This window comes from Lingula anatina, chromosome 5, assembly GCF_051362555.1.
Source record: "Lingula anatina isolate TDL-2025a chromosome 5, LinAna3.0, whole genome shotgun sequence".
In the NCBI taxonomy this organism is placed as follows: Eukaryota; Metazoa; Brachiopoda; class Lingulata; order Lingulida; family Lingulidae; genus Lingula; species Lingula anatina.
Window position 1 is genome coordinate 3564599 of NC_141771.1, and position 125127 is coordinate 3689725.

The 125127-nt window shown below is 36.8% G+C and overlaps 7 protein-coding genes and 1 non-coding gene across 11 annotated transcripts; 3 read left to right on the plus strand and 5 right to left on the minus strand.

The window, feature by feature from the left end:
- Positions 1-56770: 56770 nt before the first annotated feature.
- LOC106163395 (protein SPMIP7) lies at positions 56771-63091 on the minus strand. The gene is made up of 9 exons (XM_087013200.1): positions 62382-63091; positions 61453-61511; positions 61088-61179; positions 60647-60785; positions 60242-60315; positions 59628-59669; positions 59159-59266; positions 58775-58885; positions 56771-57834 (listed from the first exon to the last, which is right to left on the minus strand). The coding sequence occupies exons 1-9, from the start codon at positions 62917-62919 to the stop codon at positions 57657-57659; spliced, it is 1341 nt and encodes a 446-aa protein (XP_086869326.1). The 5' UTR covers positions 62920-63091; the 3' UTR covers positions 56771-57656.
- A 170-nt stretch (positions 63092-63261) lies between these two features.
- Positions 63262-77809, plus strand: LOC106163396 (protein C-mannosyl-transferase DPY19L1). The gene is made up of 21 exons (XM_013540963.2): positions 63262-63501; positions 63891-63915; positions 65487-65574; positions 65862-65999; positions 66831-66951; positions 67501-67594; positions 67791-67848; positions 68242-68333; positions 69035-69107; positions 69378-69482; positions 69813-69899; positions 70447-70503; positions 70807-70887; positions 71145-71246; positions 71533-71604; positions 72110-72259; positions 74065-74184; positions 74532-74706; positions 75115-75214; positions 75578-75703; positions 76095-77809. The coding sequence occupies exons 1-21, from the start codon at positions 63312-63314 to the stop codon at positions 76249-76251; spliced, it is 2211 nt and encodes a 736-aa protein (XP_013396417.2). The 5' UTR covers positions 63262-63311; the 3' UTR covers positions 76252-77809.
- A 1195-nt stretch (positions 77810-79004) lies between these two features.
- On the minus strand, positions 79005-85081 carry LOC106163386 (uncharacterized). Its single transcript, XM_013540945.3, has 7 exons — positions 83435-85081; positions 82949-83048; positions 82370-82497; positions 81175-81262; positions 80844-80926; positions 80165-80291; positions 79005-79748 (listed from the first exon to the last, which is right to left on the minus strand). Exons 1-7 carry the CDS (start codon positions 83617-83619, stop codon positions 79689-79691), a joined length of 771 nt encoding a protein of 256 aa, XP_013396399.2. The 5' UTR covers positions 83620-85081; the 3' UTR covers positions 79005-79688.
- Positions 85082-85244: 163 nt separating this feature from the next.
- On the minus strand, positions 85245-90854 carry LOC106163398 (large ribosomal subunit protein eL43). The gene is made up of 4 exons (XM_013540969.2): positions 90807-90854; positions 90188-90316; positions 89331-89413; positions 85245-85408 (listed from the first exon to the last, which is right to left on the minus strand). Exons 1-4 carry the CDS (start codon positions 90807-90809, stop codon positions 85345-85347), a joined length of 279 nt encoding a protein of 92 aa, XP_013396423.1. The 5' UTR covers positions 90810-90854; the 3' UTR covers positions 85245-85344.
- LOC112042040 (small nucleolar RNA SNORD36) lies at positions 85598-85677 on the minus strand. Its single transcript, XR_002886418.2, has one exon. It is a non-coding gene; the product is annotated as a small nucleolar RNA SNORD36 (small nucleolar RNA).
- LOC106163397 (cytoplasmic 60S subunit biogenesis factor ZNF622) lies at positions 90796-98434 on the plus strand. Of its 3 annotated transcripts, none has more exons than XM_013540964.3 (8): positions 90796-90979; positions 91284-91507; positions 91827-92139; positions 92568-92750; positions 96186-96348; positions 97026-97147; positions 97443-97574; positions 97956-98434. In XM_013540964.3, exons 2-8 carry the CDS (start codon positions 91328-91330, stop codon positions 98078-98080), a joined length of 1218 nt encoding a protein of 405 aa, XP_013396418.2. In that variant the 5' UTR covers positions 90796-90979; positions 91284-91327; the 3' UTR covers positions 98081-98434. The 3 variants fall into 3 exon arrangements, with proteins under 3 accessions (XP_013396418.2, XP_013396419.2, XP_013396420.2); XM_013540965.3 differs by having other exon boundaries at positions 90797-90979; positions 91297-91507; XM_013540966.2 differs by lacking the exon at positions 90796-90979 and adding an exon at positions 90987-91157.
- A 174-nt stretch (positions 98435-98608) lies between these two features.
- On the plus strand, positions 98609-107365 carry LOC106163379 (uncharacterized). 2 transcript variants are annotated; one of them, XM_087012951.1, is made up of 3 exons: positions 98609-98846; positions 104356-105596; positions 105749-107365. In XM_087012951.1, the coding sequence occupies exons 1-3, from the start codon at positions 98844-98846 to the stop codon at positions 106491-106493; spliced, it is 1989 nt and encodes a 662-aa protein (XP_086869077.1). In that variant the 5' UTR covers positions 98609-98843; the 3' UTR covers positions 106494-107365. The 2 variants fall into 2 exon arrangements, with proteins under 2 accessions (XP_086869077.1, XP_013396390.2); XM_013540936.3 differs by lacking the exon at positions 98609-98846 and adding an exon at positions 100340-101368.
- An 8955-nt stretch (positions 107366-116320) lies between these two features.
- On the minus strand, positions 116321-121488 carry LOC106163381 (uncharacterized). The gene is made up of 3 exons (XM_013540938.2): positions 121256-121488; positions 119441-120669; positions 116321-117115 (listed from the first exon to the last, which is right to left on the minus strand). Exons 2-3 carry the CDS (start codon positions 120667-120669, stop codon positions 116383-116385), a joined length of 1962 nt encoding a protein of 653 aa, XP_013396392.2. The 5' UTR covers positions 121256-121488; the 3' UTR covers positions 116321-116382.
- Between the last annotated feature and the right edge of the window lie 3639 nt (positions 121489-125127).

Below are 125127 nucleotides of genomic sequence, written 5' to 3' on the forward strand. Positions count from 1 at the left end.
CTTTAGCAGATTATGCTTGATATAGACGATTACGTGGTCGAAACTATGAAAAGAAAATATGTTTATGAACACAACATATAACAAATTTAAGCAGTATAAACACACATGCTTGGACAAGCCTTCACCAAATTTCCTCAAAAGGAAGAAGAGCACGAGTGAGTACTGCTAAGAATCCAAGGCAGTCTCTTCAAAAGCGTCCAAGTCAAATTAGCCTTAATTATTAGCGCAATATTAATATTGGTTAGGGGGTATAAATTGTTCCGCAAGGAAAAAGAGTTATGCTTTGTTCTGTCAACTTGAGAAAATTGTTAACAGAGCTGACTTTTTGAAAATGTATAATTCATTTAGCAAAATCTGTCAACATAATTTACACTTGCAAAGATGGAAATGGTTTGAAGTGATGTTGAGAGACACCTTAGACTATAAAGGGAGCCTTGTATATATTATAGTAGGAACATTGCTAATGAATGCTATAAAATGAAACGTACCTGATGGGTCAAATGATCGTAGGATGATGTTTTTTTCCCAGATGAAATCTTTATTTCTATTATTTTTTGACATTACAACAAAGGTGTTATTTACATTCTTAAACCAATAGTTAGGTATCCAGTCTTTAACAGGCAAAACTTACCGTCTTGGCATAGTGATCCGGTATATCCTGTGTGGCAGAGACACTTAAATTGGCTTCCAGACCCAGTTACCTCACATACCCCATTACTGCAAGGGTTAGGGTGGCAAGTAGCTTGACAGAAATTTTGCATAATTAATATATTACATGTTCCACAATATTGCTCTCTCAATTTGCATAGTTAACATCTATGAACCCCAGATAACCTAATTAATAACTGTGATCTTACTTTTAATATACATACTTAGTTTGAAATAGGCCTTAATCATTTGCCCCACACGTTGCTTTATTTTAAAGAAAACATGGAACTTGGCATCTGTACTGTCCACGCCAAAGCTCCTCACAGTAGTTTTTTATCAACTTAACCAGGGTAATCACATGGCTTACATGATATCATTTAATCTATGAAATATATTACTTGTACATGCACCATCGGTATTAAAAGGAAATTTTGCTCCCGGCTTATTTTATGGTAAGTGCTTAGCTGGGTCAAATGATCTAATTGTTTTTATAAGTTGTAGTCTTTTTTCTATTACATTTCAACATTGCAACCTATAAATATTTGCTTCTATCTATATTCTTAATCAACTATCAACAGAAAAGCTTACCTCTCTCGCATGTGCGTCCTGTATATCCATTTCGGCATTTACAGTGAAAAACGTAACCATTTCTAATGCGCAGATATTCACATATCCCACTATTACGGCAAGGGTTAGGGATGCAGTCAACTTAAAAAAAAATTGTGCATAATTAACACGTTAGACAAATTTTCTCTCTCAACTTGCATATTCAATATCTAGGAAATATAACTATTTGAATCAAATTCCCTAGAATAATGTACAAGCACTTCACAACTGTAACATTACTTTACATGTACAGGCACAGTGTGAAAATCAGCTTGATCTGTCTATTTTTGCAGACGTTCACCTGTTTTCCAGCTATATTACACAAGGTGTACTACAGATACAGTATAGTATTGTCAATTTACCACTCTTTTGTGTACAAAATATTAAATCTTAATCTTCAAATAATTTAATCATATCTTCTCATTTCACACTCCAATAGCATGATTTATCACACACACTGGTGTTTTTAATGTAAAAAGAAAATGATTTTCCCTTTCCAGTAAAAAATTACCATTTTCCTATCCAAAGCTAAACATTGGTACTCTTCTGTTCATTTCTCAACCATAATATTGCAGTGTTTTTTTATGTTTGTTTTTAAATTGATTATTTTTTCTCCTTCAGATAAAGCAGCTTTGTTTTCAATGGAAAAGGGAAAAATATTCTTCATTACAAAGTGGAAATTTAATAGCTTTCTCCTATTCAATGCTACACATGGCTGTTTTTTCTGTCCATCTCTGAAAACCAGTGTTTTCATTGTTGTTTGAATGTTGTTTGAATCTAAAATTAACGATCATCTTTAGACATATTATGTTTTAAACGTACCTGTATAATAGCCATGCTTTTGGCTAGCCTGCATTCTTTAGGGACAAACATAACTTTTGATTTTATACACGAGGTCTACTTGATTTTTGATTAGCATTGTCCAAATTGAAAAAGAAATGTAAATGTGTTTGAAAATCAGAACTTTTTCTGATGAAAATGACAACGTAACAGTTTTTTTTTGCTGTAGATCGCGTTTAAGGATTTTAGTTTCTGTCTGCTCAGTCATGTTACAAGAAAGAATAGATAAGTTATAGATATGTTTAAAATGTACAATTTTTAATGATTTTCAATGTAAAAATCAAAAGTAATTTTCTCCTGGAATACAAGAAATCACACCTTTTATCTCTTTTAAGTTAAACGGTAGAGTATTCTTCTTTAAAAGTAAATAGTGCAGTATTTTTACTCTTCATCTTTGAAAATAAGTGTTTTTCCTCGTTCAAAAGAAACAGCAACGTAATATGTATAATTATTATTCTCTTCGATGCGAGAAAAACAGATTTTTGTCAGTTCAAAGTTCAGTGCACTATTTTTTTCTGTTCATCTTTGAAATTATGTCTATCTTGAAAAATCAGTGTTTTTCTTGTTGAAATGAAACACCAATGTGTAATATGCAGAAATATATATTGCCATTAGTATAATATACGCTGAAGGAATTTTAAAAAAAATCAACCAAGCTGTAAGTTTGATATTCACCAGTAACATGGTTTTCCCTTAATGGTCGTTACAGCATCAGTGTCAAAAATAGGTTTTTCTTCAACTTTGATGCAATAGTCCATAATGCTGAACAATATCATCACCATCTATTTATAATATAACATAGTGTAATGGATATTTAGAAAATGTGACTAGCATTCAGGCCTATAGAAGATCAATGTCACAAATTGAAAATGTGGTGATGTGATAATCGTCTTCTCAACCACCTTACTTTCAATGTTTTATTACTATTACTTTTAGTAAAGTATTATTTCTGTAAAAATATTTTCTGTACACTTAAATTTTATTATTATTATTATTATTATTATTATTATTATTATTATTTTGAGTATTATAGTTATTATTATGCAAATATTTGAGTACACTTGTGTATTGGGGAGCAAATGAGGGAATATGAATAAACCTGTGTGTGTGTGTGTGTGTGTGTGTGTGTGCATAAGAGGGGTTTCTTTACATTACTCTTTGTTCTATCTGTATTTTCACACTGTGCATATATCTATTTATTTATTTACTTCAATAAAATATAAAAACTACCAAAGTAGCTTTATCTTTGCATCAGTCTATACAGTTGGCACCTTTTTGGCCTTGTGTTATAATATATTACAGATGAAATGGGTATTCAGAAAATCTTTAAAGCATATGGTTTCAGGCCCATTGCATATCAATTCTACAAAATATGAAAATGAACATATGACAAAAACACTTCATCACCTTAATAATTATTTTCCAATTAGGACGGCTTAAGATCTCGGCTTGTTTTGTACTAATATTTACTCATATTTATAAGTTCTTATAGTTTAAAGACTATAGGTCAACCTGTTTGTTCAGTAAATGTGTTATCTGTGCTGCATATACAGTGACGGCAGTGGTGACAAATTGCAGGTGATAGCCATATGTATAGACATCATGCCCCTTTACATTATAATGCTTTAACAGGCATTTATAAGACTTATAACATAAACTTATAAAAGACATACAGGTATTAATCAAATTGTCAGTTTGAAATCACCAATCCTAATTACACGGCATTTATTTGAAATAGTTAATACATGAATGGCAAATATGGCTCTTATTCGCAATCCCAAGTTACTGACCCTGTCAATCCCCTGAATAAAACTATAAGACTCACTGGAACAATATATTCCGTCCCCAAAGTAACCATAGAAACATTTACATTGGTGTCCATTATCCCAATTGCATGCCTCATTATACTGAAGTAGAATTGCCCAGCCTCTACTAGAGCCGCATGTGGCATTTTTCCCACACTTCGCTGTAAACAAGTAAATGAAAAATGACAACATATAACAGGGAATCTGCGCCAGCAAAAATCCACACACTAGCTTTTAATATATAAATTCTAATAGATAAATGCTACTTAATGAACCAAATCAGCTAGGACAAATAATCGTATTTTTTCAGTAATCTTTCTTTCCATTATTTTTCCATATTACAACCAAGAACTATTTGGTGTTATTCTTGACCAATAGTCAACAATCAAGTCTTTAACAGGCAAAGAAAATTAGAAATCGATGAATGCGACTTAGTGAAGCATATCAGCTAGTTCTCCTGATCGTATTGTCACCTTTGTCAGTTGTATTTTCCCCTCTTCCCATTTTATGACCTAGAACTATTTGTTGTTATCAACATTCTTTAACCAATAGCCAACTATTCAGTCTTTAATGGGCGAAGCTTACCTATCTGGCATCTGAGTCCGGAATATCCATAGGGGCAGACACACCGATAACGTCCATTCTCTTGATAAACACATGTCCCATTACGAAGGCAAGGGTTGGTGTAGCATATATCTTTAAAAATGATGCATATTTAACGGGTTAGACATAGTTAATGTGACATTAAACTGTTTATTTCAATTCCCCTAGATAATATACTTTGCAATTGTTACCTTACATTTTATGTACAGACACACTGTGAAAATACGCTTGATAATTTGCCCCACACGTCAAAACAAATTATTCTCAAATACAGTATGGAAGTAACGTGAAAGCCTTTTTTAAAAATAAAAAATGTAAGAACATTGCTGTGCTCAATAAATTATTTTTTATATTTTTTATTTTATTTTTTTTTCTTCAGGAACAAGAAGAACCTGTATTACAGTCCCATGACCCTTTTCTGTAAGTTTGAGAATCATAAGTAAAATGGTCCTTCGCACGCGAGTCTTGCGTGGTTGTTGAGATTTTTGTTTGGAAGGTATAAAACAGTGCATGTTTGAGGAGGTCCACCCTAGCCACCCAAGCGGGCTCCTCACGCACAAAGTCTCACGTTCCCATTTTTTTTTTTTGGCCGTAGACCAGACGTGGGTTGGGACCCAGGCTTTAGGGATGTCTTGAATCAAGGCACATATTATGAAAATTACAGGTGTGTGGGAAATGAGATATAGTTGTATTTCATTACCTGTGATTTGTAAAATACATCTGAGGATGATACTTTTAAAGATGTTAATGTTTAAGAAAAGGCATATAGATTGATTTTGTAACATTTACTAAAGAAATATTATGTTAAATTAAAGGCGGGCTGCCATTTGTTAGTGTGTTCTTTTTAATGATCTAGGTTTTATACAGATTATAGGAAAACGTCCCATTAATAGTGACCATTAATATTTTGTTGGCCTTTTTGGAAAATATCCGCATTTTCTTAAGGATAAATTACAAAGAAAGGTGTGTAGTAATAGCAAAATTTTGCTTTATTTGCAGACAGATCTATTAAGTAAGCAGGGACCTTGAAGGGGAACTTCTATTGAGCAGTTTAAAAACTCTTAGATTAAGTCACATGTTATAATACTTACATGTGCAGCAATTCAAATGTATTCATCTGAGGATAATTTTAAAGATTATTGCTTAAATATTTAAAGGGAAGTCATTTTAAATTTAATAATCAATACAACATATCAGAGGTATATCAAAATAGATTGATTAAATTAACTAGTGAAGGTATGTTTAATGAAAGGTGTAGCAGGGAAATCTAGCATTGTTTCTTCGTATGAACGTAATGAAAACCTGTCCATTTCTCCAAGAGTAAAGAGATTATTTTGATTACAAAACAGTGGATTTTGTCCAAGTGGGAAAATATTTAGCTCTGATTTTTCTTTCACATAGTCTACATCTTAACCTTTGACAGCATGTAACATTGATAAAATAGCTCTTTTTAAAGACAAAACATTTTCAGAAATAAAGGATAAGGAAAAAATGGTATCATGTACATGTAACATAAGATAGCAGAGACCATCGAAAATGGAAACAGCATGAAAAGAGCAAAGAGATCCTTTCAACTAGGGCAGGATAGAATGCTGACTCTTCTAGACAAAGATGAAAATGAGCTCACCACACAAGACCAGATATAAGAACGAGTAGAAGAATTCTATGGAGAGTTGTATGACAGCAACAAGGGAATAGAAATCTCAACAAAGGCATGCGATCTACTAGACATAACAGCTTGGGAAGTAGAGTCAGCAGTCCAAAAAATGAAGAACGGGAAGGCAGCAGGAAATGACAACATCAAAGCAGAAATGGTAAAAACAGGAGGAGATATCCTATCTCAGGAATCAGCCAGGCTCTTCACAAAGTGCTTACATCTGAAGAAAATTCCTGTAGCATGGAAGAATGCCAACATGATCATAATGTTCAAAAAGGGCAATAGGAAAGACATCAAGAATTACAGACCCATCTGCCTACTTTCTAATTTGTTCAAGATTTACACCAAAATATTGACCGAAAGGTTAACAAGACAACTAGATGAAGCGCAGCCAAAGGAACAAGCAGGTTTCAGAGGCCAGTACACCACTACTGATCATATGCACACTGTCAACCAGTTCAAAGAGAAATGTCTCGAGTATAACATTCCAACAGCATTCGTAGTAGCATTCGTTGATTATGAGAAAGCCTTCGACTCAGTAGAAACCCAGTATATACTGGCATCCCTGCAAGATCTAGGGATCGAAGATGGATACATAGACGTCCTCAGAGACATATACACCGATAGCTCTGTAACAGTCAAACTACACAAGACCACCAATAAGATCAGGATCAAGAAAGGTGTACGCCAAGGTGATACAATCTCTCCAAAACTGTTCACAGCAGCATTGGAACGTATATTCAGGGATCTAGACTGGCAGGACAAGGGCATAAACATAGATGGTACCAGGCTCAATCACCTTAGGTTTGCAGACGACACCATAATAGTAGCAGATGATGCAAAAGACCTCGAAGAAATGCTACAGGCATTAGCAGATGAAAGCACAAAAAGTGGGCTGAAGATGAACACCAGCAAGACAAAGGTTATGTTTGGACCACTAACCACCCCTTGCACAGTGAAGGTCAACACCAAAGAGATAGAAGCAGTAGAAGAGTATATATACCTTGGGCAACGGTTCAGCCTTAGTGATCGAACACTGGAGAAAGAAATCCAACGAAGGATAAAAGCAGGATGGGCAGCATATGGGAAGCACAATGACATCTTCAAGAGCAACCTTCCTACCTGCCTGAAAAAAGAAAGTGTTCAATGCTTGTGTGCTGCCGGCAATCGCCTATGGTTCAGAGACCTGGGCACTTAATGCCTCCATGGAACACAAGCTACAAGTAGCTCAGAGAAAGATGGAAGGAATTATGTTGAACATCAGTCCAAGAGAGCGGAAAACGAATGTATGGTTACGTGAACAGACCAAAGTTAAGGACGTACTGCTCACAGTTAAAGAAATGAAATGGAGGTGGGCAGGACATGTCAAAAGAATGAAGGACAATAGGTGGACAATCAGGCTTACAGAATGGACCCCAAGGTATGGACAAAGAAAAAGAGGAAGGCCAGTCAAACGATGGAGGGGTGAATTAGATGACTACTGGCAGTCTTGGAAGACGAAACCTTGGCCAAACTGGAAATCCGAGGCTCAGGATAGGAAACAATGGAAAAAGCATGCTGAGGCCTTTGTCCAACAGTGGAACACTATAGGCTCTAAATGATGATGACTAAATGATGATGAACATAATTAAAATTCTCAAAGGCCATACCAACAAACTGGCAGCTTGGCCAATTAACTTGGCCAATTGACTTGCCCATATGTGTTAACAATGCAAAGACACCAAGCCAGGCCCTAATTAGGATGGGGTCTGGGCCTCTTAGGCATAGGATTAGATTAGGACTGGGCCTATGGCATATACATGCTCATGCCAATTTAAGAAATATATATCTTCTATACGTGGTTTGAAAATGATGTAAAAATGCGTGTACACTTTTAGTCTAGTAATAAAGTATTTTTACTTTTCCGCGAGTGGTTAGTAATGTATCTCAAAAATGTCAGTGTGATGAGCAGTGGGTACATTGGCTGCCAATATTGTTTTTGTTTTAGAAAAATAGCTTTCCATTTTCAAACTTTGTTTTTTTCGTCTTCTCAGCTACCTTACTTCATTGGGTTATTATCATTATTATTAGTATTAGCATTAGTATTATCACTATAAAAATATTTTCTGTACATGTACATTTTATTATTATTGTTATCATTATTATTAAAATATTTTTGTACACTTGGGTATAGGGGAGCAAACGAGGGAATGTGAATAAACATGCGTGTTAATAATTTTCCAATTAGGATGGCTTAAGATCTCAGCTTGTTTTGTACTAATATTTACTCATAATTGTAAGTTCTTTTAGTAAAAAGACTATAGGTCAACCTGTTTGTTCAGTAAATGTGTTATCTGTGTTGCATATATTCTAAAAAAAACATGCATTTTAAAAAGTGGCCCAAACAAGTTAATTTTAACTTCACCTGTATCTTGCTAATATTCACCAGTCCTGTAGGTTTGAAGACAACAGGTTATTTCGTGGTATCTTTGTAAGTGTACAGTGACGGCAGTGGTGATAGTACACAGGTGATAGCGATACGAATAGACACAATGTCAATTTCCATTATAATGCTTTTTAAATCTTTTGAAAACAACCATTTATAAGACTTATAACATAAAATTATAAAAGACATATAACTATTTAATCAAACTGTCAGTAAGAAATCACCAATCCTAATAACAAGGCATTTATTTGAAATAGTTAATAAATAAATGGCAAATTTGTCTGAGGTTCTCTTATTCACAATCTCAAGTTTCTGACCCTTTCAATCCTCTGAATAAAACTATAAGACTCACCGGCACAATGTACTCCGTCCCCAAAGAAACCATAGTAACATTTACATCGCTGGCCATTATCCCAATTGCATGCCTTATTATACAAAGGCACATAACTACCTCCCTCGACGCATACGGCATGTGTCCCACAATTCGCTGTAAACAAGGTAATGAAAAATGACAACATGTAACAGGGAATCTGCGCACGCAAAAATCCACATACTAGCTTTTAATAAACTTAAGCATGGTCACCACATGGGTTGCTTTTCTACATGATAACAGTTATCATTTGAAATATGTTACATGTACATGCAACTTCGGTATTAAAGTTGAAGTCTGATCGCCGTTTGCGTTATGGTGGTAGTGTGTCTAATGGATAAATGCTCCTTAATAAACCAAATCAGCTGGGACAATTGATCGTTTTTTTCCAGTAATCTTTTTTTCATTTTTCCCCATATTACAACCAAGAACTATTTGGTGTTATCTACATTCTTGACCAATAGTCAGATATCAATTCTTTAACAGACAAAGGCTAACTATCTGGCATCTGAGTCATGTATTTCATGTGCAGTAGGTATCTTATACGAACATTTTATAATTTGAAATATGTGACTTGTAAAAAGGAAATTCTGCTTTGGAAAGAGCATTGGTAATGAATGAATGAATGCTTCTCAGTGAAACATATTATGTAATTCATCTGATCGTATTGTCACTTTTTTCAGTTGAATTTTTCCATCTTCCCACATTACGACCTATAACTATTTGTTGTTATCAACATTCTTTAATCGAGTATCCAGTCTTTAAGGGTCGAAGCTTACCTATCTGGCATCTGAGTCCGGAATATCCATAGGGACAGAGACACTGATAACGTCTATATCCTATTCTCTGAGGAACGCATTTCCCATTATGAAGGCAAGGGTTGATGGCGCATACATCTTAAAAGAAAATTTTCATAATTAACCTATGGCAGGTAAGACAATTCTGCTCTCTCAGTTTGCATAGTTAATATGAAATTAAACCATTTATTTCAATTACCCCTAGATTATGTACTTTGCAATCGTTACCTTACATTTTATCTATAGACAAACTGTGAAAATACGCTTGATCACTTGCCCCACACGTCAAAACAATTCAATTAAAAGGAAAGCATGTAACTTGACATCTGCCCACGCGGGCGAGGATGGGCTTAGCATCGGAGTCCTGTCATACCTAGAAAACTTGACCCCCCTTTAAATAATTCTTGATCTGCTTCTGTGAAACTTGGCATCTGTCCACACAAAATTCCTCACACTAGTTATATCGTCGTTATTAAAGGAAAGGTCGTCATCTCCAAGTCTGTGGGAGTAAGTTTACTCCATGGCGGGTGCATTGCTAAACCGTAGAGATATTTATCACGGACACATAATTTTTACAATTTTCCATTTTTGACATTGTAAGTGACTTAGTGCTATACCGAGATTATTTAACATAACTTGTCGGTGTCGTGTGTAAGCAAATAAAAAGGCAAAACCTAACCTACGAAGCAGGGAAAACCAATTTATAAAAAGAATTGGTGAATGGGAGAAAAGCTGCGTTTATCATTTGGTCCACTCTACATAGTTTCTGAACATTTCATCAAAAGCCACCTAAAACTGCTTGCATAACACTGCTACCAGACAAACAAACAATCGGAACAATGATCACCTTGGAAGAGGTTATAATCATTTGGTAGAGTCTTGTTAAATCTTTAATGGATTTTTGACTTAAAGAAATATTATCATCGAACCATTATTGTTTCTCGAATGACCTACGGGCTTACGTTTTTATTTATACATAGACACTGTACACTGTAAAAACCGAGCAGGTCCAAAACATATTTCTAAGCGCCTGATTTGTCTCATTTTTAACGGGTTAAGCTGCTTCACTCGTTTAACTCCCAAGCATGTTACACACGTTAAACTTGAATATGACGTGTTTCGGGTAGATATGAAATTTATTTAATCAGGCCAATACATATCATTAATACACTATAATAAGTAAGAAAGGGAGAGCTCACTTATATACCCCTCTTCTGATGCGTCTCAGCGCAGTTTACAGACGCCTTGTCATTTTTGACCCTGATACAATCTGGGTGTTGACTCTACTGCCTCCATGGGGAGGTTATAGCCCAGCATGCCGTATGAAGCGCTGAAAGCTAGCAAACGAGAATATCTTTCTCTCCCAGACCAGGAACTTTATCACTGCTTCTACCCCTAAGTGCTGGGAGCAAAGCACAACAGGTATTATGATAACAAAAATGATAATCTTTTTAATCTCTAGCACACCTGTACAAAACTTTATGACCAAAAATACATGGATAGCGTAATGTAATATGTAAACCCTAAGGCTTCGTTCACATGGAAAGTCTATTTTCTAAAAATCTATTTTCTATTCGCGGTATCTTATGATCATGGTCTGTGCCCTGAATATCCCGCGGCGTAATTACTGGCAGCGCAAGCCAGTTACTTAAAGTAAATTATAGTAACTGGCTCGCGCTGCCAGTAATTACACCGCGGGATATTCAGGGCACAGACCGTGATCATAAGACATACCGCGAATAGAAAAAATATTTAAAAAATAGACATTGCAAGTGTAAGTGTATGTACTTATATATAAATATATATAATAAATAGTATATAATATATATAATATACAGGTATTAAAACGTACGTTTACTTGCACATGAAAGTTGAGATACATGACACATTGGCTTTGCTAATTTATTATATTATAATATTAAAATATTGATACCTGAATTATTACACATTTCTCTCATTTAGAAGGTAATTATATGGTTATTATTTGACCATCTCGCTAGTTGTTTTAATTTGTTTTGAAAGACTAGTATGTCCCCAGACGGAGTCGTACCCATGTTCTCCAGCTTCGTAGGTGGAAACTCTAACCACTAGGCCATCTGATACAGGTAGATGTTGACGATCATATCTTAAAAATTAATGGCTTCTAGCGTTTATCCAAATTTTGGAAGTGAGGACCTGTTTTAGGTTGTTATTCTAATTCCTATATCCTATGAATATGAATATATAAATATAATGCTTTCTACTTACCAGTTGTCATTTAGGTCTAAAGTAAAAACATAGCTGGATAAATTAATAAAAAATCAGAAGAAAATGCATTTTAATACCATGGTAGACGGAAAACATACCTTCGCCTAGACTTGTAGGGAGGGTTTAGCCATAGCTTCCCTTAATTACAGGATTTTGACAAAAGCCACTTAGTACTTAATAGATATACGTAGAATAGTAACAGGTTACTGCAAGGAAGTCCCCTAAGTACCGGACAGGCTAATCCACGCGTTTAGCAGTTAATTCCACACGTTTATCAGCTCTTTATGTTTAGCAGCTCCACGCGGGGAAGTGCTTTGTCAATGTGTTTAACCTTGTAATGTGAAAACCGGATCATAGTATCATACACCGGTGAAGCTTAACACACACCTCAACGTGAACCATTGCTAAACTAGCATTTTTTTATGAGAAGCTTGAAAAGTTAACGTGTTAAGCTTTTACAAATAATTCTAAACGCGTATAGGTACTAAATGTGTGTTATATGTGTTCAAAAGATAAACATTGTTTTTACAGTGTAGTAAGAATCAGCAGTCCCTATAACCATCATAACATCATTTAAATAAATGGAGTAGCTTCTCAGGGTTCATAAAAAGGTCCTAGTAGTGAGATACCTGGGATTATACCCAGAACCTAGTATACCAGATACCACCTCAGGGTTCTTACTACTAGGCAAACAGTTAAACACCTGGGAAACACACCCAGAACCTAGTATACCAGATACCACCTTAGGGTTCTCACTACTAGGCAAACAGTTAAAAACCTGTACACCCAGAACAAAGAACATAACAACTCCAAAATTACATATTACCTAGTCAACCAGAAAACCCCTTATAATACTTCACCTGGTAATGCGGACACGGAGACAACCGGAAGATGGATATGAATAGATTATGGCATGTCAATGACAGTTGGGAAAATAGGAAACATGAAAACAGTGAAACACCTGGCCCGGTAGGAATATAAACATAAATAGAATAGATGCACACAAAAATTATAAATCTGGTGATAAGAGCACATGAACAAGGGGAAAAATGAAGATAATAAAGAAATACTAGCCTGTGTGTGATCCAAGACCTTGAAGTCACCCAATAAAAGGAAACAGCCGTCGCCGAAACATGAATTACAAAACTGGTGGCTGGGAAAATTTAATATTATCCGAAGAAAATAAAGTCACCAAGTCAGAAATAGCCGTCTCCAAATCAGGAAACCACAAAAATTGATGGCTGGTAACCAGTGTAAAAATAACAATAAAGTAACGTAAGTAATATTACAGTGTAGCTGCTAAAACTGCGGGTAAACATCTCCACAGCTAAAAAAGCTGAATGACTTTTCACTGATGCAGTTCGATATAAATAGTTCCAAATACATATTTCATAAAATATAAATGTGTATGCCTATATACACAGCAGCTAAGACATTCCATAACCCTGGACATCTGTTATCACATTACCTTGGTCAACTACGGGTCAAAATGTGCAGACACAAGACCCAAACTTTTCCTATAAACAAAACGTTGATGTATTATCAAAAAGTTATTACCACCACTAAAACAAGCCATTTCCTACATAAATACAATTAATTATCTTAATTGTAGTTTTTTCTCTGAATGTTCTGATCTAGGTCTTTTTGGTATTTGAGATATGTATCTCCTTTGATATAAACTTTAACCCTCCCAATTATGGTAGAAATATTAACCGTGCTTCCAAATCCCACTGAGTTTTAAAATAAATTTATTATGGAATGGTAAAAAAAAAAGAAAAACTACAGCGAACTACCCTGGTATCAGGAAACGGAGGTCTGAAAGTACCCCAAATCAAATGATTTGCAAAATCATTAAAATTGTCATTTAGTGATTATTAAATACAAAATCAAAATAAAGCTGCTATTCAAACTTTCAATCTAGCTGTATAACTATTAACATGATATGAATAGCCCTATTGAGTTTGAGAATAATAAGGCATTGTTATTCATCTATAGGATTAATGTTAGCGTTACACAAAATTCTTCTTTTATAATTTTATTTTCAGTATTAAACAACATTTACTTGCATTATTATCACCGATTCCTTATTATGTGACACAGTTAAGAGAGCTAAACCTATGGGACTTTACAATGAAATCTCAATGTTGGGTTTTATGTAATCTCATTTAATGGCAACTTGAAAATTAATTAAGCAAATTACTTTATAACCCTGAAATAAGCTAGTAATTATTACCCAAGGGGCAATAACTGACCGCCATCCATATACAGTGGCACCATATATCACTCTATAGAACTGCATTGCTTCCAAAACAGAAAACAATGAAACTTTTTTATGAAACTTTTCAGAAAGTTTGGGTATCATAAGCAACATGGTTTGCCCTTAATCGTTATCAAAGTCACACCTTGAAAATGTCGATATGTGAAATTTTTAATTCTCACAAAAAACTATATAATTTCCAGAAAAGTTAATTGATAAAACAGGTTTTCCAACTGAAGCTACATTTTAGTCATATGCTACTTTTCTGTAAGTTTGAGAAGAGTAAGTGACATGGTTTCTTTTAATGATCACTATGAAGGCAGTGCCAAAAATAGGATTGTCTTCAATTTTGATGCAATATTACATAATGCTTGACAGCATAATGACCATCAATTTTTTTAAAATAAAATAAATGTATCATGGATATATGAATATTCAGAAAATGTGATATGCGAAGGTCACAAGGCCATGAAAGTTCAGAGTCACACCTTCAAATTGCCAAAATATAAACAAGAGTTTATAGCAGAGTCACAGGAAAGGCCAAGGACAAAAGCCTACGAAATACTTTCACAACCAATATGGAAATATCAAAACATCAAAATTAATAAAACAATCTTATCTCAAAATTGTCAGAAGGACGAATTTTTTTACACAAACGATATCATAAATAGCACTGGCAGCTCCATATCACTAAAATAGTATAATGAAAAATATAAAATTTTAATGCAAACTTCTTAAAATACATGACTATCCGAAATAATATCCCAGCTCATTGGAGAGATTCTAATTTAACTAACGGAAAATGCATGTCTTCACAATAAATGCAAGGAAAACTTGAAAACAATAAACATCATTTAAACCGACAAGATATTTCTATCAAAAGTACCTACAAGAACTCAAAAAAAAAAAAATAATAATAATAAAATAAAAAAAATAAATAAAATAAAAAATAAAAAATAAATGGCTTACAGAAATCGAAGAAATATTGGAAGAAGAAAATTGGCACTTAACATATAAACCTGTCTTCACCGAAACAGATAACAACAAATTACAATCATCACAATTTAGAATAAATCACAGGATCTTTAGCATAAACGCACGCCTTATGAAAACAGATAAAAAGGAATCCCAAAAAATGCGAGTTTTGTGGCATTGCCAAAAAAACAATAGTCCATGTATTTTGTGAATGCAAAATATCTGGGCATGCCTAATAAAACTCGTGAAAGAAAAAAATAATATCAATATTGAGAGGGAAGAAGTGTTTGTATTTGGCCTCATTAAAAATATAATATAGAAGGATTATAGCTACTTATGCTTATTATAAAGAAAAATATAATCATGTGTAGGTCTAGGTCCGAAATCCCTACTTGGGTAAGTTTAAAACAATACACCCAATACCGCAGACATATATGCTAATGTTCCATCTATTTGTACCCGAAAAGGAAACAATCTTCTTTACGGGTTACATGGCTAAACATTGATGAAATATTAAATGTTTAACACATGTAAAATAGTAAACACACAGCTTATGAATATATGAGACTCTTATCTCTCATTTTAATTTAACCCAAGAAACATACGAATCATATAGTCCAATGTGAAGCCTTATAGTTGGGAGCACATTGTAACCTGTGTATACATGCACATGCTATTTTAAGAACTATGTGACTCCTATGCTTGGTTTGAAAATGATGTAAAGTGTGAGTATACTCTTATTCTAGTAATTAGGTATTTTACTTTTCTACGGGTGGTTAGTATCCAAAAAATGTTAGTTTGATAAGCAGTGGGTACAGTGGTTGCCAATGTTTTTTTTCTTTTATAAAAATAGCTTTTGATTTTCAAACGTTGTTTTTTGTCTTCTCAACTACCTTTTTTTCATTGGGTTATCACTATTATTATTACTATTATTATAAGTATTAGTATTATTTCTATAAAAATCTTTTCTGTACGTATGAATGTTATTACTATTATTATTACTTGGATTATTACTTTTATCATGAAAATATTTTTGTACACTTGGCGTATAGGGGAGCAAACAAGCATATATGAATAAGCGTGCGTGTATGTGTAAATAAGAGGAGTTTCTTTACATTACTTTTTGTTCTATCTGTATTTTCACACAATGTAAATGTTTATCTATTTAATTTATTTACTTTAATAAAATATATAAAATTACCAAATCAACTTTATCTTTGCGTCATTTCTGCTTCAAGTCCGTACATTTGGCAGCTTTTTTGTCTTGTGTTATTATATTTTAAAAACATATGACTTCAGGTCCACAGCAGATCAATTCCACAAATGCCAAAATGTGAAAATAAACATTTGACAAAAATACTTAATCGCCTTAACAATAATTTTCCCATTAGGACGGCATAAGATCTCGGCTTGTTTTGTGCCAATATTTGCTCATATTTAACAGTTCTAGTAGTTTAAAGACTATATGTCAACCTGTTTGTTCAGTAAATTTGAAATCTGCATATATTAAAAAAAAAAAAAAAAAAAAAAACAGCAAATTAATTGTAACTTCACCTGTATTCTATTAATTTTCACCAGTCCTGTAGGTGTGAAGACAACAGGTTATATCGTGGTATCTTTGTAAGTGTACAGTGACGCCAGTGGTGACAGATCACAGGTGATAGCCATATGTATAGACACCATGTGCCTTTACATCATTATGCTTTAACAGGCATTTATAAGACGTATAACATAAACTTATAAAGGACATACAACTATTTAATCAAATTGTCAGTTTGAAATCTCCAATCCTAATTACAAGGCATTTATTTGAAATAGTTAATAAATGAATTGCAAATTTGTCTGAGTTTCTCTTATTCACAATCCCAAGTTTCTGACCCTTTCAATCCTCTGAATAAAACTATAAGACTCACCTTTGGTACAATGTATTCCATCCCCAAAGTAACCATAGTTACATACACATTGGGCGCCATTATCCCAATTGCATGGCTCATTATACCGAGGTAGACCTGGCCAGCTTCTATAGACGCATGAGGCATTTCCCCCACACTGCGCTGTAAACAAGGTAATGAAAAATGACAACATGTAACAGGGCATCTGCGCATGCTTTTAAGCTTTTAATAAACTTAAAACGGATCATCATATGGCTTGCTCTATTTACATGATAACAGTTATCATTTGAAGTATGTTACACGTACATGTAACTTCGGTATTAAAGGGGAAGTCTGATCCACGTTTGCGTTATGGTAGTAGCGGTTCTAATAGAAAAATGCTACTAAATGAACCATATCAACTGGGAGAATTGATCGTATAATTTCGGTAATCTTTCTTTCCATTATTTCCCATATTACAATTAAGACATATTTGGTTTTATCTACATTCTTGCCGAATAATCAGGTATCAATTCTTTAACAGACAAAGGTTACCTATCTGGTCAAGTAAATCACGTGAAGTAGGAATCTCATACGAGCAGTTGTTATGCATTTTATAATCTGAAATATGTTACTTGTAAATGTATCATTTGTATTAAAGGGAAATTCTGCTTCTAGTTTCCTTTATGGAAGGAACATTGGCAATGGATGAATGCTACTAAGTGAAGCATATCAGCTAGTTCACCTGATAGTATTGTCACTTTTGTCAGTTGTATTTTTTCCATCTTCCCACATTAAGACCTAGAACTATTTGTTGTTATCAATATTCTTTAATTAATAGCCAACTATTCAGTCTTAAACGGGTGAAACTTGCCTATCTGGCATCTGAGTCCAGAATATCCATGCGGACAGAGACACTGATAACGTCCATTTCCCTGATAAACACATGTCCCATCATGAAGGCAAGGGTTGGTGTAGCATACGGCTTAAAATAAATAGTGCATAATTAACCCATAACAGGTTAGACAATTCATCTCTCCCAGTTTGCATAGCTAATATGTATTAAATTATTCATTTCACTTCCCCCTGTACTTTGCAATTGTTACCTAACATTTAATATACAGACACACTGTTAAAATACGATTGATCATTTGCCCCACACGCCAAAACAATTTAATAAATAAAAGCATGTAACTTAACATCTGCCCACGTCAAAATTCCTCACACTATCTTTAAAACAATTTAACCAGGGTCTTCATATTGCTTACATGATATTACTTGAAAGGATACGAGCTGTTCGTTTTGGACAAAAGTGGATTTTTAGGGTGTTGACGATTTGCCCATACATGCCAATCGTTAATCAATCCATCCCGATATACAAAGTAAATGTATGTTTTTTTCTATGAAGTTCTTTTTTTGTACTAATCTCTCAGCATTTTATTGCAGTGGTATAGCCATCTACACGTGGTCTGACGGCAGGCAAAGATTCCAGAATAATTGCAACAATTGTGAAATTGGTGACAAAGTGGCATTTATTATATTTAATACTACTACTACTACTACTACTACTACTACTAATAATAATAATAATAATAATAATAATAATAATTATTATTATTATTATTATTATTATTATTTATAGTCTAAAATCAATATACATGGGTAAAATGAACAGAATCAGATTACTAAAATAAATGAAAAGGTAGTTAAAATAATAAGATATGAACTAAAGATGTGAACTAAAATATAATTGAATTGATAAGATACACACTTGACATTTAATATGGAATATTTTTTTCCAAATCATTTTTCATCAGTTTTTTCCTATTTTGTTGACTGATACATGAAAACAAGAATTAAAATCGTGTTTTAATAACTTTGAATTATCTCTTTGATGTCATTTTGACATCAGTTCATAAATGGAATTCGCCAGAGAAGTAAACAAAAACACATTGCCTATTCTATGTCATACGACAACCATAAAGAGAGATATTTTGGATCTCCATATTTTCCAAATTATCGTCTGTAAAAGAGTTACACGCTCCACAAAGGTTCCTCATGTCAGTGTCTAGTCACAGTAATGGTTGCTGTTACACCTGACTTCTTCTGGCTGCTACCAGCGCTCTCAAGTGACAAGGCATTCCTTGGGTTAGGTTTTTAGAGTTCAATCATGAATAACATTCCAGGCATCGGTCAAAATCTGTCCAATTTGGTCCAGATTTGTTGTAGGACATATAGACCATTGATTTGGCGAGTAATGGCCTACCCACATATTGTCTATGTGGTTCAAAAATGGCGATTTTGATGACCAAGGTAGCTGCTTATTCCCTTAGTTCACTACGTAATCTGCTATTAAAAGTGCTCTGTGTGAACCGGCAATCTCACCACACAACCTAAAATTGTTCCTAAGGTGCCCCCTATCAAATGATAGTCAAGTGGTTCCCAGATTATTCCTTTATTTGATCTGGTTCAGGTTTTCGTCGATGACTACCATTGGTGTTTTGGCACCAATGTGGTATCCACTCCAAATACTGACGCTGTTAATGATCTTAGTCACTTTAGACGCCGCACACGCTTCGTCGTTGGCCTCTTCTGGATGTTTGTAAACTCTGTTTTGACTAATTGAGCGGTACAGGTGAAATCTGACCTCAATAAATAAAGCCACGAGGTTTCAGTGTTCAACCCAGAAACAGTCAAGGTCCCCAGCTCATGAGAGAAACATACAACGATGTTTTGCTGTTTACAGTGGGTTCCTCGGAGGTCGTCTGGAATTTTAACCTGCTAAAACCAGTTTGGTGTTCGATAAGGGCCTTGAAAATGCGTTTTAGTGGCAATTTACCCCTCATTCTGAACGGACTGGGTGGTTTTTGTTTAGTTGCAACAGCATATGCAGAAAGACAGTGGGTCCTGTGCCCTGGTGGTAAGATATCGATACATTGGGTGTGGCCTCTGTGTATAGGTATATCAGTCTGGGCATTACTCTATAAAACTGTGCGGACCGTTTCTTTTGGCGCGATTATCTGTCTGGCAATGTCGGACTTTTTCGCGCCATTCTGTCACAGATTAAGAAATTTGTAAAGCATTGCATAGCTCATTTTACACACTGCAAACCCGACCACTTCCATGCAAAATTTCAAATTCTTCTGTGCAGTAGTTGCCGACATATGGATACTTTTTTGACAGAACCATGCTTTGCCAAAGCCAAGCTTTGACCAGCCCAAAGGAGCACTACCCACATGAATCACTGCATATTACATAATGCAGCAGCGCAGTTAATTGGAAACGACACACCTGACTACACACTTCTCTATTCACATATCTTATATGAGATCGGACTTTTTTTGAAAAAAGAATGCATTTTTACCTAGGCATACCTTCGAAACTGAAATATTCCATATTAAATGTCAAGTCTGTATAAAAACTAAACTGTACAGTGTAAAATATATTTCTGTGAGTTGTGAACAACAAATGTAATGTGAAATGTGAATCTCATACGAACAGTTGTTTTCCTTTTAATCTTTTGAAATACATCAAAACCCCAAACATTAGAATTTTGACCTGCTGAATCAAGCCTGCTACTTACCTTCTTGAAACGGGTCACACGCCCACACCATAAGTCCCAAATCGAGGAGGCACCAGAACAACAATTTCATCCCTAATTTTGTGTATTACACCTCGTTCTTTATACTTCTATGCTGGAATCAAACTAGTATCAATCAGTCTGAGCACATTTTAAAAGATTAAAAATTGTGAAAAAGGAATTCATAAAAGTGCAGGTTTAGGGGCCCGTTTCACAAAGCATTCCTTAGTTAGAATAACTAACTACTGAACTATCTCGGTAAGGAGAAAACTTAGCAATTATGAGGGGTGTTTCTCAAAGCTGCCGTTAACTCATTGCGAAGTTCAGTTGTAAAATTCAGTCGTTAGTACTCTCGTTACTCACCGTACTCTCGAAACAGTCTACCCGAAGTGGAACTCTTGAGTAAAATTGTCATGAATGCACTAGCTCTCCAATATTTGGAAGCTGGAAATGCATAATAACGCCTTGTAATAGCCAGCCTGTTCGGTTATTCAAGTTCTTTGATTTCTTTTTTCACCAGTAGCACAACTGAGACAGGCAGGTATAGTTTTCTGGTACAATGATTATTTTGGCTGACTGTAAACTCTGGTATCTATTCTCTCTCTCCATCTCTCTCTCACTATATGTATCTTAATCTATGTCTCTATCTCACTATGACCATATATACGTCTCCTATATGGCTCTCTATATCTCTCTATCTATCCCTGCCCTGTGGTTCGGCCGCTGCTTTTATACTCGATGTTAATTTTAAATTTACTTCCATAACTGACATGCAACATGCCATGCCTTAATACCTTAGAACTTAATTGTAGATACAATTTACATTAACAAAGGATGAGTGCGAATAAGGGGGTAAAAGTGACCACCTTTGTACATGAAAAATAAATTGTGAATGAATGGAAAAAAATTAATGCCAAATTAAAGTTGGGGTCTTACACCTTTATGATCCACTTAAAAAAATATTGAATTTGAAATATAAAATTTAATGTCAAAATGACCTTGTCAAATATTCTTGAAAATGTTTTTTTTTTTTTTTTTTTTTTTTTTTTTTTTTTTTTTTTTTGAGGGGGGGTCTGAATTGCAGTGCTACATTTCTTTAGTTATAGTAAGGTGACAACTGTAAAATTTTGTAATTGGGTACACAAGGTGCCCATGTAAAAAAGTAAGGCAATATGTGGCCAATCATTGTTTGTGATCAATATTTTGATTGCTTTATTTGTACATGTAGTGCCGATTGAAAGAATAATCTTACAGTGACTTAAGGATAAAAGATGCTCATTTTTTTATATGACCCCCTGCCTCAGACAAGCTAATTATTCACGGTTGAAAAGATGTGAATATAAGGTGAGATATATGTGAAAATCAGCTTGTCTGAGGGTTGGGCTCGATATGTACTCAAACTAAATGGGGACATTTTCAGTCCATATGCCAGCAGGCGGTCATGTTTATTCCTGCCATGAGGTACCTGCTACATGCTTACATAGGATGGCTAGGCAGATACAATGAAACTTTTGTACAAAAAGAACAACCCAAAATAAAATGTAGGTCTTTGAAAGGAAAATAGGGGTTAGAGTCAGTAATTTTTTTCAGTTACAACCAAAAAAAAAAAAAAAAAGAAAAGTCATTTTCATGTAATGCATGCTATAAAAAAAAATAAATAAATAATAAATAAATAAATAAATAAATAAATAAATAAATAAATAAATAATAAAAAGGGAAATATGGATAGGAAATGGAGTCCAAATACAGTAAGTATATCTTATTTCATTCTTATTTCTTAGGATTAAGAAAGATTAAATGTAAAATGTGCTTCAGATATTCAAAGTTATATTAATTATCATAATAGCATATGTACATTGTGGTGGCTCCTACTTTATATAGAGACCCATACTGTAATAGACCTCTACACATAAGGGTGGCTTGACGGTGACCCAAGCCTCTCTAATGGGCATGGAAGTACATTTTGTACAACCAAAATAGTTGTCCCCTTTTATGTCTATTTTGCATAAAAAGTAAAATAAAAGGCTCCATCACACACACCCTAGTTTTATTACTTATGACCTTATCTTCCACACCAGCACTATTCATAGTAGCTTTGCAGAGTTTTTTTCTTCTTTTTTTAGTCCAAAATGCTATGAATGACTTTACTTGTCAAGGAAATCAGTAAAAACCTATTGGTCGACTTGGTAAATAGTTTATACAAGAGACCACCAGCCTATAATAAATACCAGAAGTTTGCCAGATAAAGCAAGCTGGCCAAAATACTGATGAGCATCAGCTAGATGGCCAGTTTGAAATCAGTGTATGCAAGGTGTATGAATCAGAGCCAAATTGGTTAATTAAGACACACATCTAGCCACCAGTACACGTTATGGATTCAGACCTCCCATAGCAAAAGTAGACCCATCAGTCGCTGGTACTGACAGTGTAAAGCTGGTTCCAAGACAGTTGGAAGTTGTGCACATATCACTACAGTCCTGTGGTATATGGGGTTTGCCATGAGGCAAGGATACAATCGAAAATTATGTTGTGGAGAAGGCTGTTCGGATACCTGACATTTACCAACATCAAGTGGTAACAGTATTAGCGAGACAAAAAGTGTTTCGGACAGCACATCTGATTAATTATCAGTTGTTTTATTATACATTTTTTATACTCATATTTGTATATTTTGTATAAAATAACTCTTGAATTGCATTCTATACAAGGTCTTTATCACATACATAATCATATATGAAGTACTTTTTAGGTGATTTAATTTCATTGTCATACAGATTATTGGCCATAACTGTTATTATGTGTACTATATTTTCATTTAGTTTTTAGTTATACCTTATCATTATTTTGGTACAATTTATACCTTGTTTATTTTATGGTTTATGGAAACATTCCAAATAGCTGTTTAGAGTGCTTTTACACACGATTTTTTTTTTTTTGTTGTTGTTGTTACTGTAACAGCCTTTTGCTTTGAGCATATTTTACTATTCCTAAGAGCCTTGTACAAAATGTGTATTGGTTAAAAATACAATCATTTAGACCAACAAATGCCGGTCTGTGAGAAAAGTTATATAAAATTAATAAATACGCTGAAACAAGTTTTTCTAGTAACAAGACTTTATACAGTTAAGTGAAATCAGTGATGGCTTCGGTGAGAAAATACCGTAATTTACCGACCCCTCCCTCTCTTCTCTAGGATTAAAAAAAAAAAAAAAAAACAATAATTACTTTCCCATTTACTTTTGCCACACCACAATTATTTAACATATAACTCTTTTTTACGTCACAAGACAAGTTTCATTAGAAAAAATCGTTTATGTAATACAACAATACAAATGCTGAAACAAGTTGCTCTGATTCATTAGACTGCATACAACAGGTAAATCCGGCTACCCCCCCCCCCCCACATATAACTCATTAAAAATACTAAGTTACGATGCCTCAAACCAAATATTATTTTTCCATGCAACAAATATATGCATAAACTTTATAATAGCAAATTATTAAAAAAATTTTGACGATGGGTACTTTGCCAATGGTTATTAGCACTCATCCTTTCCCAATCACATATGTGGAAATCTAGCTATCAGTGCTATTAATATTATTATTAAAACTCACCACATGCAAGCTGTCATGCTTATATACATCTGAATGAAAAAATTAATTAAGCAAATATGTAAATCACAAGTATGCAAATTTTGCTGCTCTTTTTGTAACAGCCAGGCGAAACATTTCATTAATTGCATCATCATGCATATATTCTAATACATGTATATTTGCCTCTAATGAAAACGTCGTCTGGCGGTTCGGATAGCATGAAAGGCAACCGCCATATTGCATACAAAGGCAAACGACAGACAACAGTAACTAAGCAACCTTTCTATTTCATTTATTACGCATGTGTACGATGAAACTCTAGCGAGTGGTTTGACCAGTCGTTAAATATTCATGATAACAACGACAAAATAACGAGTGAGAGAAATAGCGATAGCTTCCTGAAACGGCACTTATAACTAGTGAAAGGCTAACGACCGATTATTAACTAACTACTGCTTCGTGAAACGGACCCGGGTCTTCATCAGTGCCGTCCATTGGTGTTTTGCCACCAATGTGGCATCGTCTCCAGAAACTGACATCGTTAATGACCCTGTTCACTTTCGACGCAACACACGCTTCATCATAGGCCAATCCAGGTTGTCTGTAAAGTCTGTTTTGATCGGTGCAGGTGGAATTAGACAACAGTGTTTTAGTGTTCTACCCAGAAACGGCCAGGGTACCAAATTCATTAGAGAAACAAACGGTGATGTGAGGTTGCCTGGTATTCTAACCTGCTAAATCTAGCTTAGTGTTTGCTAAGGGCTTTGGAAAACAAGTTTTGGTGGCAATTTGCCCCTAATTCTGAATGGACTGGATTGTTTTTGTTTATTTGCAGCAGCATATCCAGTAGGACAGCGAGGCCTGTGCTCTGGTGGTAAGATTTTGATACATTGGGCGTGGCCTCTGTGTAGGAACATCAGTCTGGGCATGAGTGTATAAATCTGTGCGGACTGCTCCGTGTGACACAATAATCTGACTGGCAATAGCTGTCTTTTTTGCACCATTCTAGCACAGATTATACCCCCGTCACACTAAAGGCGGAATGAGCAGGAATGCCGTCGAAAAGACAATTCTTTTTGCGTTCCTGGATATTCAAATGGCATTCTAAAATTCCGAGTGCGTTCCAAGTATTTTTACCCATTCTTGTCGCCGTCCCGAATATTTTGCTCATGTTAAAAACTTTCGAAGTGCATTCCAAGTGGAAAATTATCGAATGGAATTTAAATAGTATTCAAACTGCACTATGACTGCATTCTTAATGTTCTCACGGCATTCCGACAGCATTCAAAACATTCTGATCACATTCGAGGGAGAACGGAAATGGCAAGACACTTCAAATCCTGCTAGAATGAGCCGAATGCAACTCAAATGCATCTCGATCCTATTTCAGCCAGCAATCGAACTACCCTCGTATGGCATTCGAAGTGTATTCTAAATATTCTGACTGCATTCTGCAAAGTTTGCAAAGTTCAGTTCATGGTTAAAAGAAGGGCAAAGGTCAATTTTAGACCCCATTCCCAGAGATTAGATCGATCCAAACTAGATCGACCTAACTCCCTGGGGGTTCACGCTAAATAGCTGTCAGCCGAGCGGGCACGAAAGTTAATTACCCCCTTACGACTTGTAGTAGGCGGGACGGACATATAAGCCGGATTATCTGACAGCAATGTTGTGAGACTCCCCAAGGAGACAGATCAATCTAAATGTCTGGGAATACGCCCTAAATGTGACAGTTAGATGTCAAGTATATGACTTCCTATTCATGTTCAAAAGTAACCTTGAGTGTATCTCTGCCAGTCTTGGAGATAAAAGGGTTGGAAAAATTGCGAAGTTCAGCGCATGGTGAAAAGTAGGTCAAAGGTAAATTACAAGGTCACAGTTAGATTGCCAGTATATGACTTCCTATTCAAGTTCAATAGTAACTATGGGTGTACCTCAGCTACTTTTGGAGTATTTCACATTTTATTTTCACCACTGATTATTGTTCAGTGTCTAATCAGTGCAATGTGCTTTATGATATATATAGTGCAACTCCTTGACGTATGGCAAACAAAAAAACGGACATCACTTCCAGTATTGCGCTTGACAAGCGCTACATGATGCAAAAAAAAAACCAGGGGTCTAGCATTTACGGTTCCAGAATTAGGGAGAGTTTTCAGTTTTGGCATCTTATGGCCGTTTCTCCCATGAAAATCCACCGATTGACCCCAAACTCCCAAAGATGAAAGAAGTCCCTAGTTGCATCCCCTCACTATATGAATGCTAAACTCTGTGTAGATTCTGAAATTCGGCACAAATAAAAGTTTTTTTTGCAAAAAAATTCCCATTTTTAGAACATTTTGGCCTGTTTGACCTTGAAAAAAAGGTCAAAGGTAAAATCCGAAGGCATATTTGAAATCCTCATATATGACTTTCGGTCAGACTTCTATACTAATTTTTCCCATAATTCCCTCCGTTTGGGAGATATATCGCATTGAATTTTCAAAAAAAAAAAAAAAATGACAAGGGTGTCACGCCCAGGCGAATGAACCGATTGAGACAAAAAAAGGAAGTTCAAGTTGAGATTATATTTGACCTAAATCCAAGAGATGGGGACACAGGTCCGTGCGAGAAGCGGTAACGGTGACTTATATCCCACGCCACCCTGCGGAGCCGTACGATACGAGTCGGGACTAAAACCATAAGTACCGCCAGCGTGGTGGTACTAATTAAGTAGCATTGGCGGGTGAAATGTTCTGCCACCTTAAAATCAAAACTGAAAAGCTTGCTCTCCAGCATTCTTTTGTTTACTGGAAGGCAAGCTCTTAAGTTAACAAAAGCAGTCAACAACTAGCCATCTAGCTGTAAAAGGCCTATTGATTCGCTGAGTTTCAGGACCCAGTGCATTAACCAGACACGTCGTCGGTACAAAAAAGGGAATAATTCTCATAGCGATTTTAGTAAGGCTTATGGTGTATGCCCCTAGTGTCCAAATTTGCATGATATTCTACTCAATTTGGTAGCTTTTGTCACATCCATCTACCATCAAGTGTGTTTAAGATGGGGGAAGCAAGTGCATTTTCACGATGAAGCTTGTAGTATCCATGAAGACACATCTCTTGTAAATACTACAATAAAATATCCCAATAACATTCTGGTCCAGAAAGACCAATCTACGAAAAAAGCACAATATACAGTGGTCGGAATAATTTTGTTTCCGTTGTACACCGGTGTAACCACGTTCGAAATGTTTTAATCCCTATCTTGTGAATAGAAGGGGGCGGACAAACAATGGAGGGCCGTATAAATCCCTTCAAAATTCGAAGGCACAAACACAATAGCTTAGGTGGAATAACACAATACTTAATACGAGTGAACCCCATGACGCCGGTTTCTGTGGCCCAGCGCGAGCGTGACAATCCGCTGTAACTAGGTGTAATCAACAGCAGGATACATCAGCCAGAAGGTCCCTATTAGCCTTTTTCATCTTTTCCGGAAATTGAAATTGCATTGTGGGTAGGGGAGCCCTGCTACGTCGAAACGCTTACAGCGGTGCTAAAAACCATGGCTGGGTTTACGTGCTTTTTGTCCCGCTACTACAATAACAGTAAGCGAGATCCACACATGAGGTTTAATAAGTTCCCCACAAACCCGTTAGAATGAAAAATATGTTAGAAAGAAAGGAAAATATGGCAGGTTTGGATCAAAAGCAGGGCACCGCGTTTGCGCTGAACATTTCGAAGGCGGGAAGAAAAACTATAATATTAGGAGATCAACGGTGCTTTAATAAAAAACAGAAATGCTTAGTTAAACAACGGATATAACGAACTATCGGCAAATAGAACTCGGGGGTAAAAAATGCGAAAAAAAAAAACATTATAAAGATTTGAAGAAAAAAATGAAGAATAGGCCGGGGCCTAAAAATTAAGAAAAGACTTCAAGCATGAGATTATGGAAAAAGAAAGTAAAAGCTGTGAAGTTTTACACGGGGATTCTACTTACAAAAAATTCAAGAACTTTCACGCCTTTTTGTGTAACAACAAAGAGAAGGTTTGAAAAGTTTTGTATGTAATATCCTTTTTGTGTGTGTTTTATTGATAAGTGATCATTTTAAATATTGTAGGCCCATCACAGGTGTTAGTCTCTAATAACCCTTAGCAGGGTGGGTTCTATTTTTTTTAACGTGAGACGTTAATAAAATTTTTATTATTATGTATTCAGTCCCGTATACGTATTACTGATTTGTACAAACGGGGCTCATATTATCAAGATCAACAGAGACATACGAAGAAGAAAGTACATCGGCTCTTGTTGAACGCGTTATCGGCGAAATAAAAAGTTATTTATTTCTGAACTCAATGACAAGAGAATTGGAAAATACAAAAAATGCAGAAAAGCCTTTCTGTAAGCTACACGTACATAATACATGTATGGTAAAGTAAATGGATGATAAACATAATCCAACAACGTACTTGTAAAGTAATACAAATATGCTTAGTATTAAAGTAGGCCTACGTATATTTAACTGTCTTAGATAGTTGAAAAGTATGAAATGTGTGGGAAACACTTTATTTATTTATTGTCTGTGATTGAAAACGATGAAAATATGCATGAAAATATTTAAAAATCAAATAATTTGGCCTCTTGCTACAATTTTGTTTTTGTTTCAGTTTGACAAAATTTTCATACTTGTCAGACCGAAAGGCTGACATTTTTTACCTGTCGTAAATTTTGTACATATAGCCCTACTAGAGTAAGACACGGTAAACTTAAAATATCGTCTGGGAAAGAGTCGAGAATTCCTGTCTCACCTATTTAACACTTAAAAAGATTTAATTACAGAGGAAAGGTCGTAGTTGTGGCCGCCCGCCTTACCGAACAATTGAACAAGTAACACCTGATGCCTTATCAGGTACCAAACGATTTAATCAGTTCACCGACGAACGATCTGCGTGTCAGTTTTACCTGCATACACAGTAGCTACGAGTCAAACAATGCAGAAAATCTTATCATTTTATCACTTTAAAAATCTCTTAAGATATCCTTCAAACAAGACATAAAAATCGTAATGAATTGACACTGCCGGTACATGAAGTGATATCGCCACAGCTTGCATATATACATGTACAAAATTGTGAAGACGTAGGCCTGCGCACCTGTCCACACTCTTGAAAGCTGTGTACGAGTCTACTGGCTTTTTTGATTTTATATATAAAAAATAACGAGTCTCTTTCGCATATTTTTATTATCGGAAGCATTTAAAAGAACTCCGAAGCTTTAGTTCGTCATCACTATTGAAAGTACAGCCAAGGCTCGGACGCTTAGGTGAAGTCTAGTTGTAAACCGCATCGTATTTAAACTAAGAAAGCAAATATTTAATTGCTTGATTCTCCGTCCAAATAGCTGTTTCTTGCCTACAGTTTACGCATTTCTGTGCTTCAGTCACCTTTTTAGTTTGACAGAAAGCAATGCACGCTTCATACGACCTTTTTATATGCGCACCTTGTACATCATCTACACCTAGCATTGCCATGCTGGAAACAGCAGAGGACCACTATGACCCCTGTGGCGCGCGGTTCCTATCATGCGCACTTCGTATTTCCGCAAAAGATGAAAAAGGTCTATTGTTTGTTGCGGCGATAGGATTATAGCTTGAAGAGGCTAAACCCATGCTAAGGCGTGCCACGCGAAGCGAACTGTCCTTTTGTTCACTAGTTTGGCACGCGCAGCTGGTTTTTAGTGTTGCTAACAAACTGCTAGTTAAATTTGTTATCAGTTATTTCATCCTATATGAAATTTCCGCAGTCAAAAATTGAACTAATTATTGTTTGTTTGGTTGAAATGCATGAGCGTCAGCATCAATCTGTCTCAAAAAATTCCTATTGCATTAATTGATAAATGTATAATTTATTTATGTACTTACGTTTTAATTTGAAATATCTGCATTCAAGCGTTCAAGTATTTATAAAACATGAATGATAATGAAAGAGGAATAAGGAAATAACATATTACTTATATTATGCTTATATTATAATATTGAAATTAAATGAGGTTCATTGACATAGGCGCAATGACAATCCAACTACAACGTGCAACAGGGGGAAGTCTGGCTGTATGATCATACAATATACGAAAGTACGGTCAATTAAAAGTGTAAATCATCAGTTAAATAGGAGGGGGTCTTACTATGGTCGCTATCTATTGTTAAACCCGACTGTTATTGTCTCTCGAACAAGCTTAAAGCATGCCTATACAATTACTGTGTCTCCGGCTGCCGTTCAGAAACACCATGTCGAACTTATTTTGCTACAGTGAGAAACATGGTACACTAGCGACTTGTTTTAGATCACTCAAGAAAGGATGCATACGTGCGACACCAGAGGAAAAACAATCAAGTATGCGTCTGATCCATTAATAGTTATTGCACAGTGCATGTTACTAGACCTTTGTCCTAACTCAGTAGTTAGGAATAGGATGTTTGGATAAAAAGCTTCTATTCAACTCGCTTAGACCTAGGGCGTGATGCTATCATCCGATGAAACACGTAACTGAACCCTCTACCTGAACCTGAAGTCCCTTTATCTGAAACAAAAACTGCCCCTTGAACATGTCCATTTTTTAATCGTCAAATGATTTGTGATTTCATTGAACGTCTTTGATCGAAAGCTTTCAAGTGACAATAACCGAACCATGTGTTGATTATTTATTAAAGCGTAATTAAGTTTATTCAACATGATCTATTTTGTAAACGATACTTGCCAAGATTGAGCTTGGATTGATCACCGTCACTATTTAGCTACTCGCCTATAATGCGTGCTGAACGACAGACAACTTAAAAATATTATCTGTGTAACTGTGCAAATGAACGCATTTAGTTAAAATATAACAAAGCCGGCATTTAATCCATCGAACATATTTATATTTGTTCTTTTTAAACCAGTGTAAGGTTAACGCCAAATCAAAGCAAGCCTTGCAGACTGGTTTTGTTTAAACTGTCGTGCATCAAGTAAAGCTACGTAAAGCCTGTTTCTACTTCGCAGTGTTCATCCCAGCCATAAAACTGCATGAAGGATAACAAGACTCCGTAGACCTGTGCTTCAGGTTTCCAGGAGTCCCGTGTAACACAATAATATCGAAGGCCTGAGAGTAATACATATATGAGGCCGTGTATGAAAGATTTAACAAATTAGAAATTCAAGAATTTAAACACGCTTGGTACATGCACATCACTTAATAAGTCATTTCACAAAAATCGCATCTAATATTGTTTAGATTAACCTTTACTTTTATCGATCTCATCCCATTGTCTTAACCACCTAAAAGAAATATAGTGAACATGAGGAAAAGTAACACGTTTACATGCAGGCGAAGGAGTTATACTTCAATATTAATCGCGAACAATATCAACAGCGACTAAAGACCGTTGTCTGTCTTTCACACTTTTACACAATCACACGAAGGTTTAATAAAGGGAGTCGCGGCGCGATATCTATCTCTTTCATTCAAACAAGCAAAGGGCTGACCCGAAGTAAGCTTTCTATACTAATGTCCTTTTTATTGTATATTGTAATTACTCTACTTGCTCGCCTCCATTGTCTTGTAAAAGTGACAAAGAAAGTGTTGTATTCACACACGAGTTGAAAGAACTTTGCATAACTCCTTTGCCTTAAGTTGCATAATGTCTTTCTCAAGGTTATAATCAGTGTGAAGAGGGTGTCTTGCCTCATTTAAAAAGGGTGTTGTTCTTCATACTGGTTGTTGCTTAACTTATGCTAATCTTAAACTTTTATGTACCAATATGGTTTTAATAAATCGCCAAAATTATGAATTTAATGAACATTGTGTATCAAACGTTTTGATACGATTGAAATAAATGGACGAGGAGGATTACGGTATTAGGTTCTATTTACCTCTGGCTTTAACTTCGCCCTGCTATATAAATGAACAAATGTTGCAGATCGTAACAAAAAACTTTCTTATAGTGTTTTATGACATATATGATTTACACATTTGATAGTGAAACACTCCTTGACTTTAACGAATCACCTGACGTAAACTGTCTACCCGCGCTCCCCGAAAAAACTGTTTCTTTTAATATTGAAAGAAGTCCATTAAACCCTTTAGTCTCAACATCATTGTACAGCATGTTGTAATCGATATTTAAAAAAGTTAATTTTTGTACTCCGCTTTCATCGAGGATACCTCAAGTTGAGGTTACAATTACATCGCTCGCCTATGCTACTGGAATATATATTTAAGGACAAATTAAGCTTTGTAAAGTCCCTATTGTCACACACCATAGATACTTTATTTTGTCTTGAATGAAAAAATAGCCTCAAATTATCGTTTTGTTCTTAAACCTTTCATTACTTGAACCAAGATCTGTACTATAGCTACCAAGACGTACATGCATCAAGTTGGGTCTGCTGGGGGAGGGGAGCATTTAAATGATTAACGAGGAAGTCTACCTGCAGCAGCAGTGGTTTAAATAATAATCGCTATCTAGACTCCTTTTTCTTTGACAGCAACATAAAAAGTGTTTAGGGAGAAAGTCACACAAAGACCTGACGTTGTTTTGTCTTCAGCATTTCCTCTTCCTTGTTATCTGCAATTACTATCGTCAATTAATGAAATCGAGAAAGCAATTAAGTGACGGCACGTTGAATATAGTCACTAGGTGCATTTCACTGAGTGTTTACAAGATCTAGCGACACATTTTATCGCCACGCGTTCTAGTTTGATTAGTTTAGAAAATTAAACAGTTACTCTGGCGGCTCTCCGTCATTGCTATGAATCTGACATCGAATTTAGTCCAAAATATTAGTAAATTCAGAATTATTAGCTAAAACGTAAATTGCGCTAATTTGTCAGATATTCAAAAATGCCGGTGATCCACGCGGAGGGTACGCTTTCCTGAAGGTAGCGGCGACGAACGGCGACGATATTTTTCTGAATAGTGAACCTTTATTAGTTACGAAAAGCCCCCTTTTCAACAGGCGCGTTTTATTAATTACTTCATGTCACAAAGTTAATTTATACAGGCAAAACTTTATTGAAGGAAATAGTTTCACGAAATGAACGAGAGTAAAATATAAGTCGGCACAAATATAAGGCATACAACAATGAGTCATGTTATGGATCATGTTATGGGCCATGTCGGATTATAATGGCATACCTTGATGCAAAACAGTCACCGTTTCTTCCACCGCGAGTCCCTTTATTTAATGTAATGTATTACTCATTACCCGTTTCATTTGACACTCTCTCTTTTTATCTCCCTTCCCCTTTCTCTTGTTAGAAGGAGGTTAAATAATTAAGCACTCAAAATCTGCACCACCAAACTTCAGAAAAACATAAGTCGACGAACCAGTGGGCTGATCCATAACATCCGACACAGCAGAATGAATCAAATAACAGCTAGCACAAATGTATATGCAGTTAGCTATAGTGTCACTACATACATAATGAGCTGCACGCGCGAAGCTGTTGAACAAAAGGATAGTTCGCTACGGGAGACCGTTTGTTTACATAAGTACTCTAAGAGGCGTGGCTACCCAGGCGACCAGGGGATTAGGCTAGTTACTATATGCCGTCAACAATCGTTTAGCGACCCTATCATTATACACTCTCTCTATTGTATTTTCCACCGCATTAATCGCAGTGTAATCTTCAAATGGTCCACGGGGTAAATGTACACATTCTTAATCCAAGTACGGTAGCTCTCTTTGCGTTCTTGTTCTAATATCAGAGTATCTCTCGCTGCTCACAGAGATCATATCAATTAAACATAAATCATCTAGTCCTGTCACGTCAGAACTGGTGTCTGGTAAGTATGCTCTCGACAATGTATTTGCTACCACCATATCTTTGCCTTTCCTGTATACAACATTGAGATTGTACCACTGTAGACGTAGCAACATCTTCTGCAATCCCATTGGAGCTGACAGTAATGGCTTCTTAAGAATGCTCTCTAATGGCTTGTGGTATGTGTACACTGTTGTTTCCTTACCGAAGATGTAGCAGTGGAATTTTATAGCTCCATGGACAATGGCGAGCATTTCCTTCTCTATTTGAGCATAACGCATTTCAACATCAGTAAGAGAACGTGACGTGTATGCTATAGGTCGGCCATCTTGTATTAACACTGCCCCTAGTCCACTTCTTGATGCATCACACTGAATCTCTACGGGCTTGTTCACATCATAATAAGCTAATACAGGCGGTGTGCTACACAAGTGTTTGAGTTCCTCAAAACTTGCTTGTTGCTCATGTTCCCACTTGAATGATACACCATTCTTCAATAATGCTCTCAGTGGGGCATCCACCTGACTCAGGTTTGGTATGAACTTGGCTAGATACTGTACAAGACCAAGTATTCTTCGTACTCCATCCTTATCTGTGGGTGGTGTCATCTCAGTTATTGCGCGCACTTTTTCTGGATCTGGGCTCAGGCCTTCTGCTGTGAGGATATGTCCCACATACTGAACTCTGGGCTGACGCACCTGACACTTATCAAAATTGAGCTTTAGGTTGTATTCAGTAGCTCTCTGATTAACCTTCTTGAAAATCGAATCATGATGCTCACGATCTGTGCCTGCTATCAATATGTCATCCATTATAGCTGTGGCACCTTCTATGCCTTCAAGCATTTCATCCATGATTCTCTGAAAGACTTCTGGCGCTGATTTAATACCGAAGGGTAGGCGAAGTCATCTGTACCTGCAAATTGGAGTGTTGAAAGTAGTCAAAAAGGATGACTGCTCATCAAGCTGTATCTGCAAAAATCCCTGTGTGGCGTCTAACACAGAAAACACTGTGGCTTTTGGAATACTAGCTACAATAGTTTTCAGTGGATGATGCGCTCTTTTGATTGCATAGTTCAAATCACATGGGTCTATACAGATTCTCACTTTATCATTTCTTAATGAAACAACCATTGAACTGACCCATTCAGTTGGCTCATGGACTCGGGTAATGAAGCCATCTGATTCCATTTCCTGTAATTTCTCTACGATGCGTGGCTTCAGTGATGCTGGCTGTCGTCTGGCTGGATGTATAACTCCCTTTGCTGTTGGGTCTATCTTTATGGTATGCTTACCTGGTAGCGTACCTGTGTTCTTGGCAAGTTCAGTGAAATCATCTACACTGTTTACCTTGTTGAAATTTACTCTGACTCTATGGAGGAGCCCAAGTTTCTCTGAAACTTCACCGTTAATGACATTTTCCTGGTCTATGTCTACTTCTTCAAAGTCAACTGTCAACTGAGTAGTATTGTATGCCACTGAAAGCTGTGCTTTTCTGATTGGGCGGATCTTGTGATTAGAGTAGGAGCGAATAACTTTAGTTGTTTGGTTCAAGTTCTTGTGAAGACTAAGTTTTTCATAATCAACTTTCACTAGAATGTTACATTTACAGTATCTATACGAAATTTAAGTGGCTTGTCTTGGACATCTAGTGTCACTATCTATTTATCTTCAGCTGCACTGACAGAGTCAACATTTTCATCATCAACTTCATTTGTATGAATGTACAGTGGATCATTGTTGCTATCTTCACTCACTGAATAATCACAGTAAACATCATTATCACTTTCCTGTAAAGTGTGTACTGCCTTGGCTTTTCGTTTTCTGCATACTGAATACCAATGGTCTGGTTTCTTACAGTATCTGCATTTGGTTCCTTTTGCCGGGCAAGTATTGTTTCTATGGGCTGTTGCAATATCTAAACCACACTGACCACATTTCTTGTTCTTTTGCTTCCAAGGTACGTGGTCCTGTCTCTTAGAGGCTTGTGAGGGATTTCTACTAGCATGGCTTTCCTTACTCTTATGTGACTTGTGATTAATGGCGGAAACTTCAACTTCTGGTCTTAGAATCTTCATTTGTTGCTGGGATGACTCATACTGTCTGCCTATTTCTAATGCTTGAGCTAGAGTAAGTCTTTCCCCTTTTTCTAACAGTTTCTCTTGAACTCGAGGATAGTACACCCCACGTATTATACAGTCAATTAAAATGTCTTCAGCGTCTTGGTACTCAGAATCCATAAGAATCAATCTGATGTCTTTTACAAAATTGTCAAATGTCTTACCTTCCTCCTGCTTCCTTTTCTCGAGATTAGCCTAAATCTTTGTGCACGTTTGTTTTTTCTGGGTCTTACATAATTTTCAAGCTTGCCGAATATTGCTTCTGGCTTATCCTCTTCATCTTCTTCCCAAGTGAATGTTTTGTAAATTTCTCTCCCTTGTTTTCCAATCCACATGCCTAACCATCCTGCCCTTTTCTTATCATCTGTTTGTGATAGTGGACCCTTGAAAACAAGCTCAGCATGCTGTCGGAATCGGGTAAATTCCAAGTACAAATTTTTAGACTCCCAATCAAAACTGGGTTGCTCGAATGCATACGCCATTTTAATTAGTGTCTCGCACAATTAAAAATGTCATGTGACATGTGTAAGGACTCACTAATAGCTTGAAAAGTTCAACTTCTGACACCATGTAACATAAACGTGCTAACTCTCTAAGCCGCCATGCTGGAACACACGTGTATTATTCATGTCGCTTACAACATTGTAAAATAAGAGGTGGTCGCTTAAGACAAATAAAATGTTACAGTGTTGAAAAGGTTGAAAAATACGGGTAGCTATATCTGTAAATTGACATTATAAAGAGGTGAAAGTGATTTGAACTGAAACCTTAATTGAATAGATATGAGGGCATATCCCATTTACATATCTGTCTGGCAATGTCTGTCTTTTTTTGTGCTTTGTCATCCTATTCAATGTTATCAATTTGAGAGAAGGAGAGAAAGAGATATGGAGAGAGAGAGAGAGAGAGAGTGAGAGAGAATTATTTTAAATATATATTCATATTAGAATTGACAGCTTTTAATCTAGCCACGAATGTGCTAATGATTCCGAAAGTTGGAAGGCAATGGAGCTCAACAAGATGGCAGGCTATGGAGCTCAGACAGATTGTTGCTCAAAACAGAACGGTCTGCACAGTTTTAGAGAGTAATGTCCAGACTGCTTATATATATATCAGAATCTGCACAGTTATTATATATATATATATATATATATATATATATATATATATATATATATATATATATATATATATATATATATATATAACAAAGTGACAGTCACCTCAACCTGCTTATCTATAATACGGTACCGAGAACTGTCGTTGAGTCAATGACCAAAATACAACGTTGAGTCAACGTCACATTATGACGGTGTTTTGACGTGGCTGGATCAACGTTGATCTTAAATTGAATTTAGGTAAATCAACGGCAATTCAACGTATCAACCTGAAACCGCGTGGCTTTCTTTATTGAGGTCAAATTCCATCCATACCACTCAATTGGCCAAAACACAGTTTACAGACATCCAAACGAGGCCTACGACGAAGCTTGTACCGCGTCTGAAGTGAATAGGGTCATTGACAGCGTCAGTATTTGAAGTGGATACCACATTGGTGAAAAAACACCAATGGCAGTCATCAATGAAAATCTGAACCAGATCAAATAAGGGACTAATCTGGGAACCGCTTGACTATCATTTGATAGGGGGTACCTTAAGAACAATTTTATGTTGCACGGTGAGATTCTGAATCATTAGCACACCCGTGACTAGATTAAAAGCTGTCAATTATAATATGAATATATATTTAAAACAATTCTCTCTCTCTCTCTCTCTCTCTCTCTCTCTAAAATTGATAACATTAAATAGGCTGAGAAAGCACAAAAAAAGACAGACATTGCCAGACAGATTATTGCACAAAACGGAACGGTCCGCACAGTTTTAGAGAGTAATGCTCAGACTGATGTATCTACATAGAGGCCACACCCAGTGTATCGAAATCTTACCACAAGGGTACATCACTCACTGTCCTTTCGGGATATGATGCTGCAACTAAACGAAAACCACCCAGTCCATTCAGAATGAGGGGTAAATTACCACCACCAAAACGCGTTTTTCAACGGGAATTGGGGACCATGACCGTTTTTGAGCAGAACACTGAAACCATGTGGCTTTCTTTATTGAGATCAAATTTCACATGTATCTGTAATTTGATATCACTAAAAGGTGAAAGTGATTCGAAATGAAACCTTAATGGAATAGATATGGGGGCATATCCAATATACAGTTGAGCTCCATCGCCTTCCATCTTCCTCTGTCTGGACCATTAGCAATATATAGATAATTTACTGAGTGCCAGTAGTTTTTACAATTATATTCTAACTATTTAATTCCAACCCCGAGACCCCCTATCTCTCTCTCTCAAATTCATAATATTGAATATTCTGACAAAGCGCAAAAAAGACAGACATTGCCAGATATATTACTGCACAAAACGGAACGGTCCGCACAGTTTTAGAGAGTATTACCCAGACTGATGTACCTACACAGAGGCCACACACAGTGTATCGAAAACAAAAAAATACCCGGTCCGTTTAGAATGAGGGGTAAATTACCACCAAAGCACATTTTTCGAGGCCTCTAGCGAACACCAAACTGGTTGTAGCCGGTTAGAATCCACACAACCTCCGAAGGACCCACTGTAAACGGCAAAACATCGTCGTTTGTTTCTCTACTGAATTGGGGACCATGACCGTTTCTGTGTAGAACACTAAAACTGCATGGGTTTTTTATTGAGGTCAAATCTCGGCTGTAACGCTCTATTATCCAAAACAGGGAGTGGACTACACTATAAGGCATACAAAGCAAGCGTTGTTGAATGTAGCAATGAGAGACCGGTATTTAATTTTAGCAATTTGCTGTGCACAATCTATTTTATTAAAAAAAATTATAGCACAGATGCCTATAATCAGTTTACCCTTATTACTTTATGTATAATAAAAAAATGACACTTTTACATTGCAAGATGGAGGTCATCGATTATGAGGACCAATGAAAATTGGCAAGACAGAATTAATTTTAGCCTTCACGGGTAAGGGGTATTCATCCTTATGACATGAATATGACATAACATTGGTCATATTAAAATATTTATTTACGGTAACTAACAAGTCTAGACGGTGTCAATGGCGATCCATCGCACATCCCAGTATTTCTTGTAAAAATTGTAATTTATTTATTAATCAGATTTCACTTATTGAAGGTAAAAAACATGGTAAATATAAATTTTATCTTCCCTATGATATGCATGGACCCCCATATTCTTTGGGATCCCCCTCGCCATGTATATACATGTATGCCTTCACAACCCCTCGCTGACGCTCAAGGTATTCTGACAAATATCGCTCGGGTGACACCTGAATGCACGTGCAATCCTAAATCAGTGTCAACAACGTTTCGACGAACATTGTACTGTTTAAATAATATACATGTAGGTATGTAAACTTAATCATGTGCAGGAAAAGTCGGCAACCAATTCCCTACCTTTTCGGTCGGTAAAAGTATCTCAAAATAAACTTGATGACCAAATTTGAAAATATTTAGGCTATCAAATCCACATATTTCTTACCGTATATTTGAAGGAACCAGAATATTTTGTAATGTTTTCATTAGTATTATCAAATTTTCCACTCGGGGTTGGATTAATGCATTCTTTGCATCGTAGTTGAATAAAATTACTAATGAATAAAAAAAAAGAATATTAAAAGACCTTCGTGAACAAATTTAAAATTCAAGATCAAAGACGAAATAAAAGTCTATCAGACAATTTTGGAACGTGTATATATCGCACGGGTTAAAATATCACTCACTGATCGTTTGGTTTTAATTTAAAGCCTTTGAATGTTTCAGATCCTGACGGATAACACGCCGTGTAATGTGAACTTGTTTATAAATCAATAATGTGAATTGCAGCGATCAAAATTATTTTTTCGTCACCATAAAACTTACCTTGTCAAAGCTTTTAGAACCAACTTCCAATGGCGAGTAAATTTCACTCAATGGTGTGACAATTGCGTGATGTCCCTCTAAAAGGTAGCAGCGCGTGAGAAACCATCCAATCAAGAGCATGCTCATAGGTCGCCGAGGGTCGCATCGACCACGGAGGGAGAGAGAGAGAGAGAGAGAGAGAGAGAGAGAGAGAGAATCACCTCTGCCAGTTTTTACACGGCTCAAAGTCCACATACCAAAGGATAAACCAAATTAACTAATTCGTCAACAAAAAATTAAAAAGGAAGAAAAAAAGCTGAGATTTCTGGTTTAAAATCAGCTAGTATTGGACCATTTTCCAAAAGATATGCTATTTTTAGCATATATGCAATAAAGATCGATGGCGCGTTAAGTAGAGAGGTAGTGGACCTATTGCCGTCAAACTTATATTATATATTATTTAAATACAGGTCGAGATCGAAAATTAGCCTAATCTGATTATTTTTCTGGAAGTTATGAAGTTTTGTGTAAAACTTTAATTTTTCTCATTCTGGCAATGTAAATATACGAATCTGAAAGACCTTACCACCATCTGCTGCAAAGAAAATGGCCAACGGTTTTGTCAGTCATCCCTTCACCTTTGAAATACACTGAAGGGGTATCAGACATGAGCAACATTTCAAAGTGGACGCATTTATTGGGATAGCGTTGGTCATCATGCAAGTTGATCAGGTTGGTATCAATATTTGTAAGCAGCCGTCGGACTAAGACCATGACTTAGGGTATTTGCGAACACTTCTTCTGGTGGCTGATCAGACCAATCCTTGTCAGACAGACGCAGCAACAGTTTTCACAGGCATATGTCGTTTCTGGGACTGCTTGAATTTCCGCCCATCTTTTTTTGCCCTTATTGCATCAAGCACCACTTCAAGTACCTGTACAATCCTCCAGTTATTTCGGTCCTCAGATAGAGAATACCAGCTGTTAGTTGGTCTTTCAATCGCAAGCATATTATGCTTACATACTTCCTGAAATCAGAGCTATTGTCGACCAACAGCTCTAAAGACCATTTTCAGTTCTCCAGACAAGAGGTCATTTGGGATCTGACCGTCCTCTATGCAGTTGGCATGTCCCGGCCACCTCAGCCTGCGTTGTCTTAAAAAAAGTGTACATTGATTGAATATCTGCCATCCTAAGAACGCTATTGTTGGTGTTGGTGACGCTATTGCTGGTTCCACGAGATCGAAAGAGTCCGGTGACTGCACCAGTGAAAGGCGTGCGGGCTATTTTCAAAGACGCAAGATGAAAGCTTTGGTGATAGCATCCTTTCCAATCTTTTTCCAAGCTCTGTATCAAATGAAGTATACACACACTGGACAATAGAAGTGTCACCCTCTAACTCAGAGTAATAAAAGTAGGCAGATATTGAGTAGTTATAATGCCTGGTCTACTTATAATGTGACGAATGAGTATAAAACCGCTATACCATGGAATTGTATTGTTGGTCTTGTACATGTACAGCAAATGTTATTCCTGTCTTCCTCCAATATGGCAAGATACAGGCAATTATCTAACGGTTATAGGTGCAAGTTATTAACCTGAAGAGGAGGAATATAAGCAATGTCAGAATATCGATACAATTGAATCGTTCAGTCAGAACCGTGCAGAGGGTCTGGTCTCGGTATAGAAACACTGGATCAAGAGACAAATTGTCTCTGATGGGTCGTCCAAGAAAAACTACTGGCCGTGAAGACCGACGACTGATTTTGATGTCCAGGTTGTCAAAGTTCGACACTGCTTGTCAGTTGACAACACAGTGGAACGATTTCACACATAAGAATGTGTCTGTGAAAATTGCTAGGCGTCGGTTACATGCTCATAGAGTGTACAGCAGGGTAACAAGACTGAAACCTCTTATATCGTTACAAAACAGGCAACGTAGAGTGAACTAGGGTCAACAGGATCTGGAACTGGACAGTCCATGACAATTGGTCCTAAATATTTTTTTTCCGATGAGTGTCGCTTTGGTCTGACCTCTGATGACAGAAGGGTACGATGCTGGCGAACTGCTGGTAAAGCATTTGAACCACATGCACTGAATTTTCGAACCCGGAGCAGCATATTCATCATGATGTGGGGCTGCATCAGCATCCATGGCGTGGGTGAATTGATAGTGGTTGATGGAAACATGAATCACTAGAAATATATCGATGTTTTGGGGTCAGGCTTGCTACCATCTATTACTAACATGTTTGGTGACAGGAATTATCCATTTGTTCACCAGGATGACAATGCTCCTTTTCACAGGCCCATAGCAGTTTATGATTGGTTTGACCAACAGGACATTCGCAGGGTGATGTGGCCTGCCCAGAGTCCGGATGCAAACATAATAGAAATGTGTGGAATGATATGTCAAAACTTTTGACAAATGCCCGTCTAACCAGCAGAGAATCTCTGTTATGTTCAGTGCTTCATGCTTGGGCCAGCATAAGCCCTGAACGCATCAGACAATTAGATGAATCCTTGCCTCGTAGACAGGCACCTATTATTAGGTCACGTGGCTATGCCACTAAGTACTAATTTTGGACTTGAAACTGCATATTTTGGTAGAATGTATATTTTGTTCTCATTTTGTGATTTTTCGTGAAATTTGATGTTAATAAAATGATACCAGGAGCATATTATTCCACAGTCATTTATCTCCCCCATAGTATTGGTTCGGTAGGGGTGACACTTCTATTGTCCAGTGTGTGTAGTAGACTCTACATTAAAACGACCATGGCAAAAGTTTTTGTCCTACAGCTATGTCTATGCCAACCTTTATGTAAGGCTGCGTGCGGTTGGAAATGAGCCAGGTCATGATGTTTGTATCAACAGCATTTTCTACATCTCTAGGGCCCACCTGCCGTAATTTTCTTCACTTGGCTAGTGAGAAAGTATCCATATATACTGATTTATATGAACTGATATTGCTTTGGTATAATATTCCAATACCAGGAGACTGAGAATAATTAAGTTTTTGAAATGACCTCTCTACTCAGCCGATGACGCTGAGAATCCTATATACCTTGATATATGTACTGTATATATATATATATATATATATATATATATATATATATATATATATATATATATATATATAGAGAGAGTAAAAACCTACATGTACTGGTAGTTAACGCTACTGTAATGAATTGTCTGGAATAGTTTTCCAAATGAAAACGCACGTGCTATCGAGGCATTTATGTTGAGCGTCATCCTGAATTTTCGTTGCCATACCATTTTTATATCCTGCAAACATCCGTATTGAATCCATTTATCTTGCAGTGCATTTTATGAGTTTTAACACGTTTTCTTCAAGGGGGGGGGGGCATTTATTATTGCAGTTTATATTCTGAGGCTATATTGGGATCTGCTGGCCAATCATTGTGACTCATGTGAAACCAACATGTAAAACCAGCACAAACCAAAATTTCCAGTGTCAGTTTACATTTTTTGGCAAAATGTGTTTGAAAAAATTAACATGTTGCTGTCGCTAGGTTTTGTCCACGCTCGGCTGTCACCTTGATTGGATAGTAAACGATTGTCGTAAAATCGCTAAATGATATTAAAACCGGGTTCATAAACTTGAAAACCACCTAGGACAACCTTGGACTACCACATTAATCCAATACAATGCAAAAGTAAACTATAACAAGTGGTTAAAGCCTTCAAACCGAATGTCGTAAAGTCCCCATATACCTCCATAGAGACAATAAAATAGAGTAAGCTTGTGAAACAAGAATCCACAATTTTAAACAGAATAATCGAAATAAAATACTGCCGGGCATCGGAGCGGCCTAAAACTTGGCACGCTTACCGCAAATACTGCAAGCTACATCACCCCGTCGCTCGTTTGTAAATTCCGTGCGTGGCGTACGCACAATCAAACCGTAAAGCCAAATTCTCGGCGTGTCGTTTGGGTCGGTCCTGTCCACCATCCAATTCAGGAAATGACGTAACCGCAGAGGTCGCATTGTCCAATGGCATGGCTTCTTTTTCGTAATGGGAGGTTAGAGTGGACCGAGTTAGAGTATTTTCCTTATTTTTTCTGAAATCGCCGAAGAAATATGCATCCTTACAGAAAAGTATATCAGAAAAAAATGACAATACCTCAAAATGAAGATGGAAAAGATGTCGAAGCATGCTCTGCCTCAGTTGGATTAAAGCTTTTTTAATATAAATAAGTGATAAATTTAGTGATATAATTTAAGATGTTATAAAATCAAAACCTGTGCGCGAGACGTTTCTCGACTCATGGTTGGCAATCAATAAAATATTCGCGGTGCCACAGCCAGGTGACAAGACCCGCAACTGCAGTGACATCTACACACACTGGACAATAGAAGTGTCATCCCTACTGAATCTGTACTTTGGGGGAGATAAATGACTGTGGAATGATATGCACCTGGTATCATTTTATTAACATCAAATTTCACAAAAAGACCAACAATACAATTCCATGGTACAGCGGTTTTATACTCATTAGTCACATTATAAGTAGACCAGGCATTATAACTACTTAAGATCTACCTACTTTGATTAGTCTGATTCAGGGGGTGACACTTCTGTTGTCCATTGTGTGTATCTTTGTTTTATAGCAAATAAAATCTGATTTTAACAGAGAGAATATGAATAAAGTAAAAGGTTACCAGTTCAGTAAAACCAGGGAAGTAGGTAGCTTTCGCCTTGATAGTACCCTAACGTGTACGTTTGTAAAGCCTCTCTTCTGGTCCTCAAATCAAGTTCGGTCCCTTGGTTCTAAACTGTTTACCAGAGGCTCTGTTCTGGTCCTACACCTGTTAATGTCCATCATGACGTGTTCTAACGTGTTCCTTAAACGTGTCCTTGGCTGACTCTATTATGGTCTCCAATATTTGAGGTTTAAAACTTTGAGAGGCTACCAAAAAACGTACGTAAACTGAATGTTGGAAAGAAATGCATTTCAATTATTTAAATTGTATTATATTTGCTATAATATATTCTCAGATTTTTTAAAGAACACAAAAGTTTTGCTGCGTGACTACCTTTAGGATGCCTAATACTACTAAAAAGTTTATGGCGTTCTCTGCTTCTTGTTTTCAAGACAGTTACATTCGTGGGTGATTGTGTGCATGTGTGTGTGTGTGTGGAGTGGGGGTGTACTCACTCGTTCTTTATTCCGTTTTAAGTTAGTATAAGCTCTTATTTTCATATGGACGCGTTTATTCCCGTGAATTTCCTAAATGTCCACTGTACTGTCAAGAACTATAGTGATTCAGAGCTTATATAGGCACAGTATAATGGATTTTTACTGCATTCGTTTTATAAATCTATGAATACTGCAATTTATGTAAAGAGCTCCCTATGAAGGATAGTCTAGCTACTTTATTCATTTACGCATTTTGTTTCAGAATTTTTTTTTCAATTTTCAGGATTTAGGGTATAGGTATGGTCACTATAAAAATACCAAAATGTAGGCGTTTGTGCAAGTAGTAGAAATGGATTATATTATTTTCGAATCAGCGGATCTAAAATAAACGCGCAATATATTCGTATTTATAGCCTGTTTGACTGCATTTAAATTAAGACGCAAGTGAAGATAATGTGTGTTTGATTGACGGGGCTGGTTTAGAGATGAGCTGCATACCTTGTTGGTATTTATACCTAGGCTTTCACAAGCTATATATCCCATATCATTCGGATAATGTTCAAGTGATGTTTTGCTACTGGATGACAACTTACATGTAGCATCCCAATTGTATTGCTTTAGGAGCGTACAGTGAAGGGAATATCATGAAATCCCAGTGATCTGACCAAAGTAAATTTGAGGGACTAATGGTAGAGGAAAGATCCAGTATAACTACGTACCGTAGTATAAGTATGCATACCAATGCAATTTACTGTTACACAACGCCGTTCTCCCTTGGGCAAAATTAAAGGCTAACATCCCCGTTTCAATTTACCACTTCAAGGGAAAGATTCAGAACAGCGCCAATTCTAATTAGAGCTTTTAAGCAGATTGTTGGAAGATTGTGTTAATTCGTTACATCTAAGCTTTGTCAGAGATTAATTTTTGGTTGGGGTTATGGTTTATGTTTAGTTTAGTTTAGTTTATTTCACTGTAACATATGCATCCACTTGTGTGGATGAAAATGACAATATGAATACAATTTATGTGTCGATTATAATTGGAATGCCTTTGATAATTTTATAACCAAGACTTATGGAATAAAATACTGTAATTTGCTATGTTTTATAATTATGTGTGAGGACTCGCACCAGACACGGGCATTTAATTTTGGTTGGTCTTTATTACGGGCTTGCATTCGACCGGCGGCAGAGTTGTGAATCAATCTACAGTATATTCTATTAAGGTCAAGTGAGTTGAAACAACACTGACTCCTCTCTTGTGTTTGTTTCTTAATTTTTGTTTGGCAAAGTCTTCAAATGTATGATTTGAAGTATGGAGAACTATTGTGAGTATAAATAGAACCTTTCTGTGGCAAAAAATTAACAGCAGCACTTCTTGGAAGTCTGATTTTTGAAGTTCAAACTTTTGGACACTAAGGACAAAGAACAATGGAGACCTGAAAGTAGGTCAAGGAGGTGGAAAGCTGACATCACTTGAAAGTTGAAATGCTGCAAGAACTTGACTTGTATATCTCCTATCTCCTATCTGTTCTGAAACTACGTGGTTGATACAAAATATCTCTACTAGCATCTGAAATGACCAAGAAAAAAGGCTACTATGCTGTGGCAAGAGGCTACCAAATTGGTGTCTATAGGACCTGGGAAGAGACTGAAAAGCAAGTTCTAGGCTACTCTGAAAATCTGCATCAGGGATACATCTACTACTCAGGTGCCAAAAAGTTCATGACAAAGGCTGGGATTCATTCATTCAAAGTATTCGAAAATGGAAAGGAGTACGATAACGAAATTTATGAGAAACTTCTAATGGAGGAAAAAACAAAGAGCACTCTTGACACAAGTGGAGAAAATGGAGAAGCCCAAGAGGATGAGGAAACACGTGCAAAAACACAAGGTGAAACAAGTGTGAAAGAGCTCTATGAAGAGAAAAGTACTAAACCCAGGCATGAACATGAAGAGACAGAAAGGGCCTTGAGTACCCCCATCAAACTACCAAGTAAAAGCACACCTGCGGCAACAACTACACCAAAGCAGACATTCTTGCTTAAGGCTGAATCAGTCAAGCAGAGATGGTCAGATAATTGGACTGAGAACTTTACTTCAATAAACAATGCCCTTGTCAATTTGGAGGCCAGCCAGACAGAACTCATTAAAGTCTTACAGACAAACAATGAGAGACATAGTACTGAGAACAAAGAAATGAGAGATACTATCAAGCTACAGGCAGAAAAGATAAACAATCTGAGAGATACTGTCAAGCAACAAACAGAGAAGATAAACAATCTCACCCTTCAGAGTAACCTGCTGCAAACAGAGCTGAATGAAATGAAGAAAATTGTAAAAGAGAATGCAGAAAGAATTGAAAAGAAAGAACTTGATGAAACACACTCAAACTCACACCAACTCTCACAAAATCATACAAACTGTATGATTACAGATGACTTTCCCAAAAACAAGACTTATGCAGATATGGTAAAGACTACCAACACTGAAAGCCAAGCCCTACAGGGGACAAGTACTAGTATGTGGAAATCTACTGGAAAAGTTACTTCCCAAAAACATTCCCTGATACTGTCAGACTCAATATTTAGTAGGATGCACGAGACCCGCACAAAAAGTATGCTTGTAGAGCAGCAGTATGTACGTGGTGGGGTAGAAGCAATGATAAAAGCTATCCAAGAATGTGATAAAACAGACTTTGACAGTGTTGTGCTACATACAGGGACTAATGATCTGAAATACTTTGCAGATGGCACAATGACACCAGGGATAGCATATGATAAACTAGCATCTACAGCTAAGAAGAAGTTTACAAAGGCTTCAATCATCATGTCAAGTATTCTTCCACGGCAAGACAAGAGTTACTATGAAATAAACAATGTCAACAGGTCAATTGAGAAAGTGTGTGAGAAACAAAAACTGAAATTTCAAAATAATGACCCAGTTGTCTGTTATAACTCTGGAAAAGTGAACAAAAGGATGTTTCACGACAATGTACACCTAAATGATAGACATGGACTCCCTCGTCTACTACTTCATACCAAACACTCACTAGGTGTGCACAGATCTGGAATTCCTCCTTTCCATGAAGACAATGACTGCAACACAGCAAATGGGCAGAACATCCCCGTCATCATACAGACCCGCAGAGATGTCAAACCTGTTAATCATACCCAAGACACTTACCGCCGTCAGACATATGGAGACTCTGGACACTTACTCTCCCCAAAGTCACATCATCAACATAGGAATTGGGGGAAAACCAATGTTTCATGGGGATACATACGCAGAAGAGAACCACAGCTATACATCCATGGCAGGCAGCCACGACATGACAGGGATGAGAGACATTGGCCATATAGCAGACAGCAAATCTTCTCAGGCACTCATTTTGACACTCGCTCCTGGGATTAAATGAGTATAAATCAACAGGGGAAGACAAGGTAACCAACGAAATGATAAAATCAGGGAAGGATTATCTTATAGATGTAATTGTAAAATTGTTCAATATCATATACAAAAGTGCTAAGTACCCATCAATATGGAACAAGGCATATATAGTCCCTATCCACAAATCTGGTGATGAATCAAATGTTAACAACTACAGGGGAATATCTATTACAAGCTGCCTCGGAAAGCTGTACAACTCGGTCCTGTTAAACAGAATTCAAGCACACGCATCCCAACAAGGGGTACCCCTACCTCATCAAACTGGGTTTAAACATGGTCATGGTACTTCAGATAATATCTTTATATTTAAGTCCATTATTACAAAATTTATGAAAGGAAAGAAAAAATTATTAAATACATAGGAATTGGGGGAAAACCAATGTTTCATGGGGATACATACGCAGAAGAGAACCACAGCTATACATCCATGGCAGGCAGCCACGACATGACAGGGATGAGAGACATTGGCCATATAGCAGACAGCAAATCTTCTCAGGCACTCATTTTGACACTCGCTCCTGGGATTAAATGAGTATATGTAAACATGGTTGAGAAACAAAGAACTGGAAAAGTATTAAGGATAAGTAATGTGTATAATAAGTATTCCAAATGTCCACGCCATATTCTTATCAAGTCCAACCAACTCAGTAAGTACAAAATGTTTTAACCAATTATTACTGTAAAAACATAAGTTGTTCAAAACTGAAATTGTTTAAGTTGTTGTAGGTAATCTTTACATTCATGCATATGTGCACCATTACTATCAGTGTTAAAAATATTTAGTTTATTTCCAAATTAAGTGATGTCAGCAAGGATCCACTGCCTTGTTCATTAATATCAGTTTTTATATAATGAAAAAAGTACATTCGGATAGCATCAAAGTTGGCTCATGGAACATCCATGGAGTAGGCTGTAAGCTGGAAGATGCTGAACTAGTGAGGAAAATTTCTAGTTTTGATATATTAGCTTTAGTGGAGACCTGGTCTGATAATGATAGCAAGATAGAAATTCCAGGCTTTGTATCATACAGTAGTTGTAGGAAAAAATCAAAGAGAGCCAAGAGAAACTCAGGTGGGATTGTAGCATTTGTTAGAAAATCAGTGACTGCTGGAGTTACCAAGTTAGAAAGCAAGTGTGAAGATATTCTGATTCTAAAATTGAGCAAATTCTACTTTGGGTTTAGGCGTGATGTCATCCTTGTCACAGTCTACATAAGTCCCCCCAACTCTGTGATCAATGAAAATGCAGACCCATATGATAAACTTAAAGCTGAACTTACAACTGTGTCAGCTAACTGTGATATAATTATCCAAGGGGATTTCAATGCCAGAACGAAAGTTAACTCAGACTTTATCACAGATGACAGCACAGACTTAACCTTAATTTCTGGGGCCCATTATCTCAGTGATGCATACAACCCACCCCCTCCTAGAAACTCAATGGACTCCCAAAAATCCAATGCATTTGGTGGAAAGCTGCTAGAGTTATGCAAAGATTGCAATTTAAGAATCTTAAATGGCCGTAAACTAGGTGATCTACTTGGCAAATATACTTGTTATCAACCAGCTGGTAACAGCGTTGTTGATTATGTCATCTGTAGTGCCACTTTGTACAGCACCATCCCATACTTTCACGTCAATGATCTGTCAATATTTTCTGACCACGCCCTACTTGAACTTAAACTGTACTGCAAAACTACTTACAACAAACATACAAAATCAATTCAGCTGATACCAAAGCCAACTAAATTCATTTGGGAAAATAATTCTCATATTAAATTTGTTGAGGCCCTGGGTAACATGGAATCAAAACAAAAGGTTGATTACTTTATGTCACAAGCTCTCTCTCCTGAAGAGGCATTACCCTTAGTAAATGAAATATTCACAACTGCAGCTGAAAGGGCTCTTAAATCAAGAAAATACACCTCAGTCCACCCTCGAAAAAACAAGAAAAGGGCAACATGGTACAGCAATGACTTAAAATCTCTGAGGTCCCACTTAAAAAACTTAGCAAAACTTAGGAGCAAGAAACCCTTTGACAATTCAGTCAATGCATCATACTACCAAACATTCAATCGTTATAAGAGAGGATGTAAGAAAGCAAAAAAAGAATATAAAAAAGGCCTACTTCAAAAGTTGCAATCCATGGAAAATGCAAATCCCAAATGTTTCTGGAAAGCGGTTAAAGATTTAAATATGGAGTCTACACAAACTGAATTTATTGAACCAAGTGAATTTTATGAGTATTTTAAAAGTCTTTGTGAGGAAACTGAATCAAGTAAACATAACTTTGATAAAGACTTCAAGCTTAAAATAGAAAATAAACTAAGGCAAAGTGAAATGAATTCTCCAGACAGAACTGCACTTGACCATGACATTAGTGCTGATGAGATCATGAGCAATATAAAAAAATTGAAAAATGGCAAATCAACAGGGGAAGACAAGGTAACCAACGAAATGATAAAATCAGGGAAGGATTATCTTATAGATGTAATTGTAAAATTGTTCAATATCATATACAAAAGTGCTAAGTACCCATCAATATGGAACAAGGCATATATAGTCCCTATCCACAAATCTGGTGATGAATCAAATGTTAACAACTACAGGGGAATATCTATTACAAGCTGCCTCGGAAAGCTGTACAACTCGGTCCTGTTAAACAGAATTCAAGCACACGCATCCCAACAAGGGGTACCCCTACCTCATCAAACTGGGTTTAAACATGGTCATGGTACTTCAGATAATATCTTTATATTTAAGTCCATTATTACAAAATTTATGAAAGGAAAGAAAAAATTATACACATGTTTCATTGACTTTTCAAAAGCATTCGATAGTGTTTGGAGGAACGGACTACTGTTCAAGCTAAGTACTCTAGGAATAAGAGGACTTATGTACAAAAACATTAAAAGCATGTATGAAAACTCCCAAGCATGTGTTAAGACAAGTAGTGGTATATCCCCGGCCTTTAATACAACACTAGGTGTAAAACAAGGTGACACATTGAGCCCATTTCGTTTTAATATTTTTATTGACGACCTTCTTAGATCAATTGATAGCGAAAGTGCTGCAAGTCCAGATATAAATGGAATACCAATACAAGGTTTACTCTATGCTGATGACCTCATCCTTATGTCCAAGACCCCCAATGGGCTAAGGCAAAGTTTGGAAATAGTAGAAAATTTCTGTAACAAGTGGAGACTGACTGTAAATGTCACCAAAACTAAAGTAGTTATTTTCAACTCAAAATCAAAAGCTCACAGTGAAAAATTTTTCCTGTATGGAAAACCAATCCAAGAGGTCAACAAATACATGTATCTAGGTCTCCTTCTAAATCGATCAGGAAGCTTTACAGAAACCAAAAATAATCTCCTACAACGTGCTACAAAGGCATTCTTCAGTCTGTCCAAGTCTCTTCCACTTCAGAGTAATGTTAACACATCCTTAAAAGAGAAATTATTTGATACCCTCATTTCCCCAATCCTTACATATTGCTCAGAGATATGGGGCTACTCGGTGTCAACGGATAACTGCCCTACAGAAAAGTTGCACTTAAAATTTTGCAAACAAATCCTTGGCCTCCATCAAAACGTATCAAACTATGGTGTATACACTGAACTTGGCCGCCTTCCCCTCTATACCAAAATACAGTTTGCATCTGTCAAACTATGGTGTAAAATTATTCAAATGTCTGATGCTACACTAATGAAACAAGCATACATACAAGAGATAAATAGTTACAAGTTGCTGACACCCTATGTCCCACCCGCAGTCCACACACTCAGACCAGCTTGTATGTCATGGTCTGAGGGTATCCGAAAAATCCTTTTCACATTTGGCCTTGGTGATGTGTGGCTTAGCCAGTCACCTCCAAAAAACTTCACCACAATTTTCAAACAAAGACAAACTGACCACTTTACCCAAATATGCAATAGCAAACTTCAAGCCAACAGTAAATTATCTCTTTTCCGTATACTTAACCAAAAGTGTGAAAGGGCAACTTATGTTGATAAAATAACAAATTACGACACCTTATCAACCCTTGCTAAACTACGTCTTAGTGACCATAAACTCCACATCGAAACTGGGCGGCACACCAGGCCAAAAACTGAAAGGTGCGACAGAATCTGTCGCCTGTGCACACAAGGGGTAATTGAGGATGAATACCATTTTATATTCCAATGCCCAATGTACAAAACAGACCGAGTCACCTTTTTCAGTAAAACCTCATTCCTAAAAGCTGATTCAAGGCCACCAGACAGTCAATTATGCCATGTATTTAACAGTGCCAACAAAGATACTTTAGTGTCCCTCTCCAACTTTATAATCAAATCATTTAAGAAAAGAAGTGAAGTGGTTGCTCTGCTTGGTAACTCTTAGCATATCCCTTAAAATGTCAGTGTATGGTCCCACTGTTGTGAGAAGTGACTCGGCAGTGGGACTGAACATGGCACAATATTTATATCTGTGTAACTTATTTACTTATATGTCTTATGTAATTGTCATTAATCGTAATTATCAATGTCATCAAACAGCCATGTAAACAGCTATGTAACGGTGGTTTTAAGTTCTTTAAAAACATATTCTTTTTGTGTAACATGTTTATAGTATGTTTATGGTAAATTTATAATCACACCAAGGTTTATCTCAATGCTTAGATAGAATATTTTATGAGTAATTTTACTAGTACTTATCTTCATTATATAAAGATGGTAATACACTAACTGTATTGTATCATCATTTGTATATCATATTGTACAAGGTCATGACAATCTATGTACCAGTACAGAAATAAATTGAAATAAATTGAATTGAATATATTATTTTCAGTTTATATAAAAGTTACCTAAGTCCCGCATAACGCTATCTAAAAAATTGGTCACTTTATGACCTTTTAAAGCACCGCTACAGATGTAGACACTCCAACCCAATTAAGTTCGATGTGAGAAAACTTTCAACAAAAAGTGATAATGTGAGCCACATATATTAAGATAAATATCGGAATAAAATTATGACACGTTCCATTAATTTTCACTGGCTTATGTTATTGTACCCTCTAATAGGGAAAGCCGTCAGCAGTTATTTAAAGTAATGTGAAACATTCATAAAAACGTTATGCAAAACGTGAGCGGTTGGGATAAGTTAATTTACGCTCTCATTTTTCATATGAAAAAAAATGAATATTTATTACAAGAGTTCAGGATGGGAGGGGGGCATAAGGGCATAGCAACTAAATTATGTTATGAAATAACGATTTGAAATTTAAAAAAAAAAGTCAAGTTGAACCTTTCTACTGATATACTTTATCATGGTTCGGTTAAGAAGATATATACCCCCCCCCCCCCCTGCCCACACTTATTTCAACCTGTAAGATTGGAAAGTCGGTAGGCTGGCTCGGGCAATAAAATCTTACTATCTCCACATCTGGTTTCTATCAAGCGCGTTCAGAGCTTCAGAGCTTAGGACAAACATATTGCTCCTCGGGCCAGGAAATCTGGAGAGGGGGAGTAGAGGAACATGTCTTCTCAATATGGAAATCTATATATTTTTGGTAATTTCCTTTGTAACATTTACGAACACTGTAAAATACCCTTTCTCAAATTAATATAATGTTCACACATTTCTGTAAATATCCTGAACTGAAATACTAATTTTAAATGGCAGATAACCCGTAAATAACCCGTAGCCAGTTAGACTGCTGAGTGGTTTACTTATTATGATCAACATTATTGTTTATATTTTTTTTAATATCAAACAATTTTACTGTTTGCAGGTATACCTGTTTGGAACCTGTACTCTGCGCCATATAATAGCTATGGTGCAAAGTAGTGATATTGTAAAATCCTGCAATAAAATTTTCTTTAAATATTAAACTTTATTAAATGGTTGAATACAACATTAGTAATAGAACAGTAATAGAATTCAGTATATAATGATACTGAATTGTTGTTAAGACATATAGGAAGCAGGGTTACCATATATGCTCGGAATTTTGTCGGAGAGGGAAATTTCTCGAGTTTGTTCACTGTCCTGTGAAGCCATATTTTGTAGCCTGAGATGCCGTATCCTTTACTTCGTGACCTGACCTGTCAAAAGCACGTCTGGGCGCTCTTTTCATCTTTCAATTCTTCCACATTAATCAAGATACGGAGTATCAATTATAAAGTGCCCGGGGAGGGGGGGGGGAGGAAGAGGGAACATGAAGGGAATAAATAACTATAAGTAGTATCCTTGCGACACAAGGTTACTCTGCAATTTATATCTTTCCATTTATGCTGTGAAATAATAGCCAGGTAGTCCGTTGATCTCGCGAATCAACCAAATGACCGTTAGTTGAGTTGCTTAACTGCAAGTAATTAATCCCCTCCCCTCCCCCCGAAAGTCATACTGGCAGGTTTCCAAATGAAGACTATACCGCAGAAAAAGTTTGGGGCTCAAAAGAGAGTCAGCCAAGGACACGTTTGGGGAACACGTTAGAACACGTCATGATGGACATTAACAGGTGTAGGACCAGAACAGAGCCTCTGGTAAACAGTTTAGAACCAAGGGACCGAACTTGATTTGAGGACCAGAAGAGAGGCTTTACATACGTTTCCTAAACGTGAATTCACGTATTTGTGATTTACGTTTTTATTTGTAATTTCTTAGCAATTAACAACATGGAACATGGAAGTTAAAGGTTATTTTTATTTTTATTTTCAAAGTAACGAAAGTCGTCACCCCTCTGCGCCAAGATAATATGACAATTTCTTTTCAAGTAAGCAACAACTTCACACAAAACAGGGTTATATATAGAGAGATCATGGTTTCCATTAGTTGAAATAAATGGTGAGCTAATGTCATTCATAATGAGCAATCGACAATTTAAGTAGAAAACATGAAGACCAAGACAGCGTTGAATCAATATACTGATGACACATTACAGCCAGACACATGTATTACAGTAAGAACTTTAAAGGACTATCAAGGGAACAAACAAATTAAAAAAAAAAAAAAAAAAAAAACTGTTGCGAGATGTCCATTTGTTTCATTATAAGTCGAGATTGAACAATCCTCTGACAGCTACACGTTTCTCTGTTAATTTTATTTATGGTTATCATTGTTATGAATACTTTTTGATAAAGGAATAGACCAGATACATGTACACGAAGGAGACATATCCCCTACATCTACATACAGCGTACTTGGTTTCACGCACTGGGTATTTATATTTGCAGGTGTCAACATAAAAAATCAGGAATAAACACTCTAATAAATCACCTTGTATTTAAAAGGGTGAAATGCCCTGTTGAACTGATTTCGATCCTTTGCAATAAATGCCCAATAACAACCAGTTTTCATTCCTAAAAAAAACGTACTAGGAAAACTTCCAAATGAAATGTACTGACATCGCATGTCGTGGGCCTTTTGCCCGATCCCAGGTAAAAAAATTAAAGTCAGTTCTTTTTTTCACAATTAATAATAAGTTGAAATATGTCATACAAAACATACAAGTCTGACATACAATAATACTAATAAATAACAAATCCCGATTTATTTTGATACATAAAACTTATCTCTTTGCTGTTAACACGATCATTCTTACTTCCACCACAATTTTGAAAAATAATTACCCAGCAGGAAATCTTAATGTATCTCATACTGTTTTTACTTAACTTCACATGCCAATCGTAGGACTGTAGATTCATAATTTGAGCAAAACTTTGATCCATGATCTAAAAAGAGTCAGTAATGGTAGGTCCAGGGGGCTGGTAGTCTCAGTAGAAGTGTGGGGGTGGGGGGCACAGCAGGTACTAGTACTGTAAGTGAGACCCCTGGGGTTTGCATCCCCCCTCCAACAAAAATAATACAGCATACTAAATGAGGCAAAATCAGTCAACTCGTCCATCCTTGAACTTCAACATACAGGTTTGTGAATTGCAGTTTTTTTCAATAAAAATGTCCCACATCTACTAGGACTGTTGTATCAAGTTACTTGTAGGGAAGGGGATTTTTTTATCCTTTGTGCCCCCCCTCCCCCCCCCCCCCCCCCCCCCCCCCCGGTCCCTACCCCTTTTAGTAAAATCCTGGATCTACCACTGTTGTAATCAACAATTTCATGATCATATATTCATTATTATACATTCATCGCAAGCCTGGAATTGTTTGCTAGAAAAAAAAATGCAGCTCTTTTTACAAATACAGGAAAAGGGCGAGATATGTTGATGTGTCACACTGTGCTCTACACGGTGATGAATGAAAACCAGTGCAATAAGTGAGATACTTCACAGTCCATAATTATGTTGTGAGTCTTTAAAAGCATGTACTTCATCTGAGATTATTTTGAAACAAAGGAAGACTTTTACCCATGGGCTAGATGGGCGCTTCCTCCAACAAATAATCTTTTCAAAAACTCCCAACCAGTTCAAAATTTCACCATTCAAAATGTATGAGCAACAAATCTATCTGAAATCGATGTAGCTGCTTTGGTAATATTTTATGGTAACTGTATAAAAATTGCCATCCTTAAAACCAGCATACAGGCCATTCCAGTACATGGCAATTTCTCACTCCTTTTTAACCTAGTGCCTGTACACAAAATTCCTTGTACACAGATATCTATACACAAAGAAAGAGATAAATATACAAAATACCTATATAATATCACAGCATGAACTCATGCATTGAGCAAATCTTGAACAATTAATATGTTACAAATGAAAAATAATATTTTGATTTTGGTCTGAGCTGTTACAAAAAGGGGTTTTCAACACCATCACAAAGAAGCTAGTTCTAATACTCCCAGGATATGAGCTTCCAGGATAAGTGACATTTAAAGCTGGATTCATAAGTGAGTTCCAGTTGAATACTGACTCAAAGTCACTTGAGCTTGTGGTAATAATGGGTGACTTTGACCTTCCATATGACATTTGACCTAGATGACCTTTGACCTTCAAGCGTTCTGTTTCTCTGGGGATTGCTGTCCTTTGTCTCTGCCATTGGAACTGTTGAGTTTTATCTGCTCCTTATTCACCAGGTTAAAAGGGTTGTGTGGTGGAACTGTGGTCACCATCTTGGACAACTGACTGTCTCTCTTAAATTCTGAGAAATTCTGAGGAATGGGGATATACCTGGAAAACACATACAGGAATGAAATATTTGTCTTTTAAAGCATGGTACATGTAGGTGTCTTCTTATAAAGAATGTTACATTTGCTCTATAGCAAGCTAAATACTTTGTCTGTAATTAATTTTGATAGTTGTTGTAACATTACATAAGGATGTCGAAATGCTTTGACACATGCTCACATACATGCAAGAATGTGCAGTGCAACAGTCCACTCATACACAAACCCACAAACACAATCTTTCTCTCTTCAACAAAGACAAACTTTCTTTCTCTTGCGCACACACACATGCATTCTCTCTTTCCTTCACACTCATGCATACACCCCCCCCACACACACACATGTATTCTCTCTTTCTTTCACACTTATGCATACACATCCCTCACACACACACATGTATTCTCTCTTTCTTTCACACTTATGCATACACATCCCTCACACACACACATGCATTCTCTCTTTCTTTCACACTTATGCATACACATCCCACACACACACACACACACACACACATGCATGCACATACCCCCCCACCACCCCCCACACACACACATGCATTCTCTCTTTCTTTCACACTCATGCATACACCCCCCCACACACACACACATGTATTCTCTCTTTCTTTCACACTCATGCATACACCCCCACACACACACACATGCATTCTCTCTTTCTTTCACACTCATGCATACACCCCCCCACACACACACACATGTATTCTCTCTTTCTTTCACACTCATGCATACACCCCCACACACACACACATGCATTCTCTCTTTCTTTCACACTCATGCATACACCCCCCCACACACACACACATGTATTCTCTCTTTCTTTCACACTCATGCATACACCCCCACACACACACACATGTATTCTCTCTTTCTTTCACACTCATGCATACACATCCCTCACACACACACACACACACACACTGCCCTCACCTGTGTACTCTCCTAGTTGTCTGTTGCTCTGGAGGCAGCTGTCCACTATGTGCTGGCTCACGAATTCTCTCGTATAGTGTACAACCATCATACTTGGGGATGTTTGGCCGGCTGAAAATTAAATGGCATTCATTGATTTTAGACAAATTAGCTGTTAATATAAAAAATGCCTTTTTTAAAACCTTGTTTTTTGGCTTAGGTAAATAAACATATTAAAGACAGTATATATGAAAAATTAAAACTGGTAAAATAGGAAGATAACTTTAAAAACTGTTTTAAATATCTTTTTAAAACTGGCACATATTTTCCCAAGTAACATAAGCAAAATCATGAATTTGCAAATGCAAAGGATGCTTTCTCTGCAGCTGCTTCAGGAGAACTCACTGTGCAGTCTCCGAGACCCAAGGTTGGGGATTCCTCTTCACTGTCATGGGCTGGAAGGGCACCTGTCTATTATCGATTTCATCCAGGTTTTCTCCACCTATGCAGCCACTATAAACAGAGGATATCATGTTACTAGTTGACATTTGAAAAATGAAAAGTATACCAGAAATGTCCTAATAATTGGTTGTGTGTCTGCACACATGCCAAAACTTGAGAATTTTAAAATAAAATATTGATATTTTAATTAGGAAATAATTAATTCATAAACATAATATATGAAATTAATAAAATAATTAAGGAATAATTTTTTCTAAAAATAGAAGAATATAATGTCACTTTACAATAATTTTATAGCCTTTTTCCATATATTCTAAAATATATATTATAAAACTTTAAAAACATTCAGTTTATTCTTAATAAATAACAGAAAACAACATCTTTAATTTAGACATAAATAAGGGCCACTTACCCATAAAGGGGTATCTGTTGTTGTCTGGGGCAAGGACTGCAGCTGTAGGGAAAATAATCAAAACAACAATAAATCAATTGAAAAAAAAACCTCTTAATTTCATATTGTTTTGACCTTACAAATAGTGTTGACAATCTGTAGTAATCATAAACAATATTTAATATGATTAAAATCATTAAGAAGTAATGGAAGTAGTATTCATTCAGTTAACTACCAGTATATCAATTATCCTGACAGAACTACAAAAATATTTTAACACAAAACAGTTCTTCAAAACCAAATCCTCAGGGGCGATCCAGGATTATTAGAGTTGGGGGGGGGGGGAGAAATCAGTGGATCTTAAGCCGACCCTCCAAACCCCCACCCCTCTTGGCGTGGAGATCGGGGGTCCACTGAAGAGCCTGAAAATTTTGGTATTTCAGAGGGTGAATGGTGCCATTTGGCATACATGTAGTTTAGAACTATGATTCAGCTAGTCAAAATTCTAATTTCTAGAGGGACCATTGGATTTTCAGAAATGGAAGGGGGTCAAGACCCCCCTGACACCCCCCAAAAAAAATCCACCACTGATGATTCTCATACTTTCTACTGCCATATTGCTCTGTTTTACTTACAACACTACTCCATTAGGCCCATGGTACCACTGGGACTTCCTGGTCTGGAACCAGTCCCAGGAACGACCAACAGCCTAAAATAGATTATAATAGTATTAACAACTGTCCTCTTAATAACAGTATACTTGTATAGCAATTGCCCTCTTAATACAATATACATTTACTAATATACTAATTGTCTTCTCAGCACAATATAAATATATGATATGATTTTCTCTTCATACAACAATGTGGAATTTTATTGTTCAAATATGATACATAAGATATATTGGACTCACATTGAATATTTTTGTGTGTGTGCACAAATGTATGTGTGTGCACAGATGTGCATGTGTGCAAGCACATGTATGAAAATACAAGTGCGAATGCATGTGCTAAAGGCAATTCCTGTCACTATAGACATACCTGCCACTCCTCGGCTGCGGGGTCGTATCTTTTTATCGTCCATTTCTGTGAGATCATGTCTGGGCGCTCTTCATGTGTTTTCGTGGCAGCGTTCTGTTTTGGGGGAAGTATTGTGTCCCAAGGTACATCACCGTAACCTCTGTAATATGAAACATGGCAATTAATTGTGCTGTTATCTTATCTACTATTGTATTTCCAACTAGACAAGCAAGAATTATTAAAAAGGATTGGTATTAAGGGTGGAGATGAGAGGTATTGGGGTATTGCCTAAATTAACCCTTTTCTAAACAAGAATTTTAAATGCACAAAGTAAAAAAAAATCCAAAGAATTTTATTTTCAATTCCACGTTTTTATTCCAGTGATTCAGATGATCTGTCTTGTGTCATTGAGTAGACTATACTAGAAGAAAAAAGTATGAGAAAAAGAAGGAAATATCTTACCTTTCTGTTGATGACGTGAACATATACTTTAAAGCTAATTTATCTCGCAGATTTTTCTCTGGACGAAAACAAGAGTAATTCATCCATTGACTCTGAAAAAAATAAATAGATTACAAGTTATGTTTGTGTCAAAATCAATCACTAATAAAACAAAGTTATAATGAGAATTATTGATTCTTGTAAAGTTTTTTGCTTTTTCAAATCTCTTTTACTAAAAATTTGGATATAACTATGTTTTGCCTTTCTGTGCAAGACATAGCTGTTCGAAGTGATTATTTTGAACTAATAAATAAATAAATAAATAAATAAATTGATAAATTTAAAATGAAATATCAAATATGAGAAAAGAATAAAAGTTCCCTTACAATTGTTCCTTCTACTTTGCCATCAGCATTTTCTCTTGTGTCTCTATTACTTGTCCAGCCTAGAGAATAAAAAATCAATTTTAAAAAATAATTCTGAAAGTGTTTCTTCCATAATACCCTTCTTAATAAACATATCTGTTTTCAGGTGTATGCAGTAATTATACAGCACAGTAGTTATACAAATTAAAATTCCATACAAAAATCACGACAAAAGTTACCACACCACTAATCAAAACCATGCCCTGACCCCCAGATGTCTGGCTTCACTAACTGAACTCTACTTCACATAACAAGAAACAAACTGTATTGTCATAGAACAATTCTTCACGCAACTCCTGTTGCCTGTGCACAAACTGAAAGCTGCCAACTGAAGTCTCTATGGCTAATGTAAACATGACCAATCAATGGAGTGTTTTGTTCTGTTGTATTGTTCCAAACAGCTCAATATCTAATGCACTGCAGTAAAGCACAGCAGGAAAGTGAAATGTTTGATTCAATCATGGGACCCATTTCTAAGAGCTGTCCAACATTATCAATAATTAATGACAATGACAGACACTGACAAAATCATGACTAAAAATTGTGATAGTAAGAGGCATCTTAATTCATTTGCTAGTAACTACTCAGTATATACAATACCTGTAGAATATTTGTAAGTATAATTATAATAAAAGTATTTCAATATGATAACAAACATTACTATCATCTAGGTCCTACATTAAATAGAAAGAAATGTGGAAAACACCTGTCAAACAAAAAAATAATCAAACAGCTTCACACAAATATTATTTTCATATATAAAAAATTAATTTCATGTGTCCTGACTAAAATGGGAAGGATTGATTGGAATCTGACAATCATTTCAATACTGAATTAAGACTGGCTGTCATTTTCAAGAACAGAATCTATGTTCAAGCCGCCGTACATACCTCCTAGGTGGGACTTAATGGAGTCATCTATCAGTTTCCTACTGTTCCACGCTGAAGGGGGGCCAGGATCACTCTGCGTCAGCCTCCTTGTTTCCAACGGGGCGGTGGGGCAGTTCGCACGGACAGAATTCACAAACTGAGGGACCATAGTCTGTGGTGTGAGTTCTAAGCCACCGAGCTGTGGTATCTTATGTCTGCCCGTGGTCCTATCCACATCCCCTCCAACAGAAACAAACCCAGACACGGGATCGACGATGTTGTCAAAGAGGCGAAAGGGTGCTTCAGGTCTGTGGTCCCCTTCGTCGTTCCACTTCTTAAAACCAGAAGCGCCCATGTGGGGAAGCTCCTTAAATGAATCCACGTCATTCCTGCCGACCACAGAGGGGAATTTAGTTTGTCTAATTTTTCTTCTCTCTTCAATTTGACGTACAGAGTTTGGTCCAGCGTTGGCATCGCTATACAAATATGTGTTGAAGTGTGGTCGCGTTCTGAATGTCGAGTCCGACAACACCGTCATAGGCGCGATAACCTGCGTCATCTTCGAATTTCTTCTCTCAAAGTACTAAGAACAATGTCTTGGTCCTTTTGGCAGCAGTGTCCTCGAACCTCTGAAAGAGAATACCGTGTAATAACAGTCTAAAGCGAGTGTCTTCTTACAGCGCACCTGTTCGCCATGCGTAAACTATAGGTGTTGCTAATGGCAATTGGGTCAAATGCCAAATATGGAAGTTGTCGTGACCTATTTTATCCGACGACTCTTTGAGTGTGTTTTTCAAATATACACATAAAATAAAATGTAGATAGTGCAGCAGATATCCTATGCAGTAGTATTTAAATACTTAAAATATTGAACCCTTTTATTGACTATGACATTTTTAACGGAAAAAGTTATTTATTACGGAAACTCCCGAAGTTATCATAACAAGCAACATGGCGGCTCGGAAAAAGCACCAAAATCAAACAGGACAAAATGAACGCACGAACGAAAAAGGAACGTCAACCAAACTGAAACAAAAATTTCCTAGAAGAAAAGAAAAACGAGACAACGCCGTGGAAGGAACTGTTGTTGGAGATTTAAAGCAGTTTAGCAAAGGATATCTTGCTTCGGTGATTGGGCTAGGTAAGGGGACCGGCCGGCCGGCGAGTGACACGTAATAAATAGGCCTCAGATGAGAAGTTTTGATAAATGGACAGTTATTCTTCTTTAGTGGTTACATTTCTGTCTTGGTTTTCTTGATGAATAAAAAGTTAAGTTTCATCGAAATAAACAGTTCCTCCTGATTCGTGTACATTTCATGGCAATGATGTCGTGCAAATATCAGTTGCACGCCATCAAATTTTGATAAATTAATGATTCATGTCGTACGGTAAAACCATATAAGGTCAACGCCTTGGACTAGACAACCAGGTATAAAAAATTTTCATTTTCAATTAATAGTATTTTTCTTGACTTTTTGTTGTTGAAAATATGACATTCTATAACATTATCTTTTATCACTTCCTTTGCAGCACTGTTGGTGTCTTATCTTCATGGGTAAGTAACTGTGGCAGTGCCATATTAATTGTTGTATGTCATGCAGACAGGCCCTGCTTCCTTTAACAATCATTATTATTACTGCTGTTATTGCTATTGCATAATGCTTAGCAACAGTTCTTTGAAAAGAAAAGAAAAAAGTTATATTTGACAAATAAAATATAACACATGATGTTACTGTTACTGATATATGGCTGATGCTGAGGCACATGTTCATAGTATGTAAAAGATAATTTTTAATAGTTATCCAATATTTTACTGCATTTTGAAAGGGGATCACATTGAGCCTTTTTCCTGTCTGATATGAATTCAACAGATGATATAAATCTAAAAGATGCAGTATGAAAAAGAAAAAAATGACATTATGTTAAACCATTGATAAATCCAAAGAAGAAGATAGTTGAATATACATTCAAATCTTCATAAAAGAAACCAGTTTTGTAGTTTCCAAAGCAGATGTTTGATACCTCTTTTTCTTCAGGTACACTCATCTTAATTTGCTTTATGCATAATTTATGAAGAATGGCTGTAGATGAAGTGATTATCATTATCTATCTTTCAAATTGCAATTTCCTTTCCATTGTACTAATGTTAATTATAACTAAGGACACCTTTAATGACCCTTGTGGTTTGATGCTGTAATACTCCCTAGATTTTATCTTGAGAATTTTTAAACTTAGGTCTTTTATGCAAACATTCCTTTATTAGTATCTATGATGAAATACTCGATATAATTTTGCCCTGATTTGGAAAGTATTTGTCAGCTATTACAGGTGTAAACCACAGGTGTTTGTTCTGAAATATGTTGCATTGTCAGATATGATTCTGCAGGATGTAATTTCTAGCAGGTGAAATAAATCATAAGAAAAAGAATTAGTGTCAGGAAAGTCAAAGCAATCCTGGTCCCTATTTCCATAGTAATTGGTAGACCACAGAACACTAGGACATTTATAAAAATTAAAAACTCCTACTAATATGCTGTCTACTTTAGCTTATCAGCCAGTATTTGAAATTAAATGGATTGACAAGTGGCCATATACTTTCCCTAGATGTGGGTAATTATATCGATGCCAGGTGAATGACAAGACTTCTTAATCAACCTGGAAAACAAATTGCTTTTGCCTTGCTATTAATAGAAAATTGCAGAGAGTAAAACGAATCAATATCCATATATCATACCTGTATGCAGCTTGGAACCTTAATTATATTTAGTAAAGCAGGAGTTTGATAGCAGTCTGCTCCACAGGCTCTGCATTGATTTGACACATGAACAAACAAACATATTAATTAAAGAAAAAAGGGACACGTATTGTTTTATGTTTTAGCATTTTATTTTTAAATGAACAGCTGTTGTTTTTATTGAAATTTCTAAGCATTTAAAATGATTTATACCTAATTATCCTTTCATCACAATGTTGTAATATTCCAATCTTTGGGTTGAGATATTCTTAATGAAATATTATAAATTTTATTGTTATTATTATTGTTATTATTATTATTGATGATGAACTTTTAACACAATTTCATATGATAGCAGGTGTATTAAACAGATGATATCTTTATGTTGACAGAGCCCATATCTCCAAAATGTTTGAGAGTGACCGCCACTTCTCCCACCTGTCTACGCTGGAGAGAGAGCTGGCCTTCAGGACGGAAATGGTCAGTCTCCTTATATATGAATAGATATAATAAATGTAATTATAGACTTAATATACAATATTTTAAATATATTTACTGTTACCATTCAGGAGTAGAGGAATTTTGCCTTTTTATGTGGAACATAATGGGTCTGCTTTAATTATAATATATAATAAATTGTTTGGTATTGTCACATTTGGCTTATAGTACTGTTCCCTTATATTTTTATATGAATGAATTTCTTAAAGCAACTGTGATAATCAAAACATTCATTTTGATATTTTCCCATCCCTGTTATGTCTCTCCAGGGCTTGTACTACTCCTACTTCAAGATCATCATAGATGCTCCCAGTTTCACCAGTGGTGTTTACTCCATCATGAATGACAACATCACAGAGTTTCCTTCCACTATAAATACACTGAAAAGGTTCAATCTCTACCCAGAGGTAAGTACTGGCTGTTACACAGAGTTTTCTTCCACTATTAATACACTGAAAAGGTTCAATCTCTACCCAGAGGTAAGTACTGGCTGTTACGGCATTTTTCTGTGGTGGTGGTAGTGATGCTTGTGGCAGAAAATTTTAAAGATATAAATTGTATACGAGGATAATTTACGTATTATTGTAATACGCAGAGCACAGGGATGAGAAATTGGTTGGTATTGTCTATTTTGCTTATTATACTTTTTTATGATACAGTGTGGGGGTTTAGAATAACTGAAATTGTCATATTTAATGTAAGTTATCTTGGTGTTTGGTACTTTTAGGGGCTGCGTTAAGAAAATACAACAGTGTCATATCCTATATATAATATCTGTGTATTGCTATATTACAGGTAGTTCTAGGGGCAGCATATAGAGTATACAACAGTGTCATATCCTATATATAATATCTGTGTATTATTACAGGTAGTTCTAGGGGCAGCATATAGAGTATACAACAGTGTCATATCCTATATATAATATATGTGTATTATTACAGGTAGTTCTAGGGGCAGCATATAGAGTATACAACAGTGTCATATCCTATATATAATATATGTGTATTATTACAGGTAGTTCTAGGGGCAGCATATAGAGTATACAACAGTGTCATATCCTATATATAATATCTGTGTATTATTACAGGTAGTTCTAGGGGCAGCATATAGAGTATACAACAGTGTCATATCCTATATATAATATATGTGTATTATTACAGGTAGTTCTAGGGGCAGCATATAGAGTATACAACAGTGTCATATCCTATATATAATATCTGTGTATTGTTATATTACAGGTAGTTCTAGGGGCAGCATATAGAGTATATGACAGTGTAATGTATGCCATGAACAAACCTACCAAGCAGTGCTGGACAGTCAACAGAGGACAGGGTCTGGCCCCAGTGGAGAGTTGTGAAGGTAAAGAACTGGGCATTGGGGTCTGATTCAGCCTGGGAAGTTATTTCTGAAGCTAAACTGGTGAATTGAAAAAATTGTTCAGGTATTGGACATTGTTTTTGCTTTGGGTTGGTAGATTCTTTAGCCCTGTGGGAAAGTTCTGATGGGGAAATAACTGAGGGTTTGCTGTGCAAGTTTTTTTTTTTAATTAATTTATTAATTTATTTATTTATTTATTTATTTATTTATTTATTTATTTATTTTGCATTTGTAAAAAAAATAGTACTGGGCCTCCTCTGGTAAAAAAGTTTCCTGTCAAAAGTCAAGACTAAAGAGTGGATTATTTTGCCTAGTAGAAGTAAAATATTATTTTAATGTAATTCATAATGATTGTGTTAATTTTTATTTAAATCTATGGTTCTTGTTATGTTATGTTTTTTTAATGATACTTGAGTGTAGCCTTGTTTTATGTTCAAAGATATTGATTATTTATTAGAATTCATTTTGTTTCTGCTTTTCGCTTTGCTTTAATTCCTGAAGATGAAGTGGGTTTTCTTTTCTCTGGTTTAGGTCTTGGTGAGCCTTCTTATTTCTATGTGGATTCAGTTTTCTTTCTTAATGGACTGATGATGGGGGTGATATTTCTTTATGCAACTTTTCTCAGGTAAGAATTTTAATCTCAATAAATTATTATTATTTAAAAAAACAACAAATTCTGACATTGTTTATTGTAACTTAATTAGGTTTTAGGCAGAATGTTTTCTGTGAAGTTCTTTTGTATTAGGTTATAACTTTCACATTCAACATGACATTTAAGGAGCACCTGTTGGTTATCTGTATATTTTTTAATTATACTTCAGTGGCAGCATATTTGGGGGCATCCTCACTGTACTGTGCTTCTTCTACAACCATGGAGAGGTAAATATTTCTTAATTTTGATATATTTTTCTTTTTCCCCACAATTCTACCCTCTTTAACTAAAAAAAATTCATCCTGTCCATTCCTTTATCCACATACAAAATGTTTATAATAGCAGCTTACCAACCAGAAACATCTGGTGACAAATTATATTAAAGACATACACACTGTACATCATACAGCAAAAAGATGACGATGTTAAACACTAAACCTAAAACTAGAAACCCTCTATAGCAGCATAGATCACTGTTTATTAGTATGTGTTTTTTGTTTATATTGAATGGAGCATAAATATAAACTTAATAATGCATATGAATGCAATGTATTGGAAAATATGTATGAATTATAAGAAAATAGTTCTCTACACCATCATATATTATATTATATTCTCAGTGCACCAGAGTCCAGTGGACCCCTCCTCTCAGGGAAAGCTTTGCCTATCCATTCCTAGTGGTCCAAATGTTACTAGTCACCTATGTGTTAAGGTAAGTTCTCCGGGAAAGCTTTGCCTATCCATTCCTAGTGGTCCAAATGTTACTAGTCACCTATGTGTTAAGGTAAGTATTCAGGGAAAGCTTTGCCTATCCATTCCTAGTGGTCCAAATGTTACTAGTCACCTATGTGTTAAGGTAAGTTCTCCGGGAAAGCTTTGCCTATCCATTCCTAGTGGTCCAAATGTTACTAGTCACCTATGTGTTAAGGTAAGTCCTTGGAGAGTTATCCTGAGCTTGAAGAAGGATTCACACTTTGAAAAAAAATATTGGACTTATTTATGAAATTTTGTGTAGATTGTAATAGTATTTTCTGAGTTATTGCAAACTCCCCTCAACTCCCACCACCACCATTCATAGGCATAGTTAAGTTTGCTTTAAAGTGTTATTTATTAAAATAATATTGTGTATTAGTGTATCATCTTTGATTGTTTTGCTAATATTTGTTGAGAATTATTTTATGCCAAAATAATATGTCAGTAAGTAGAGTTCTGTACCATTTTGATTTAGGCAAAAATTATGTTTGGAAGTATTTTATTTTACAGTTTTATATCAGTAAAAAAGAGGCCTGTTATGCTTTGAATTGCTCTGATAACATGTGCATTGAAGAGTTTTATATGGCAATTAAATCTCAGAAAGTAGAGCTCTATCACATATTGAATTGTGCTGGTAATATTGAGTTTGTCTGATTCCAGGACAGAGCGTCCTACCTATAGACACAGTGCAATGATAGCCCTGGCCACAGTGTGTTTTATGCTGCCCTGGCAGGTATGTAATTACACATGATTTTTTTATTGACCATGTGGTTTATCTCAGTTTTTTTTTTTTTTTTTTTTTTTTTGCTAGATGGTCACACGAACATTGATCTAATAGATTACTGATCATTCAAAAATAAGGAGAACACTGCCGTCGACAATGATGATGGATATAGACTCTTTGAAAGTTCAATACCTTCAAAATAAAATTCCTTATTTTTAGTTGATCTCTCATCTTTTTAACTTTATGGTATAACAACATTATCATCTTCTTCCCTTTCAGTTTGCTCAGTTTGCCCTGTTAACACAGACTGTCTCTGTACTGGGGACATATGTCCTGGGCTTTATTGGTTCTCATAAGATGAAAGTGGTACTATATGGACAGACAGTAAGTGATTTTGATTTTGAGATTTTCTCTTACACAGATTTAACCTCCTTTTCACATTGTGTGGCACACTGTAGTTTGATTTTTCTGACTAACTTGGAGCTTACATTGAGGAGTCGGTCAAGTAACCAAGAACCTTTGATGAAGAATTAAAACATCATATGTCATATGTAAAAAATATATGTTTATTCTCTTTAGAATAGATTGGCTCTTTTAACCATTTTATAAAAGAGACAATCAAAAACATTTGTCACCCCAAACAAAAATTTATGATCAATAAGATTGTTGTTGGTGCTGTTTAAGTTATTATTGTCAATTTATTCTCATTTCCAGGTAGCTCTAGTGATAAGTTACATCTTCCTCTTTGGGAATGAGATGTTATTGACTTCGTTTTATGCTTCCTGTCTATTCACTGTTCACGTAAGTGTTCTCACAACTTTAAAAAATGCTCATGATAATTTGTATTATCACAAAAAAAAAATATGATGAATATTATCTTATCTCAACATAAATGTGAAACTAGAAGAGTGCCAGTTGATCACTGCTTTGACTGTTTGAATAAAAAAATACACCATGCCTTCTTAATGATGACAGTAATGATAATGATGATAAAGACAATGAAGAGTTCCTTACACAGACTTCTCCACCTTCACTGTTTATAATAATATAGTTATTAAAGATTTAAATTCCTGACATAACAACTGAAGTCACCGATTACACATTCACTAAGTGCAGGCAAAGTTTCGTTTATAAGTAGCTTGATAATAGTAGTCCTGTAATTGTATGTTTTGATTTAATTTAATTTGAAATACAAAATATATAAACCTGGAAAAGGGGAAAAATCTAAGAAGTGTCTTAGAGGGCTTTATTGACGTGGAGAGAATGTTTTTTCTTTCAGTGTTATGTACATGCAATCACTGACAAATGTAAAAAATATGTATAAGATGTCTTTCATGTTGTTTTGCAGATCATATTACTTTTAGAACCTATAGTAGAAAATATTAAGATCAGGCCACTGATTTGGGTGAGTATTCTCATACAGAACAACTTGAAGTAACACCTTTAGTGATATTCTCATGTCATTCTGTTTATCAACTGCATCAGTTTAGATGTTCATCTATATCAAATTTACTGTGGTTCACTAATTTGCAATTTTCCAAAAGTCATGTAAGAAAATTGGAGGAGGAATATATAATCTGTACTGTGTACATCATAATGCACGTTATTTCTCAGAGCTCAGTTATCTTGGACTGAAAATAAATTGCCAATATATTTTTTTAATTTGTGCAATTTGTGTAGAGAAAATGTATTTTTTTCTATCTTTCAGTTAGTGCAAGGGGCAGTACTGGCAGTAGGCACCATTACAATCAAAATGGGACTTTCTAGTCTTTTTAAGATAGCAGATGATGTAAGTATTTGCAGAAGTGAAGTGAAATATTGGTAATATTATGTATTAACTTGTTTTATTTGTGGAGTGAGGGTAAGAGGTCAGAGAACAAGGGTGCAAAGATAGCTACAGAGAGATGAGGGGGGGGGGGGGGAAGGGTACAAGAGGATTAAATAAGAGAGGAGGTAGAAAAAGAGAAAGAAAAAAGGGCAAAGGAGAAATAAGTGTGGATATGTACCAGATATGGAACTAATCACTTATTTTCTCTTTTCTTTCAGGCTCACATTTCAGATATTTTTAGAAGCAAATTTGCAGACTTCAAGAACTTCCACACCATGTTGTACACTTGTGCTCCAGAGTTTGACTTCATGCAGGCAGAGGTGAGAGATAGCTGAATCCTATTTGAAAACACATATGAATGTATGCAGGCACACATGCACACACACACACACACACAGAGCAGGAAAACTCATGCAATTGTACAAATCTTATTTCTCCTACTATTAAAGTGTTTGTGTCAAATTGTGTGTGTGAAAGAGAGAGAGAGAGAGAGAGAGAGAGAGACAGGTAAATGAGAGAGAGAAAAAAGAGAGTTCAGATCCTTGAAGCTATAACCAGTAATTTTGGTTCCCAAGTATTTAGATCTGCTTATGTGTACAATTTCAGACTCCTGTGAAGTTACTCCAAACCCTTCTGCTGCCCAGTGTGTTCATAGCCGCTGCTGGGGCAACTGTTATTGTAAGTATGAGCTCAAGTTGGGGTGGTAAAAGAATTAATATGAGCAACTGTCATTGTAAGTAGAGAGAAAAATACTCAATGGTAACATTAAATACAATTTACTTTTGTAACTATAACAATTTTAATATACTTCATTATAATATTAGTGTTAGGTTATAATACTGATCTTTTGAATTGGTTTTGTGGTTTATTTACGCTATGATCTGGTTAGAATCTTAAACATGTTAGAATAGGAATATGTTTAAATATGTTTAAAATATCTTTGAAATTCCCAATTCTACCTGGTTAAAATGATAAAACCCCTCGCAATAAAAGTACCTGGTGTCAATATTTCCATCTGAAATGTACAGAAAGACATGGCAAAATAATTTTTTATCAATTAGAATTTGTGTGAAGCACCAAATCAAATTGCTTTTTTTTTTCTGGAGAAAAATTTGATTTGGTGCATATATCCCGGACAGGGAACCTTGATTCTTGACCAGATGTGTACAATTTCAACCCACAGATACTGCGTAATGAGTACCAGCAGTGGTGTCAGCCCCAGGGTACTGAGGTGGGCGGTGGGGATAACCACAGCAGGGAGGAAGAGGAGGACGAGGAAGAAGAAGACAGTGTGTACAGTAGTCGAGCCTACAGGTCCAAGCCACATGCTGAGGTATGGATGGTATCCCAGGCTGTTCTGTAAACTTTATGGTCTACTGGCATGTCCTGCTAACAGTGTCTTATCAGAGTCCAGTCAGTCAAGGAAAAGGCAGTGGTCAGGGATTGAGTCAATTTGGAGAATTATTTTACTGGCCAGGGTCTGATTGTTTTCTGATATTTAGTTTCTGGCCAGTGTTAATGTGAAAGTCTAATATTAACTGTATGTAGTTACTATTAGTGCAAAATAAAGTAGCACAGAAGAGTGGGGAACACTGAAACCAAGTGATGTCATTGGGGAGGTAACATATACAGGATTAGCAACAGATGTTAAAGAATCAGTAACTACTCCTGAAATACAACAAGTATTTATTTCAGTTTTATTTGTCAATTGTTCACGTAAAATATAGTCCCACTTGGCGATTTCTTCAGCCCACAAATTAGCTTCTAATTCAGTGCGATCAACTTCATTTTTTACTTCTAACAGCTTAGCTTCTCTTTCACTGTTACGTCTCTTATGCGCTCATATTCCTGCTCATCAATTAACAGCTTCAGTTTCTCATCTTTTTCATTTGACAGTTGTTGTAATTTCAGCTTTGCTACTTGAGCCTTCACTCTTGATTCCATAAGTTTTTCACGGGCCTTACTTGAGGCTGTTGACTGGCGAGGAGAGGAGGTACTGGCGTTGCTGGAGGCTTCTTCTTTAGCGTCATCCTTTAAAGTGGCTGTCTCTTGTTGTCTTTGGTGGCTTCTTGTTTCCTTCCATTCTCTGCATCGACGATAGAATTCCTGTTTATTGCTTTGTACGCAGCTAAAAACTTCATTACCTTCTTCTGCCTTGGTTGGATCTAGATGATAGAGGATGTCAACATAATCTTAGTGAGTCTGGGAAAGTCTACTGAATATCTCGCTAACAGCTTCCCTTTTCTTCATCACTAGTTGGTAGTTGCTAAAATCCACCATTAAAATGTCTATGTCATGGTAAAGTTTGGTTAATTTGCCCCTATAGAAGGCCCTGGACAATTTGAGCGTTTAGGCCCTCTCAGTAATAATGTCTTCCCTCATCACGGGGGTCTTGAGACACTTATTTCAATCTAGCAGAGGTTTCACAATGGCGAGTTTCACTAGGGCGCGGCTTTCTCTTCAGCAAATGTTACACTTTGTAGCTCGCCAGTAGCTCGCCAGGGCCACAGAAAAACGAGGCAAAAGACAACGGGCATATTCCTTTGCTTGAGCATTTTTTAAAATAGTCTCAGCTTGAAACAGCCGTGTAACTAAAACAAAGAAAATACAATTGTCACTTAATTATCTAGCTGGTATCACCACTTACTTCTCACATAACATCTGAGTTTATGAAAATACAATTAGCAACCTGTTTATTAATTAAAAAATCTATATAATATAAACAGAGAAATACTGGTAATATACTAGTACATTATGTGCAAAATTGGCATAAACCCTTATGCCTCTACTGGGTAAATACACAAATAATGCCACTGCACCTCTGCACTCCTCTGCACTCATCTGCAGCATACACCTAACTGACCCACACACTCCTCGGTGTGACAACTAGGACTGTTCACTTATGCTAATGAGGTCCTTTTATTAAAGAAATGTGATAGATGTGTTTGCTCAGCATATCTGATGCAAGATACCATAAACTAAGTTTGACACAATCATTTTTGTTCTTACAGCAGTATTTGGAATCAGTTTGGAAAAATTTGCGTCCATTGTTTTTCACAGTTTTTGCAAAGAAATTATAAAAGAAATATTTAACATAGAATTCATAGTCTGTATAGTGTATATTTTACTTCCTTGTAGGTGCTATACAACATGTTCCAGCTGCTGGCATACACAGCAATGGCGGTGATCATCATGAGGTTGAAACTGTTCTGGACACCACACTTGTGTCTGCTGGCTTCACTACTGGCTTCTAGACAGGTAGGATAGGAAGTGACACACACACACCTACGCGCGCGCGCACACACACACACACACACATATGCATGTAGCACAGACACACACTACTTTCTCTGCTGGCTTCTAGACAGGTAGGACATGCATGCATGTGCACACACACACACACACATACATACATGAGAAAGAGATATTGCAGTTGAGAGGGGGAGTGTTAGGAAAGTTAGGAGAGAGGAAGGGGAAAAGTAAACAATTGATAGAGAGAGGGAGAAATTGGGAGAAAGAAAGGGAAAAAAGGATAACTGGAGAGAGAGCGAGCAAGACTTTTCTCAGCATTCCACTACTAACGTGTAACATATGCTGTATTTCAGTTCTTTGGCTGGGCGTGCCCCAAGAAGACCCACATCAGTGTACTGGTGGGCGTGATGGCAGTGATGAGTATCGCTGGGTTCGGGAACTTGAAGCACCAGTGGGGAATCATGGGAGAGTTCAGCAACTGGCCGCAGGAAGAGATGGTGGAGTGGATTAAGGCACACACACCTCAAAGTAGGACTTCTATTAAACCATACCTTACTGAAACAATAAGCTATTTCCCCCCACAGAATGAATGCAAGGCCTACTGTGATATAGGCCTACAGGGTGGTCCATACAAAAGACTATTTTACTTTCCATCTCTATTTGAAATATTTTTTTTAATATGCTTGATTAAGTATTTCATAAATTTTTGTTGAACCCAGTAGGTTGAAATATTTTCACTGAATACAGTGTTAACCTGATTGTTATCGAGGACCTTAGACTGTGCAAGTCATTTCTTCCAAGTGTTATAATACATTGAGAACTGTAATATATTGCACAGGGCAATTCCTGTCCTTGCCACTACGATCACACAATTCTTAAACTGTGCAAAGCATTTCTTTCAAGTGTTATAATACTGTAATATTGCTGTGATTTTAGCTGCTGTGTTTGCTGGTCCTATGCCTACCATGGCCACCGTGAAGCTGTGTACGGGAAGACCCATAGTGAACCATCCACACTATGAAGATGCTGGGCTGAGGTACGGAAGACTGATTTATTTCTAAAATTTTATATTGGCCACATGCAAAACTGCCTCATTTCTAAAATTGTCTATTTCAATTTGGCACTCTCCACATGGTGACACCCAGGAATGATATATAAAGACTGCCTTATTTCTAAAATTTTATATGATATTGGCAGTGGCCACATGGTGACACCCTGGAAGAAATATCTTCAGAAATACCTTATCAGCACCAAGAAAGTGTACTCTTTGTATTTTTTTTTTTTTTTTAAATTTGGGCCAGAGGGTATTATAAATAGTTATATGTGCATGTGTGGATAGTAGAAAGTGATCTAAGAATGGGGTTAAACAAACTGATCCTTTTTATTTTCTAAATCCCAGGGCCCGTACCAAGAAGGTGTACAGCATGTACAGTAGGAAACCTGTGGAGGAGGTGAAGCAGAATCTCATGGATCTTCAGGTGGACTACGCCATCTTGGAGGATTCCTGGTGCATCAGGAGACAGAAGTAAGGCCACTATGTAGTGTGTGTGTGTGTGTGTGTGTGAGAGAGAGAGAGAGAGCTGAGAGATAGTGTGTGTTTGTGAGTATTGTAATTTTTTAATGCATACACATGAGTTTGTAAGCATGCACATGCACATATGGGGGAGGGAGGGGGGAAGGTCCCGTCCATAGCTCTGGCCCTGGACCCCTCTGAGGACCTAGAGAGCCCCCTGAACCCAGCACCATATTTTCACTCTTTTCACTAAATGGCAGTCTCAGCCCTGGGCTTAGAATTAATGGTTGTACTTATGAGATGTGAGGTGTTAGAAAGCCTTGTTATTATTGATATATGTAGCATGTGGTCCCTGATAAAGGAGAATGAGATTCTGATACCTTCCATTCTGCTTATTTAACAGGCCAGGCTGTGCCATGCCTGAGATATGGGACGTGGAGGACCCAGAGAACAAGAACGCCCCCGAGCCGACCTGTACAACACTCAGGAGAAACCCAGGTCCTCACTTCAAGAGGGTCTTCAAGAATGATGTGTATGAAGTACTGAAGATTATTAAATAATGTGAGGGGTTTTGTGTGCTCAAGAAGCAGATTTTTGGTCACAACTGTGTCAGGAGTTTTGATGTTATGTGTACATCAGAGATGGGCAGAAGTTTGGAGGTACAAAAATGGACGGTTGTTTTGTAATGGTGATTTTTACCAGAATGATATTTTATATTGTTATCAAATTGGAAAGATTCAGGGAAGCAGTGTGTGTGGTGTGGCAGGTATGGTAATTACTTCAAATATCTCACCCACTCGATTATTTGACTTTGTCAGAATTTGTCACTTCAGGCACTCAGGTGTTTTTTCCAACCAGGAGGCCAACTTAATTTCCAAAATTTTTGACTCAACTCTTTTAAGTATGACAAGCGAGGCATTGCTTTGGAGAAAATTATTTATTTTGTACATTTTTTTTAGTAATTACCATTTATTTCATGGTCTGCATAATTTTTAATCTGGCCATCTGTTTTCTTTTTTTTCCCTACAAAATGACGTCAGTGGTACTGAATCAATCAAAATGTTGAATCAAATAAGAGACCTCAGGTCATTGTTAATCAAATGCTGTGAATTATGGAAAGAAATATGTGCAAGTCTTGACAGTATTACTTGACTGTATTGTTTGATTGGGGTCAGCAAACATTTTATTTAGCTTTTTTCTGCCTGATTATTTTATTGTCTACTTCCACAGAAATGGCTTCATGTTTTGTTCTATTATTGATGTTAGGTAGAAGTTGTAAACAGCTGGATTTAGAACTACATATGTTTTATTTTTCCCTCGCTAGATATACTGTGCTTTGATTGTGAAGGCATGTTACATCCTTCTTAAATAATCAAAATGTTATCCTAAGGTAAAAATGCACTTTTCAGTAGCCAGATACAAGGAATGCTTGGAAAGTTAATTGTTCATTTAGCTTAAAGCAGGGTGATCTCAAAAACGTTTACTTACGGGATATTTCTGAGCACATGGCCAGTTCGTGTTAGAAAATTTATGAGAATGCCATGCAAGTTATTGATTGTATTTCTTTGTGTCAAAATCCATTAAATGGTCCCTCAGATGGATCTATTTTATCGCTGATATTCATGATAAAGGTTTTCAATCTAAAAGACAAAGTCAGGTAGAAGGGCAAACGTGTAACTTAGAGGCAATGAAAACTGCATCTTCAATCCAGAATCACAATGAATGATAAGTACTGTAGCTCGAATTATTTGTATTATAAAGTTTAGCACAGTTTTATCACATTTGTACAATTATTTTATACCTGAATCGTCATTTGTGCAGGCAAAACCAATTAAATTTTTTGATAATATTGTGAGAAAGTGACTAGTATTTTAGGTGTTTTTTCAATTATATTGGATATCTTACTTAGCATTTTGCAAAATGTTCAATGTTTCTATTTCATATTAAATGTTGCTGTTGTGACAAATGTTCACAGAAGTTGCACATTTGAATTTAAAGTGAGAGGACTTTGTCTCTGCAGTATTGATATAATGTTGAGAAATTGTTCGGATGTTTGCTTACACAGTTTGCTTACAATTCAGTGGTAAAAATGGCAGCATAATAGTTTTGTTGAACAAGGTCAATAGTTAAAATGTTGTTGCTGTGCACACACTTACACACACACACACACACATTCGTGTACACACTGCATTTTTTTTTTTTTTATTTACAAAGAGGTTAAGGGTTTGACTTTATACATTTTTGGTGCTGGGTGTTGGGCCAAAGTAGGACAACTGTGGACAGTTACATTGTAAGGACATACAGGAAGGATGGTCAAACTGGGCTGATATCTATGTCCTCTGTTTATTTATTTATTTATTTATTTATTTATTTATTTATTCATTCATTTATTTATTTATTTGTGTGTTATCAGTATTATTATCATCAGAATTATTATTTTCAGCAATCGTTTTTTAAAATTTGTTTTATAAGTATCCTTTTTTATTATTACTGTCATTTTGTTTATTATTATTATTATTATTATTATTATTATTATTATTATTATTATTTACTGTGTGTGATGTATTGCATTCCAGTTTTTTCTGTCCACCTGTGTCCTAGTATGACATACGGTACAGTACCGCGGTTACTAACGCTAGAACTATTACAATTAACATACTTCATTCATTTATTTATTGAGGAAAGGGAAATATTAATGAAAAGCCAAGCTTACGTTTATTGTTTAATATAAAGTTATATTTTCTGACTATTGCAATAAAATGTTATGACATTTTAGTTATTTAGTGTTTTGTTTTAACATCGGAGTTGATATAGGGTATTACAATGCGGTGACGAGCATGCGAGTAGTTGGAATTAATCGCATCAAACTCGGGAAGCTTTCCTAACAACCTATCATTTCCGAATGTAACTTGTTTATTGAACTCCAGTGGGTAATGTTATACATTTCCACAGAATTTTTGGATTAGTACAGGTTCGTCAGAGAGAGAAAGTAGACGTCGCTCTTGTATAAAATGGACCAAAGTTGAGGCTAGGCGTGAAGCGATTGAAATGATAAAGTTATAAAGGAGGGGGGGGCGTTCTCCCCCTGTAGCTTTGGGGGTACCCCACTCCCTTAAAAAGTAAACGATTTTACTAAAAGAATTAGCAAACAGTTCTTTATCCCCGTCCTACATTTTAATGTTGCCCGTCTACTGTTTGGTTTTGCCAAGAGAAGCAATCAAAAAAATTGTTTATCCTTCGACCCCCCCCCCCCCATCAAATTTCTGTATCTGCTAATCATCTCCCATGTAAAGAAAAAAGACTAGATGCAAGATTAATTGAATAACATTTTATTTGTACCTAAAATTGACGTTCAAATTAACGCCTAATTATTAAACTGTATGATAAATGCTTATTTACATGTCTAAGGACAATAATAAATAAAAACGGTAAGTATCTGGGAAAATAGTATACCATATTAAGTATATTGTGATGAAGGAAAACAAAACAAAAAAAAAAAAAAATTGGTCATCGCCGAGTATGGGTTGGGCTTCAAGAGGCATTGGTTGATATCCAACAAAACCGGATTCATCGCAAAAAGAAAACTCAATATCGTTATGTAAAGTCCTATTCGAATTTGAGAAATCGCTGTTCACATATGTACTGGTAGAAATCTAAAATGAAAGGGTTTTTCAGGCTGAAGACGTCATCTACGTTATTACCGGACCGAGATTGTTCGGTTTTTATCCTATTTCCTGCGTAGTTAGCGTCAATTATGCTACGCTTTTCATTTGTGATTTCGTTACGTTTTTCTATTTAATAAACAGCCAACATAGATCCTGTCGTTCCATTATCCCCAACAACAGCAAGAAAGTAGTATTCTTTTCTGGTGTGACTTTCGTAACTAATTGGCTAATTTGAACGTAAGGTGGCTTGATAATCCAAAGACTAATTCCGCGTGAATTGCACCATTTTGACAAAAAAAAAAAAAGTAGCACTTGGTCAAAAAGCAGCTTGTTTAAGTAACTGGATCGTAATCTCCTTTTTTAAATTTGTTCTTCGTGAAAAGAAATCCGTCCTGAAATAAAATATTCGTAAACATTGTAGACATATGAAACAAATACATAGAAACCGAGTTCAATCCAAGTTACGTGGGGAGAACAGCGTGATATTAATAAGTGCCAAATGGTACATTTGTCATTGTCAAATACATTAAATCAAAATTCTCGATCCCCCCCCCCCCCCCCAAAAAAAAACAAAAAAAAAACAAACAAAACAAATCAATAAACAGTGTAAATCTTATTTAATCGTCTCAATACTATGCAATAAAATAAATCATCACGTCACGAAGTTAAAACTGTGTACCCGGATTATAAATCTAATGTAAATGATTTTAAAAAAAGGAGTCTGCATACTGATGTCGATGTGAGTGTACATATGGGTATGGAAATACTCTACATACATCTGGATGTACATATTGTCATCTCCGCTTACCTTCACAAGTGCCGGTATAGCTTGCCACATCTCCCGTTGCGGTATAACGTTCACCCCTCTCTCCTGCTGTATAAAATACCTGTACCCCACGCCGACCCCCAGGTATGTCACGGCAAATACCAGCACTCTGAAAACACATTACAGATAGGACTCATTAACAAAACTGATCCTCTGATATTAGGGGCCTATAAACTAGTATACAAACTGAAAGTGTATGTACCTATACCGCTACCATAATTTTGTAAGAGACTTTACTGGCCATAGAGTAAGAACAAACAGTAATGTTCCAGCGATGGGGGGGGGGGGGGGGGGGTATAGTATCCCATCTTTTACCCACCATAGCTATCTAATTCCTCCCCATAACAGAATAACGAATAAGACGATGTCTGCGAAGCTACTGATATTGCAAGTCTATTAATTACCCCACAAAAACGATAATATCACTCATATCAAAGCGCCTGACCTCGATACTTCCTTCGGAAACACAGAGAAACATGGCAAAACATTCAGAACTAAATCATTTAACTAGAAATTCTAATAGGCATCAAATTTAATTGCAGGGACGATTAGTGGGTAGGAGAAAATCGCTTTTTTCACGAGAATTTTTTAATTTGGCGAAGACTCCGGCTATAATACCTTTAAATGATAAAATCGATTGAAAAGACTGGGCATCACTCACATGATAATAAGCAGACTTCCTATACTGAGACTGTCCGGCTCTTCCTCCTGGAAACACGCGTACTTCGACATCAGCGTCATAAACTAGAACAAAACGCAAATCAGCCGCTACAGCTTACTTGGTACTTATAAACAAGACAACTAGCTAGATACGTGTATAATGATAAAATATGGACAAATTTTAAAAGAAGGTGACAGTGTATTAAAACTGAATTGAGAAATGTTCATAACTGTGTGCGTGTGTGTGTGTGTGTGTGTGAGAGAGAGAGAGAGAGAGAGAGAGAGTGCACTGATAGAACATATTTTCTCTTAAATCTGGTGACCAAACTTACGTAATTTGTGGGCATATCGGAGCGTTCGCCCTCGGCCACGAAATCGCCTTCCTTACTGGGGTCACAGATCAGCTGCACGTGACTGGTCCTGTAGATATATGTAATAATATGTAAGCAATTATTACATGTTAGTAATTATTAGTATTTCTGTCTAAAAAATTTCATTCCAACGTTATACAGTTGCAGATTTTTTCTTATCATCAAATTCTAAGTTGAAAAGTAGTTGTGTCGGTTTTCATTTCATGTATGTAAACCTTTGTCCCGTGACAAAGGTTTACAAACCGTGTTTTCTCCTCTTAGTACAACATTCCAGGTTTTCTGTATTATCTTTTCTTACCTCTGGCATTAACATTTCTATAAAACTACTAAACTAAAATCAAGGAGATAAGTATATGGCCACGTGCACAAAACAATGCTAAAAATTCATTGTCTAAATGACCATTTTTAATCCTTAAAAACAAAATCAAGGCAGACCCTGGATTGGGGGTAAGGCAGGTACAAAAGAGCACATAATTCTCTACACAATCCCGAGCCCGCCTTTTAGGTGTCTGACCCTTCACGCTAAACGTGTTGATATATGTCGTAGGGCGCAATAAGTCAAAGACTCCTTCATATATAATACTAATATAGACTGGGGAATAATTTATGGTTAACGCCACACAAAAAGTGGATATTTCAGTCCCATCAGTGACCCAGACGTACGCGTGTTTGTACAGGCCCGTAGCCAGGGGTGGGGGGGGGTGTTCGAAAGAACCCCCCCTTTTTGCTGGAAAAAGGTCCACTCTGGGTAAAATTTGACCTAGGTACATGGGAATTATATGGTAAAAGTCCACTTTTTCAGAAAAAGACCCCCCCCTTTGAAATTGCTGGCTACGGGCCTGGTGTAATATATGTACAAATTTTAGACTTCTCCCATATTATTGGCGCTATTTGATACTGTATGGTAAAAGTCAACAGTAATTTAACAGTAATTAATAAGTGATGTTTTAACAGTTACGGAAAAATATACATAAAATTTTCGCATCATTGAGGTGGCTTAAATGTTCATTTTTTTTGTGTGTGTGTGTGTATGTGTGTGTGTGTGTGTGTGGTATGACCCATGTTCTTATAAATATAATAATAACATAGGATCCAAAACCAGGTGGGCCATAAATGAATACTGAACTACTTGGCTTCACCTGGACCAATACGTTACCTGGTCGTTCCCGAGGTGTCCGTGGCGGAGTAGACTACCTGGAATGCGCCCTGAGAAGTCATGTTGAACGTGGCCGTGGCTTGACTGCCCAGTGAATAACCGTTCGTATACATGTCTACCTGACACACCTGGTGTGAAAAAATAAGCAGATAAATAAATAAATAAATATGGAATAGTTGTATAAGCAAATAAAAAAATAAATAGATAGGTAGATATTAAGATAAGCAAACAAGATCAACTCGGAAGCACTCAAAGAGCACAGAGTCCCCCTTCGAAAGCTCAATTATCACTATTGTTTAATTAATCGACTGGTTAATTAGGGACCGTCACCAAAATCTAAACGATTCTAAGGTAACCTGTCCTAAAAATTTTATCCTTTTATCCAAATCCGACCTTAACTTTTAAAGTCAAGCAGTTAGTTAGTTAACAAACCAACAAACACAAAAAACATAACCCCACCGGAGGAATAAATAAATAAATAAATAAATAAATAAATAAATAAATAAATAAGAGTATTATTTTGCCTTGTGGCATATTCCAAATCGCAGTACTGTCAGTTGAAATCTTCCGTTCACTTACAGCGACGTCTTCACATCCCCCGGTGGGACCTTTGTTTGCAGTGAATCTTGTACAAGGATTCCAACTGTAGGTAAACAGATCACTGGAGGTTGCTTTGAATCTTGGACAATTAAGGAAGGAATTTAAAAGAAATTATGGTAAGACAAATCTTTACAGTGAAGTCATTTTCAATGTGTGTTCCCTAATACAGCCTGTAGACTGGGATATATTTTCAGGTAGCAATAATAAGTTAAAACAAAACTTTAAAAAATAAAACCAAAAGTTAACTCGGATCAGACTGCATCTAACTGCATCAAAAACGTATCTGTTACATACTTTGATGATATGTATTGTTTATTATATGCTTTTGATGCATCAAATTGCATCAAAAACGTATCTGCCATTTACTCTGATGATATTTACTGTTTCCTATATGCTTCTTTTGTACTGGAAGACAAAATCGCAAAATCAACCTCACAAAATCAATCCCAATCTAGAGTACGTTACCGAGCGGTTCCATCAGAGCTAGCGAGAGGCCTCAGGTTCAAGACCCCATTCTCGTTCCTGCAGCTACAGGAGTCTATCTTCACACAACTCTGGCTATGGGACGCCCTCACGAACAACAGCAGCAGGAGGACAAACAGTAAAGTCGTCGTGTTTGGGACACTTCGTCCACTTTGTCTACGAGCCATGGCGCCGGGGCAGCTTCTTGGACGTGCTGCCTTGTCGGTGTACTGGCACGGTTATGTCCATGTACTAATTTATCAGTGACGAGAGGTATATCTTTAAAGGTAGGTTGCTAAGCATGATTTCATTAATATGGGAGTAAAACCATGGCCTGAAGCCTGGGGCGGGTGTCAGCCAGCCCATGTGACCTCCTGCCTTGCGTCCATGACAGTGCACTTTGGGTCGTCTGTGCTGGTTGGGCTGATCTTTCAAAATTTTTTCATAACCTATTTGAGGATTTACTATGAATAGTTTTTGATATTGCTAGCTAATATATAGCATTTCTGTGTTGGGTATTTTCAAATGCCGAGAGAAATAAAAGATGTCGGAAGAAAGGCTGATGGAGGCCTTGTGCGACAGGAACGCTGGCGGGCTTGATCTGTTGATAGTGAGCGCGTGGAATGGTACCCGGGGTCTCGTGGTCTTTATTATCACCATTAACAATGGTACACTTGGGCCAGCTGACATGGCTATCTCACTCTTGAAGTCAGGTTGGTCACTATGTACGGAAAACCTGGTCGAAATATATTATAAGAATAGCAAAGCGCTTTTTTTGTCTGTATCACGGTCCCGTTAAACTGAGAAAAATTGGCCTTAAGTAAGTTGTAGCCCAAGATCAAGTATTTTATTTATTTATTTATAGAGGGGGGGGGGGGGAGGGACAATTTTGATATTGGCAACGCAACGGTAGTCCATTTTAAGGGTGAGAACTAATTTATGTTAAACCAAATTCCACATTATAAATTTTCGACTTTTGAAGAGAAGACCAGTTTTCTACTTCCTAATTTTTTTTTTACCGAAACAATGGGGCAGGCAGTCGAATTCGCGAGGTCAACCTATATCGTTTTAGGGAACGAGGAGAGAGTGCGAGAGCATCGTTATGAGATCGCTTCAGTCATTATGTGATATATTACTTCAAGCGGCAATGCAAGGATGTACGAAGCCCGTCTTTCTTAAATTGCGTAAGCCCAGCTACAAAACGTGTTTTGGTTGAGAATTAATGAAGTAAAAGTAGGCTTATATAAAACAACCAGTAACTTTCTATCCGTCCCACTTCTTTGACCAATCCTTGGCCACGCCACCCGGTTACACGCTCGAGTGCATTTTTTTTTTTTTTTTGGTTTTTGCAAATGCGTAAGATCAAATTTGTCACGTACAAAGTTGCAATCTTTTTGAACTAAACTCGCAGGTCAATTTATTATCCAACCATCTGCTGTCATATTCAGCAGGGGCACCTAACCTCTGTACGGAACTAGGTCACCGACCTCTTCGTCGTCTTTGGGGCCAGCGGTTTTCTTCATAATGCGTTTTATAGCTTTTATCATTGACGATTTTCTAAAATTCACTCATTTTTTTTTTTTTTTTGGTATTCATAACCTCTTAAACTTTCGACCCCACAGCTGTAACTGCGACTTAATTTTGTAACGAGGCGTAGGAGTTCCTTGCCTGTGCGTCCGTCCTCTATGGGTCGATTACTCCTAAGACCCATCCTAGATTACTCAAAACGTCGTGCAAGCGAATGATGCACCAGCTTATTTAAAATCATTCACCCTCAAACAAATCTAAATGATACAACACAACAACGCCAGCATTTGGTTCAAATTGTATTTCTGTATTTTTTATGTATTTTTTAAAGGTCAGTTTCTCATTGAAAAGTTTGTAGTGAAATGCTCCGCTCGCTGTTGCTTGTTTTACGTTTCCTTCATTTCTCTGAGACGACGTACCGCACTTCTTACTGTGGCTGCCGCTGTGGTGCTGAAAGTACAGAAAATACCCGTTAATATTTTTTATAACCATCCACTCAAACTATTCAAACCTTGCTCTTATTAGAGAAAGGGCAAACAGATTTCACAATCCTGCTTCACTGCTTTTATATTTACTCTCATATGTGACGACTGTAACATTTACTCTTGCGACTTAGAACGAAATTTGTTCATAGGTACAAGTGCATCAGGGTTAAAAAGCTCGTTGTGATTTAACTCTGCACTGATCATAAGAGTTGGATCTGGTTTCATCATCTGCACTTGTGCACTTAAAAACTAGAGGATCAGAGAGGCGATACCGCCTCCGAATATTGTACCACCAGCTGGAGCAAGCGCATTCGTATAGACCCCCACATACACAAAATAAGGGACACAGCCACCAGTCTTATGCTTGACAAGCTATAAAAATGCAATCAACAAGAATTTTCAAAATACGCAAAAAATTATATATAACTTAAAATGGTACAATCAAAGTTAAGTTCATCGTAAGGTAGGTCAAAGGTCAATTTCAAGGTCACAGTAAATTGCCAGTATATGACTTCCTATTCAACTTCAATAGTAACTATGGACCTATCTCTGCCAGGTTTGGAGTTAAAAGAGAAAGAAATTAGCAGAGTTCAGTTCATGATTATAAGTAGGTCAAAGGTCAATTTGAAGGTCACATATAGATTGCCAGTATATGACTTCCTATTCAAGTCCAATAGTAACTACGGACCTATCTCAGCCAGTTTTGGAGATAAAAGGAAACCAAAATTTGCAAAGTTCAGTTCATGGTGAAAAGTAGGTCAAAGGTCAATTTCAAGGTCACAGTAAGATTGCCAGTATATGACTTCCTATTCAAGTCCAATAGAAACTACGGACCTATCTCTGCCAGTTTTGGAGATAAAAGGGAAGCAAAATTTGCAATGTTCAGTTCATGGTGAAAAGTAGGTCAAAGGTCAATTTTAAGGTCACATTTAGATTGCCAGTATATGACTTCCTATTCAAGTTCAATAGTAACTATGGACCTATCTGCTAGTTTTGGAGACAAAAGGGAAGCAAAATTTGCAAAGTTCAGTTCATGGTGAAAAGTAGGTCAAAGGTCAATTTTAAGGTCACATTTATATTGCCAGTATATGACTTCCTATTCAAGTTCAATAGTAACTATGGACCTATCTCTGCCAGTTTTGGAGATAAAAGGAAAGCAAAATTTGCAAAGTTCAGTTCATGGTGAAAAGTAGGTCAAAGGTCAATTTTAAGGTCACATTTATATTGCCAGTATATGACTTCCTATTCAAGTTCAATAGTAACTATGGACCTATCTCTGCCAGTTTTGGAGATATAAGGGACTAAATGTTATAATTTTGGAGTTACCATAATGTGCCTTAAATTTCGAACAGAAAAAATTAATTAAAATAAAGAAAATGTCATTTTGGTCAAAATTCTTGAAATAGGAGGTGCTCTGAAGTTTCAGAAGTTCAAGTTTGATGAAATAATGTCATTTTTGAACACAAGTTGTCTGCTTTGCCAAGCCTTATGTTTTATTTTTCCAGAGTTCAAAATTTATTATCCATTACCGTACTGCACATTTTGCTTTTACCACCAATATGTACTTTTTGATACAGCGTAACTCGAAAACCGTATGGAATACAAAAAAACCGAGACCACCTCCAGTATTGGGCTTTACATGCAAAGTTCAGTTCATGGTGAAAAGTAGGTCAAAGGTCAATTTTAAGGTCACATTTATATTGCCAGTATATGACTTCCTATTCAAGTTCAATAGTAACTATGGACCTATCTCTGCCAGTTTTGGAGATAAAAGGAAACCAAAATTTGCAAAGTTCAGTTCATGGTGAAAAGTAGGTCAAAGGTCAATTTTAAGGTCACATTTAGATTGCCAGTATATGCCTTCCTATTCAAGTTCAATAGTAACTATGGACCTATCTCTGCCAGTTTTGGAGATAAAACGGAAGCAAAATTTGCAAAGTTCAGTTCATGGTGAAAAGTAGGTCAAAGGTCAATTTTAAGGTCACATTTAGATTGCCAGTATATGACTTCCTATTCAAGTTCAATAGTAACTACGGACCTATCTCAGCCAGTTTTGGAGATAAAAGGAAGGCAAAATTTGCAAAGTTCAGTTCATGGTGAAAAGTAGGTCAAAGGTCAATTTTAAGGTCACATTTATATTGCCAGTATATGACTTCCTATTCAAGTTCAATAGTAACTATGGACCTATCTCTGACAGTTTTGGAGATAAAAGGGAAGAAAAATTTGCAAAGTTCAGTTCATGGTGAAAAGTAGGTCAATGGTCAATTTTAAGGTCACATATAGATTGCCAGTATATGACTTCCTATTCAAGTTCAATAGTAACTATGGACCTATCTCTGCCAGTTTTGGCGATAAAATGGAAGAAAAATTTGCAAAGTTCAGTTCATGGTGAAAAGTAGGTCAAAGGTCAATTTTAAGGTCACATATAGATTGCCAGTATATGACTTCCTATTCAAGTTCAATAGTAACTATGGACCTATCTCTGCCAGTTTTGGAGATAAAAGGGAAGAAAAATTTGCAAAGTTCAGTTCATGGTGAAAAGTCGGTCAAAGGTCAATTTTAAGGTCACATATAGATTGCCAGTATATGACTTCCTATTCAACTTCAATAGTAACTATAGACCTATCTCTGCCAGTTTTGGAGATATAAGGGACTAAATGTTATAATTTTGGAGTTACCATAATGTGCCTTAAATTTCGTACAAAAAAAATTAATTAAAATAAAGAAAATGTCATTTTGGTCAAAATTCTTGAAATAAGAGGTGCTCTGAAGTTTCAGAAGTTCAAATTTGATGAAATAATGTCATTTTTGAACACAAGTTGTCTGCTTTGCCAAGCCTAATGTTTTATTTTTCCAGAGTTCAAAATTTATTATCCATTACCATACTGCACATTTTGCTTTTACCACCAATATGTACTTTTTGATACAGCGTAACTCGAAAACCGTATGGAATACAAAAAAACCGAGACCACCTCCAGTGTTGGGCTTTACATGCTCTACAAAATGCAAAAAAGAATGGGTCTCTAGCATTAACGGTTCCCGAATTAGAGACAGTTTTCAGTTTCGGTATCTTATGGCCACTACTCCCGTGAAAATGCACCGATTGACCCCAAATTCATGGAGATGAAAGATGACCTGAAGGGTAACACTTTCCAATAATATTATTGGTTAAGTCTGTGTGGTGTCTGAATAACAGGGCAAAAAATTTTTTTTCGTAAAAAATTTCATTTTTTTGAAAATTTTGGCCCATTTGACCTTGAAGTAAAGGTCAAAGGTCAAATCCAAGGGTATATTTGAAATCTACACATATGACTTTTGGAAAGCCGTCTATAGAAATTTTTCCCATAACTCCTTCCGTAGGGTAGATAATTAGCATTTAATTTTGCCATTTTTAGACAAGGGTGCATTGCAATGAGTGCCACACCCAGACCCCAATACCGACAAAGCCCAAATTTTACGTGGAACGAGTTGAGATTATAGGTGACCTAAATCCATGAGATGGGTATGGGGGGCCTTACCGTCTAGGAGGAGAAGCGGTAACGGTAGCCGTCCGGCGGAGCCGGCGGAACGATCCGGACGAGACCGAAACCATGTGTACCACCAGCGCCAACGCTGGTGGTACAATAACTTAAGACTTGGAAACTGAATTCCACCATAAAAATACGTAACCGAAGTCAAAAGTCAAGTAAGCCAATCAGTTTTGAAAGTGATGTTCGTAAAATTGAAGTCCAGCTAATGAAAATTTGTAATCGTCAGTAACTGCTTTAAGGTAGAAGCTGGATGTTTCTCTCTCTCTCTTTTGTTTTTTTGCTTTTTCATTCTTTCTTTTTTTCTTTTTTTAAGGGGTGTGGTGTACAAAGAGAACTGATGTGAATGCTGGTTTTTACCTGGCAGTCCAAGCTCCGCCTGCAATAATCTTCTTGCAGCCACCACACGCCCAGATACCAACAGCTGTCCTCTTTAACTTGTCCTGAAACGTTAGATGCATTATTTTAGGTGGCATAAATCACACCCCTCAAAATAATCTCCCCCCTCAACAAATCCGTCAGTTACAAGATGACAGACTGTATTTCCTTCTCTTAACATGTCACTGGAATACGTATCACCACACCAGAGCAAGTGTAATGACATAGCGAGACCAGTGGTTTATCTACACAGCATAAACGCCAAAACTGCAACGGAGTACTACGGTCTTGGAGCTGGACTGTGATAGTTTAACTCATTAAACTTGGGAATTTTTCTTTACAGGTTGAAGAAATTGAACAAATGCATGCAGTAAGTCACATCCAAGGGTTTCCTTTCACTCGGCTCTTTACCACACAATCCTGTATCTTGTAATGCTGTATACATAGCCCGCCCTCCCATCCCCCTCTTTTATCAACACACCCTACTCTCACTTTAAACATAGATGACATGTTTACAATTGGAGTGCTGAGACTAACCTTTCAACACACGCACGGTTATACCCACCTTTTCATAGTAATAGCATGTGTGTTTGCAATGCTAAAAGCCCCCCCCCCCATAACATGGCAGAGAATTATCTCCCAAGATAAAGAGTCTGCTTCCTGTTCATTTGTACAGGTTTAAGCCTCACCCTAGATTTCGTTACATTTAGGTCAGCTTAAACCTACCCATTATAACTAAATGGATTGCAGTATCTGTTGTAAACACAGACCCTCAGTTTCGTTACCCCCTACCTCCCCAACACACACACACACACACACACACACACACAGAGCCTTACCTTGCCACAGAACTGGCATGTGTATTTGGAGTGCTGGGACACTTCCATCTTCTTCACCAGTTTCCTGAGGGAGGCACCATAACGTGTGCCATACTTTCCTACTATTCCCACCTTGCGGGTGCGTTTAGCCTGCAAAACAAACAAGTGGAGTGTAGACAAAATTAAACTCACGCATTTACTAAATGACATACAACTTTTGTTTCACAAAACTTCAAATACTGGCGAAAGACGGATTATATGAAACGACCTTGTTAAAAAAGTTTTATGCACCGAGGCTAGTCAGTTACACTTTTAAAAGAAAATGTCACTGGAATACGTATCACCACACCAGAGCAAGTGTAATGACATAGCGAGACCAGTGGTTTATCTACACAGCATAAACGCCAAAACTGCAACGGGGTACTACGGTCTTGGAGCTGGGCTGTGATATTCTAAATGTACACATTTAGCCCCTACCATAAAACGGCTTAGTATTCAAAAAACGAAAGCATACTGTGGTACATCGTTTTCTACACAATGCCCATTATTCTTTTGGGAAAAAGTTAGCTAAATGTTGACTCCATGAAACGTAAAATTGAGGTGATTACGGGGGATTTAACATGACCTTCAAAATACTGACCATTTTCAATGCGGAGCAATGGCAGAAAGGAAGTTGCAACGCGCATGTTCGAGGAGTGCATTGTGGGATTTATTGCACATGAAAAGGAAATCTGGCGCAAGTGCCCGTGTGGTGTGTTATAAAACTATCAAAAAAGTTTTCAGGTACACAGGAGAGTGAAGAGGACGTTACGGGTGAACACATTGTTGCCTACTACGTTTATTTTGTCACTCAACCACCGTTAAGATTTATATTTATCTGAGACCATCGCGGTACTCGTCTAGTTATTGTCATTACTTCGCATGAAAAGCTTTACTCATTTCTGAAGTTTATTATCTCGTACGTGATAGCATTTAGCGTAAGTTGTTGATGGTAAGTGGAAAATTAAAGCTTTGACTTTCATTTGATACCTTTTATACAGATTTAACAGATTGAGTAACAGTATGCAGATGGCAGACAAGATTAAATATACCTGATTCTTAAAATAATACTTTCCAGTTTCACTTCACAGTTTGAACAACTCGGGGGCCCAAGTGACACCAATGCCCAGCATGTCACTGTTTACTTGTATAACCTGCCGTGTGGCGTTTGCTGATACTGATGTTCAAAGAGCTCATTACAAGACAGACTGGCATCGCTATAACTTGAAGCGTAAAGTGGCCGAGCTCCCGCCTGTCACAGCAGAGAGCTTCCAGCAAAAAGTTCTGGTGCAGAGAGCTCAGGTTAGTGCCCACAAAAATAAATAAATAAATAAATAAATAAACAAATAAATAAATAAATAAAAATATGAATAAATGAAATGCTACAGATAAATAAGAAGTAAAAGAAAATACATACTTGACTTAATAATAATTATATAGATAAAATGATAAAACGAAATAAACAAAATGCAGTGAATGAATAAGTAAATTATATAATAAGAATAATAAAAGAAACAGAAAAAAAGGACTTGATCAAAGCTTTAAAAGGATATCTCCTATAGGTTCTCTGTGCTTTTGCCTATGTATAACATACATGTCTTGACTGCATCCCATGCTGTAGGTAGCAGAGCAAGGCAAGGACACCTCAGGTTACTGTTCCCTATGCAGCAAACACTTCGCCACTGAGAACGCCCTACAGAACCACAACCAGTCCAAAAAACACAAAGAAATTGAGGCCAAACAAGCCAGGCGTGCGCAGGCTGAAGTCCAAAAAAGAAATGAGAAAAACAAAGTGAAGGGACTGCATGTTTTAGATGAAAATGAGAAGATGTCCCATAAGCAGCCTGCAAATGAAGCTCTCAAGGAGCGCTTGTCCGCCACGGGTTCAAGGACCGGAGGGGCAGACATTGAGGTGGAGGAGGAGGTGGAGGAAGGTAGGGGGTGATCTGGTAGTTTAGAGTTAACAAAATCCTGTTAATTAATGATTGAGGAACAGTCAGCTGTTAATGATTCCAAAAGCTGAAAAGAAATAATTATTTAGAGTGGTTACAATTAACTTCATATATTGAAATCAGTTTCTGTAAATTCCCATTTATAAATATGGACAAAGATGAAGGGTTTGATCGATGTCACAAAGCTTGATTTAGTAAATTGATAAAGTGTGAATTGGTGTTTTGCAACAATGTAAAACCAGTTGTATTTATCTTCATTTATAAAAAACGGAAAACAATGTGCATTTTAAAACAAGTTTAATTGCAATATTTGCTTGTGTAATTGACACAGTAGATGAAATTCTCTAGCAAAAAAATTTAATCAGACTTTGTTCAGTAAAGAGTACTAAAACGTTTGATCCTCACCCTAGAACTGGTATCAGATGAGGAGTGGGATGATGATGAGGAGGAGATGGCCCTGGAGGAATGTCTGTTCTGTTCAAAGATTCTCTCCTCGCTGGAGAAGAACATTGAGCACATGAGTGTCAAACACGGCTTCTTCATCCCTGACGCAGAGTACGTAGTGGACTTGGAGGGCCTTGTCACGTATCTAGGTATTTTGAACTTTAGTTTTTTTATGTGAAATAATTCTCTTGTGGAAATTTAAAGAAGAATGTAGATATTTTTGTTTGGGTATTTCTGTGAACTGTTTACTTTGGCTTAACGTGAAGGTGAAACTTTTATTTGCTAGGAAAGCCATATATTTTTGTGGGTATGAAAAGTTTCAAAGTGTCGAATCCATTTTTTGCCCCGACAATAACCTGGAGATGATAATCAAGGGGGAAATATTGTAATTTCCTGAAAAAATAAATGTTTGCTATATTAAGGTCTTGCACTCATTTTGTAGCTGTAAATTTTAATCATATCCAGAACATATTTTAATATGTATTTATAATGGGTAACATGGAAACAAAACAAAAGATTGATTACTTTATGTCACAAGCTCTCTCCCCTGAAGAGGCATTACCCTTAGTAAATGAAATATTCACAACTGCAGCTGAAAAGGCTCTTAAATCAAGAAAATACACCTCAGTCCACCCTCGAAAAAACAAGAAAAGGGCAACATGGTACAGCAATGACTTAAAATCTCTGAGGTCCCACTTAAAAAACTTAGCAAAACTTAGGAGCAAGAAACCCTTTGACAATTCAGTCAATGCATCATACTACCAAACATTCAATCGTTATAAGAGAGGATGTAAGAAAGCAAAAAAAGAATATAAAAAAGGCCTACTTCAAAAGTTGCAATCCATGGAAAATGCAAATCCCAAATGTTTCTGGAAAGCGGTTAAAGATTTAAATATGGAGTCTACACAAACTGAATTTATTGAACCAAGTGAATTTTATGAGTATTTTAAAAGTCTTTGTGAGGAAACTGAATCAAGTAAACATAACTTTAATAAAGACTTCAAGCTTAAAATAGAAAATAAACTAAGGCAAAGTGAAATGAATTCTCCAGACAGAACTGCACTTGACCATGACATTAGTGCTGATGAGATTATGAGCAATATAAAAAAATTGAAAAATGGCAAATCAACAGGGGAAGACAAGGTAACCAACGAAATGATAAAATCAGGGAAGGATTATCTTATAGATGTAATTGTAAAATTGTTCAATATCATATACAAAAGTGCTAAGTACCCATCAATATGGAACAAGGCATATATAGTCCCTATCCACAAATCTGGTGATGAATCAAATGTTAACAACTACAGGGGAATATCTATTACAAGCTGCCTCGGAAAGCTGTACAACTCGGTCCTGTTAAACAGAATTCAAGCACACGCATCCCAACAAGGGGTACCCGTACCTCATCAAACTGGGTTTAAACATGGTCATGGTACTTCAGATAATATCTTTATATTTAAGTCCATTATTACAAAATTTATGAAAGGAAAGAAAAAATTATACACATGTTTCATCGACTTTTCAAAAGCATTCGATAGTGTTTGGAGGAATGGACTATTGTTCAAGCTAAGTACTCTAGGAATAAGAGGACTTATGTACAAAAACATTAAAAGCATGTATGAAAACTCCCAAGCATGTGTTAAGACAAGTAGTGGTATCTCCCCAGCCTTTAATACAACACTAGGTGTAAAGCAAGGTGACACATTGAGCCCATTTCTTTTTAATATTTTTATTGATGACCTTCTTAGATCAATTGATGGCGAAAGTGCTGCAAGTCCAGATATAAATGGAATACCAATACAAGGTTTACTTTATGCTGATGACCTCATCCTTATGTCCAAGACCCCCAATGGGCTAAGGCAAAGTTTGGAAATAGTAGAAAATTTCTGTAACAAGTGGAGACTGACTGTAAATGTCACCAAAACTAAAATAGTTATTTTCAACTCAAAATCAAAAGCTCACAGTGAAAAATTTTTTCTGTATGGAAAACCAATCCAAGAGGTCAACAAATACATGTATCTAGGTCTCCTTCTAAATCGATCAGGAAACTTTACAGAAACCAAAAATAATCTCCTACAACGTGCTACAAAGGCATTCTTCAGTCTGTCCAAGTCTCTTCCACTTCAGAGTAATGTTAACACATCCTTAAAAGAGAAATTATTTGATACCCTCATTTCCCCAATCCTTACATATTGCTCAGAGATATGGGGCTACTCGGTGTCAATGGATAACTGCCCTACAGAAAAGTTGCACCTAAAATTTTGCAAACAAATCCTTGGCCTCCATCAAAACGTATCAAACTATGGTGTATACACTGAACTTGGCCGCCTTCCCCTCTATGCAAAAATACAGTTTGCATCTGTCAAACTATGGTGTAAAATTATTCAAATGTCTGATGCTACACTAATGAAACAAGCATACATACAAGAGATAAATGGTTACAAGTTGCTGACACCCTATGTCCCACCCGCAGTCCACACACTCAGACCAGCCTGTATGTCATGGTCTGAGGGTATCCGAAAAATCCTTTTCACATTTGGCCTTGGTGATGTGTGGCTTAGCCAGTCACCTCCAAAAAACTTCACCACAATTTTCAAACAAAGACAAACTGACCACTTTACCCAAATATGCAATTGCAAACTTCAAGCCAACAGTAAATTATCTCTCTTCCGTATACTTAACCAAAAGTGTGAAAGGGCAACTTATGTTGATAAAATAACAAATTACGACACCTTGTCAACCCTTGCTAAACTACGTCTTAGTGACCATAAACTCCACATCGAAACTGGGCGGCACACCAGGCCAAAAACTGAAAGGTGCGACAGAATCTGTCGCCTGTGCACACAAGGGGTAATTGAGGATGAATACCATTTTATATTCCAATGCCCAATGTACAAAACAGACTGAGTCACCTTTTTCAGTAAATCCTCATTCCTAAAAGCTGATTCAAGGTCACCAGACAGTCAATTATGCCATGTATTTAACAGTGCCAACAAAGATACTTTGGTGTCCCTCTCCAACTTTATAATCAAATCATTCAAGAAAAGAAGTGAAGTGGTTGCTCTGCTTGGTAACTCTTAGCATATCCCTTAAAATGTCAGTGTATGGTCCCACTGTTGTGAGAAGTGACTCGGCAGTGGGACTGAACATGGCACAGTATTTATATCTGTGTAACTTATTTACTTATCTGTCTTATGTAATTGTCATTAATCGTAATTATCAATGTCATCAAACTGACTCTGAACAGCCATGTAAACAGCTATGTAACGATGGTTTTAAGTTTTTTAAAAACATATTCTTTTTGTGTAACATGTTTATAGTATGTTTATGGTAAATTTATAATCACACCAAGGTTTATCTCATTGCTTAGATAGAATATTTTATGAGTAATTTTACTAGTACTAATCTTCATTATATAAAAAGATGATAATGCACTAACTGTATTGTATCGTCATTTGTATATCATATTGTACAAGGTCATGACAATCTATGTACCAGTACAGAAATAAATTGAATTGAATTGAATATAATCAAAATGTTTTGGTTTAGAGTATTTGACTTGAGTGTTCCATATGTTTTCATAGGAGAAAAAGTTGCCATGGGACATGTGTGTCTGTGGTGTAATGAGAAGGGACGGTCATTCCACACCAAGAAGTCAGTCCAGCAACATATGGTGGACAAAGGGCACTGTATGCTCACCTCTGAAGGAGACGCCATGTTGGAGTATGCAGATTTCTATGATTACAGGTAAGATATTGGAGTATGTATATTGTATTTTGGAATATGCAGATATATAATAACAGGTAAGAAATTGGTATTGGCAAGTTTGTGGTAAGTCACTTTTAATATTTAAGGTAGATTAGCTCATATGGCATTTTAAATGACTATTTTTTGGTGGGGGGGGGGGGGGGGGGTCTAATCTACTGGTTGTTGGATGATTTTACCAATTTACTTTCTTTAATAAATCAAATTTACTTCCCTTTCCAGTTATATGAATTAAATGTGTTGTCTGTACTGTACCAGTTTGACTGGAGAATACATGTGTTTATGTAATTTCACTTTATGGAGTTTTACTCTCTCTTACACACCCCAAATTAATCTGATAAACTGATCATTTTGAGTGCAGCTAATTTAAGGTGACTCGCGCAATAGGCAGGCCATTATATTGTCAATCTCTCAAACTGAAAATGGTACAGAAAACTCCATATGAAAAATGTTTTTCACCATGCTGCCCCAGCAGGGATGAAATTTTTCCCTCTTTGGGAGCCAGAAATATCATTGGCCTAGCTGGCCCCCCTGGACTCCATGACATATTATCCAACTTTTTCACAAAGGCAGTCCCTGTAGTAGCCAAAATATGTTTAGGAATAGACTGGACATTTGGTCTTTGTTAAAGTGGAGCTCCTTTGTTTTGTTTTACACAGGAGCAGCTACCCAGACTACCAAGAGGGGGGTGATGGGGACCAACAGAATGACGAGGAACAGTCTGAGGGCATCCAACCTGAACTGCTGCTGGAGGAGGGATATCAACTGGTGCTGCCATCTGGTGAGTGTGACCTTGACCTGGACTTCGAACTTTTACCTTCAAGTTTCAAGTGCTGTAGCCCTTCCCTGTTCTGTTGAAAGTTAATCTCTGCTTGAAATCCCCTCTGTTGTTATGAAGTTTAAATCATTGGAAAGCGTTGCCTTACATAAGTGGTTTCATCATCTTGTCAATAATGCCCTCCCTGGTGCTGCTACCTAGTGAGCATTTTCCATTGGGTACATGTATTAGCCCAGTGTCTAGCTTTCAGCCAGAGGAATTTATGGTCAGGATGAGTTTATGTCATGTTTATTTCCAGGCTCTGTAATTGGGCACAGGTCTTTGATGAAGTATTACAAGCAGAACCTCCCCCCAGTGAGGTCACAGAACAGATCCCTGGTAGCCAAGGTGACAGCACATTACAAGGCTCTAGCTTGGACAGGAATGACAGGTAAGATTGGAAGACGCTGCTGCAGGTGGGGGGGGGGGGGGAGAGCTTTGTTTCATCAGTGGCTTTAATGTCAGAAGTTTGTTGAAGTTGTATGTATATTTCATAGTTTGAAGCTGTAGCCAATGGCAGGTTCACACATTTACAGGGAGGGGGGTACAGCAGTACCAATTTTCATACTGGTTGGGAAATTGTCTTTAATTAGCTTGTAAGCCATATCTCTATGTCCCAGCCTTGTAGTTTCAATTTAGATAAGTTCAACAAAATAATGAAATATTTTATGTTATTACAGTGTATACTGTTTTGTTTTACTTATTTTTATTTTAGCATTTTTATTCATTTATTTATTTATTTATTTATTTATTTATTTATTTATTTTTCCAGGTCAGGCATCTGTGCAGAGAGCACGTGATATCCAGTATGTGCAGAAATTGCGGCAGCGGCACCACCTCAAGCTAGGCATGAAAGCAAACATGCAAAAACACTACAGGGACCAGAACCCAATCTAAAACAGGCCAGTGTGTCTGGGATTCAAAAGTGATGTAAAATGACAGTTACTACAAAGATAACAGGGAAGAAACGTGGACGTTATTCCATTTGCAACAAAGGTCAATAATTGCGTAAAATGTTGCAGGGAATAGAAACCTCTGTGAAATTTTGTTATGGCTGCCAGTCTGTTGTAAAGAATAGTTTATGAAATGAGCTTGTTCTTATATTAAAATTATTGATTCATTCACCTCTGAAATAGCGAGAAGTCTCTCCTCGCTGCTTGATGGGTTACACCAATATGAAATCTTGTAATTAAAATGATAATATCAACATCAATTATTACGATTATAATAATCATATTTCTCAAAACTAAACGCATTTGGTTTTTGCAAAAAGACGACGGACAATTACAAAGTAAAACATCAAGGAAGATATGATAAGCCACATTTGAAATATTTAGAAGTTCAAATGTAAAATGTAGATGCAGAGTGACACGACACCATGAACTTTGTCTTTTACAAAATGATCATATTTCAAACGGCACATCTGAGTATGCGTGGTCTCCAGTTACAAAACTTGGCGTCCCTAATTTCCGAACCATCCCGTTTACTGTACCTTTGAATGTGTACTCAATAACGGGTACCGGAGAGATCAGCATTGGTCAGAATTGTGCCGGAAGTGACGTGCAGTGGTGTTAGAAGCGAAGCTGAGTGGTCATTTTAACATAGAGGTGAACGGCAGTGAAGACGGGTTGTCGGAGGAAAAAGAAGTTTTCTAAACAACATGGTAAGATAACTCTCCTTTTTTACGCATTTTGGGCAGAGAATGCTTGTAGAAATAATAGACGCATGATATGAAAACGTGACACGTAACTTGAAGGTGCAAAATCGTGCTTAATTTGCGGTCAACTTGTTTAGAAATAAATGCTGCGTCGACAGCCAGCGCGACAAAAAGCGTAAAGGGGAAATAATTCCCGGGAGTCTATAAATCGTTGTCATGTGGAAATTTGGCATTAATATAATCCGATATGTCCATATCTAAGTATTTTTGGGTGTTTTATGGTATGGGCTGCAATTACAACGATGTTTTAGAGGTCTTGAAGGACCTTGTGAAAACCAGGAAGTAGTTCGTAACTAACAAGTGGAATGTACCGATCTCCGACTGCTGTGCACAGCTGTATCTTTTTTTTCAATATATTGACGAATTTTTAGATCTTTATATGTCCATCTGGCATGAAATTCCACACACATGATCACACTGATACACCTTTTACACTGGGGAAGGCGCTCATCGGTACAAATATACAATAAAGTGCAATGCATTCACAGGACAAATAAAACATTTCACTGACAAGATCTTCCCAAAAAGACAAAAAGAGAATTCAGGTGAGCTGACAGGTAATTAAGACTGGCTCAAAGTACTAATAATTGACATTATTATGCAATACTCAGTTGGTAAAACGATTCTCACAGGTAGATAAGATGTAACATGACCAATTTCTATAGGCTAATGATTGCCAGCCTGAGGAAAGTGATTGCCAGTCTCTTTTGTCATTGATTTTTAACTCAGATAAGAGGCTGTCAGAATGTCACCTTTGTCTTGGCATTTGTCACTGATTAGCGCCTTCCCCAGTGTAAAAGGTGTATCAGTGTGATCATGTGTGTGGAATTTCATGCAAGATGGACATATAAAGATCTAAAAATTCGTCAATATATTGAAAAAAAAGATACAACTGTGCACAGCAGTCGGAGATCGGTACATTCCACTTGTTAGTTACGAACTACTTCCTGGTTTTCACAAGGTCCTTCAAGACCTCTAAAACATCGTTGTTATTGGAGGCCATACCATAAAACACCCAAAAATACTTAGATATGGACATATCGGATTATATTAATGCCAAATTTCCACATGACAACGATTTAAAGACTCCCGGGAATTATTTCCCCTTTACGCTTTTTGTCGCGCTGGCGGTCGACGCAGCATTTATTTCTAAACAAGTTGACCGCAAATTAAGCACGATTTTGCACCTTCAAGTTCCGTGTCACGTTTTCATATCATGCGTCTATTATTTCTACAAGTATTCTCTGCCCAAAATGCGTAAAAAAGGAGAGTTATCTTACCATGTTGTTTAGAAAACTTCTTTTTCCTCCGACAACCCGTCTTCACTGCCGTTCACCTCTATGTTAAAATGACCACTCATCTTCGCTTCTAACACCACTGCACGTCACTTCCGGCACAATTCTGACCAATGCTGATCTTCTCCGGTACCCGTTATTCACACTTTGAAGTTAATCGTAGATGTTTTTGGACAGTGGCGCTGTTTGTAGTATTGTACATTAAAGAATCAAATGACCACTTGACGTTTAGCATGAATTAGAATTTAATACACGAAAATACGAAATATTGTTTTGTTAGACCTGAAAAGAATCCAGTTGTAAACTGTTTGACAGTTTCATCATTACACAATAGTGACTCGACAAAATAGAAATATTATTTTAGAGTAGCAACAGTTTATAAAAACATTGAAAGTGTGTATGTCTCTTTTATTTGTTTAGAATTAAACTTTTTGTATTAATTTTATATGGAGAAATCACTAATTTAGATTTTGGAGTAGCCTCAAACATATCTCATTAATATGAGCAATAAAATTTAGGTCAACACGTTCCTTTTTACCAAAAATGACAAATTAACAAAAATGACGATTTTATATCTAAATTGCGAGCATATAAGTTGGCAGTTTGAGTCCAGCATATGATGTTTTCCCACTCTTTTTGAGCACGAGAAAGGTAATTATTAATACTAAAAGCACACGATGCGCGTTAGACCTTTTTAAACAATAACCACATTTGCTGGATATTCAGCATATTTTTGTTTATCAGCAAGGTATTCCCAATCCAAAACCGTAAACAAAAATAAAGATTTATATACCCGTTTCTAGCTGACTTTCAAAATTTGAGTTTTCAACAGATTTTCAGAGTAACTTGACATCCATACTCCCTTAAACCTAATTATTGATTGTACGACCCAGATGTGAAATCACCTAGACCGAGTCCAAGCAATTACGTAATAGCCACAGTGTAAACATACTGTGGGCATAACGTCTACCTGTATAAAGTAGATTATATATATGGACAAAAATAGCCAATTGTGTTATACAGGAAGTCTATTGTGTTGTGCGGAGCAAAGATTCACATGGGTTGACTGGAGTACCGTGAGTCTTCGGTGATAGTGGACAAGCTTAAATACCTACATTTGTACCTGGTACATGTGGCTTGTTGTTCTGGACCTGGAATAGAGATAAAACAAAGGTTTGTCTGCTTAGGTCTGTCTAAATCTAGATTATTTAATGGCTTGTGCGTTGAAGTCCGAGACTCTATAAAGAAACGGACTTATTAATGGTAATAGGACCTTTGATTTTGTACAATGTACATATACAATGTACGCACAAAGCTGAATACACGAGGTAAATGTTATCAGTTTCAAAATGGAATTCCACGACGCTTTTCCACGTTTCATTGTTTTTTTAATCATTGTACTTAAATGTTGAAGTGTGTCATTCCCTATGTGATTTTATACACGAAAACAGTTCCATCTTTCAAAAAGTGACCGTGTGCTAGCTAATCTACTTCCCCGATGAAATCTGGCTGGTCAGCTGATGAAGTATAGGCTGGCGAAGTAACATTTTGGCTCATTTTTCCATAGCTGTGACAGACAAATGAAACTGTGTTTGTTTGTCGCCTTTAAACTGTGTCACGAGCTCGTGCAAAGTGACTAAAGTGAGTTTCTACTAGTCTGGTCGATTAAACACGCACTGGTAAATAATGTCTTTGGGAATATTGAGTGTCTGCTTGGGAATTGATTTGAACTAGCAGCAGCATTTTACTAAAGCCCCATTACGGGGTTATCTAGTTTTATGACTGTCACAAGTCTACAAACCGTACTCTAAGGGGGGGGGGGGGGGGGGTAATGCTCTCGGAACGCCTTTGGAAAATAATAAAAATGATGATCCAGATTGCTGTCGAAGGTCACCATTTTAAACATTTCCACATTGTAGGCCTACTCTCTAAAAAGGATGGGGGGGGGGGGGGTCTGGAAAAGGTCTACTCTTTGTAGACTTGTGAAAATGATGACAAAAATGGATTATTATAACTCAAAGGTCCATTGGCATACATAATGCTAGAAGTAGGGTAAATATGACCGCAGATTATGTGGGAGCAGGTTTTTTTTTTATTCGTTTCCCATCTATAGGAAACGTACAGTACTTCAGAAAATTTTTATGGTGTTGTCAAATAGATGGATAAGCTCATTGAGCAATACTGATACCCATAAATGCATATACTGCAATCACAAATATGGGTTCTGTTATCTACTTACTTACTAAACGAGGGTCCAATATACAGGGTGGTCCATAAAAAACAACCTACTTTACTTCCATCTCAGTTTTTATATATAACATAGATATTTTTTCACCGAATTGTTCCATTTAATTATTGCAAATTCTGCAGAAATTGGAAACCTTTAAGGCAGACGTCATCATCTCACTTCCAACGGACTTTCCTTGGCCACCCTTCTCGCCAGATCTCAACCCCCCCAGATTTCTCCCTTTGGGGAATACCTTAAGGAAAGAATCTATGTTTACAATCCACAAACTCTTTGAAGACCAACAGACTAGGAGAAGTAAGGAACAGTTCGGCTGATATGATTGCAAGAGTCACTGCCAATTTCAGTGTTCATGTGGCAGCCGTTATTCAGCAACGAGGAGCATGGATAGAGCACATTATCAATTATTTAAATTAGACTACCTTAAAGCTTTCCAATTTCTGCAGAATTTGGAAGGATAAAATGGTCATCCTTATAGAACAATATAATAACACGTAGGCCTATATCAAAATTGAGATGAAAGTAAAATAGGTCATTTTTTTATGGACCACCCTGTACATATATGTATATCACGATAACTTGTCATAAAATGTTTAGAGAACGTTATAATTTATTCAAATAAATCCATACTAATGAGCCGTGTGAGCAGTTGTTTATGGTAAACAGTGCGGGTTAGACCTTTACATAGCACAAAATGAATCCTCGCCAGATTTTTTTTCTTTGCAGTTTGACCAAGGCGTATCCTATCGAAAACCGTTGAGAAAATAAAAATCCATTGAGCCGTTCTCAGTGAATTTAGTCGACCGAGCTAATGCGCACTAACTCCACGGGGTGACTCGCTTAAAGAGACTGATATTTAAACACGCCTGCTCCTGAAGTTGAGTAGAATACGGAAAAGCTGATCATTATACGAGTACGTTGGAATTAAGAGGTGTGTTTGTCTCCTAACGTGATTGTATTCAGCGAGAGTCCCCTTGGAGGTTGTGTGCAATTGCTATGTCAACATAACGCATTCTGAATGGTCCTTCAGTGTTCTAGTATTCAATGTTTTATAGTTTTCAATGTTTTCTGTAATTCTTTGGTCTACATAGGCTGCATTCAGGACAGCGGACTAACTAGTCCGCGTGGCAAATATGGCGACGGACTAAAAAGCTTCCCGTCTAATCTGCTAATAGACACTGAACAGATTCCCCTTGGGGATATATTCAAGTGGGTCAGCCATATTTGACCCGTGGACTAGTTAGTCCGCTGTTCTGAATGCGGCCATAAAATATCAGGCCTACCCAACTACCAGACGCGGCACCTACGGATCCTGAATAAACCGGTTTATCAGACCACACTACCCGTTTTCAAGGTGTGTGTCAGATCGCATTACGGAGTATCAGCCACTTCACCCATTTTGCCTGGCGCACGATGTGATAGCGATAATCCTAAGCGATACCCGGATGACAGGTAAGCTTACAAAATTTGTGATGGGGTATGATACTCCGTAATGCGATCTGACACACACCTTGAAAACGGGTAGTGTGGTCTGATATACCGGTTTATTCTTTATCCGTAGGTGCCGCGTCTGGTAGTTGGGTAGGCCTGAATATGCAGGTGTAGGTAGGCGAATGAGCTGAATTGAATTGATTAACAGCTAGCTTAATATCTTGTGGTTTGGACGCCCAAATAAGGATAACGTGACTTTTGCAACCACAATTTTACTCACTGGCCACACAAACCATGGAGATATGCACTGGCCGTAACAAGGTCAATTTATACCCACTCTTAATTAATAAGAAATTTCGTTTCCAGACAGTTGATTGGGTTTAAACAGAGGCAACGTTTAGGTATTCTTGAAATTTTATATAAGTATATAAAGATAATTTAAAATTGACTATTCTTTCATAAGATATGTTATGATATATTTCAGATGAAAATCAGCTCGATGACGTTGACGGTGGTCGCCACGGGCGTATGTCTTCTGGGACTATATCAACTGTTGTCTGTTATGACATGGCTACGTTACATGTACACAGATTACTTACAGCGATCATCCCACCTTACAATGTACCAGTTTATCACGATGAGACGACAACAAATCAAATTCAACGTTCATATCCACGATACACGGTCAATTACATGTACAAATACGACAGTGAACAGACTAGATCCGTTCCATTCTTCCGCTCTGCCATATATTGCTCATTTTCCACCGCTCAAATGTAGACGACAGACATCAGTGGCTGAAAGTAAAATTGACAGAGATGGGTACTTGACGCTTATCATCAAAAACTATTCCGGAGTAACCGATAACATACACTGTTATTATCAATACATACGACACCCGACAAAACCTTACAAAGAGGATGAGGCATTTGTTTTTAGTAAGAGGATTGATTTACCTCTAGCAAATAGAGTAAAACTTCAAGAAGATTTTGTGTATGTTTCCTGCATGAACAAATCCGGCTACAAAGTCTATGAAAATTTTCATCTCCATATGGTAAAAAGAGATGAGCATATTTTCAAAAAATACTCTGAAACAACGGGAAGACAACCAAGGCTGAATGTGTTAATTGTGATCAACGACGGAGTGTCGATGTCTGGTGCCGTTCGTTATCTTCCAAAAACAACAGAATACTTAAAAAAAGCAATGAACGGGACCATATTTCCCGGGTACCATACAGTTGGTGAAAATTCTCTGCCGAATTTTTTCCCGCTTCTGACTGGATTGCCTCATTCTGAGGCCAGTACTGATACGCCGTTTATATGGAATCGCTTCGCAGAGAAAGGCTATAAAACGTTTTACTTGGAGGACAAAGTATACGCCACCTTCACCTATATAGATCCTGCGCCTATCCGGCCGCCTACAGACTTCTACACACATCCCTTCTGGGTGGCAATGGAGAATTCTTCCTTGTATTGGGACTCACAGACTTTCTGCCTGGGCGATGAACCTATACATCGAATTGCACTTCACTATCTCGGATATTACATTAAAAATTACCAACGTCATCCATATTTTGGACTTTATTTTCTTAATGAATTAACTCATGATGTTGACAGCCCTATCCAGTTAGCAGACGTTGATTACAGAAACTTTCTGAAAGAACACAACGAAAGAGGGTATTTAAACAATACCATAATACTTTTTATGAGTGACCATGGTGCAAGGTGCGTAGAACTCTCCCCTCCATTCTCTCTCTCTCTCTCTCTTCTTCTCTCTCTCTCTCTCTCTCTCTCTCTCTCTCTCTCATAGACAACCTTTAAAATCTCGTAATAACTTATTGCGCCTTTATATTTCCTTTATGCTTTACTTCTTCAAGGTTTGGCAGGCTCCGCTCCACACCTATTGGCCGCCTAGAAGCCAGTAATCCTCTGCTGATAATGGTTCTGCCCAAATGGCTCAGGAAGCAGTATCCACACATATCAGCAACTGTAAACTCGAATGCAGATCGACTGGTCACTCCATACGATATCCACGCCACGTTAGTCGATATCCTTCACTCTGATATACCAACTTATACCGAAGAAATCACCAATGGCAAGAAACGTAGAGTAGGACTTGCGAAAGGAATCAGTTTGTTCCGAAATCTCCCCAGCAAGAGGACGTGTGCCTCAGCAGGTATACCAGAAGATACCTGTACTTTATGTACACCGCTCGACACAACTTTTCTGGATATTAATTCGGAGAAAGCACGCTTCATTGCAAACGCACTGTTGGCCCAAATAAATGGAGTTCTCGTCAATGCGACATCAGGGTGTGACGTTTTACGTATTTCAGATATAACCTACATAGCCGTAACCTCTGACAGCAGGTTTTCTGTTACATACATTGTGGTTATTAAGACAATACCAGGGAGTGGGATATTTGAGGCGTCTGTGCGTGAGACGAGGGCCATGGCTTCTGACTCCACAGAGAGCCAATACACTGTTATGACACCAGTTATACGGCTCAGTCTCTATGACAACAACTGTTGCTGTACAGAGGACAGTCGCATAAAGAAATACTGTCATTGCAAGGTGACACGAAGACAAATTCGCAGAAAGGCCTCCCCGAAAGATTATTAAAAAATTATACCATTATGCCTTGTATTTACATGTCACACAGTTGCTTAAATCTATTTTTCATTAGTTCAGTTTAACATACATATGCTTATCCATTTCATTTATTTATTAGTAATTTTACTATATTCATTTATTCATTTGCGATATTCTTATCGTACAGATCATTATGTGAATGAATCTGGTTATATTTCCAATTTTAATAAACAATATTTTATAATATAATATAGCGCCAACCTAGCCCCCTCTCTTCCATATCGCAATGGTTATGGGAAAAACTATTAAAACGTTTGACATGTCTGTATAACGTTTTGAACATTGCCTATTTCGGAAACCATATCTTACATGACTTATGGCAGAGAAAAGCAATACGTGAAGATCTTTATTATTTATTATTCATTCAAATGTAGAACATGAACATGCACCTTCTCAAACCTAATGTTCTACTGTGATTTCCATAGTGGTTAATTAAGTGTCCATACAATTGTAAAGACACAGGTAAATGCTTTCAACAAGGGCAAGGTACCTGTTTTGTGGGGTATTGTTCCATTTTTCCTGGGGATTTTGACCAAGTTGGTCCACACAGATTGCCAGAATCTTTGTTTTCTTTCAGTTTTTAATACTTTTCCAGAATACTAAAGGGTCCTTTTTTTCAATGTCAAGAAGTTTTTCTAACAGTAAATCTTTGAATTCTTGCTTTTTGTTTTTAATTAGTTTTTTTTTTTTTTTTTTTTTTTTTGTATTTTTAACAGCTTCATGATATGTATGCGATATAATGGTGTTCTTTTGGTTACTACGCAATAGCATTCCCAAGCTTTTTATATTACGTCTCACTACTGCATATGTTGCATTAAACCATGGCTGTTTCTTCGCTCTTACTGGTTTGTTTTTATTTTTTGTTACAGTGTGTTTTCGCTGAACCAATGACTCAGTAGCAGTTTTCTCAATTATTTCAGAAAGCGACTTACATGCAGCATTAAACCCTTCTTATGTGGCTGGATAATTAGTATGTTGCAGTTTGCTTATAGCCAGAATATTACCTACTTTTTCGAGGGCTTCAAGAATTTTTTGAGCAGAATCGTTTTTCCATATGTTTGCTCACTAGCCCTGAGAATGGGCGTGGAAGCAATATGAATATATTTTAGATATACAGTAAATATATATAAGAATGTTTATAAGAAAGGGAAAAATGAGACATTTAAATTCAAATTGTCACGTGTTGTAATTAAACCCAAATAACTTTATTAGCTGACGATTTACATTATTCGATTTGTTCATAAACCGGATGAGTATGAACACGTTCATATAGATCGCAAATTTATTGAACTTGTGAAAATATGACAGTACACGTTTGTTACGGACATCGGCCATCAGGTCAATTTCGCTCCCTTGGCTCTTGATTGTTTTCGATAGGCTCTGTTCTGGCCTAACTACTGTGAATATCCTTCATGGCATGATCAAACATGTTCCTCATTTGTGTCCTTGGCTGGCTCTTTTATGGCCCCGAAAATATGGGGACAGGTCTATGTGACAAAAGTACGCTATGCCAAAGGAAATCCACAGCTGTAGGGCCAGAACAGAGCCCCTTAGAAACAATTAAGAGCCAAGGGACCGAATTTGATCTGAGGAATAGAGTCGGAATACACGTCCACAGTGTGAAATATGCAAAATAGCACCCTCTTCCTCTTAAAAATCGTCCAGGTCTGCCTTTCTGTGATCTTGTTTTTGTGGACCTTTACATTGACAGTAATATTCTAGGGATCATGCTTTGAAAAGCAAAGGTTGTTGTCAAGAAGACTTAGGGTGCTTTCCCAGAGATTTAGATCGATCTAAAGATTAAGATTTAGATCGACCTAACTCCCTGGGGGTTCACGCTAAATGGCAGTCAGCCGAGCGGGCACCATAGTTAATTACCCCCTTACAGCTTTTAGTAGGCGGGACAGACGCTTAAGCCGGCCAAGCTGACAGTAATCTAGTGAAATTTCCCACAGGGATAGATCGATCTAAAAATCTATGGAAATGGGGTGTTAGTCGTACGACTGGGGTGCTGAGGGCATATTGTTTGCCTGGGGAGACATGAGCCGGCTCTTTTGTTTCGCTCACAGACGCTTCAAATACCCCTCTTACTGGAACTGTCTAAATGACAACGCTATAAACGGCATGGTGATTACTGGTAGACGTTAAAGCAACGTAAGTTATCCTTGAAATTTGCAACACGTTACAGTCTGATGTCACGCTGGTGTGAATGCTATTTATTTTGGCCAATACCGCTTCAGCAATGAAGCACGCTTTCTGTGAATTCGTATCTAAAAAAAATGGTTCCAGTGGTATACATAAAGTGCAAATGTATTCTGGTGTACCTGCAGAGACACACGTCCTCCTGCTGGGGAGAATTCGGAACAAGCTTAATCCTTTACCTATTTCCTGTGTAAGCTTTTCGTTGCTGATTCTCTCTCTGGCAGAAGGAAAATCTGAGTGAAGGATATCGACATCGAATCGTTCTGCATTCGAGTTTACAGCTTCTGCTATGTGCGGATACTGCTGCCTGAGCCATGGTGGCAGAACCATTATCAGCAGAGGATTACTGGCTTCTAGGCGGCCAATAGGGGTGGAACGAAGCCTGCCATTCTAGAAAAAACAAAGGTAAAGTACATTAAAGAGGTATAGATTACTATGGAAAAATGTTAAAATTACCAGTGTTTAGTGTGTGTGTGTGTGTGTGTGTGTGTGTGTGTGACAGAGAGAGAGGTGGGGGGGGGGGAGAGAGATCCACCAGTACAAACCTGGCACCAGGGTCGCTCATAAATAGCATTAAGGTATTGTTAAAATGCCCTTTTTCATTGTGTTCCTTCAAAAAGTCTATATAATCAGCGTCCGCTAATTGAAGAGGGACCTCAGAGTCGTGAGTAAATTCATTTACAAAGCAAAGACCAAAATACGATTGACGTTGGTAATTTTCAATATAATGTCCCAAATACTGAAGGGCAATTCGATATATTAGGATCATCGCCCAGACAAAAAGTCTGTGAGTCCCAATACATGGAAGAATTCTCCATTGCCACCCAGAAGGGATGTGTGTAGAAGTCTGTTGGCGGCCGAGTAAGCTTAGGATCTATGAGGCTCATGGTGGCGTATTCTTTGTCTTCCAAGTAAAACGTCTTAAAGCCCTGTAATGAGAATTGCTGCCATATGAAAGGGGTATTATTTTTGGTTTCAGATTGAGAGAAATCCGGTGAAAAGCGGGAAAAAGTTAGGCAAAGTGTTTTCACCAGCTGCATGGTACCCAGTAAAGATAGTCCCATTAATTTCTTTTCTTAAGCATTCTGTTGTTTTTGGAAGATAACGAACGGCACCAGACATCGACACTCCGTCATTGACCATAATTAATACATTCATCCTTGGTTGGCTTCTGGTTGTTTCAGAGAATATTTTGGAAATAACCTCATCTCTTTTAACCATGGGAAGATGAAAATTCTCATAAACTTTGTATCCGGTTTCGTTCATGCAGGAAACATACACAAAATCCTTCTGAAGCTTTACTTTGTTTGTTGGAGGTAAATCGATTCTTTCACATAAAACAAAGGCCTCTTCTTTTTTGTAAGGTTTTGTTGGATGTAGTATGTATTGATAATAACACTGCACGCTGTCGGTTAGCCAGAGATCGTATTTGATTATAAGCTTCAAGTATCCGTCTCTGTCAACTTTCCTTTCAGCCACTGATGCCTGACGTCTACATTTCAGAGGTGGAAAATAAGTAATATAAGGCAGAACGGAAGGATGGAACGGATCCAGTTTTTTCACTGTCGTGTTTGTGCACGTTATTGGCCATGTATCTTGTATATGGATCGTGGGATTTTCGTGCACTTGTCCCGTCGTGAAATTGACTTTGTCACTCTGCAGTCGCCCCAGATATGTATTGGTAAGGACCCATGCTACGAGGGGTATCAGCTAGTATAATACCAGAAAACACAAACTCCTGTAAACCATCGTCACCGTCACTGAACCAATTTTTATCTAAAAGAAAAAATAATGGAGGAAAACGCTCATAAATAGCAGCTTGTATCATCTTATCTGCAACCTTCTTTTGATCGATGCAGGCGTTTCCTTGAAGTTTAAAAGCAGTTTTTATCTGATTCGATGGTGCTCCGCCATATGTGTAGTGCCTTTGTTTACGAAATTTAGATCAGGCAACTTGTGGCTACATGGAAAAGCCAAACACTTTATAAAACCTGCATGTATTTGTAGCAGTATATATATATATATATATATATATATGCCACTTCTTTGTTCTCCTTTACAGTCATTCTCACGCAGTACGGTTAAAATGTAACTTTGAAAAGATAACAGCTGTTCATTTTAACCAAAAATGAATTTTCATGGGGTAAACGACAATTTCCTCACACTGACCAATGGTTAATGAATCCATTTCTACATTCAAAGTTAGTCCTTGTTTTTTTACGTACAGACACAGATGTGTCTGTACATATAGCCGTCATCTGCGTCTGTGGTCGCCGTCGATGTGGCCGTCGCCGTCGCCGTCGCCGTTGGCGTGCACTTTAACCGTAAACACGATAAGTGAAAAACCGTTTTACCTTTTGGCTTGAAAGTTACAGAACTGATGAATATTCATAATACGCCAGTCAAGTTCGAAAATCAGCATGATCGGACTATTTTTAGGGAAGTTATACTGTTTTTTTTTCAATTTTTTCAGCATATATGCAACACCGTAAACACGATAAATGGAAAACAGTTTTACTTTTTGGTTTGAAACTTACAGAACTGATGAATATTCATAATACGCAGGTCAAGTTCGAAAATCAGCATGATCGGGTCATTTTTAGGGAAGTTATGCATCTTTTTTCACTTTTTTCAGCATATATGCAACACCGTAAACACGATAAGTGGAAAACGGTTTTACCTTTTGGTTTGAAACTTACAGAACTGATGAGTATTTATAATACGCAGGTCAAGTTCGAAAATCAGCATGATAGAGCCACTTTTATGGAAGTTATGCTGTTTTTTCATTCTTTTCAGCATATATGAAACACTGATAACACAATATAAGAAAAAAAGATAGGCCAATTGTCATTGTACTCACAGGAGTGGTCGATCTTACTAAAACATAGGTTGAGTATGAAAATCGGCATAATCGGGCCATTATTTTAGAAGTTATGCTTTTTTTCACATTTCCTCAGATTCAATTCTTAGGCATGTTAATAGTCTCATTATTGAACTAATAAGATACATAAAAGTGTTTGTTTGACATTTCCTGCATCTTTACAACATTGTCAGTTGATTTTGTAAAAATGATGGTAAATTTGTTATCGTGTATTGTGTAATGAAGTGTCAAAAATGGAAATAAACACACATCATTGCAGTTTGTCAGATTCAATCATCCACTATGTTCAGAATCTCAGAATGGAGGAAATTGGACAATTAACACTGTTCTATTGATAATTTTCCCATCTCATCAATTTCGTAGTTGGTCATATAAAAATGGCAGTTAACAGTTAATTTTGTTTTATGTTAAAAAAGTGTTAAAAATGGAAATAAACCCATTTCAGAAAAGTGCTGTCTTGTTTACATTTTGGCATTTTCAAGATGTGACTTTGAAGTTCATTGGTCCTGAAGACCTTTGCTAGTCACATTTTCTGAATATCTATGATACTAATATTTTATTATTAAAATTGACGGTCATTATGCTGTTAAACATTATGTAATATTGCATCAAAATTTGAAGAAACCCCTATTTTGGGCACTGCTCCCATGAAGACCATTTAAGGAAAATCATGTCACTCACTGTTCTCAAACTTACAGGAAAGAAACATGGGACTAAAATATAGCTTCAGTAGGCAATGCAGTCTGTTTGGTAAATTTTTCTGGCAATTAAACAGTTTTTTGTGAAAATTTAATTTTTCACTTATTGGCATTTTCAAGGTGTGACTTAGAACCTCCACGGGCTTGAAGACCTTTGCTAGTCACATATTCTGAATATCCATGATACTAATATTTTATTATTAAAAATTGATGGTCATTATGCTGTTAAACATTATGTAATGTTGCATCAAAATAGAAGAAAACACAATTTTTGGTGTTGATGCCATGATGACCATTATGGGAAAACCATGTTACTTATGACTGTCAAACTTTCAAAAAAGAAACACAGGACTAAAATGCAGCCTGAGTTGGAAAAACAGTCTAACTAGCTTCTTTTTCTGGAAGTTATACATTTTAGTGAAATATTCATTATTATCTTTTTGGCACATTCATTGTGGGACTCAGAACTCCCATGGACATGAAGCCGAATGGTAATCAAATTTTCTACATGTCCTTGCTATTTATAGTCAATAATCAAAAATTGGTGATAATTATTCTATAATTTATTATGTAATGTTACATCAAAATTGACAAAAATCTTTTTGCACTGCTACTGCAAACATTATGAAAAGAAAACTGTGCTACTTATTATTATTTTTAACATACAAGTATGATTTTTAGGATTGGCATGCAGTTCAAATTAGAAAGCCAGGTCAATTGGTCAATTCTTTTATTATTGAATTTATGAAATTTTGTGTGAAATTTTCTCATTCTGGCACTTTCAAAGTATAAACTTGAACTCTGATGGGCATGAAGCCTTATGCTTTTACTTTTGTCGGTGTTACTTGTTGTGCATAATTAAAATTTGATATTGACTGTGCGGTTAAACATAATGTATTATTGCATCAGAATTGGTAGTCTCCTATTTTGTACATTATTGTTTTGTGCTTTTCTTAAGATGTGACTTATGGGCCTGAAAGACCTTTGAGAGGGTCAGTCTGTAAATTTCCCCTGCGTATCACTTAGCTAATTTCAGAGTTATAAAGTCATTTGCCTAATTAATAGGTCTTTAAATGAGATTACATAAAGCACACTTGTGGATATTTCCCTGTAAACTCCCAAAGGTTAAGCTCTCCGCTAGATTAATAATAAGGAAGCAGTGATAATTATGCTGGTAAATTTTAAATTATATATAAACTCGATTAAAAGTTCGAATAGCAGCTTCTTTGGAATTATATTTGCCTCTGCCAAGGAGGTTATGTTTTCACCCCTTTTTGTCTGTCATCAACATAACTCAAAAAGGTATGGGCCGATTTTGCTGATATTTTCAGGAACTGTCAGAAGTGGGCCAAAGAGGACAATGATTAGTTTTTGGTGGTGGTCCGGATCAATAATCAATCAATAAGCAATAATAATCAACAATTGCTGTCTTGGCAGAGGTCTGCCCTCTCGGAGTGCTTTTCTAGTTTTGTTATGTTTTCCTTTTTAATTTTCAAACACTGGCATTTGTGACTTTTAACTCTCATCCGCCTGAGGCTCTGCACATTTTCTGTATTTCCACATAAGCAGTTGTATTGTTTTTTATGTCTTTAAACATTATGTAATATTATTTTATGCACTGTCATCATTTTTCAAATATTGAGACTTTCATCATGTGAATTTGAACTCTCATGGTCCTGAAACTGTAATCTTATCGAAGGGGTGGATTGAGACCATCTTCTGGGTCTTCCGGAAGACGGTCAGGTTATTAAGTTTATATTGACTGGTATCTATTTTTTTTTTTTTTTTTTTTTTGGAAGACCATAAAAATGGGGTATGGATCAACATAGATACTTTGAAATACTGTTAGAAAATATCTCTGTGTTCGCTCCTGTTATTGACCATGGTACCTGTTGTGCATGATTAAAATTCAGTGTTGACTGACAGTGCTATTATAAGCATTATTTATTATTGCATCAAAATTGACAAAATGACCTATTTTGCATCTTTATTTTCTGTTTTTTGTCTATACATTTGACAGCTTTGCTGCCTTGTTCTAAAATAATTGTTTTTTCTAATAATTTCTTAAGGGATTATTACAGAGCATAGGCATCTATTGAGGCCACGTGATCCGATGAAATGCACGGATTTCAGAATCATTTCTATTTGCCGTTTTTGTGGTAAAATAGAGTATATTATATTTCTATGAGTTATTTACAATGTATTCGTAGTGAAATGCAGATCTCATACAAAGAGTCGTTATCTCTTTAAGCATATATCCTTTTCTAATTTACATGTAGCAATAGTTATATACACGTTATACGTACGCCTCTCCTGTGTTGTTTTCGACATCCATGGCCCTTACATAATATGATTGTACATGTAACTTGGCACGGGGAAGCATATATCTTTTTCTAATGCTCCTTTCAATGTCATTTTAAACAGACATGCATTTCAATAAGATCTACAAGACCATAATGATTTTAATTTATAGACGACATCCTCTGGAGACCCCGAAACTAGTTCGAAGGGGAAATAAAAATCAGGAAAAAAAATGCTGCTGAGTGAAATACAGGAATACACAGCTGGAAATGTAAATTGAACACAGCGTATCAAACAAGTAAGATGTCTTTATCCTATTCGCTCTGGAAACCTAAATATTCAGCAGTCCAAGGTAGTCAACTGCTTTATCTCAGTGTATGAAACAAAACGTCATACCTCGCGTAGAGAATATTAAAGAATCTTTCTCATCTCTTCATCTCTGCTTCATATCTGTATCATACAAGCAACTGTACGTACTATAGATCGACTTTAAGGTCACCATATCATATACCTCAATGTTCCTCCCATTTCTATCGTCGTTTTAAAAGAAACGTGTGTGAGCCGATAGGACGTCTTTGAAACAGTCGCCATAATCGCCCGCTGCCGCCAGTCTCTCGGTTATTTGAAAAATTATTATATCCCCCCCCCCATACCAAACTGCAACCGCCCCACACGTTTTCTTGTTAACTTTCATTTTTATGTATTTTGATGATAACGACAACGCGTTGGCCCTCAATTCGCATGTGCAGAAGTTTCGTTTTGTGACAAATTCGGCCTTCAAAATATATTTGCAGGTTAGAGTCATCATAACTCTTCGTTTTGGCCAAAAATTGGATTTTCCTGGAGTAAACGACAATTTTCCCGTACTTACCAATGGTCAACGACCCCATTCCTGCATTCAAAGTTAGTCTAGGGTTTTTTCCCTAAAAGTTTGGTTTTTTGTTAGAATCTCTAGAGATTTTAACAGACGGAGCCCTCTCTGTCATTGCATAGTCACGCGATATCGAGCAAGGTTTTCTGGTGACCTACTTAAAACCGCGGGAAAAGCAGACAACAACAACACTATATAACAATAATATAATATTCATACGATATATTCGCCTTATTGCTCAAAATGCACTTATCTCTACAATGTGTGCAGTTCTGGGCTTTTTGTTGTCCGACGCACTGTACAAAAACTCGCAACTTAACGTCTGAGGATTGCATCATGCGTCTGCTATCTCATTTCCCGCCATATGTTATTTTGGTCTCGAATGAACGCGAGAATCCGCGTGACGCCCAAAGTCATTGACAACGGATACCTTGACGACCGGTAAGAAAGGCATCGAAAGCCCTATTGACAAGCACAGTTTTTAGTTTTACTACAATAACAGCCGTTTTAGTGGTGAAATGCAATATAGTATATGTCCATGCGTTGTTTACAATGTGTTTCTTGCGGAATTTTGAATCTCAAAGGAAGAGTTATTATTGCTTAAAAAGAAAGTAGCATTCAGTATGACACAAGGTTGGACATCATCAAAAAATCTACAACACAAAGGAGCTGATATTGAAACATTCTGTCTGAATGATGGGATACTCCAGCTTGCAGGGAATTTTTGAATGTTTAAAAGTGTATTCCAAAGGTGGCACAGGCCATCTTTTTCTTTTTCATTGCAACACATTTTCAATTTGTTCATTTGGCTCATGTCGCCTGACTCCCCCCCCCCCCCCCCCCCCCCCCCACCCTTAACAATCTGTATACAGTGGAAAGTATAAATGTAAGCACTCCTAAATTCTGTTAATACTTTTTAGGGGCGGACTTTCTGCGCAATGGTTTTGTTGTCATTTTACAGTGACAGTACTTATTCAGGCTTTTGTCTTCAGTGCAGCAACAGTTGCTGTCGTAGGTACTTAGTCGTATGACTGGGCTGATAACAGAGTATTGGGAGACAGAAACCGTTGCCCTCGTTTCACGCACAGACGCTATAAATATCCCTCTTCCTGGCACTGTCTTAATAATAACATTATAAGTAACACAGGGTCTGCTGTCCGATGTTACGGATATATAGGTGATATTTAATATACTTAATACGTCACACTCTGGTGTAACATTAAAGAGAACGTCATTGATTTTGGCCAATACGGCGTTAGCAATAAAGCATGCTTTCTGTGAATTAATATCTAGAAAAGCCGGTTCCTGCGGTGTACATAGAGTACAGGTATCTTCTGGTATACCTGCTGAGGCACACGTCCTCTTGCTGGGGAGATTTCTCAACAAACTTATTCCTTTCGCAATTCCTTCTCTACGTTTCTTGCCATTGGTATCTTCTTCGCTAATTGGCAAATCAGAGTGAAGGATATCGACTAACGTGGCGTGGATATCGTACGGAGTAACCAATCGCTCTGCGTTCGAGTTTACAGCTGCTGCTATGTGTGGATACTGCTGCCTGAGCCATGGTGGCAGAACCATTATTAGCAGAGGATTACTGGCTTCTAGGTGTCCAATAGGGGTGGAGCGGAGCCAGCCAAACCTAGAAGAAACGACAGACTTAAGTGAATATAAATGGTCAAGACATCACGTTGGTGGGGCCTTCGTTAAAAGTATGAATGAGAATGAAGTGAGAATGTGAGAGTTTGACAGAGAGAGAAACAGGACTCTTCGTAATGAACAGAAAGAGGTCAGCTCTTCCCAGCTAGAACGGGAGCCCTGGCTGCCCGCGGGAGCCTTGGCTGCCAGACAGACTTCCAGGGAGACTGCATTTTTGCAGTCTGGAGCTCCAGTGTGCAGTCTCCTTGAGCAGCCAGACTGCAAAGGGGGCTGCAATTACTTAAACATTTTGCAGGGGACTGCAAAGGAGGCTGCAATAACTTAAACATTTTGCAGGGGCCAACGTATGCAATAAACAACCCAATAGTTATTTAAAAAGTGTTTCTCTTTGCAACTGAGAAGCACATGTGCTAATCTTTTGATCAGTAACTTATAGTTATCAGGCTTAAAAGAAAACAATTTTTTTTATGAAGAGCTTGTCAAAATGACTTTAAAATTGTTTGGGTAAAAAGCAGTTTTCGGAATTATCCTCCAAGCTATAAACACTCATATCTAGTACATGTCCTTCACCTATAAAAATAACTGAATGAACAGATTTATATATATTTTTAATAATGCTGTGAAAATGTTATTTTTATTATTATTGCTATTATTATTATTGAAATCAGACAAATGATTGAGGTCGTATTATAATAAACAATTGCATAATATATAAATTCTAAACCTTATAGTAAGCATCAATTTAAGTCGAACTTGTGATTAAAATTAACTGGTAACTTTCTATAGACCATTCATTTCAAGCCAGGGACATGCGTATCTTAACTGTCAGTTTGATATAAACAGTTCGCCTACAGCTTGCTCAATCAGGTCAAATAACTATACATAGTACAGTTGAATTTAAGCACATGAGCAGGCAGTAACTATAACGGTTGAGCTGTTTGAAAAATCTAAGCCAGAAGCAAGGTCAGGAATGTTCTAAGGAAGAGGCAAGAAATCTGAAAAGTGTTGGTTTCTGGATTGAAAAAGAAGATATTCTTTGGAAAATTAGAAAGAAAAATGAAGAGACAAAGAGACAGGATAAGAAGTGAGCATGCAAGTCTTTTGGTTTTGTATTTTCCTGTAATTTACTGATGCACCAGGATCCATAGAGCCATGGAAAGTGTTCAACTTGAAGTTTAGCCCAGCACTTTAAATTCTGTTTGAGGTTTTGAAAAGTACTTGAAATTGCTATTAGGCTAAAAAAAGTTTGCATTGAACCATTTTGGTCTTTGTCAAAATATTATTTCAAACTTTGTAGACAATAATTCACAAATGGGGATAATGCCTTTTAAAACATCTTTTTAAAATACTTTTCATCGTCAGTGTGTTAAAAATACGAAGTTTAAATGAGTCTTTTTTCCTTCGGTATGTACACTTTAAAATTTCTATTAATAACTTGCCCTCATTAGTTAAAAAACTTTGAAAATTACTTGAACTATTGCTCTTATATGTGTCAGTACTTGTATGAATACTGGCCAGTGAATTCTGAGATAGAGTTTTGGAATGATTAATGATGAACAGTAGAATTCCTAGTCTTCTGCTAATATGGGTTTTGTAGAAAAACATATATGTAAAATAGTAAACTGAAGTAAATAGTATGGAGAGAAATAAACCAATATGTTAGATAAATGGATCAGATAACTTACATTTTATGATTAAGGGGAAATTTTGTATTTAGATTTGAAATATACATACTTTGGAGAAAGATTATTACTAGATTTCTTCTGATTAATGTAATTATTGTTTGAATATATACATGTATGAGTTGCAAAAACGATAAAAAAAATGCCAAATTTTATTTTGCTGAGCAAACTGCTTAGGAGACTGCAGAGTAGACTGTTAGAGGGGCTACTAAGCACACTGCTAGGGGGCCGACAAGCAGACTGCTAGGGGGACTGCCAAAGCAGCGTTCCAAAAATGCAAATTAAGACTGCCAAGGGGTCTCCCTCCATACTTAAAGATACCTGCAAAGGAGACTGCAGTGAGAGCGGGGACTGCTAAAGAGACTGCAAAGCAGGCTCCATAGGGGGACTGTAAAGGAGACTTCATTTCTAGCTGGGGTTGAATCTATTAGTTTCTAATGAGGGAGAAAGATAGTTTTGCGCGAAAAAAGGGATAAGAAGTTAAAATTTATCAGTTATAAATGTGCGCTCAGTAAGGTAATGAGGAAGTGTGCGTGTGCGTGTGTGTGTGTGAGAGAGAGAGAGAGAGAGAGAGACAGAGAGAGAGAGAGAGAGAGAGGATGAAGGGTAGCTCTATATATATGTACCGTGAACCATGATCGCTCATAAATAACATTATGGTATTGTTAAAATGTCCTCTTTCCTTGTGCTCTTTCAGAAAGTCTCTGTAATCAGCGTCTGCCAACTGGATGGGGATTTCATCATCATGACTTAATTCATTGAAGAAATAAAGACCAAAATACGATTGGCGTTGATAATTTTCAATATAATATCCCAGATACTGAAGTGCAATTCGATGTATAGGAACATTACCCAGGCAGAAAGCCTGTGAGTCCCAATACAAGGAAGAATTCTCCATTGCCACCCAGAAAGAATGTGTGTAGAAGTCTGTTGGGGGCCGAGTAAGCTCAGGATCTATATATGTGAAGGTGGCGTGTAATTTGTCCTCCAAGTAAAACGTCTTATAACCCTGTTCTGAGAAATGATTCCATATAAAAGGGGCTTCAATACTGGCCTCAGAATGAGGCAATCCAGTCAGAAGCGGGAAAAAATTCGACAGGGAATTTTCTCCAACGGCATGGTATCCGGGAAATATGGCCCCATTCATTTCTTTTCTCAAGTATTCTGTTGTTTTCGGGAGATAACGAACGGCACCAGACATCGAGACTCCGTCGTTGATCACAATTAACACATTCAGCCTTGGTTGTTTTCCCGATGTTTCAGAGTATATTTTTGAAACAAGCTCATCTCTTTTTACCATGTGAAGATGAAAATTTTCATAAACTTTGTATCCGGTTTCGTTCATGCAGGAAACATACAAAAAATCCTCCTGAAGTTTTACTCTGTTTGCTAGAGGTAAATCGATCCTTTCACTCAAAACAAAGGCCTCTTCTATTTTGTAAGGTTTTGTTGGATGTCGTATGTATTGATAATAACAGTGTATGTTATCGGTTACTCTGGAGTAGTTTTTGATGATAAGCGTCAAGTATCCGTCTCTGTCAACTTTGCTTTCAGCCACTGATGCCTGCCGTAAACATTTCAGCGGTGGAAAATAAGTAATATAAGGCAGAATGGAAGGATCGAACGGATCCAGTTTTTTCACTGTCGTATTTGTGCACGTTATTGGCCATATATCTTGTATATGGATCGTGGGATTTTCGTGCATTTGTCCCGTCGTGAAATAGACTTTGTGACGCCGCAGTCGCCCCAGATATGTATTGGTAAGGACCCATGCTACGAGGGGTATCAGCTGGTATAATACCAGAAGACACAGACTGCTGTAAACCAGAGTCGCCGTCACTGAAACAATTTTCATCTGAAAGAAAAAAAATAATAGAGGAAAACGCTCATAGATAGCTAGGATCCAAGAAAGATAGTTTAAACATGGTCGTTGTAAATAAGATTTTTTAATTGACAAGGTTGTAATGTCACTTACATAAAATATATACGAAAGTTGCTTTCATCGCCGAATCTTTTCGGTAAGGTCACTTTTAAAATTCATTGTTTGGCAAGATTTTATACTAAAGATCTCTGTATCAGAGTAGAGTGATCAAAGTAGAGTGAAGCCACCGCGGATGATCACTTATTTGCGACCATGCCAACCTTCGATCTTTATGTCAGCGAGCTAGGGTTAGGCTCTTTTTTAGCAGAAAGTAAGACACGATAATTAACCAACGGGGCAGGACATGGTATTTTTGTTAGCAGATACCTAGCAGCGCATGGATGACAATGTTATTTCCATGGTTACCGCGCCAGGCCGTATGAACAACCCGCAGGGACCCGCAGAGTAAGTAAGAGGGCACTGTATATATACCAGTAGATTTATTTATCTATTTATTGTGGAAGGTTTTAGTTGCGTTTAAGAACAGTGAAGGTTATTAAAAAACATTTAACACCCATACCTTATCTATATATTTCTCTTAAGCTTGTATCAGCTTCTTTGCAGCCTTCGTTTGATCGATTCAAGCGTTTCCTTGAAGTTTAAAAGCAGTTTTCATCTGATTTGATAGTGCTCCGCCATATGTGTACTGCCTTTGTTTACGAAATTTAGATCAGGTAACTTGTGGCTGCATGGAAAAGCCGAACACTTTATAAAACCTGCATGTATATGTAGCAGAAGTTATATATGGGCCACTTCTTTTTTCTACTTTACAGTCATTCTCACGCAATGCGGTTAGAAATGTAACTTTAAAAAGATAACAACTGTTTATTTTAACCAAAAATTAATTATCCTGGGGTAAACGACAATTTCCTCACACTTACCAATGGTTTATAAATCCATTTCTACATTCAAAGTTAGTCCCTTTTTTTCTTAAATAATTGTTTTTTTCTCTAATAATTTCTTAAGGGATTATTACAGAGCATAGGCATCTATGGAGGTCACGTGATCCGATGAAAAGCAGGGATTTCAGAATAATTACTATTTGCCGTTTTGTGGTAAAATAGAGTATATTATATTTCTATGAGTTATTTACAATGTATTCGTTGTGAAATATAGATCTCATACAAAGAGTCGTTATCCCTTTAAGCATATATCCTTTTCTAATTTCCATGTAGCGATAGTTATACACACATTATACGTACGCCACTCCTGTCTTGTTTTCGACATCCATGGCCCTTACATAATATGATTGTACATGTAACTTGGCACGGGGAAGCATATATCTTTTTCTAATGCTCTTTTCAATGTCATTGTAAACAGACATGCATTTCAATAAGACCTACAAGGCCATAATGATTTAAATTTATGGCAGACATCCTCTGGAGACCCCGAAACTGGATTTGCGGTGGATTATGAACTAGATTTGCAAAAAGCCAGGTTCTTACGGTATTTTGCGTGGGTACTGACTTTGAAAGCAGTCAGTTTCGGATTTTTTATTGAGTTATTATTTTTTTTTAACAGGTGCAGATTTTTTAGGGCGAGGAAGTCATTCGTGACATTTATATCATTGTGGCCTTAACAAATGGAACAGTCAAGCATTTTAATATAATTCTATTCGGTTGAGCGAAGTGAATAAGAATGGAATTATTTTCTCCTAGGGGGCGACACTGTATATATTGTGTTAGTTGTGATATTGGTAAGAATTGTGGGTAAGTCAGTTACGATAGTTGTTCATTCGACCAGTTAGCGCAGACCAGTTGACACGTAAATTTTTATTTTCAATTTTTGTTTATGGTTTTGTTGTTTTAATTTTATTAGTACATGTGATTCTTTTTGTTTTATAATTACCTTGGTTATTGCTGCAGTGGCTATTTTTATTTTTTTCAATGTTTTGTTATCAAAAGAAGTATAGTGTATGTTGTGTTAGAGTGTAGGCGTACAGTGTGCATGGGTGCGTGTTTGGGGGTGCGATTTATGTTTATTCATATATTAATTTAATGATTGATTTATATGAGCTGTTTGGGAGGTAGTTTGCACTTGTGTAGTGGAGAGATAAGTTCGGAGAAGGTGTTTGGGAGGTGGTCTCTGGTGATTTCCTATGTACGGGAGAAATGAGATAGGAAGTGCTTGGGTTGTGATATTCTGTTAAATCCCCATGTAAGAGAAAGATGAGCTCGGGAGAGCTGTTGGGATGTTATATCCTTATGATTCCCTAAAAAGGGAAAGGTGAGCTCGGAAGAGCTGTTTGGGATGTGATATCCCGGTGATTCCCTATGAGAGGGAAAGTTGAGCTCGGAAGAGCTGTTTGGAATGTGATATCCCGGTGATTCCATAGGTAAGGGAAAGATGGGCTCAGAAGAGCTGTTTGGGATGTGATATCCCGGTGAATCCTTTTTATATATAAAAGAGATGATACAGAGGTTTGGTGAGGAGAGAGTCTCCTCGTGTTTATAATTTATTTACCTAATTATTTATTTTTATTGTTTGTAAATGATTGAAGATGGTTTGAAATAAAACTCGTGCGCTAACTGCGTCCATATGCACTTTATATGTTGTTTGTGTTATTTTATTATTAATGTTATGCAGTGTCGATTATTGTCTAGGAAAAAGATAGTGAAAATTGGTGTAATACTGGACCTTACGTTAATACGGATGCCCGGGCGTTTGGAAATTATCACAAGGACTATTGTATTTTACAAATTGTTAGACAATAAGAGCTCATGCAGTGAAAAAATGAACGTTTAACTTGCACAATCCTCGACTTGGTGGTACGTCATGGGAGGCCAGGAATTGACCTCAAACTGTAACGTTTTTAATGCTGAAAACAAACACATAATAACCTGAATTTTTATCTTGTTACTCATAACAAATTCCGCTTTATAAGGTTTGTCGGGTTTCGTACGTAAGCCTATTGATAATAACAGCGTGCGCTATCTATGGAGTCTTTTGATGACAAGCGTCAAGAATCGTCCGTTTCTATCAACTGCTTCAAAGGCAACTTTTTGCGCATGTGTGCCTAGTGTATTATATATATAATTAACCAACGGGGCAGGACATGGTACTATTGTTAACAGAAACCAAACAGTGCATGGATGACAATGTTATTTCCATGGTTACGCCAGGCCGTATGAACAACCCGCAGGGACCCGCAGAGTAAGTAAGAGGGCACTGTATATATACCAGTATACCATATATACTATATACCAGAGAGAGAGAGAGAGGATGAAGGGTAGCTCTATATATATGTACCGTGAACCATGATCGCTCATAAATAACATTATGGTATTGTTAAAATGTCCTCTTTCCTTGTGCTCTTTCAGAAAGTCTCTGTAATCAGCGTCTGCCAACTGGATGGGGATTTCATCATCATGACTTAATTCATTGAAGAAATAAAGACCAAAATACGATTGGCGTTGATAATTTTCAATATAATATCCCAGATACTGAAGTGCAATTCGATGTATAGGAACATTACCCAGGCAGAAAGCCTGTGAGTCCCAATACAAGGAAGAATTCTCCATTGCCACCCAGAAAGAATGTGTGTAGAAGTCTGTTGGGGGCCGAGTAAGCTCAGGATCTATATATGTGAAGGTGGCGTGTAATTTGTCCTCCAAGTAAAACGTCTTATAACCCTGTTCTGAGAAATGATTCCATATAAAAGGGGCTTCAATACTGGCCTCAGAATGAGGCAATCCAGTCAGAAGCGGGAAAAAATTCGACAGGGAATTTTCTCCAACGGCATGGTATCCGGGAAATATGGCCCCATTCATTTCTTTTCTCAAGTATTCTGTTGTTTTCGGGAGATAACGAACGGCACCAGACATCGAGACTCCGTCGTTGATCACAATTAACACATTCAGCCTTGGTTGTTTTCCCGATGTTTCAGAGTATATTTTTGAAACAAGCTCATCTCTTTTTACCATGTGAAGATGAAAATTTTCATAAACTTTGTATCCGGTTTCGTTCATGCAGGAAACATACAAAAAATCCTCCTGAAGTTTTACTCTGTTTGCTAGAGGTAAATCGATCCTTTCACTCAAAACAAAGGCCTCTTCTATTTTGTAAGGTTTTGTTGGATGTCGTATGTATTGATAATAACAGTGTATGTTATCGGTTACTCTGGAGTAGTTTTTGATGATAAGCGTCAAGTATCCGTCTCTGTCAACTTTGCTTTCAGCCACTGATGCCTGCCGTAAACATTTCAGCGGTGGAAAATAAGTAATATAAGGCAGAATGGAAGGATCGAACGGATCCAGTTTTTTCACTGTCGTATTTGTGCACGTTATTGGCCATATATCTTGTATATGGATCGTGGGATTTTCGTGCATTTGTCCCGTCGTGAAATAGACTTTGTGACGCCGCAGTCGCCCCAGATATGTATTGGTAAGGACC

Bases quoted from the DNA above. Each gene is read 5' to 3' on its own strand.
- LOC106163398 (XM_013540969.2), bottom strand. The intron at 89,414-90,187 runs GTAAGGCTCTGT...CTAACGTTTCAG, and splicing joins CATGCCAGTTCTGTGGCAAG to GACAAGTTAAAGAGGACAGC. The intron at 85,409-89,330 runs GTAAAAACCAGC...CTGTACTTTCAG, and splicing joins GGCGGAGCTTGGACTGCCAG to CACCACAGCGGCAGCCACAG.
- LOC106163386 (XM_013540945.3), bottom strand. From the start codon at position 83,619: ATGGCTCGTAGACAAAGTGGACGAAGTGTCCCAAACACGACGACTTTA. The intron at 83,049-83,434 runs GTAACGTACTCT...TAATTGTCCAAG, and splicing joins AGCTCTGATGGAACCGCTCG to ATTCAAAGCAACCTCCAGTG. The intron at 82,498-82,948 runs GTAAGTGAACGG...TTTTCACACCAG, and splicing joins GGGGATGTGAAGACGTCGCT to GTGTGTCAGGTAGACATGTA.
- LOC106163379 (XM_087012951.1), top strand. The intron at 105,597-105,748 runs GTGCGTAGAACT...TACTTCTTCAAG, and splicing joins ATGAGTGACCATGGTGCAAG to GTTTGGCAGGCTCCGCTCCA.
- LOC106163395 (XM_087013200.1), bottom strand. From the start codon at position 62,919: ATGACGCAGGTTATCGCGCCTATGACGGTGTTGTCGGACTCGACATTC. The intron at 60,786-61,087 runs GTAAGATATTTC...TTCATATTACAG, and splicing joins TTCACGTCATCAACAGAAAG to AGGTTACGGTGATGTACCTT. The intron at 59,670-60,241 runs GTAAGTAAAACA...TTTTCCCTACAG, and splicing joins GGGCCTAATGGAGTAGTGTT to CTGCAGTCCTTGCCCCAGAC.
- LOC106163381 (XM_013540938.2), bottom strand. From the start codon at position 120,669: ATGAAAATTGTTTCAGTGACGGCGACTCTGGTTTACAGCAGTCTGTGT. The intron at 117,116-119,440 runs GTACATATATAT...CGTTTCTTCTAG, and splicing joins ATGAGCGATCATGGTTCACG to GTTTGGCTGGCTCCGCTCCA.
- LOC106163396 (XM_013540963.2), top strand. From the start codon at position 63,312: ATGGCGGCTCGGAAAAAGCACCAAAATCAAACAGGACAAAATGAACGC. The intron at 63,502-63,890 runs GTAAGGGGACCG...CTTCCTTTGCAG, and splicing joins TGCTTCGGTGATTGGGCTAG to CACTGTTGGTGTCTTATCTT. The intron at 72,260-74,064 runs GTATGGATGGTA...ACTTCCTTGTAG, and splicing joins GGTCCAAGCCACATGCTGAG to GTGCTATACAACATGTTCCA.
- LOC106163397 (XM_013540964.3), top strand. From the start codon at position 91,328: ATGCCCAGCATGTCACTGTTTACTTGTATAACCTGCCGTGTGGCGTTT. The intron at 92,140-92,567 runs GTAGGGGGTGAT...TCCTCACCCTAG, and splicing joins GGAGGAGGAGGTGGAGGAAG to AACTGGTATCAGATGAGGAG. The intron at 96,349-97,025 runs GTAAGATATTGG...TGTTTTACACAG, and splicing joins GCAGATTTCTATGATTACAG to GAGCAGCTACCCAGACTACC.